At 44.0% G+C, this 106978-nt stretch overlaps 1 protein-coding gene across 2 annotated transcripts; it reads left to right on the top strand.

The window, feature by feature from the left end:
* The first annotated feature begins 31966 nt into the window (after positions 1-31966).
* On the top strand, positions 31967-82961 carry LOC142564165 (uncharacterized). 2 transcript variants are annotated; one of them, XM_075675052.1, is made up of 8 exons: positions 31967-32050; positions 38082-38248; positions 48711-48773; positions 51256-51377; positions 60249-60307; positions 70969-71077; positions 81009-81074; positions 82822-82961. In XM_075675052.1, the coding sequence occupies exons 1-8, from the start codon at positions 31969-31971 to the stop codon at positions 82865-82867; spliced, it is 714 nt and encodes a 237-aa protein (XP_075531167.1). In that variant the 5' UTR covers positions 31967-31968; the 3' UTR covers positions 82868-82961. The 2 variants fall into 2 exon arrangements, with proteins under 2 accessions (XP_075531167.1, XP_075531168.1); XM_075675053.1 differs by lacking the exon at positions 48711-48773.
* The last annotated feature ends 24017 nt before the right edge of the window (positions 82962-106978 follow it).

Here is a 106978-nt window from a genome sequence, read left to right as displayed (position 1 = left end):
GCATCAGTTACGCTTTCAGAGGGCGTCTAATTGCAAAATATTTTTCGAATAGCTCTTAAAGAAGCAGGTTTAGTGAAAATTTCTTCTCTCAGCTAGATAATCTCGAAGGCGGGCTCCTAACTACTCATTTCCTTTAGCCACATAAGATTACTTATAGAAAAGTCAATTACCGTAGCTTCCATAATTATTCACACAACTTCTCAGCTTACTCTATATCCAGAGATTACATATCTTAATAACCCAATGATAAAGTGATACCACCAATATTTGTATTGGCTCAATAGTTTTATTTGGTACAGTTAAAAGCAGGCCATATGCTGGTGCAGTAGGCTTCCTAGAAATCAAGTGTGAAAACTTGAACAGGTTTTCTTGGCACAAATCAAGTTCGTGAACTTAAGCTCATGTGCCCAACCGTGCACTTCTGCCTATATAATTGATTCTCCTAGATTGTAGAGGAAGCACCTCTGCGCTACAGTGTATCACACAAGCTGTGCGAGAAAATTGTGCGCGCTTCCGATTAGACTTCTGAGCATTGCTGTCATCATGCTAGGTTTCCTCGCGTCATAAGGAATACTAACAGCTGTATGGGGGAAAATAATAATCATCATCATCAGCCTGGTTATGCCCACTGCAGGGCAAAGGCCTCTCCCATACTTCTCCAAGTACCACGGTCATGTGCTAATTGTGGCCATGTTGTCCCTGCAAACTTCTTAATCTCCTCCGCCCACCTAACTTTCTGCCGCCCTCTGCTACACTTTCCTTCCCTTGGAATCCATTCCGTAACTCTTAATGACCGTCGGTTATCTTCCCTCCTCATTACGTGTCCTGCCCATGTCCGTTTCTTTTTCTTTATTTCAACTAAGATATCATTAACTCGCGCTTGTTCCCTCAGCCAATCTGCTCTTTTCTTATCCCTTAACGTTACACCTATCATTCTTCTTTCCATAGCTCGCTGCGTCGTCCTCAATTTAAGTAGAACCCTTTAGGTAAGCCTCCAGGTTTCTGCCCCGTACGTGAGTACTGGTAAGACACAGCTGTTATAATCTTTTCTCTTAAGGATTAATGGCAACCTGCTGTTCATGATCTGAGAATGCCTGCCAAACGCACCCCAGCCCATTCTTATTCTTCTGATTATTTCGGTCTAATGATCCGGATCCGCAGTCACTACCTGTCCTAAGTAGATGTATTGCTTTACCACTTCCAGTGCCTCACTACCTATTGTAAACCGCTGTTCCCTTCCGAGACTGTTAAACATTACTTTAGTTTTCTGCAGATTAATTTTTAAACCCACCCTTCGGTTTTGACTCTCCAGGTCAGTGAGCATGCATTGCAGTTGGTTCCCTGAGTTACTAAGCAAGGCAATATCATCAGCGAATCGCAAGTTACTAAGGTATTCTCCATTAACTCTTATCCCAAATTCTTCCCAATCCAAGTCTCTGAATACCACCTGCAAACACGCTGTGAATAGCATCGGAGAGATCGTATGTCCCTGCCTGACGCCTTTCTTTATTGGGATTTTGTTGCTTTCATTATGGAGGAATACGGTGGCTGTGGAGCCGCTATAGATATCTCTCAGTAGTTTTACATATGGCTCGTCTACACCCTGATTCCGCAGTGCCTCCATGACTGCTGAGGTTTCTACTGAATCAAACGCTTTCTTGTAATCAATGAAAGCTATATATAAAGGTTGGTTATATTCCGCACATATTTCTATCACCTGATTGATAGTGTGAATATGGTCTATTGTTGAGTAACCATTACGGAATCCTGCCTGGTCCTTTGGTTGACGGAAATCTAAGGTGTTCCTGATTCTATTTGTAATTACCTTAGTAAATACTTTGTAGGCAACGGACAGTAAACTTATCGCTCTATAATTTTTCAAGTCTTTGGCGTCCCCTTCCTTATGGATCAGGATTATGTTAGCGTTTTTCCAAGATTCCGGTACGCTCGAAGTCATCAGGCATTGCGTATACAGGGTGGCCAGTTTCTCTAGAACAATCTGCTCACCATCCTTCAACAAATCTGCTGTTACCTGATCCTCCCCAGCTGCCTTCCCCCTTTGCCTAGCTCCCAAGGCTTTCTTTACTTCTTCCGGTGTTGCCTGTGGGATTTCAAATTCCTCTAGACTATTCTCTCTTCCATTATCGTCGTGGGTGCCACTGGTACTGTATAAATCTCTATAGAACTCCTCAGCCACTTGAACTATCTCATCCATATTAGTAATGATATTGCCGGCTTTGTCTCTTAACGTATACATCTGATTCTTGCCAATTCCTAGTTTCTTCTTCACTGCTTTTAGGCTTCATCCGTTCCTGAGAGCATGCTCAATTCTATCCATAATACGCTTCCTTATGTCAGCCGTCTTACCCTTGTTGATTAAATTCGAGAGTTGTTCCAGTTCTATTCTAGCTGTAGGGTTAGAGGCTTTCATACATTGGCGTTTCTTGATCAGATCTTTCCTCTCCTGCGATAGCTTACTGGTATCCTGTCAACGGGGTTACCAACGACTTCTATTGCACACTCCTTAATGATGCCCACGAGATTGTCGTTTACTGCTTCAATACAAAGGTCCTCTTCCTGAGTCAAAGCCAAATACCTGTTCTGTAGCTTGATCTGGAATTCCTCTATTTTCCCTCTTACCCCTATCTGATTGATCGGCTTCTTATGTACCAGTTTCTTCCGTTCCCTCCTCAGGTCTAGGCTAAATCGAGTTCTTACTGTCCTATGGTCACTGCAGCGCACATTGCTGAGCACGTCCACATCTTGTATGATGCCTGGGCTAGCGCAGAGCATGAAGTCTATTTCATTTCTAGTTTCGCCGTTCGGGCTCCTCCAAGTCCACTTTCGGCTATCACGCTTGCGGAAGAAGGTATTATTTATCTGCATATTATTCTGTTCCGCAAACTCTACTAATAACTCTCCCGTGCTATTCCTAGTGCTATGCCATATTCCCCCACGGCCTTGTCTCCAGCCTGCTTCATGCCTACCATGGCATTGAAGTCGCTCATCAGTATAGTGTATTTTGTGTTGACTTTACCCATCGCCGATTCCACGTCTTCATAGATGCTTTCGACTTCCTGGTCATCATGACTGGATGTAGGGGCGTAGACCTGTACAACCTTCATTTTGTACCTCTTATTAAGTTTCACAAGACCTGCCACCCTCTCGTTAATGCTATAGAATTCCTGTATGTTACCATCTATATTGTTATTAATCAGGAATCTGACTCCTAGTTCTCGTCTCTCCGCTAAGCCCCGATAGCACAGGACGTGCCCGCTTTTTAGCACTGTATATGCTTCTTTTGGCCTCCTAACTTCACTGAGCCCTATTATATCCCATTTACTCCCCTCTAGTTCCTCCAATAGCACTGCTAGACTCGCCTCATTAGATAACGTTCTAGCGTTAAACGTTGCCAGGTTCATATTCCAATGGCGGCCTGTCCGGAGCCAGGGATTCTTAGCACCCTCTGCAGCGTCGCAGGTCTGACCGCCGCCGTGATAAGCTGCTTCGCAGCTGCTGGGGACAGAGGGTCGGGGTTTGATTGTTGTGTTCATATAGGAGGTTTTGGCCAAGTACTGCACCAGGGTGGCCGATCCTACTCCGGTGAGGGAGTGCATTACCGGTTCTGGTCACCGGGATCAGGCCACACTCCAGGCCTGTTTATGCAATTTTATCAACACGCGGATTTTTTTTTAATCCGGTGGAAAATTGCGCGGCACCGAGATTCGAACCACGGACCTCTTGCACGCGAGGCGGGTGTTCTACATCTATGCCACCGCTGCAGGCAGTGAGGGAAAATATTGGATGTATTTTCAACACTTTATAAGGTATTGAGTTTGTCCCATCTGTGTTTTTGGTATGTCGGCATCACTGTGTTGTTTTGAGGACCCTTTTTAACACAAGTACTATGTTTTAGCTGATATTGAGACATTGTACATTATCTTTTTTATTGGGTGAGCTTTCTTTAGCAGATAAGTACTGTTTTAATGTTATCACTCCTGAAGACGCGCCTGCACGTATCTCTAATTTCCAGAATGTTGTCACGGATTCAAAACCAAAACAGCATTATCTAATCCGATTGCCCGCGTGAAGCGAGTACTGGCGTACATTCTCACGTGAATTCACGTAAAAATGTTGCTTCGATGAAGAAAGAAATATGAAATTTCGTTAAATGTGTAACAGAACCGAAGGTGAAAGATGCGCTATGTATAGCTGGCTTTGTTGAGCAAGACTTGTATCCGTAGTTGGTGAATGCCAAATACGAATAATTATCAGAAAGAAAACGTCAGGTCCACCTTAAACGGACCTGCTCCAAAAGCGTCTAATCAATAGCGGGTGGCCGGGCATCTTTTTATTGCAACTTTTAGTCTAATTCGGCTTGAAACATACACGCCAAGATGACAGCTTATGGAAAGGAGTCATATCAAGGTGTCTTGTAACTAAGGAATCGCCTAAAGACTAAAGATGGCATATATCAAGTAAATTGTGAAATGCAACAATCGGTTTTTCCTCAGACTCTTACACATCTAACTAGACGGCCATAGTTACCAAACCAGCCTTTAACATTATTCGAAGTCTTCGCATGGGCGAGCGGCAACAGCTGAAAAGTCTTCTCGGACGATACTAAAACTGAATTTCGATGTCATCAATGATTCGACAAACACCAGTTTCTAAACATCGCATAATAACCGGAGAATACGCTCTGTCGAACCGTGCGAGCCCGTACCGAGTTTCGATTTGGGTGAAATGCTGAATTGGGTGAAATACTACGGAGGAAATCATCCTGCCATGTATATGACCGAGGGCTCTTGTTGTCTTGGTGAAAAAAAAAAGACGGAACCGTGCATGTATGCGTGCTCTATCGTTGGCTGAAGGAGAGAAATAAGGATGAATACCAGCTCCCACAGATAGACGACGCATTGGGCGGGCTCTACAAGGGTATTTCCGATCGATGGAACTCAAGACTGGCTACTGGCAAATACAAGTCGACGAGATGGATCGCGAGAAAACCACCTTCATCACACCAAATGGCCTCCACGACTTCAAAGACATGCCATACGGACTGTGATAGGCATCTGCAACGCTCTTGCATGTGGGGGACCCGGTATTAGGAGGGTTGAAGTGGCTGACCTATCTGCCACTTCAACATTAGTTAACCATATTTTGATCGTAGTTATACCTATTATATCAGCCAGAATCTATACTTCACTGGTTTGAATTATGAAGCATTGCGATTTACAAATACAATTATTTTATAGAATATGCATTTAATTTCAGCTGCCAGTTACTCGCCTGGGAATACATGTGAGTCATTGCTAAAAACTAATACTAATTATTTTTGCCGTACTTTCATCCTCACGTTCATTATTGTTGCCCAAATACAGTAAGCAGAACGATCTGGCCAGGCTCTTTTAACGCGGTTTTATCAGTCCAGTCCTTCACATGTTATTTTCTCAAATAGCTCTCGTTGAAAAATGTCGTTGGTGATCGTCTCTCGTTTTATTGGCAAGATACTAGCAAGGGTACTGAAATGTCGCTAACTTTGTGCAATCAAGGTATCTTTACGTGCAAGCACCTCGTGCTTCTGATTTTTACACTACGGTGCTATGCTCATCTCTGGATATTATGAGAGGTGCAGCCCTTCATTCTTTCGGGAGCTCGGAGAAGGTGCGGTAGGTTCGCTAGTTCCCCTGAAATGCCGGAAAATTAGTATGGAGTTCATTTCCCGGAATCGACATGTCGGCGTCCACCCTGGCCATCGTTATGAAACCGTAGCACCGCTTATTCCAATTGTTGGCAATGATGACCCCGTGGTTTGGCATCCCTGAACATGCGCATCCACGAAGCTTCTGCGTGGCACGACCGTGGTTGTTCCAGAGTGTAGCAACCGCCGAATTCATGTGATAAAATGTGTGCTGCCTGTGACAACTTCACTTGTAAAAGAAGTTTCCCATTCAGCAGAAGAAGTTTTTAGTCGTCTTGGACCAGTTCAAAATTCACCAATAATTGCGACACTCCCTAACGCAAAACTTCAGCGCACCTCTATACGTGTTTTCAACTCACGTTATATTGGCTGCCGCAGACAATTACTCTCGTGCGACATGAACTAAACGGAGTGAAATGTTGCATGACCGCATCACTAATCAGTAGATCGCAAGGGGCAGCGCGCGGCTAATTTGTTGGCGAGATTCAGAGCATCTGCGCCTGAGATACCTCGGCTCCTGCAGCGTTTTGGTGAGCAGACGGCGCTTAACGTGCCTCGGTGCGCGCTCGCATTAGTTCGGAGGAGTGTCGACCGAGCGCATCGAGGCACCATAACGACGCGGGCTACTGTTGCGCCATCGTCCCCATAATCTGTTTTAAGCGGCACTGCACTTTGATTCTCGTGCTTTCGCCATACACTCGTCCTCTGCTTTCTGGCTCATTGATTCGCATAACCCTCCTCCCCCGCATTCCTCCTCGTCCTAGCCGTATTTATTGCCCGCTCCGATATGCGTCAGCCCTCATCTTTCGATGTGCTGGTTCCGTCGGTTACTAGGTATGGCGCCTGCGTTCTGCGTAGGAACGGGCGCCTGAGAGCTGCACTGTAGAAGGGCTACAACGTCTAGGACAATTTAGGTCAGCTAGAGAACGTTCCTATGCACATCTAGAAGATGACCTATGACAGAGGGCTAAAGGACATCTAATAACCCCTTGAGTCATGGCCTAAACAATCATTGACGCAACCTATTTCTGCCTTTTCTGTGCCATGGTTCCAAGAAATAGATAACCAGCATTATGCCTTGAGTAAACTGAACATTCTGCTTTCCTAAAGTACACCCATTTCACTTCTGAGTAATACATAAGTTCAGAGGAACACTTCGTCGAAAGCACTTCCATGTTTGACGAGATGTTTTAAGTGGGGCATTTCCGTAGTAATTACGATATATCTTTTTTTCGTTTTTATAAAGCTTGGATCCAGTAAGTAACCTGTGCACGTAATCTGAGCGTGTGATACAATATATTGAATGAAGAAACGTAGCATCACTTAGTGTACAGTAAATGAATATTTAATTACACTGTAATTATAATGGATCACTATTTAAAAGGCGCGGAGTCATCCTCCCGCCTTAATTTGATTGCTATTGTGCAAAAAATTATGGGGTTTTACGTACCAAAAGCACTTTCAGGTTATGAGGCACGTTATCAACACACTGCGTTATTTATGCCTCAGCGCGGCGGCGAAGCTTTAAGACACCTGTGAAGCTTCAGTGAAGCTGCTCTATAGGAAGTGCTCGCGGGATCTTCTAACTGCTACGGAAATGCCACGTCGTCTACTTCAAATGAAGAGAGTTCAAATTCTTGGCATGTGAATAGGCGGGTCATCGCAGAAGGAAATTGCTAAAGCAACCGAAGTGGCTCCAGCTTCAGCGGGCAGAATCATAAGTGCCTACTGGGAAGAACAACGGATTGGAGATGCTCCTCGCTCTCTCACCAGAAAAAAACAAGCGAAGAAGAAGACTTTCAGATTGTTGCCTGCGCATGTGACAACCCGTTTATCTCACCGGGTGAAATCAGGTGTTCTCTCGGCCTTAATGTGCGAGATTATTTAATTAGGCAACGGCTAAGGGAAGCAAGAATCAGAAACAGGACCGCTGCGCAGAAGCCCTTACTTTCCGATGGTGCAAGGGCAAAAGGGCTAGCCTTTGCTCAAGAGCACCTCCAATGGACCGTTGACGATTTGCGAAACGTTGCGTTTACAGGTGAGATCACCTTCTACACTCAGTGGGACCAGAAACAAAAAGTATACCGGCCGGTCGGAAAAAGGTAAATCAATAACTTTGTCTTTTGTATCTTGGCTTGTTTAATTATACACGATATTATTTTGCTGACCAATGTCATTAATTCGCATTGAATACTGCTTTTTTAAGGTATGATCCGCGTTATGTGCACGACGTCAAGGCAAATGGCTGCACATCTGTGAACTGAACATGTGGGCTATCACGAAGGATGGCCTCGGGCCTCTTCACCGCATTGATGGTCGGCTGTGCTCCGCAACATATATTGCCATCATTGACCAACAGCTCCTTCCTCACGTGCTGGATGGGCCCTACAGAGATGGAGGTTTCCTGCAACAGCATGATCTTTCACCGATTCACACGGCGCACGCAGTGACCGCACACCTCGAAAACCTTGAAGTGATGACACTAGATTGGCCGCCCAAGGACGCAGATATGAACATTATTGGAAATGTTTGGGGAATTTAAAAATCCGACATGTCAAAAATGGGCCTCCATAACGCTACTCCTGATGAGTGGTGGGAGGCCACAAGCAGACAGTGGGAAGAGCTGACGCCAGACAGCGACCTTGTGCCGGCGCTCTACGACTCCCGACCACGACGCATGTCTGCCGTGGTCGGGAATGACGGTGACTTCAGCCGCTACTTGACGACCTGTGTGCGCCCATTACTGGTCACACCATTTTTTTTTCGTTTCTTACCATTTCAGCAAGAATGAAGTGCATATTAAAATGGTTTACGTCCTTACTTTTTGTTGTTTTACTGAGATGCAGGCAAAGCGCTTCAATATTTTTTAAGACTAGCACAGAATATTTCTTACGATCCTCACAAATAATGCGCGAGACAGGCCGAATTTTTAGCAGCTTCCCTTTGCTATGACATCCCATTTTGTTTGTCTTTCCCCTTGAGGTATACGGGGAGCATTTTCATAATTGTCGCAAACTGCCTTGAACACGTCGTGCAGAGCAGCATCACAGAAGTTTCACAGTGGTCTTATAGCTTAACAATTTCTTTCTCTATGGATTCAGCTCCGCTCGTAAGTACAAAGAACGAAGTGTTTCTTTTTCTAGACATGAAATGAAGCGTTTGCGTCACGAAGTAACAAACGAACGATCAAATTTTCTTTGGTTTTGCGCGGCATGGGCGTGTTCGATCTGTCTTTATATTTTATTTCCTTGCTTGGTTGCTACGACGCTGATCTTCGAAATTTAAAATGCCAGCAAAACCTTTCGCCTACTCGCGCTGCCCGTTCGTCTGAAGTGCGATAGTGTGGGGTGACGTCATTAAGAAGGAACAGCCTAGAAGACGATGGGCACAGCTGAGCTGACCCTCAGACTGTTTCCAGCCTCGCCCCATCATACGGCGCTGACGCACGGAAAAGTCGCCGCTTGCGCACGCCAGTTAAATATTTGGGCGCCTGTACGTTCAAATGTGACACCTAAAATGAGTGCTATAAATATTCATGTTCGCTTCGGTTGGAAAGCAGCATATCCTGCACTTTATGCAGACATGTTCGTCATGCCAAAATAATTGTAACATCATGATTATTTTAAAAGTGCACCACTTCATATATTAAGCGTTCTTAGATACAATAAATGATTGCGGCTAATGGCAACTGGTTTAGGATGAATTTAAAAAATATATATTTAATTGAAATAACTCTTACAGTAACAGAAGCACGAAACTTTCAAATTTGTGAGTCTGCACCAAACCGATATTGCAGTTTAATAAACATCGTACTGCATAACTGAACAGGCTCCGCAGCACTACAGCGATTACCGCATCCACTCACCAGCATCGCCCATTTGCCCTTCAGGTGCTGGCGCTTTTTGCATCCATCAGCTCCTTCGTGAGCTAGTGCGGGGCCAGCGGTCTGGGCTTCCTTAACCTGGTGCCATCGCTCCCTTGCCCTTGCAAGGCCAGCATCCGCTTCCGTCGCTGCCGAATCCCGATCGACTGACCCGCTCGAGGCTGCCCAGTGCCTTCTCTGCACACTTTCAAGATGGCCTGCCATTGACTAACACACGGACACTGCATTTCCTACACCCCTGAGGACAGCGCATGTGCCAACACTCTCGCCTACCCTCTCCCAAGTGAAGATAATCGGAACGATTACGTCACCAGACCATTCTTCCCGCTTAAAGACAGCACACCACCAATCCCGCTTGAAGAGCTCAGCGGCACTAGAGCGATGGCCGCATCCGCTCACCTGCGTCGCCACTTTATCGTGAAGGTATAAATTATAAATTTTCGCTATTCACGTGGCGTACCATCTAGGCAGCGTTGCTTGTTCTGCCGAGCCTTCAGTATTGTTTTGCAATTGTTTCCGATTCCCTAAGCATCATCCGTCAATTACTAATCTTGGCGGTTGACGTTGAACCCCGACCCGAATACCCGCACTTCTGCGTCGCAGAAACCATCCGACATAACTGCTGCCTTAACGAAATGCCGTCTGGGGAAGCATCTCTGCTAGGAGAGATGATAGCAATTCGCAGTGCGGTAACCCAGAATGACGCAGGGCTGGGTGAGATAAGATCCAGATTACCTAGAATTGAAGATTTTGCATCGTTTGCAACAGTAAAAGATAGAAATCAGCGATGAGCGGGAACTTGCGGAGCAACATACTTAAGAAGTATCGAGCATCATGTCCAGCTGGTCGACTCCGAGGATAGGGCCCGCAGTTCCAATTTTTTTATTTTGGCTGAGAGGACGCTGAATCTGAATCTCGGGCAGGATCTGAACATTTCATTACTCAGTTACGCAACGATAAGCTAGACGTGACAATAAATGTCGTGGAGATTGAGAGAACTCAAAGACTAGGAAGGTTTAACGTTAAAAATAGGTCAATTATTGTTCACTTGGCTCATTGTAAAACTAAATAAGATGTTATTTCTTGAGCTAAGAAATAAAAAAAAACTGTTTTTCGGATTTTTGAACATTTCTCGAATGCTACTTTTTTCGCTAGAAACAGTTACTTGCGATTGGGAAATCGCAAAAGGAAGAAATCAGGTTGTCCCACGATAAACTCGTCATCGATGGTATCCCTTATACTTAAGTTGAGCCTTCAAGTGAGGTCATACCGCGCACTCCATAATTATTATATAGCCGTTCCGAGAAGTCAGAGCTCCGGCCTTCATCAATCCTTTATACAAACATCCCTATTCTTCTACGTAAGCTTGAGGCCATTGGCAATCTTTTAGGTACGTCAGAAAGAAGTATATTGGTCTTAACTGAAGCTGTACTAAACTTCTCCATAAGTGACTGAGTTACATTCCCTGCTCCGTGATTTCGATATAGTTCGACGTGATAACATAAATAGTCGATGAGGCGGTGTACAACTGGCTTTTCATCATTCATATCGCTGTTTTGACATTAACCTTGCATCTCTTCCGCAATTACTCTTCCTACTGTGTCCTGCTTCACACCCCCAGATATCATCGCCGATTCCTACTCGCCTCCTAATCTAAAACAGATTAAATTATGGGGTTACACGTGGCAAAACCACATCCTGATTATGAGGCACGCCGTAGTGGAGGATTCCGGAAATTTTGACCACCTGGGGTTCTTTAACCTGAACCTGAATCTAAGCACATGGGTGTTTTCGCATTTCGCCCCCACGGACATGCGGCCGCCGTGGTCGGGGTTCGATCCATACGGCGCATGACGATTTGATCAACCTTATACTTTAAATGGAAACTTACTCCGACGACAACGTCAGAAATGCGTCTCGAATGTTCATATAATTGCTATCGGAATTAAGTTTTTCCGCCCACGTGAATTTATCAACCATTAGGCGGGTTTTAAGGAAATCCTATTCCCTAATAACCGGTATTATTCATACACGTGGTTACGCCGTCCAGTTTGTTCGCTTTATAAAAGTTATTAGCGGTGGTTTACAGAATTGTGCTATCATTTTTTATTGCTGTGTTGCAGAGTCGTAAATCTAATACTTTGCAATTCTCAAAATGTTTTCAAAGAAAAGTGACGGAATCAATTGAATATGTATTCCCACTGTCTATTGGATCTTGCATTTTACTTTAAATGCAACAAAGATCACCAAAATTGTTGCAACAATTGCCGAGAAAAACGAGTACTGCATTCCCAAGTGTCTGTACCAGAGCTCCCGACCTAATACAGAAAGCTTTCAGAACTGGCGCTGTACTCCACCTTATTTCCGGCGTTTCCTTTCTGCATGCTAATGGCACCACTGGTAGTGGACGCGTATGGAGGATTTTCGACCAACCCCTATGCCCTACGACACTGGTGGCATCTCGGCGCGTTGAACTATCACGTTACCGAAAGACTTGTGAGAGGGCGTTGCGTCAGCTCTATCTAGGTGTGCCTTTAGCCTCCAGTTTGCTGCTGTGTTCTCTCCCAGCATACCCCTCCCAAACTATCATCCTTTGCCATATTTCACGTACGCCACCCGCAGCAGTGGCAGAGCATCCAAAGGGGAGAATTTTGATGAATTTTTGTTTTACGTGAATTTGTTAATGTTTGCAATGGTTTCTCGAATGTGGTATTCATACATTAGTGCTTCACTGAGAGCGAATTAAGATGTAGCAAATGTTCCCGCTTTTTATGTAGTATCGTAGTAGTGTGGTCACTGAAATGGATGGTTTCAGTGACCACAAATTACTGAATGCATTCATCAGTATCCCATTAGCATTTACAGGTGTCTTAAGAAAGACAATTCGTGACAACAACAAGAGAAATTATGAAGTAATCATTATTCAGCTATAATCATTTCTTGAACATCAATTTATACCTTCGTACCACACCACGTACACCAGGTCTGTTCATGATGACTGGGTCATGTTCAGAGATAAGTTATGCGCATTGGTTGAGCAGAACATTCCTTTAATCAGAATATCTGAAGACAAAAATAAACCGTGGTTAACTAAGTCCCTTCATCTACTCAGAAACAAAAAGAAACGTTCATACAGAACTGCAAAACGAACCGCCACCCCGACAGCTTGGAAAGGGTATTTTAACTGTTTAAGTTCTTACTGCTCCGCTCTCACTGTAGCCAAAAATAAATATTTTTCCCAAGACCTCCCTTCACTGCTCAAATTTAATCCCAGAAAGTTCTGGCATATTTTGTCTCCTGAACGCAATACTAATGACATCTCGTTACACAATAAAGAAGACAACATTCATATTCCTAACGATCAGTGCGCTCAAGTTTTTAATAAATTTTTCACATCCGTATTCACGTAAGAAAGTATTACTGATTTGCCCTTTGTTGCAGACCTAGATTACCGGTACATGGAACCTATTGATATTACTATTAATGGTATTGTTCAGCTTATTAATAACTGGAAAGTTTTGTCTTCAGCAGGTATCGACAATAAAAATTCTAAATTACTAAAAATAGTCTCAGTATCTAGAAAGTTTTTATTTCACATTTTTCGTCAATATTTAATGACAGGTCAGATACCCCAAGATTGGAAAATAGCCAAAGTCATACCTATCTTCAAAGACGCTGACAAAAGTTTAGCTGAGAAATGCCGAGCGATATCACTAACGTGCTTATGCTGTAAAATGATGGAACATACTATTGCATCGGGTGTTTACCATCATCTAGAATCGAACTACTACTTTTTTTCATAATCAACATGGTTTCAGGAGAGATCTGTCGTGCGAAACGCAACTGCTTCATTTACGACAGATTTACATTTTACCATGGACTCAAACCTTCAAACTGACAGCATCTTTCTGGATTTTTCTAAAGCTTTGGACGACGTAGCTCACTGTCGCCTGTTTTTGAAGTTATTATCATTAAAACTTGATTGACTAACTATATCCTGGCTTCGAAACTTTCTTTCTACCAGGCACCAGTTTACTTTCGCTAACAGCTTCTCCTCGCCCCTCTCATATGTTCCATCCGTTGAACCACAAAAAAGCGTTCTTGGTCCCTTACTCTTTCTAATATACATTAATGACATACCCAATAACTTATGATCATGCATGCGCATTTTTGCTGACGACTGCATTATCTATCATTCTATTAACACCTCCGGTAGCCTGATCCTCCAAAATTATCTTAACCAAAATAATAATTGGTGTGACACTTCGCTAATGACTCTAAATTCATGAAAATGTAATGTGATGTCCTTCACCCACGAACGCACTAACTTGGACTATTCCTACTGCATTAAAGATGTCCCATTATCTCACACGTCATCATTTCGTTATCTAGGCGCAAATCTTTCAAAAAACCTCTCCTGGACTTCTCACATTACCACGATATGTGCCAGTGCTTCTCGATCACTGGGTTACCTGCGACGTAATCTTCGAAACTCACCTCCACTTATCAGCAAACTGGCATTTCAAATATTTGTTCGCCCTCGGCTTGAGTTCGCCGCTCCAGTCTGGTCTCCCCACAAAAATTACTTAATTAACATGCTGGGATCAATAGAAAATAGAGCCGCACGTTCCAGTTCCCGGAATTATGACTACCGTTCTTGTATAACTCAAATAAAGATTCACCTTTCACTCCAGCTGCTATGTAATCGTCGCGACACAGCCCTTTTGTCATTATTTCAGAAATACGCCTACCACTCTAACAAACGTTCCCTAAACCTAGAAACGTCATCGCACACGTCGCACATATTACAAAATCATCATAGATTCACGCGCATATATGGTAAAACAGAAGCATTTAACTCGTCTGCAATACCACGTGATATTCGGCTCTGCAACAACCTCTCCGACAACATAGTTACGGAATCTTACCGTGAAAAATTCAAGTACTCGCTCAACTCGCTTAACCCATGTTAACCATTATTATCACACTCACTGTTCTGTGTTATTTTTTCTACCTTTTCCTTGCACTGTTATACGTTTGTTACAAACTTATAGAGTTCCTTTTTTGTACTCATAGGCAGGTACATGTAGCAAATATATTTTCCTGACTTTTAGGCGGTCCATTTCGCTGGTAATTTCTTTTTATTATTATTGCTACTAGATTGTATGTACTTGATTCTATACCCCTCTTACTCAATCCCCATGTCGGGGCCTTGTAAGGTATCTTACATATAAGATAAATAACTAAAATTAATATTGGATGCCATTTACATAATTGTGACAATGCTATTGCGCCACCCCCATCCTCAAGGTTCCAGGACTGCAAATTTTGTTTTCCCAGAATTTGCGGTTTCAACAATATTTATAAACAAATTGGTGGCCGAAATCAGCAGCTTGGTACCAGCCAACACCCACATTTTGCCTTTTTTAATGCCACCAACATAATCAAATTTAGTGTAGTGGTTGTTGAGAAAAACAAGCTATCCTTTTCCATGGATATAGACCGGAGCGCCCGAGCTAATGCTTCGTCTTAATGGCAAGAAACGGTGATACTGAAGGACGCTATGCTGGCTTCATCAGGAGCGGTACCACTGGCATCGCAAGCATCGCACGTCAGTGGTGCACGAGATGCGGAGGGCGATTGCTGCCAATGCTTTTCCCTTGGCGGGGAATTGGTAATTAAGCTACAGGAATTAGACGGACACTCAAGGCATATTCACGCCGTTGGTGCCACCGCTGTGCTCTTCAGTTATCGGTGGCATACACTTATTGCGATAACGAGTTTGTGGATACTGGAAGCCATCACCGCTGTCATGTGGTTCCATTGAGGACGGTTTGAGCGCGACTTGTGCGTGGAAGGTTGCAGCATCTCTTGAGGCACGAGTGACGCTATAGGTAGTTCACCTGCAAAAAAATGTATCAAAGTTACGTCTTAAGCGCGAAGCAATGAATGCGGCAGCAACATAGCAGAATATGCGATGTGTAGAACTCGTAGCATTAGTGGCAGCATAAACTGACCCAAACTTCAGCTAAGTAGAAAAAGTCGCAGATTCGCCTGAAATTTGAAGCAGCTATGACGATAGCAAAATAGTGGACAGCTATACGAAGTGAGGATTGTAGTTTTATTGGCCGTATAAGTTTGTAAACCTAGGTATGCTTAGTAAATCAATAAGAACGGTGTCACTCGCGCACCAGAAAACATGAATACATTCCCACTAGAAAATCCTACTTGTTTTCGAACAGGCCTCATCAAATAGGGTTATGGAGTGGGGTCCCGCTTGCTCCTGTTCAGCCCTGAGCCTTAGCTTCGCCGTGAAGCTGATACGCAGCTGTGTCACCTGTAAGACATGAACAATGGCCTGGCCTAGTTGACACCATGTGAAGAATGCGTCAGTTTTCAAGCCTTTGATTTTCTGTCAGCATTCTTGAAGTCATGATTCAAATCATTTCTTTGTGTCTGGCGGAATTATCTTGAGGCCCCACACCGACACTACCGATGTCTTCAAGCACAGACTTTTCGGCACAAGGTTTTTTTTTGCTTTGGTATTCTGGTTGGAGGAACGGTGGCACTTACAGGAAGGTATTCTGGACGTGAGTAAAACATACCAGTGGGCCTCGCTTAGCATGTCTTATCCATAGCTTCTGTAGGAGGTTATGCCAAATGTATGACTAAAATTAATCTAATCAGTAACATGGGGATAAAGTTCTGGCCACCGGCGAAGTGACTGTCATCATTATACCATTGAGTTCAATTTTCTAAACATTTGACTAACTCCTAAAAACTATGGACAAGACGTAACCACGATTGGCCAGTTCATTTCCCTAATATGTAGACTAGCTACCTGTAAGTGCCCTTTACCCATCAATCACACTTGCAAAGCAAAGAATCTCATCCTGAAAAGTCGGCCTCTGAAGAGATTGGTAGCATCAGCCTTGGGTCTCAAGATAATTCGGCAAGCAGATACATTACTGACAGCACGACGGCAAGCATGCCAACAGAAAAACAATGGCTTGCTAGATGGTTTATTCTTCGCAAAGCACTAATTACAGCAGGTCATTGTTCAGGAATTCCCGAGTGCACAACTCTATGCGAACTTCAACCCGATGCTAGGGAGTCACCTGTGCATAGTTTCAAGAAAAAAAACCAAGATGCCCTAAGACAAATGAGAACACTCAAGCCACGGGAAGTTATGTCGAACTTGTCTTCCTACAACTATTCTAACCCTAAAACTGCATTTTTTCACAAGGGTACCAAACATCAACACGGGTTCCTGGCCCAACAGAAGACATCTGCGCCGTCGAAGGTGCCGTCAGTCAGCCCTATTATGAAGATGAGGCGCATCGTGTGCTGACAGTGTGCTGTACAAATTGCAGGAGCACAACCAAGAAGCTGGCCTGCCCTAGTGGGAACAAGGAAGCCGCATGGGCTCCAAAACTCAGTGAACCGAAAGAAATAAATCAAGCTTGCTTCGTGCTGAGAAAAGTTGCCTCATGCTGGATTTTCCTACAATTCTTTCTCAGCACAGATAAAGCTTCGTTTGTTGTTTAGGCATGTAAATAATGAAAAGGCCTGCATCACTACTTGTGAGAAAGAGCGTGGAAAAAAGCACGTACAGTACACAGATGCAGTTTCTATCGCATAACGCTATCGTGCAGCAGAGGCTACATCGGCTAAACTTTTCAATGTATAAGTGACTGGCTGGGTGACCAAGGAAGCTCCATGCATGACACAGTTAGCAGTGGTACTGCACTGCTCTCGGTGCATATGCACCCATGTTTGAAAACTGCTTGATTGTGGCGAAATATAAAGACAAAAGCGCAGGAGAGATATCTGAGGCTTTTCTTATATGTATGACGGGGAACCCATTGCGTGAGCTTCCCATCCAGAGGATTACTAGAGAGTGAAAGTGCTTATTATCAATGTAAAACAGGCGTCACGCTAGCCATGCTATGTGCCCTTTTCGTTTCTGCGCGAACAACATGTATTTAGATTTATCTATTCTTCCCCTGTCACCTTTCGAACGACATAACTGTACAAGTAATAAAACTGAACTGTTTGTTGCGCTCTGTCCTGTTGGCTTTTTTCCTTCCTTGTGAATTGTGGGCTACATAATGCTTTTTTTTAAGAAAGAGTGCTAGTTTAACACAGAAACCAGCTCTACGGCAGTTGGCAATAAAGGAGTGCTAGCAACATCTTAAAATACGCCATGCAGAACAGAGCTTTCGTAAAAATTACAGAAAGCTCCCAGGTCTGGTTGGGTTACGTGCTGGGTTAGCATCACAAACACGATGTGTAGCTCCGACGACGGCATGCTAGCCAAAAACAGCGTGACGATCGTGCTTGCAGCTACAACTCGTACATGACTGCAGCGCCGCTCTCAACTATTCGCTGCTCGCCCCTCATATAATGCCCTCGGGCCCTCCACGTATGAATAAAATAAATTAAAACGTGCAAGATTTCCTTTGTGCTGACCAGTTCCACCGAACCATGCCTACATACACACAGCGGCGGAAAAACTTCGTTGCTATTCAAATACCAATGAGTTTTGCAACGGGCTTTCATGTTCACGTTAACTTTCTCCAATGGGAGAAAGTTAGAGTTAAAAGTTAAAGGGAAAGCCAAGTGTGTTGCAAACACCAACGCGCACTTATTCTGCAGCTGTTTTGTACGTAAAAGGCCCATGCACTACACAGTAAAGTTTTTCTCGAAGATTCCCTACATTGACGCGCGGTAGACATGCAGAAAACAGCAGCTAATGTGCAGAAAACGACGTCACAGACCTTGACTGCACCATTTGCAATATGGCTCACCGCATGAGCGGTGTACTGTAGGAAGGAACTGAGGTCGCAGTAGGAAGGGGCTGCGTAATAAATGTTGGGTGCTGCTAAGGAGGGGCACACGTCTTGGTGGCCTGTCGCTTGGTTGGTTTCGTTGGTGCCCCCTCAAAAATGAATAAGAGTGTACCGAAACTCATGCTTGACCCTTGAAGCAGAACGTGGGGAAGCCAAACATTTAGTATACGCCCTACCCGCGCTCGTCCCAGCATCTGTCCCTCAAAGAAGGTTACCGTATGTTTGTACACTGCAGCATTGGTTTACAAGTAGGGCAGTGTAAATATTCGACACATACGAATAACAAATCCACCCGCGTCCTATTCGATTTCGTCTTCACATTTAATCTTCAATATTTGTAAATACGAATATAGTTTGAATATTATTAATATATCTTACAATGTCATCTAAGCTCTGTATACACAATGTTGAAGTAAAACATGCGTTAAAATTTCACCCGTTGCAATGGAACAGAGATAAAAAACGAGAACTTGGATAGTGGAGCCGGCTACGCCACAGATTTATCCACACTTTCTCTGCTATACAATGATCATTCGCACTCTCTGAAGCTTTATCTGCATACGAACAAACTGCTTGCTCCTAATGCTCCATTCGTGCATTTTATGACAAACACTTCCTGATGTTCTACATAACGACTAAAACTTGCCATCTTTAGGAATCCTAGGATCTGCAGTTCGTTTTATAATATCTGTGATTACAGCTGTGCAGTATACTATAGATATCTGAAAGCTAATTGGTGCTCCATTCCTTATGCTTCTGCGACAATTCCAATCGTACCTTATTCAGTCCCAAAAATCCCAATTCGCACACGTCTATGTACAACAGGTGTCGTAATACGGCATATACATTGGCTTGCGAAAAGCCATCCGTTTTTCTGGCGATGAAACTCTCTTGGACCCATTGGCATGGCAATGAACTTTCATTCATGCACGACGCAGATTTTCTCGTCGCCGAGCACGAATTGTTGGCTGTGAAGTTGAACAACAAAGCACAAGCTTCCGATGCATGTGCGGCATCGGCGCCGTCGAACGACGTTAACCAGTTTTCGCGCTTTGCTAGCCACGGATATGTCGAAAGTGTGAACTTGCACGAACTAAGGCCGCTAATCAAAAGAAGTTTCCAAAAGGGTGACATTCAAAGTTCTTTGCGCAGCTGTCAACTCTCGCGCCTAGCCTTTCTTTTCTCCGTCGTTCCCGTCTGTGTTTGGAGCATTGCTGCTGCGTGCTGTTCTAAATGTGTAGCGGTGATATTTATCATTTTGCAGAAACTTCAGAACGCTGTGCTGCTACCGCGGATATCCGCCTGCAAAGTAATTCGGAGAAGTCTGCAGATTGATTGCTCTACTGCTCAGGAGATTTTCATAAGTGCTCCTATGCGTTATCTTCGAAAGAAAGAAATATTCGACACTATTAGAAAATTAAAGATAAATTTGACAAGTAAAGCAAATTATTGAAGCGAATACCAATCAAATGGAAGAGACTATACGATTATTGGTAAAAAAATTGAATATTCGCCCACCGCAACGTTAAGGTAGATGTTCTTTTGTTATGTTTATAAACTGTGATAACGTATAGTTATAATTGAGCACAACGCTTCGCAACACACTGAAAATTTATGCTTCAATTTAATGGATGATGTAATGTAGAAATCTAGGCTATATTCGGCATCTGAGGTACAACGCTTCGCAACACACTGAAAATTTATGCTTCAGTTTAATGGGTGATCTAATGTAGAAATCTAGGCTATATTCGGCATCTGAGGTACATATTCAATAACATTTCAAAAACACTAACCTTCACACTTGGTTCGCTGAAGTCACACAGGCACAGTTTGCAGCCGACGTGGAAAGCACGCGAAAAAGAGAGCTTGCGGCGCGTTTAGACGTCTGCTGTGCGGCTTACGTGTCGATAGCGGCAGTTTCCGACGGTGCTCTCTTGGTTTTCGGTCGCCCTCCCTCTGTAGCCCCGCCTGACGCCATAGGGAGCTGGGATACACCTCAAGTCGCGCACCAGCAATGTTTTGTGTCTTGTTGGCACACCGCATTCAGTATCACTGTGTGTTTTGAGAAGGAAAGAGGCAGATCCGTAAGTCACTCTGGCAAGTTTGCTGCAGCAAGTCACCTGCTGACGATAATTGGTACAATCGGTGATTGTTGGCCTTCCTGGAAGGCTTTTGGCAGCTGTAAACTGTTGCGTTGGAAAGGTGATGGCCAGCCAAGAGACCTGACTCGACGCGATGCTGGGCCGTAAGCCTTGCCTCCTAGAAAGCATGTCCTCCGTGGTGCTGCTATGGGTGCGTTTACGTGACAGTGGCCAAGGATTTCGACCTCCAATTGTGGCGCCCTTCTAAAGGAAGCTCTTCTGCCACTCTGGAAGATCCTCCTTCACAGGACCGCTAAGCGCGTCTACAAAATGATTCCATAGCGACCACTGAGCTCGCCACAATAATAATAATAATAATATTTGGGGTTTTACGTGCCAAAACCACTTTCTGATTATGAGGCACACCGTAGTGGAGGACTCCGGAAATTTTGACCACCTGGGGTTCTTTAACGTGCACCTAATTCTAAGCACACGGGTGTTTTCGCATTTCGCCCCCATCGAAATGCGGCCGCCGTGGCCGGGATTCGATCCCGCGACCTCGTGCTCAGCAGCCCAACACCATAGCCACAGAGCAACCACGGCGGGTCCCTCGCCACAGAGATCGAGGAGTGTCAGGCCTGTCGTGAGGAGAGGTGGACTCTGTTCCATGCGACACCGTAGATGTTTGAGAACTACGTGAACACCGTCAAGGTACACGCGAACGTTTCTTTCCGGCAGCTATACGAGCGGAAGCTCCTTACCAAGGACCCCACGTTAATCGACTCACTGAACCACTTCCACATCGCAGCGCCCTAACCACAATTCTTGGCGATGCCACGCCGCCTTGCGAGCCGTTTAAAACCGGGCGCGAAATGTGATGGTCGACAAGATTGAATACGGATCTAGCCAGTCTTTTGCGTTGGGAAGAAGAATGATGATATGCCACACCACGAAAAAGAACCGCGTTCAAAAATTAGCTAGAGTGCACCACGTGCGAGATCGCGTAGCGACATTACTATGGTGGGTGCCAGGCTCGCGATACTGTTTATTGACGTTGAAAAATCGACACTTTCATAGTCTGATTTTCGGCAACGTGCATGATTTACAGCGAATCTGTGTATGGCTAGGGCTCCATGTCTAGGTTGTGTTTGTGCATCAACAGTGAAAATATTGGCCCGGGCTGATCCCGGAGATAGTGTATTACAAAGCGGACCCGCAGCGGAAGTGAAAAAGGCTTCAAGCAGTACCCTTATAATAATACTCAATGTAATAGCTATATTATAATAATTAAACAACTCCAAATGCATTGTTTGAAATCGAAGGCTATACTGAAATCACTTGTCAACAGCACATGGACCCACGAGGAAGAGGCTTTGCCATATACGCCCAGGACAACATGTGTACGCAACCGTTCACCCTGGGCTTGCAAAAAATAATGCTACCAACAAAGGGGATTTTTGTTCCGTACAATCGGAAGGCAGAATTGTGTTATCATGTGTATAAATATCTACAGGCACACCCCAGTGGGATATTGAGAATTTCATAACCAGGTACTTTGCATGGGTTAGCCGTCATGACACTGCTCCTAATCGTTGCGGATTTCAATGTGGACAGTTGAAAACCAGACAAGAACTGGTTCGCTCAATTTATTGTAAAAGAGTGCTGTTTGAAGTTGCACACCAATCCAAGTCCTTCAAATACTCAGCTACGCCCATGTATAAGCACTTTGCCCAAGAATCTGTCCAAGCATGTAAGCGAACCAATCAGTCTATATCACAGTTATCACGAAGCTATCGTCGCTATAGTGCAAGAAATGATGAAAATAAATATATGTATCCTTGCCTAAACCTCTTTGCTGTGCCATATATTCGTAGTCAACGAGATACACAAAGTGGAATTGTTCATAAATGTTTTTTTTTTACCTGAGGACTAAACAAATTTTCTTTTTTCAAAAATTTTTACCAAAACCAGCGCCATGAACACTTCCCCCTCATACTATTGCAAGAAATGCCAGAAAGTGAAACTAGTTTATTTGTCACTCACCATTAGTATGCGTTATTGCCGCGGCATCATTTCCCTTGATGTAGTCCGAAAAATGAAGCAAGTTAATTACTTATTTCTTGGCACTAAAGGAGTTGCATGCTAGTAAAACATGCAGTACCTTGTGACAGCAGAAACATAATGTAGGCGAGTTGGTTTTGCATATTTGAAGAAAAGAGCACTACAAAGATGCGTACATGTTTCTCTTTTAGTCCGCGTCTTCGTAGCGCTCTTTTCTTCAAGTACCTTGTGACATTTTTTTAAGATTTTAACTTTCAGGCCAACTGACATGGCCACAGTATGTTCCCATCTCAAACTTTCTGCAACAAGTCTTGCGATGATGGGTAAGTTTTTTTGCTTACTCTATGCAAATTGGACGCATATGCATGTTAACAATTATTTCAAAGATTTTTTAAAAACAAAATCTAATTGTGGTGAAGTGGCCACGAATTCTTTTAGTAGGCATTTAAAGCTGCCCTCAATTTCTGTTTTAACTTTTCTTAGCTGTCATATCCGAAGCGCCTTTTCTATTGATTTTGAGTTTGTCTGACAGCTGGGTGGGGATGAATGCCTCAAGTTGGAAAATCTTTGCTCACATTCGAAAGGTATATTGCCAGCGAAACCTTTTAAAGCTTATGTGAACTCACGGAAAGGTGACATCTAGATACACAGGGTCACAAGCTGGAGCTTCTTTGACATGCATCGGATGTACAGCATCTGCCTAATGGCTTTCTGCATCCTCGTATTAGAGCATACTTCAACTGGTGGTGATATCTTTAGCCCACATTTATTTCTTTTCTTTTGATTTTAGCTGCTCGTGCAAAGGGTAAACACCAGAGATTCCTTTCTAGATTTACTTTGGCCAATAACTGTATCTTTAGTTCCTAAAATGATTGGCATTCGCAGCACATCAGGTCCGTTGGTAATTAACATTGCTTGTATTTTTGTGCAAAAGGTGAAAATTAAAAAGCTTTGTCTCGCCTATAAAATTCAAGGCAATTATATGATAACTTGCCTATTTCTCATAATATGGATATCTGTGTATCAAAAAATGTTTGCGCACGGCATCGTCATTGTCTTGGAACGTGTATGTGTGCTTTTGAACTGACTAAAAACAGCATTCGGTTATCTTCCCTCCTCATTACATGTCCTGCCCATGCCCATTTCTTTTTCTTGATTTCAACTAAGATGTCATTAACTCGCGTTTGTTCCCTCACCCAATCTGCTCTTTTCTTATCCCTTAACGTTACACCTATCATTCTTCTTTCCATAGCTCGTTGTGTCGTCCTCAATTTGAGTAGAACCCTTTTAGTAAGCCTCCAGGTTTCTGCCCCGTAGGTGAGTACTGGTAAGACACAGCTATTATATACTTTTCTCTTGAGGGATAATGGCAACCTGCTGTTCATGATTTGGGAATGCCTGCCAAACGCACCCCAGCCCATTCTTATTCTTCTGATTATTTCCGTCTCATGATCCGGATCCGCCGTCACTACCTGCCCTAAGTAGATGTATTCCCTTACGATTTCCAGTGCCTCGCTGCCTATTGTAAATTGCTGATCTCTCCCGAGACTGTTAAGCATTACTTTAGTTTTCTGCAGATTAATTTTTAGACCCACTCTTCTGCTTTGCCTCTCCAGGTCAGTGAGCATGCATTGCAATTGGTCCCCTGAGTTACTAAGCAAGGCAATATCATCAGCGAATCGCAAGTTACTAAGGTATTCTCCATTAACTTTTATCCCCAATTCTTCCCAATCCAGGTCTCTGAATACCTCCTGTAAACACGCTGTGAATAGCATTGGAGATATCGTATCTCCCTGCCTGACGCCTTTCTGTATTGGGATTTTGTTGCTTGCTTTATGGAGGACTACGGTGGCTGTGGAGCCGCTATAGATATCTTCCAGTATTTTTACAGATGGCTCATCTACACCCTGATTCCGTAATGCCTCCATGACTGCTGAGGTTTCGACTGAATCAAACGCTTTCTCGTAATCAATGAAAGCTATATATAAGGGTTGGTTATATTCTGCACATTTCTCTATCACTTGATTGATAGTGTGAATATGGTCTATTGTTGAGTAGCCTTTACGGAATCCTCCCTGGTCCTTTCGTTGACAGAAGTCTAAGGTGTTCCTGATTCTATTTGCAATTACCTTAGTAAATACTTTGTAGGCAACGGACAGTAAGCTGATCGGTCTATAATTTTTCAAGTCTTTGGCGTCCCCTTTCTTATGGATTAGAATTATGTTAGCGTTCTTCCAAGATTGCGGTACGCTCGAGGTCATGAGGCATTGCGTATACAGGGTGGCCAGTTTCTCTAGAACAATCTGTCCACCATCCTTCAACAAATCTGCTGTTACCTGATCCTCCCCAGCTGCCTTCCCCCTTTGCATATCTCCTAAGGCTTTCTTTACTTCTTCCGGCGTTACCTTTGGGATTTCGAATTCCTCTAGACTATTTTCTCTTCCATTATGGTCGTGGATGCCACTGGTACTGTATAAATCTCTATAGAACTCCTCAGCCACTTGAACTATCTCATCCATATTAGTAATGATATTGCCGGCTTTGTCTCTTAACGCATACATCTGATTCTTGCCAATTCCTAGTTTCTTCTTCACTGTTTTTAGGCTTCCTCCGTTCCTGAGCGCATGTTCAATTCTATCCATATTATACTTCCTTATGTCAGCTGTCTTACGCTTGTTGATTAACTTCGAAAGTTCTGCAAGTTCTATTCTAGCTGTAGGGTTAGATGCTTTCATATATTGGCGTTTCTTGATCAGATCTTTCGTCTCCTGCGATAGTTTGCTGGTATCCTGTCTAACGGAGTTACCACCGACTTCTATTGCACACTCCTTAATGATGCCCACAAGATTGTCGTTCATTACTTCAACACTAAGGTCCTCTTCCTGAGTTAAAGCCGAATACCTGTTCTGTAGCTTGATCTGGAATTCCTCTATTTTCCCTCTTACCGCTAACTCATTGATCGGCTTCTTATGTACCAGTTTCTTCCGTTCCCTCTTCAGGTCTAGGCTAATTCGAGTTCTTACCATCCTGTGGTCACTGCAGCGCACCTTTCCGAGCACGTCCACATCTTGTATGATGCCAGGGTTAGCGCAGAGTATGAAGTCTATTTCATTTCTAGTCTCGCCGTTCGGGCTCCTCCACGTCCACTTTCGGCTATCTCGCTTGCGGAAGAAGGTATTCATTATCCTCATATTATTCTGTTCCGCAAACTCTACTAATAACTCTCCCCTGCTATTCCTAGTGCCTATGCCATATTCACCCACTGCCTTGTCTCCAGCCTGCTTCTTGCCTACCTTGGCATTAAAGTCGCCCATTAGTATAGTGTATTTAGTTTTCACTCTGCCCATCGCCGATTCCACGTCTTCATAGAAGCTTTCGACTTCCTGGTCATCATGACTGGATGTAGGGGCGTAGACCTGTACAATCTTCATTTTGTACCTCTTATTAAGTTTCACAACAAGACCTGCCACCCTCTCGTTAATGCTATAGAATTCCTGTATGTTACCAGCTATATTCTTATTGACCAGGAATCCGACTCCTAGTTCTCTTCTCTCCGCTAAGCCCCGGTAGCACAGCACGTGCCCGCTATTTAGCACTGTATATGCTTCTTTTGGCCTCCTAACTTCACTGAGCCCTATTATATCCCATTTACTGCCCTCTAATTCCTCCAATAGCACTGCTAGACTCGCCTCACTAGATAACGTTCTAGCGTTAAACGTTGCCAGGTTCATATTCCAATGGCGGCCTGTCCGGAGCCAGTGATTCTTAGCACCCTCTGCTGCGTCGCAGGTCTGACCGCCGCCGTGGTCAGTTGCTTCGCAGCTGCTGGGGACTGAGGGCCGGGGTTTGATTGTTGTGTTCATAGGAGGTTGTGGCCAAGTACTGCACCAGGGTGGCCAATCCTGCTCTGGTGAGGGAGTGCGTTACCGGTTCTGGTCACCGGGATCAGGCCACACTCCAGGCCTGTTTGTGCAATTTTATCAACACGCGGATTTTCTTTTTTTTTTTAAATCCGGTGGAAAATTGTCGGCATCCTATTTACCGAAAACATTGAATATTACCTTTCCATCAGCATACGCTATTGATCTCTGTGGTCAAATAAATGGAAGGAAAGATATGATAGCTACAATTGCGGATGCAAGGAACCTCATATTCTTCTATAACTGTAAGCTCTTGGCAATAGACTGGGATGAGCAATGCTTTTACATCCTAATGCGAATGCAGCTGACATCGACAGATTTACATAATATAGAATGTAGCTGTGGTTGGCGCGGCAAGATTACCACGGAATATGAAAAAGCTAGCTTTCACATTATCTCCGAAATAGTTTCACTGGCAGCTGTATATTACACTCGTCGTACTTCGACCGTACACGGCGTCTGCCGCATAAGAAAGGTTATAGTACAGGGAACAACTGCAGGATGCACAGCGCCAGGTACAAGCTAACATGCTTGGCAAACGTACCGGTGGGCCTGTTACAAAGAAACAAATATGAACGTGCTTGCCTAAGTTAACTACGATGTAAAATTAAGGGATGTCTCTGTCTGATTGTCGCAAACAAGACAACACATAAAAATATTGCAACGTTGAAAGTAAATACATGCAGGGCAATAGCTAAATAATGGAACACGCCACTCCCTTGGTAAAGAACATAACACAGACTTCAGTGCATCCTGCAACCGTAAAAAAACAACAGAACAAAGGATTGCCAGAGGTCTGGGTTTCTTCATCTTCATTTTACATTCTGGTTGCGTGCACAACGTTCCTGAGCAAGCACCGCGTACCCACGAAACATGTTTTTCTGAATTTGCCTGGTCTGAGGGGCGGCGCGGATCAGCCTGCACACGATTAGCCAACACCGTGGCAGGCCAGCTCTAAAATGCAGTAGGGGACACGATGGGTACCTCTTCGAGCAACCTTTGTAATTTGTAGAAAGGCGACGACCGTTCATAGCCGTGATCCTTTCGACAAAAGATGAGCTTGGTCGAGCCTTACATTTCCGGCCGATGGCACACATATCTGGGCAAGTTACGACCAGCAGCCAGCGGGCGAGTTGAGGAGCAGAGTGGCTTCTTGGTTAACAACTAATCTCGCTCATACTAAGTGCACCAACATGGAGAACTTTCACAGCGTTACTTAGTGTCAAACTAGCAGCTGGATGCTGGGTAGGACGTTTACAATATGCAGTAAAATGTGATAGGCCACTGCATCCACTCGTGCAATGGTCTTATTCACCCGCGTCATTTGAGGAGCTGTGCAGGCTGCTCAGAACAGTTAAGGGCAAGTGAACCATCAATGTAGAACCTGTAAAATGTAATTTTAGCGCTGCACGGTGATTCTCGATGCCAACGTGCCAATAATAAGAACATGCACAATGAGCAAGGCAACCTTGGCGAGCGTTCGTTACCCAGACGTGCCTTGTGTGTACTGCTTTTCACTTTGTTCAAGGAATATATGCAGCGTCTACTCTTTAAAACTGCAGCGTGTACTCATGCATAATTCTTTTCTATAGATATAGTTCGAAGAAAGGGTGAATTCCGATGCCCATTACTTTAGACATTTATTCCACAGTGCCTGTGCAGTTTGTTTCTTATTGTGTATTTGCACTCACCTAAATCAGTCGTTTATTTAGGATGTGGTCTTGTCTGAATGCTCTTGTCTGGAATCTTGTCTGAACGCAGATGCCGCTGTTGTTAGTCATTTCCACGACGCTCTTCATTCCCTTACAAAAGCACATCATAAGGCTCCGTTAATCGTACTCGGTCACTTTATTTTCCCGGCATAACATAATCAGATATAGCTCAAACAGCTTCAAAACATAACACTATACGTGATTATCTCAATTTATGCATAGCATTTGGATTGTCACAGCTAATCTCTTAGCCAACACGCTAAACATCCTTCATGTAACATTCTTAACCTTTTACTGAACACTCATCCGGATAACCTCCCTTATATTGCACATTTATCATCTATAAGCGATCATGGGATTCTCTAGAAGCCGGGCCGTCGATACGCGCGATAGCTATACAAACAGTGTGCGTTGCGACGATCTGTCGCAGCGAGTGCGGTATTAGGGTAACCGCAGACAAGCTGGGCGTTTTAACTGATGGGCGGATGCATCAAATAAGATCTCTACATACTACTGCCGCTGTGATAAAGGAGCCAGCGTAGACGCCAGCGACCCGAGCGGCCTGCAAGGTGCACCCTCCTGTTGGCGCAGAGCTTAACCACCCGGACACAGAGCTGCTATTGCTGTACCCAACTGAAAAAAAAATTTAAGCGTTTTGCAAGACTACGTGTTCTTCATTACGCTACTACCGAAAATCCCGTTTCAAAGGAGATGCCAATAGGCCATCATCATCATCGTTATCGACAGCACCGTACCACGGGAAGGGTCAAGGGATGTAACATTTGTGCTACGTAATCTGGATAAACTTGAAACCGCCTGTTCATTGACCAATCCTCGCTATAGTAGGTATTCGCCAATATTTGAACACAAGAGAAGACCTGTGCTTGCACTCTGGTACACGTTTTGGCGTCTTCTCGCAAGGTACGAACCTCTACTGTAGAAGCGAATCGTTGAGCTACGCGTAGGGCTGCAACCAAACAAGAATGGGTGCAGGAGACCACTAGGGAGAGTGGAGGTCAAGCTGCAGCTCACCGACTAGGCCGATGGGACAGTTCAGATCGTTCTTGTGAAAACCACGAGAAGACGCTTCGCCTCCAAGAACCTCTAATGCGTGGTACCGAAAATTGAGCTGGTATCAGGGCGCTCCTCCAGCTTACGCTGTGACTGTGCTGAGGGTGCGGTGCGGGCCTGTGACTTTTCTCTTACGTGGTATTCAGTGGCGCATTCTCTGAATCCTGAAATGCTGATAGCACCGACACTGGCATTCAAGTCGACGTGCCCAACTGTCGTAATTTTGTGGTGACTACGCGGCTTCGTCAACATCGGTCGCTGATGCAAATCATCGCGTCTCATTGATCATCGATCGAAAACATTTCGGCGTCGTGTAGTGGTAAGATACTGGGTTCAAAAGCGTTATGTTGTAAGTTCCAAACCCCAGCCGAGAAATATTGTTTTATTTCTTTTTTTGCTTTTAACCTTTTACTTTTTTCCATTAAAAAGTTGGCGTAGTCCTAAAAATCTCTCTGTTGACATTTAAACTAAATATGGATCAAGAAGCACAGAACATTAGACAAGAGGACGTCAGGCAACAGACGTAATAGAAGAGATGTCAAACAACATAGGTCAAACAATAGACATCAAACAACAGACGTCAGGCAACAGACGTCAGACAAGAGAACGTCCCAAATATCACAGATAGAAACTTTTTGTTCCGTTTTTCAACTTGGATACGAGTATTCCGGGAAGGAAGGTAGCGGTGGAAAAGTCGTCGTGCCGGATCTCTTTTTGCACTGCTGGTCAATTTAACTGAAACGCCTGCCCACATGACGTCATTCTTCGGCATACAGGGCAGCTTCGGACATTGGCGAATACTTGGAAGCATCGGGGCTGTAGGGCAGCAAGATGCCTATTGTATCACGCGGTTGGCGACCGTAAAGTAGGAAGAGTGGAGTGAATTGGTTGTTTTTTGAGTAGCAGTGTGGTTGGTGAAAGTAGCAATGGGGAGAAACAGGTCCCAGTTTGCCTGATCAAACGGAGTATGGGTCCTAAGAATGTCTCCCAAAGCCCGTATAAACCGCTGAGTGAAGCCGTTTGTCTGAGGATGGAAGGCTGTGCTAGTACAATGGACAATATGGCAATAACGAAGCCGACCTTCAAGCACATCAGATATGACGACGTAGCCACCGTCACTCAGGAGTTCGCGCGGAAGCCCATGACACAGAATAAACCCTTTAAGAAGGAACGATGGAATCTCCTGTGTTATGTCAGGACAGGGAATGTCCTGTGCTTAAGTTATCTTAAGATTTCATTATAGCAAGTGAGAAAATCTGATAGGAGCGAAATGAAAAATAAGATACCACGTTTCAGCGGCCACCCCATCTGTTTAAAAGCAGTAATTACCAGTGTCAGAGTCCTCGGTGAGTATAAAATATCTAACGTCATAGACGTCACCGTCGCAAGCTTTGACAGACATTATGCAAGTTTAGGCTCCCGTTAGGCTACCCGTAAATCTAAACTTATCCACAACGTCGAGACAGTATCATGCAGCCTAATATAACATGTAGCTAGCATGGAAGAGACTAGTGCTGTCGGAACCACCATGCTTATGAAGGGTGGTGGTTTGCGCCAGTTGGGTTTTATAATTTTATGAAGTGCAGCGGGAAGCAGGACATAGAGAGGCAGAAAAGCACTCGTCTTTGTCTTTTGTACGTTGCTTTGCCCTGCTTTGCGTTGCACCACTTGGCATTATGCCTATGAAGCTGGACATGAGCCACACGACCTCGCGACCCCTTGGACGAGTTTACGTGAAGACAATGAAAATTTTCTTCGGTCTAAAGCAGCGTTTGAAGAGCTCGACAGGCACGGCAATGACAGCTCTGTAGTTTCTTCCAGTAGACCACTGGTTGATAGTTTGCCACTCGGTGCGTATTTATGCCTCAGTGAGGTTACTTTCCCAAAAACTGAACCTGAATATTTCGAAAGCAACAATGTACTGAAAGCAACTTTAATGCATTCCTCAAACAAGCCAGCGATCATATTCCTTACAACGTGGTCCGTTGGTCACTAATCCTTTATTTTCATTCATTCACATTGCACGTTCATTTTCGACGTCGGCATCGGCATCGCCGTGGAGCTCTCCGAATATTTAGGTGTACTTAAGCTATATGCAATTCCATACAGTATAAGCTTATTACTTGCTAAATTTTGTGGCTGGCAGCCCATAAAAACAGTTCCGTATGCGTTCGATATTGAGTTTTGTGAGACTTTTGAGTCTTAAAATGGGAAAATAATATCAGTGCTCAAACGAGAAAGCGATGTATTTATAGTGCCATGGCTCTTTACGGACTGTTTAGTGGTGCCTGTGCGAAGTCAAACAGATATTAGAGCATAGTAATGCTTCTCAATGCGGAAGAAATTTTGCCGCTCTCACGTATTTTGTATCCTAGTTAGTTACGCCCGAGCATAGATCGAAAGCAGTACGAGAAGTTCAAGCCCAACGCTAGAACCTTGCTTTCGCGGTCAGTGCTTTGCCCGTTCGGCGAAATTGCAATTTCTCTTTGTTTTTGCTCCCTGCTAGCGCACACGGGTTCTTTTCGGTTTTTGATTGACTCTTTCTATTCTGAATGGGAAAGGTGCTTGAACTTCACTGAATAAGAGTTGCTGACATTTAAATGCACCGTAGAGAAAGGCCGCGCTACAAAGTATAAAAGCAGCATACAATTGTATGCTGCTAACCTAACGAAGCTCCCGCGATGATGTTTTTTAGAGAATTTCTCGCGTGTTTTTGCGTCTGGCTGCTTGCTCAGAGTACTACTTCAGCAAACAATGAAGCCATGAGTAAGTATCCCTTCCTTTTATTAGTATTGATATATTATAAAGATTTCATTTGGAAGTACACTGCATTAGCAATATGGCGGATAAATAGTTTCCAGAATATTTACTGTTGTAAACAAAATTTATGTAATCTGTACCTTGAGTTCTTTCATACTGGAAAATATTTCACCTTGGGATAACAGAATTTCTGCGTGATTTTCCACGGCGAAACATAGAATTAAATTATGGGGTTTTACGTGCTAAAACCACTTTCTGATTATGAGGCACTCCGTAGTGGAGGACTGCGGAAATTTAGACCACCTGGGGATCTTCAAGGTGCACCTAAATCTAAGTACACGGGTGTTTTCGCCTTTAGCTCCTGTCGAAATGCGGCCGCCGTGGCCGGGATTCGATCCCGCGACCTCATGCTCAGCAGCCCAACACCATAGCCACTGAGCAACCACGGCGGCTGCGGCGAAACATAGAGCACCACATTTTATTTCTTTTAATGCCAAAATGGCAAGCTAGAATGCGGCTAAAAAATAGGAAGAAGAATGCATTACAACACATTCCGTATCAATAGTTCAGCCTACAAAAGGATACAAAGACTCAAGCATCAGAAATGTTATTGTGGTTACGCGTTTCGTTGACTTTAGAATTAGAGTAACGAAGTCACGACAGCTTTTTGCAACTTGATTGGACGAAACTTGGATACAACATTATTCTACGAACTGGTTGCTATAGAAACAGATGTCGGCCGCCTCCTGCTTTTACTCATGAGGAGAGTTCACGATGTTGAAAATGTTCTTGTCGGGGTTCATGGCAGAACTTGAAAAAATATTGCTAGAATTCAAAGGAAATGAGTCTACAATGTCTTGCGTCCCAAATAACACGTGCTGTGGTCTTTTCGATGAATCATTGAAGCGTGGCACGCCTGACACTGAAATATTGGAGGTGCTCTACTGTGCGAAATGACGCCAAGTTCCCCTGTTCAATGCACAGTGGGCGTGTACAGCATTCCCACAAAGCTGAACATGATTACTTTGAGGATAGGATAGGAATAAACTTTATTTGTCCAACGGTTGTTGATGTTGGTGCCCGGGATTACATTGAGCAAACTGAGCATCTTTTATTAAGCAGAGCACATGGCGCTTTTTGAGATGTAGAGATATTGGCCGTGAAAAGCTGCTGCAGTAGAATATATGTGCTTGTACTTGTGTCGAATTCTTCAATTCACGCGTAATGAGAGAAGCGGAGCTCTTGCTTGCTATTTTTGATTGCAGCAAGTGTTTTGTTGAAAACAGAATCTTCCTTGAATAGCTCTCTGGTTTGGTTTTCGCAACCATTGTGTACTAAAAATCGCAAGTTCACGGCCAGTAAAGCTGTCGCTTTAAAAATATATGTGTGGCTCTGCTATCGCTAACACCAAAGAGCAGCGGAGCTTGGTCAAGGCCAGTAAAGTAGTGCCAAAGCGCACACAAGACACACGGGTGCCGGCAACGCGTCCCTACCGCGTCCGCCAAAGTCATCTACTATGACGTCCGCGATTCGCGCGGCCGAGGCTGCAGTAGACGCAGCGGTTGTCTCCACTCTGTACGGAGCTGGTGTTGGAATGCACTTATTAAGAAAGAGAGGTGTGGACTCGCGCAGGAGCCTTACATACTAGGTAGAGTCCCTAGTCCGGGACTCCATTGGTCGAAGCCGCTAGCCTGGCCCTCTTGACCAAGGCCTTTTTGGCCTGAAGGTCTGAGCAACCAAGCAGGGCCGCCTCCCAGTGCTCTCGGGTAGGGTTGGGGTGGGGGGTGAGAGCCAAATTTTGCTGGCAGGCCCACACCATGTGATAAGTGTCAGCCACCTCGCCACAGTGTTGGCACCTGCCAGTGATCGCAGGATCAAAATGTTTCATTACTGCCGGGCACACCATTGTGTTGGTGTATAAGCGAAGTAGAACGCGTTCGTTCGCTTTCCCCAGTCCTTTAGCTGGGCCTGGGTACCGGCGATGGCTATCCTTATAATAGGTAGAAATGTCTCTGAAAGTTAAGAGAATTCCGCCTTCATGTTCCAGGATCTCAGGGGCCAAAGGGGACGCCCGGTAAGTGAGTGCTCGGGCTGCCGCATCAGCAGCTTCATTCCCTTGAAGGCCCTGATGGCCATGAGTCCAAACTATACAGCGGGGGGTTGGATCGACATCCTTGCTGCAGTTTCTCAGTATTCGCTCGGCCAATAGGGTGACGCAACCAGCCTCGTAATTACGGCACGCGCCACGCGAATCCGTAATGAAACATTTAGAATTAGAGTCCGAGGCAGCTAGGGCGATGGCTACCTCTTCTGCTTCTGTTGCACCTGGTGCACGAAAGGTCAGCCCATCCACCTGTGTTCCCTGATGTATGACTGCTGCTGTATACCATCCCCCGTGGCTTGGCCCAGCGACATCTACATAGTAAACTCCATGTTTGTTGCCATAGTGACGCTCCAAAGCTTCCGCCCTAGCTTGGCGGCGTCCAATATGGTCGTCTCTATCCATCTTGGTTGGAAGAGGTCGAACTCGGATGACGCGTCTCCATAGTTCTGGCACTCTGACGCTTTCTTGTATGTGAAAGTCGAGTTGGATGCGTAGTCGAGCCAGAAGTAGTCGGCCCGATCGTGTTTGGGCTAACCATTTGTATTGACTTGTTAGATGAGCTTCTTTGAGCTCCTGGAAGGTGTTGACCATTCCAAGATCGAGAAGTCGTCCGTTGGAAGTGGATACCTGGAGATCAAGAGCCCTTTTCATCATCTTGCGAAGGATAACCTCTACCCTGTGTTCATCGCGCTTCCGAAAGTGGAGCTAGGGTACTGAATACAGGATGCGGCTAGTTACGAAAGCGTGAGCGAACCGCACCGCGTCTTTGCTTCGTAACTCTCCTCTCTTATTGGAGACACGGCGGACTATTCGACCCACCTGGTCTCCAATCTTCCGGAGCTTTTCAAGTGTTGTGTCGACCTTTCGCTGATGGTGTACCAAGAGTCCCAGCATTCTAATCTCCTTAGACTCGTGGATGGGGCCACTGCCGAGGGATCAGTGGATGTTTGTATTATCCTTAGGGGAAGCCCTAAGGTGAACAAATTCTGACTTTGCTGGTGCACATTGGAGGCCGCAGTGCTCCGCGTAGCGATCCACTACCCATGCTGCTGCTTGCAGGCTCTCCTCCATGTGCCCTAAGTTGCCTTCGGTGGCCCAGATCGTGATATCCTCAGCATACAGCGCATGCCGTATGCCTTCAATATCATTCAACTGTGCCGGGAGGTGTAGCATAGCTAAATTGAAGAGCAGTGGGGACAACACCGCGCCTTATGAAGCCATACTGAACTTATTGCACGTTTTTGAGCTAGATTTATTTTTTTTGCACGGATTAGCACATCCAACCTTGGAATGAAAAGAACGACTGATGTCTTCTAGTGCGATGCTGTTAAATGTTGTTCGACTATCGAGGGGGCTTATTCCACGCAACCGCCTACAAGCAATACGATTTTACGGTGAACTTTGGTGCATCAAAAGATAGCAACAATCAACGTTTTTCACTTTACAAGAGCAGCATTCGGACGAGGAAACATGTTCGGGCAGTGGAACCGACAACGGCGGCGCATCGACAAGGAAGGACTTGAAGAGGCAAAGTTGCTAAAGGCGTGCAAATCAAGGGTATTTAACATGTTTCCTTGATCAAAATTCTACTCAGCCTTCAGCACATAGTGCGAGGCAAAATCAGGGATAACGTCCAGCTTGTCCGTATCCAGCCAACGAATGATGATTTCAAAAACGACGTCAGACAAGCACACCCATTGTCTGGGCAGTTGGATATATCCAGGATGTAACATGAGTCGAGCGCCCCGTACGCACTTTCGTATCATCTGTAAGTTCGGGAGATTTGCGCCAGAATATCATGGGAACACAATTCCATCATGATGGTGCGACCTCGCCACCTTGCGTTCGCCATCAGTGAAAATTATTCACGTTATTGGAAGCCACCCACGTAGTGGAGTACATAAATAACGTTTACAAGGGCCTGCCAGGAAAAAAAAAGGATAAGGATGTTGTTTCAGAGCGAACTGTCATTGATTTTCGCAGAATATAGCTAGGTGTCGAAGTAACCTTTGTGAAACGTTCCCATTGTGCGAAACAAAAAAGAATGTTGCGTTCTGTCTTCTGTCGTTGATCATTAAAGTGCAAACTAAAGAAGTGGGGTAATTTGGTCGAGAACAGTGCAGACCGGACAAAAAATATTAGTTTGACGTCAGAAGTTTTTCTAGCAAATCTACAATATCAATACGATGAAGCCCGCGCTCAAGTCTACCTTTTTGGCTATCAGAAAGAACAGCCTTTAGAAAACACATTAGATGATGTATATTCGCCTCACCCCTTTTCTGAAATACAAGCATATTTTTGTAGCTCCACTTCCAAGGAACAACAACTAGCAGCTCTCGTTCACACGTGTGTCGCTGATGTTTATCATCAGGGCGGAAATATGGCTTCTGACAGATATTGGTACAGTCAAACTTGATATGTCTGATATTTTTCTTTTATAGAAATGTCTCGTAAGCCGGCGAGGGAACGTAGTGTTGATTGCAGTAAAAACACAATTATATAACTCCCGTCACTATCGATAGCCAGGTGAAGGTTATGTGGGCCATAGGGTAGACGCTATAGGCTGCGCTTGTCGTAGATGCCAGCAAGCAACTGCCAGATCTATCCTTAAATGTCATTGAAGAGTTGCGTGCAATCGTAACGGACATTAAAAAAGTTGATGTCCTATTTTATTCGTAGCAGGCCTAAATTATCTACATTCAGAAACATGTGTGCCAAGCGCTCCCATAAGTTGGCCACAGTAAATTCGAATGTTGCGGCTTTTTTCGCTTCTTAGACATCTTCCAAATAATGCAAATTTCATATTGTCCGTCACATGCACAGGTTCCTCTAGATATAGCTGTTAATATTCATCTCGAACTGGCTACTGGGAATTTATATGAATACAGAAGTGACGGCCATGTGATTCCATGTCTCGCAAACAAGGACACCACAAAAACCACACCGTACAAAAGAGAAGTAAAATTTTTGAAACACCAATGCTGAACGTAAGCACATGAGTTTGAGTAATTTTCGGCGTAATTCTTGCTCGGTGTTGTATACAATAAAGTTACTGCAGCAGAAATACGCTGCGAAAATAAAGGTCACTTAAAGTGATGACAAACAATGATTCACCAAAAATATAAAGCAACATCTGACTAGAAAAACAACAATGCACGCGAATTCTACTCAATGAGCAGGACAAACCACATAAAATTCGTACCAGCTGTGGAAGTAAAAAATAAATGTGGGTAAACGTAAGATTTTCTCATTAGACATATGCCGTTGTTTCTCAGGAATGAAGCAAAAAGTTCAACATCTCAATTTTACTTTCCATAGTGGCCCTGTTTTGAACGCTGGTGATGCTGCTGCTCTATTCTATATTTATTTTAGTAGTGTGTGCGAAGATGAAAAGACGGTCAGTATAGTTAGTTAGTCAGTTAGTTAGTTAGTTAGTTAGTTAGCTAGCTAGTTGGTTAGTTAAATTGGGTTTAATGACGCAAAAGCGGCTGAGGCTATGCTGCGCCAAACACGAGGTGTTTTAAAATCCAGTTACGATCAGTATATGTTCTGATGCATTGTGTGCGACGATTGCTACGGGGAAAATACTGCTGGATTGAGCGAAAACAACTAAGCGATTGTGCCTTGCATACCTGTTGAGGCTTGTCTTTCCACAAGCAGTGTTGCGCAAGGAAACATCTGAGGACGTACTTGAGAACCAACCAACCACGGAGCCTTACTTCGCCATACCTAGCTAATGTTGCCATTGTAGCGGGTTTCATTTAAACTCCTTGCCATTGTTCCTTCTTGTCCGTCAGATTACAAAGGGCCGGATGACACGTGTTTTTTGTATAGTGCATTCGACTTTCCAAAATTAGAGTAAGAGGATTGTTACGCTTTTTGCTAGATTTGCAAACATTGCCTTCAATTTTGCGTTTATTCTCTATTTTTCAGCAAACAAAAACGCAGTTCCGATAGGCGAAAATGTGACTTTGCACGCTCATGTCACATACGATTCGGCGTTCTCAAAGAAAAAGACGTTGACGAAAAGTGAGCTTCAATCAAGTGATCACGATGACAGTACTGCGACAAAGCAATATTTCGAAAGCCTATTTAAACAGGTAATTGTGCCAAAAAAGTGCTTATTGCCCCCATACTGCGTGTGAGCATGTAGGGCCGTAGCAATGATTTGTTAGTCGCATCGTAACATCAATGTCCTCTGTTATGTGCTGTTCACTAGACTCAGAAATTTGCACATTACATGGTTTTCTCTATGTTTTTACTTATTGCCTGTTCGGTTTTCAGCTTGTATCTTTAATCCTACGAGGTGTATTATTTTATCAGTAACCTAATTTTCTCAAATCAACCCGTGAGAGAAAACACTACTTCACTTCTTACACTATAATACCCTCAAATGCACATATTGTTTGCACAATAAGTGAAAGGGAATATTGAAGGAATGAAATGATTTTTGCTAATCAAGTTTTCATCTAATTACTATAGGCCACCTATTGGAAGTTACGAATTTTAGCCGCTGAACCTTCAAGTTGCATTCACTCGAAACGCTTCTACGAAAGACCCCAGTTTCCAGATCTGCGTGCCCATAGTTTGCCTTGAAAGGCTTCGACGTTCCGGTAACTTTAGAGCTCTAGTGCATAAAAAGGCGTGATTTTATGCACTAGAGCTCTAGAGTGGCAATATAAATATCAACTCGACCTCTTCCCCTGCAATAACTCTTAGTTAACACTACGTTTTTATTCCGCCGTGTTTTCACGTGTGGAGATGCGAGGGTCACATTTAGGTCACATCGCGCGTGATTTAAAAATTTGTACGCTAGCCGATGCTTTGTGCCCCATCTGACTTTCTCCTGCTTATTTCTCTTCTTTATGTGTTGTATCGCCCAGTAGCAAATCAACTGTGGGCATTTTTCATTCCTAATAAAATTTCCTTGTGATATAGGTTCCCCTGATTATTAGGCGAAGATAAGTACATTCCTTCTGTTATTCAAGATACTCCTTTAAATTCGAACCCTTGTTCGCTTTCGCGGGAGGGTTAATGTAAAGGGAGTTGTATTTTGATCGCTAGGGATGAACGCTACAGATGCCTTCATGGCGTGGGCATCATGACGTTAAGTACAGGAGGACATCTGCGCACGAGCTACTTACTATGCGCTTCGGACTTTGTTCATACGTGCATTTGGGCTAGTTCACTATGCGTATTTAGTTAGTAATCTAAGCGTTTCTGTTACTTATGCCATCCGTACAAATACGGCCCTTGCTTTGTGTATTATTCGAATATCAAGTTATAGGTGTCAGTGCTTCTCGTTCGCATGACGCTGCACACGTTTTTTGTTCATATTTTCGTTTAGCAATACGCTTCGAGCTTTCAAGCTCTGGTCAACAATAATTTCTCATTTCCAGCGGTGGCTGAACACAGCACTGCTATTTGCCAATCTAAGGTTACTTATACCCAGTGTGCTGATTATACCCGAGTGCTGATTGCCGTGTTATAGTTTGTTAACGAAGCTTCCCCTCAAGTCTAAATATTGTAAGGCAGTTTGTCGTGTGCGTATCATGGCCACGCATGCTTATATCGCCTTTCCGTTTCTCTACCGCGGTTGCGCTTTAAAACCACGGTGCTGCAAGTTTGCTTCAGAGCCTTTCCTTTCCTTCCCTCTTCTCGGCCCTTAAACTGGCTCTCTTAACTACTACACGCACAGACAAAGCAACAGCGCGCGCTTTAGATCCTATAGATGAGATGAATATTTACAATTATTATTAGGGTTATAATTATATTCGAGTGCTGATTGCCGTGTTATAGTTTGTTAACGAAGCTTCCCCTCAAGTCTAAATATTGTAAGGCAGTTTGTCGTGTGCGTATCATGGACACGCCTGCTTATATCGCCTTCCGTTTCCCTAGCACGGTTGCGCTTTAAAACCACGGCGCTGCAATATTGCTTTCCTCTCCTTCCTTCTTCTCCGCCCTTAAACTGGTTCTCTTAACCACTACACGCATAGACAAAGCAACAGCGTGCGCATGCGATCCCATAGATGAGATGAATACATATATATAGAAAAGTATCATTCATAGCTCTCGTAGTATAGCCTTCTGAGCCGTTCCCTTTTTTCTTTCTTTTTTTTGAAAGAAGTCCTATTAGGGTTATTATAATTACACGAAGGTATTTTGCCCTCGCCAGCAGCAGTACTTGAGATAGCTATTCCGGCGGCTAGCTTCCCACGCTATGCGTGCCGCCCTCGCACCTGTTTAAGCTTTTTCCTAGACGTTAGAGCTATACAATGTCCGCGCAACCTTGAGCGATCGGAAAGCGCGTTTTCCACTCTTGACCGGCGGAGAGGGGAGACTTTGTTCCGGCCGCGAAGCTCTCTACATCTCAGTAAGGTGCCTGGTGATGGTCTAGTGCTGACGACGCCCTCTCGGTGAGCGCATATTTCCCCCCTCATCTTTTAAGAGATTCAATACATACAAGAATTTGTCTCGCAAACTAGATTTATTTCAAGGGAATTTTCCACGTCTCAATAATTTCTCTCGTCGTATTCGAGTGCTGATTGCCGTGTCATAGTTTGTTAACGAAGCTTCCCCTCAAGTCTAAATATTTTAAGGCAGTTTTCCTAGTCTCTAAAGCCGCTCGAGTTCCCGCTGCTCCTCTGGCGGCCATTTTTCCAAGGAATATTGCCTTCCAACCACTGCCGCGGACAACATCAGTCCCTTTCCACATAAGTATGAGGCTCGGAGCAGGAGCTATGGCGCTTGAAAGTAACCGTTGGCTTGACGAACCAACCGACTGAGCTACCTTTCCGGGCATCATTGAAGGATCACGAGTTCAAATCGCATGTTATGTTCCTTTCCCCCCCCCTTTTTTTTCTTTTAATGTATTTTCCATCATTTTATCACTGAACGGAAACCCTCCTAAAAAAAATTATATATCCTCAATTATGTGTGGCCTCACATGTGCAGGTCATAAATACCAGGTTCTCTAGCCGAGTGCCATCCATGCGGTATAACCGAGCTCAGATTGGTCCACCTTGACTGATCAAATAGGGCACCACTGTAGGTTAAATGAGGCGTACAACTCCTGCGGGACCCGCCGTGGTTGCTCAGTGGTTATGGTGTTAGACTGCTGAGCACGAGGTCGCGGGATCGGACCCCGGCCACGGCGGCCGCATTTCGATGGGGGCGAAATGCGAAAACACCCGTGTACTTAGAGCTAGGTGCACGTTAAAGAACCCCAGGTGGTCGAAATTTTCGGAGTCCTCCACTACGGCGTGCATAATCAGAAAGAGGTTTTGTCACGCAAAACCCCATAATTCAATTTTTAATTTAACTCCTGCGGGGACGGTAGAGTATCCGTCTCCAGTGCAAGAGGACCAAGATTCAAATCCCGGTGCCGCGCAATTCTCCACCGGAAAATACAAAAAAACCATGTGTTGAGAAAATTGCACAAACAGGCCTGGAGTGCGGCCTGATCCCGGTGACCAGAACCGGTAACGCACTCTCTCACCAGAGCAGGATTGGCCACCCTGGTGCAGTACTTGGCCACAACCTCCTATATGAATACAACAATCAAACCCCGGCCCTCAGTCCCCAGCAGCCGCGAAGCAACTGACCACGGCGGTGGTCAGATCTGTGACGCTGCAGAGGGTGCTAAGAATACCTGGCTCCGGACAGGCCGCCATTGGAATCTGAACCTGGCAACGTTTAACGTTAGAACGCTATCTAGTGAGGCGAGTCAAGCAGTGTTATTGGAGGAATTAGAGGGTAGTAAATGGGACATAATAGGGCTCAGTGAGGTTAGGAGGACAAAAGAAGCATATACAGTGCTAAAAAGCGGGCATGTACTGTGTTACCGGGGCTTAGCGGAGAGACGAGAACTAGGAGTCGGATTCCTGATTAATAAGGAAATAGCTGGTAACATACATGAATTCTATAGCATTAACGAGAGGGTGGCAGGTCTTGTTGTGAAACTTAATAAGAGGTAGAAATTGAAGGTGGTACAAGTCTATGCCCCTACGTGCAGTCATGATGACCAGGAAGTCGAAAGCTTTTATGAAGACGTGGAATCGGTGATGGTTAAAGTCAAAACAAAATACACTATACTGATGGGCGACTTCAATGCCAGGGTAGGCAAGAAGCAGGCTGGAGACAAGTCAGTGGGGGAATATGGCATAGGCTCTAGGAATAGCAGAGGAGAATTATTAGTAGAGTTTGCAGAACAAAATAAGATGCGGATAATGAACACCTTTTTCCGCAAGCGGGTTAGTCGAAAGTGGACGTGGAGGAGCCCGAATGGTGAGACTAGAAATGAAATCGACTTCATACTCTGCACGAACCCTGGCATCATACAAGATGTAGACGTGCTCGGCAAGGTACGCTGCAGTGACCATAGGATGGTAAGAGCTCGAATTAGCCTAGGCTTGAGGAGGGAACGGAAGAAACTGGTACACAAGAAGCCAATCAATGAGTTAGCGGTAAGAGGGAAACTAGAAAAATTCCGGATCAAGCTACTGAACTGGTATTCGGCTTTAACTCAGGAAGAGGACCTTAGTGTTGAAGCAATGAACGACTATCTCATGGGCATCATTAAGGAGTGCGCAATAGAAGTCGGTGGTAACGCCGTTAGACAGGAAACCAGTAAGCTATCGCAGGAGACGAAAGATCTGATCAAGAAACGCCAATGTATGAAAGCCTCTAACCCTACAGCTAGAATAGAACTGGCAGAACTTTCTAAGTTAATCAACAAGCGTAAGACAGCGGACATCAGGAACTATAATATGGATAGAATTGAACAGGCTCTCAGGAACGGAGGAAGCCTAAAAACAGTGAAGAAACTAGGAATAGGCAAGAATCAGATGTGTGCGTTAAGAGACAAAGCCGGCAATATCGTTACTAATATGGATGAGATAGTTCAAGTGGCTGAAGAGTTCTATAGAGATTTATACAGTACCAGTGGCACCCACGACGATAGTGGAAGAGAGAATAGCCTAGAGCAATTCGAAATCCCACAGGTAACGTCAGAAGAAGTAAAGAAAGCCTTAGGAGCTATGCAAAGGGGGAAGGCAGCTGGGGAGGATCAGGTAACAGATTTGTTGAAGGATGGTGGTCAGATTGTTCTAGAGAAACTGGCCTCCCTGTATACGCAATGCCTCATAACCTCGAGCGTACCGGAATCTTGGAAGAACGCTAACATAATCCTAATCCATAAGAAAGGGGACGCCAAAGACTTGAAAAATTATAGACCGATCAGCTTACTGTCCTTTGCCTACAAAGTATTTACTAAGGTAATCGCAAATAGAATCAGGAACACCTTAGACTTCTGTCAACCAAAGCACCACGCAGGATTCCGTAAAAGCTACTCAACAATAGACCATATTCACACTATCAATCAAGTGATAGAGAAATGTGCAGAATATAACCAACCCTTATATATAGCTTTCATTGATTACGAGAAAGCGTTTGATTCAGTCGAAACCTCAGCAGTCATGGAGGCATTACGGAATCAGGGTGTAGATGAGCCATATGTAAAGATACTGGAAGATATCTATAGCGGCTCCACAGCCACGGTAGTCCTCCACAAAGAAAGCAACAAAATCCCTATAAAGAAAGGCGTCAGACAGGGAGATACGATATCTCCAATGCTATTCACAGCATGTTTACAGGAGGTATTCAGAAGCCTGGAGTGGGAAGAATTGGGGATAAAAGTTGATGGAGAATACCTTAGCAACTTGCGATTCGCTGATGATATTAACTTGCTTAGTAACTCAGGAGACCAATTGCAATGCATGCTAACTGACCTGGAGAGGCAAAGCAGAAGGGTGGGTCTGAAAATTAATCTGCAGAAAACTAAAGTATTGTTTAAAAGTCTCGTAAGAGAACAGCAGTTTACGATAGGTAGCGAAGCACTGGAAGTGGTAAGGGAATACATCTACTTAGGGCAGGTAGTGACCACGGATCCGGATCATGAGACTGAAATAACCAGAAGAATAAGAATGGGCTGGGGTGCGTTTGGCAGGCATTCTCAAATAATGAACAGCAGGTTGCCACTATCCCTCAAAAGGAAAGTGTATAACAGCGGTGTGTTACCAGTACTCACATATGGGGCAGAAACCTGGAGGCTTACGAAAAGGGTTCTGCTGAAATTGAGGACGACGCAACGAGCTATGGAAAAAAGAATGATGGGTGTGACGTTAAGGGATAAGAAAAGAGCAGATTGGGTTAGGCAACAAACGCGGGTAAACGACATCTTAGTTGAAATCAAGAAAAAGAAATGGGCATGGGCCGGACATGTAATGAGGAGTGAAGATAACCGATGGTCACTAAGGGTTACGGACTGGATTCCAAGGGAAGGGATGCGTAGCAGGGGGCGGCAGAAAGTTAGGTGGGCGGATGACATTAAGACGTTTCCAGGGACAACATGGCCACAATTAGTACATGACCGGGGTAGTTGGAGAAGTATGGGAGAGGCCTTTGCCCTGCACTGGGCGTAACTAGGCTGATGATGATGATGATGATTATGATGATGGTGATGATACCCAGTGTTCCAGGTAACTTGGACGAAGATATATAAAAAAATACATCCTACAGATTGCATACTAGCCATAGTTGAGTGCACTTACAGCCAGTATTTGTTTCATCGCGAAGTAATAAACAAATAATTGCTTTTGATTAGCGAACTTTTTAATGATTTCTCGAAACGGAAACGTAATAATTGCGATGTTCTAGGCACCTCAAATCACCTCCCAATAAAGCATTTTTTGGTGCTCAGCTTTTCCTCGCGTGTTTTTCCGAGAAAAAGCAAAAGTGTGTTAAACATGCAAAATAGCATGTATATACGCTCTCGCGTGCTGCTACTCAAGCTCTCCCAACCGAACAGCCATCGATACAGGGCTCTACAAGTGATCGCATCTCGATGCAGGGCTTCCCGCTATGTGGTTGTGCCGGCATCATGACAACGCGCCCACACGCCGCTGACGCATTGATAAGCTTAGCGGAGCCATAGGGGAGGATTTAGAAGCCGGGAAATCGTGACGGCACACTTGGGACTGCAATTTTGCGCGCTCATCTTGTTCTACAAAGAGGCGCGCCCGGAAAGTATGTTCATTTTGTTCCGTTTGGCAATAGCAAAAAGCTTGCGCAGGCTATGCCCATCTAATGCGCTTTGGCGGATCTACACAGCCAGCATATGCTGTTGTCGATTACTTAAATCATTTTTTCGACATGTCTGTGCGTACATAATAATGGAAAATCTCAACGGTACCAGGCTAGTTACCTGCTCTTCAAGGAGACAGTCATGCCCTCACACATGTTCAGAAGGCTAAACTGATCCTGGCTCTGGGAGCGGCGCACGGCGACAAGAGGAAGGCATCCAAGCTATTCCCGATGTGGCCTTGTGGAGGACGCCCTTGCCCGTCAGCAATACTTTGAACGTGCGAAGGCCTTTACGAGAGGGGTAGCTTCACAAGAAAGCGACGCAGGACTGCGACGGTAGTTCAAGAAGAGTAAACTGATGCATTGGCATTTTTTGCTGCTAACGCTCATGGTAGTGTGCGCGACGCCAGTGTGGAGGCCGGAACCTCAAGGTCATCAGTATGGTTGATTCTAAAGAAAGGTCATATGCGCCCATGTCCTGTACATCTTCATCAAAAACTTTGAGACCGAGATTTCGAAAATAGACTTTGCCAATTGCACTTCCACGAAATGTGAAGAAACAGACTTTGCCACTCGCGTGTTTTGGCCGAGTCAGGCGAATTTCGCCAGAAACGCACAAGTGAATTTTTTGAACGCGCACTACTGAAGTGATAGGAATCCCCACTAGCGGGTACAAGCACAACACCAACACCAGTCGTCCTTGAATGTGTGGTGCGGCTTTTTTTCACAGCAACATCGTCGGACCCATTTTTTTAGACAACACACTAATGGCGCAACGCAACGTCAACGACATCCTCGATGTCTGTTGCAATGTTCCACTTACGCGTCTTTAGAACATCTGAGTTCCACACGATCGTGCTCCTGCGCATAGTAGGAGTCTCCAGCGCGTCTCACAAGATTTTTTCCTGGATATTGAATTGGCCAGCACGGCCTGGCAAGGTCGTCGGAATTGACACTGGACTTCTTGTGGGGCTACGTGAAAGATTGCGTGTATACCAGCAAAATTACCCCATGGGACGCCCTAAAGGCAAAAGTAAGTAGAGCCTGCTGCTAGATTACAACGTTGTTTGTCAAATGTGCAATAGCACGTGTTGGAAACAAGAAAGTGCTGTATTGCTTCAGGCGGTGACCTGTTTGAGCACTTGCTATAAGTGGCAGTGGAAAATAATCTTTCAAAACAGTTGTAACACGTGACTGTGTGACTGTGTAAGGCACCTTCATGATGTCATAGTGCCCATACATAAGAAAAGCTTGCGACAAGTACAGAAATAGGTAAAAAACTCAGTGCTCTTTCCAACCTGTCAAGAAGGATAACCAGGGAAGCTCTGTATGTCGGTCCCTTAATGACGAACTGCACCTCCGCCACGGGTCGGGCCGGTATTTCACTATCTGCAGGATATGCCCACGTATGGGGAGCCCTTAACGCCGGCTTTACTTCTGCCGCGGGTCGACCCGGCATTGCACTATCTCCGGGATCGGCCCACGTATAGGGAGTTTTTTCTTTGCTTCCGACACTTGAAGATGATTGCACTTTATTGGCGCAGGGGCATCTAAGGCCAAAGAGGGCCAATTTTACTCATGACACGAACATTTCCTTGGAGGGTAGAGGTATACAGCTTCGCTGTAAAAACTGCTTAGTTTTAACACTTTTCCGGAGTTCAAGAGTAAAAAGCGTACATGGGTAAACCAGATGGACCTTCGGATGTTTCTTCATGGGTGCCTTAGACGCCTTACAAGGTTTTTGGTTTAACTTTTATTTAAATAAACTCCCGAGTAGCTCTTTTCCCTTCCTCAGAGGGCTGTATTTTTTTTCCTTTTCCTGATTTTCTCGCACTGCGTTTTTAAAACTTGGCGGAATTTCTTTTGTAGCTGCTTCATGATACGCGAATGTTAAAGATATGCCGAGGGCCTCATGATCGAGCGAAACATTCTTGCGTCCGCATGTGCTGATGCTTATCGCACCACACTAGTCAGATCGCAAAACCTCTTGAGCCCTCCTACATGATGAAGCCTTATACGATTAGGCAAGGAACGAATGCAGATGTCGTCATTCCAAGGTTGTTCGGAGGCGCTTCAATAGCGGCGCACGAGCGCACATCTATTCCATATTCTGTGAAATTTGCGGGGTTTTGTTTTTTCTTTTGAAAAACAACAAGGCGCACTTCAGCACGAAATAAATGCTTGATTCGGAGGTTATTTAGGCTGCCCTACAACTTCGTAATAAACATGTTTGCGACTCAAACAACAATGAAAAAGTTCACTAATGAAAAGCAAATTACCTTTCATGCTACGTGATGAAAAAGAAAATACTGGCTGTAAGTTCGCACGACTGCCGCTACGATTCAGCCGGTACGATTTCTCTAGAGCGGTTAGGTCTTTTTCTTTTAAATCTTGGTCCTACGTAACTGGGACACCCGGTATATTCCCTATGGTTCGTTTCAAATATGGATTCTCATCCCAACATTTAACAGGATATTCCTCAGGACAAGAACTCATGTAGCAGAAATCACTTTCTGGATCGATGCTCTAGTTGCTTAATAAATGTAAAAACATATAATAATAAAAATTTTAATATACAAGGATTTCTTAAAGCGCGATTCGTTTAATTCAGCGAAAACAGATGTTTATTGATACCGAATGTAAAGGGCATGCTCCATATCCACATTTCCCACCAGAATTGCAGCTGCGGACGCTAATAAGCTACCACAGGTTATATGTATTCCCAGGTTTTGACAATTTACGCGAAAAAAATACACGAAGGGTACCTGCGTTCTTCAAAATATGAGTGGCTTCTTCATCGCAAGACTCTCTATTGCTAGGATATCGCTTTATTGTGCTAGGCTTAAAGCTAAATCACAAAGCCAACCTGCCCCATAGAACAACTACTTGAAGGTGTTGAAATAGACGAAACATCATTTAAGTACGGGCGATATATAGAATGACAATATTTCATCCGCAAAAATAAGCTCAAAAATAAGATATTTTCTTCCTTGACATTAACTGTTAGGTGTGTCAATTTGATATTTGAATACATTCCCTTTCAATAGAATGACCCTTCGTCCTAAATGAAGGGGGATGGAGATTGGTATCGCAAGAGAAGTCTTGATAAAACGCGTTGATTTGTGTATGAATACCACTCAATCTATTTCTTCTGCCAGCCGTTTCGGCTGCGGAAAAAGAGATATTTACGATAAGCTAAAAGCTAAATTTGAACATGCTATTCAGCGTGTTATTCAGTGTCTGCGTAACAGCAACAAAACTGAAGGGCTGGAGTGAAGATGAGAAAGTGTAGACGCATGGATAAAAAATCTAGAATCCCTGGTATTGCCTCGTGTTATGTTCACAGTTCTGGGTTATTCTTTGAAGACCATTGCGGGTTAAAAATGTCAGAGATAGTTATATAATATGTTTTCGTTTCAGGTTGAAATATACTTTAGAAATCACTCAATTATGATAACTGTCACGGTATCAAGCGTAAGTAAGGTAAGTTAACTAAACTTTGGTAAATGCAAATAAGGTGTCACGAAGGTGAACTGTTGTAGGAATAGCTCTGCAACGTTAAATCAAAAATTTTAACTTCATCCTAATTAGGAGAAGCAGTACCCTATTCGTCATCACACAATTCATCAGCGCTGTAGTTATAAGGCCTATAGACCAGACTGCAACTTAAACATAAAGTTGCAAGCAAGTGCGTATTACCCCAAAGATTCCGAATTTCTGCGGAACCAACAGTGGCATTCAGATCAAACAATTCGCTATTTTGGTGCACTGTCTTTAAGCATGCAAAAAAAACGGATTTGCTTCATTAGAAGTGTAATAAGCGATCATTTCGAGTAAAAATACGAATATTTCCCAGAGTTGCGCACCATTTCAATAATAGTGAAGTCTCTCTCTTATTACACTTCACTACGTTTGTAAATTTATATTAGCGTAATAAAAGGGAAGGAAGGCGACCGTCTTTCGTTAGTCACAAAGATATGAAGGCAAGGAAAGCATAAGGAAAATTATTTTTCATTGAAAAGTAGAAATTATACGCCAAAGAGAAATGAAAGTCAATGAAAAACGAATTTCCGCCGGTGGGATCCTAATGCTGGATGTGAGTTGAGGAATTCGGTGAGCGCCTGCGTGCGTGCGTGTGCGTGTGCGCGTGCGTGAGTGAGTGAGTGAGTGAGTGAGTGAGTGAGTGAGTGAGTGAGTGAGTGAGTGAGTGAGTGAGTGAGTGAGTGAGTGAGTGAGTGAGTGAGTGAGTGAGTGAGCGAGCGAGCGAGCGAGCGTGCGTGCGTGCGTGCGTGCGTGCTTGTGCGTGGCACAGGGAATGTGCTGCATCGCCACTGGGCCCATCTGCTATTGTGTCGGCGAAACTGAAGCAGCACTATATATATATGACTTATCTGTACATGTTTAAATACCGCATGTGTGCATTATCGGTGTCTTGGAGAAAATAATCGTGATTTAGAAATAGGGGAATAGGCACCTGGCAAACATGCATATTGCAGAAATATGGGGTAGTGCAATAGTGGCCGTATAGTTGATTTTACATCAAACGGCACTTTGTAGTTTGAACTAATGAAAAGCTTGAATATTTCACATTTTATACTGTATCGCAGGGTGCCTTTTGACGTAACTTGCTGACCTACTACATGACGCTTCACGGTAACATTGCCCTTTGGATTGCACTAAATTGGAGTGGCATAGAACAACACGACAGGTGTTGTTCCCTCATTAGCTGTTATGCGAGCAGAAGAGCATTAGTTCTTTTCCTTTAGGGCAGTTGGCTACAAGAGGACTGGTGGACGATATTTTTTTGTGTTCATGAGGTGTATCTTACTTCACAGCATCAGGCTTGTTTGAGCAGTTCCCGTTATTTCCATGTCATTGTTAGTACCCGTTTTTATTCGTCATTTCTTTTTTAAGTATATCATAGTGTTAATGTCTCGTTTTCCTTCATAGATAGGATTGCCGTCCATTGCGCGTATGCGCTCTCTCAAACCGTTTGCGGCAAAATGAGCTATACCGTGGCTACAGATGCTAAGCTACTGCGGCTTAGTGTTGAAATAAAAAAAAAATCAGCATTATATCGGAAGCCTGAGGCTAATAACACGTAAACCTACAGCGACTTCTTCGAGCCCAACCAGTTTTCATAATTAGCAACGTTTAGTTCATCGGAAGCCTGACGCTAACAGCACGTAAGGCTACAGTGAATTCTTCAAGCTCAGCCAGTTTTGATAATTAGCGATGTTTAGTTCTTATGTCTGTCTTTAATTTAGCATGAAAGGTATGGCCTCGAAAGCAGCTGAACGAATATTAATTTACAGCCCTATCAGCGGGGCTAGCTAAAACTAGGAAAAAGGAGAAAACCGCAAGCAAATGATAATAAGCTTTAAACTTGTCGTTCACGTACACCACATTTACACTTTCTACTACCTATAAGAATGTCTTCACGAGTATCAAATATCAATCTATTGCGTGCATGCAAAGACCCAGCAGGTTACGCAATAAGGACAAGCTCGTGAGCCAACAGGAATGCTACTGCCTTCCACAGGAGTGCATGCACAGGGCAATTATGCGCAGTACGGTTTAATGTGACTAATAAAAGCCCGCCACTGAGCTGAAAAGAAGAGCCATCCTCTGCTACCTGTTGTGGCTTCTGATCGATCGGCTGCAAGAGGACTATCTGTCGATCACCAGCGATAGCTTGATCAGCGAATATTGGCATAATTATGTTAGTAAGACAGCTACCCCTCTTTCGTAGAACCCTATTACGTAAGCAGCAGGGGACAGCTGCTTAGGTTATGTGAATCGACCTACACTTACATCAGGCACCATTATTTCCTTGCATTTATACATTGTATTTAAATAATCATTATGAAATTCACCTATGAAATTTTGTATACATGACACTACGTAACAATTGAGATATCTGAAAGGCCTAAACTCTAAAATTTGTGCTTCGCTATTTTTACAGAATGACAATGTTTCAGGAAATTATAGTACTCCACCCGAAGTCGACAAAACTATGGAGAAAGTGAAAGAGTACGGAAACTCATTATATAAATCTAATGACACTATATTTTACCATTTCACTTGGTGAGTAGACAACATATTTTAAAGAAACACATGCCTCCCGACTCATTCCTAGTTAACAATCCTAGCTACGAAGGAGTTAGACAAAAATTTATCATGTAGACAGGCGTGCTGTGTGTTTTACCTAATAGGTATTTATTGCCCAGCTGAACGTAAATAGTCGTGATATTTGTTGGCTGCAAAGATTGCGTCATGCTACAACTCTCAAGACGGTCGCTGTACAACAACCAGTCAGAAACAACAACAACAAAGCAAGAGTTGAGCAGGCTATATCATGAACGCAACTCCAGTGGGGTACTCGAAACATTATGTGTGTGCTGCAGAGAGTGTCGGGCAATAGGGCGGGACATTTACACAAAAATACAGAAGTTAGTTATTCACGCTTTAGAAAAACAAATGCCTAAATTCTGTTACAGCTAGAGGGAACCATGGTGTAATTTTGCAATTGTGATAATTTCTTATTTGTAGTGGGCTGACTTCGTTGCAGACGGTGTTTTGGCAAGAGGGAAATGATTATCACGGTATTAGGACACTATAATGTAAAGCTATTCTGTACAGTTTCTTTTTAATTTGTGCCATCAGCCGTTGAAGAGTGGTTAGACGTGTTTTGAGACACTACCCGTGGCTTGTCTGGCAAGGGATGTCAAGAACTCGCCATATGATATTACGTGTGCATGTGAATTATGCAAAATTACACAAAGAAAAAATTAAAAAGAAATGTCTTTTTAAACAAATTTTCGCAATATTTCCCTCCGCTTTTGACCAAGAGCTTTTGGGCTGCCCCCACTTCCCCTGCCTGTCATGCGACGTCACAAAACAGGAAAACTACAACACCTCGAAGTGACCTGCACGCAATAAAGGTGCATTATTATGCCGAAGAATGAAGTTTTTTCGGAATAGCCGGAAAATGCGTATTGCGGAAAGAATATAAAACGTCTGCCGATTGATCGCTCCGGCACTAGCTGCTAGGAGCTGCCAGGCAGAACGGATTTGTTAGCGTATAATAAATATTTTTACGCGCAAGTGTAATGTTCTCGAGCCTTTGCTGCAGGTGCACTGCGATCGCTTTGCCAACTTTTCATCGCCGAGGACCCACTTAAAGAACATTTCTAGCCTTTCGTTGCAAGCTGTCAACGGCTTGCCAACTTGTTTTGGAAGTTAAATGCGCGTGCTTCAGACACAACTTTTACAAAGCATTTCGAAAGCAAATGTTTCAAAGTGTCACACAGCCATTTTCCGTTACGTTTGCTTATAAATTGCCTAAAATCTGCATTACTCAAAGTTTCTATTTAGTAGAAATGTCCGACATGCTAATACGACTTTGTTGAGTTATTTTCACGCTTTTCATAAATTGGAAGTGTCAGAAATAAATATTGAATCCGCTTACTTACGGCACTTAACTCTACATTATAGTAAGTTTATATTTGGCGAAAACAGGGCAAGCGAAATACGTTATGTGTTGGCAAAATTCACAGTGCTTGTGTATTTAGAGCCTGTACAATAAATTTCTTATACATGCGCTCCAGTGCGCATATACCTCAGTTTCACGTGTGGCTAAAGTATTCGCACATGCTTCCATATGAGCCACTCAGATACAGGCAACATTTTAAAGTATTCAATATAATTACGCATACCTCAAGTTCATAATACAACTGGTCGAACGAAGCATCTTCGAAGCATCTTCGAACGAAGCATAGTCACTGAAATCTCGCGTCATTTATTGCTAGGAATTTTATTGAACTTGCTAGTTGGTTTTTCATCCACTTTTTTCAATTAGGAAGTACAAGTAAGTTCCCCTTGTTTTCCTTAGTTTTTTTTTGTTTGTGGGCCTCTAGTGATATCATTAACAAAATCGGGCCCCTAGGTTCATCCCTTTCTTCTCGTTCTTACATAACGAGTATCTCAAATCCGGCAACATTGATGCCTACAGGTAGCCTGTGCGAGTTTATTGACCAGTTGCCTGCACCCAGAAAATCACGTGCTTGGGACGCCTATGGCAGAAAGGATGTTCAACATCTGCCGCCAAGGTTTCAGAGTGGTGGCGCTGACTAGCCCTGCCAAGGTTAGCTAGAAGTAAAACATAAACGCCCAAGGAAGTGTATGGGCAAACCGCGCCGGCGATAGCTCAATTGGTGAGACCATCGCATGCCTAATTCCAAGGTGGTGGATCATTCCCCCACATGTGGCAAGTTCTTTCTTCATCCACTTTTATTGCCAATATTTATCATTTATTTAATGCAATTAGTAAGTCTGTTTGGGAGCATTTTAAAGCGAAACTCTCCTCGACTTCCTGACCGTGGCTACTGGATGCTTCTGTTATTAAGTCCACAACTTCAGTAATAAAAAGAAATATGAAATACATTTTCGATGGTGCAAGCGAACCTCGATCCACAGCACGTCAGCCTTATGCTCTAACCATCAGGCCACAACCGCAGGCCTAATTCTGCCTCAACTACGCCGACTAATTCTTGGAGGTAATCATTGCCTGTATCAAATTCTGCAGCACGCCTGCGCGTGAGTGTACGCATGCGCGCCACTGTGCGCCATACATTTTGATATGAAATAAACAAATCTGAAGCATTTTATTACCCCCATTGCATAAAGTCCAACACATGCGATGAATCAGCATATTATTTGCTATTACTCCGCCTTATCCTCTCTGCTACTCTCATTCATATGCAGCATTCATGTTATTATATGTAGAGGGCAAATTACTGGTACGTTCTCTACTACGAGCTGTCAGGTGGTGGTCAGAATATGTGTTACGTTATCGCGAATACTTTCTTTCATGTTCCACAGAGGTTTCCGCATGGCTAAGATTGCGGCAACAGACATGTCGCAACAGTTTTGACTCTGTGAAGGTTTCATGGTTTTGAGTATATTAATTTTGAAAAGGTATTATGATATGGCTCTGAATGTCATACGCTTCAGAGAGGTCCTTGACAATCGCTATTCGCATTCTGCGTGGTGGGAACGGGAGGGATGAGTCATGGATTGCCCGCTTCTGCGCAAAGGAAGAGGAACTGTGTGCCGGCAGAGCCTGTAGAAATGCACGTGTATTCACACGGCCGAGAAAGCTTGGGAAACAGCCGAAATTGTGCAACTTTCTGTACTCTGAATACCTCAGAAATATCCTGATGTGAGGCCCTGTGATTTGTGCTTATATCAGCGAGACAAGAGGGCTTCCCACCACACTTGTAAAATTCTAAAAGCGCACAGCAGACGTTAGGACCTCCGTGCGTGCTCAGTGAGAAAGTTGCTATCAGGGAGACTTGTCTGTCGTAAGCACTCGCAGATCGTACGCGCTTCCATTCTGAGCATTGCACTGGACCATAGCTTAATGGTTTTTCAGCCTTGAGGTGTCGCTCATCCAGCGAAAGAGAAGGCAATCATCCTGAGAAACTTGGACATTGATATGGTATGAAAAAAATACCATGTACAACTCGCGAACCCCCGCTGAACGCCTGTGTCAATCTAATGGGAACAGCAGCTGCTTCTTAACGGAAAGCTTGGGCTATTTTCACGAAGGTAAGGTTGCCGGCCATAAGTGGACATCTCGAATCAAATATTTAAAATCTAAAGAGATCGGCATTGATGTAGGCCGACAAATCGAGTCATGCATAATTTTTCAGATAGTTCTAAGCGGTGTCTTGGTCGCATTGTCTCTTTGCGCCCGTCTCTGATAAAGCTATCGTATTCGCCTATTAGAATGATCCCAATAAGGCACCGAGAGAAAAAAAGAGACGTATTCTAAGAAAGTTGAAAAATTGTATTGTATATCAACCAATCAGTACGTCGTGCGTGCTCTCTCTAATAAAACTCACGGTGTGAAACCGTACTGTCTCGTGACTGAACGGGCAGTTGAGTAACACTGCTCGCGCGCATAACTTCAAAACCACTCGACGCGTTAGTGCCATCTTCCAGCAGGATGTGGCGCTAGTTGTCGAGGTCTTCGCATAGCGTGCGTCTATGTGTCGTACAAAAATCCCTCACGTGACCTGATCCCAGGTGCCTATGGACAGCATCGTTTAGGGATTTTCGAGAAGGCGCGATGCTAGCACAGAGCGATACCGTGGCGTGTTCCTCCTCGGCGTGATCGTTCTCTGGACCGCGCGTTGTTCAACATTGCTGATGTGATTGTACGTGCGTTGCTTGTGTGTTGGTTGTAGGTTCTGTGTTACTTAGCGGAAAGCCATGAGTAGTGGCGTTGCGGTAGTGTGGCTTTGGCCTCGGCGAGCTCTGGCAGTACAGAATATGCGTTGTGTGACCCTTGCTTTCTTGAGAACCCGGCGGTGGTGACAACTGAAATATCGAAGTGGCCTAGCGCCTCGGCAGCGAAGTTCTGCTAACCGCGATGTGGCGTCGCCGTGTCCGACTTTGCTTAACGGAAATCGAGGGATGTGCTGCTCGCGGCAAGTCATGTAAATGCAACTGCGTCGACCGCCCACTGTTCAGCGCTGAATGTGTGTTTCGTGTGCTGTGCTTGAAACGAGTGGTGCAGCCGTGTAGCAGGGGTAGCGGAGGAGCAGAGTGGCTTAGGGGCTCCGTTTGCGCGTTCACAGACACGCGCTCCCGTCTTGGTCTCATTAGCGGCTGTCGCGGGATTGTGGAATGCTCTTGCCTAGTACGAAGTCTACGCCGCTAAACCACATCATGTTCACGTTTTTCCGGGCTATATGTCGTTTGCATGACGGCCGAGTTGAAAACGAGACATATGTCTGTGTTCTTTGCGTTTGTGTGTTGTAAATTGCTCTCTATTGTGGAAGATCTGGGAGTCTTATTACGGAAGGAGTGCGAACGTAAACATAAACACATATGTGTGTCTGAAATGTTGAATTACCAATAATACCCATTACGACTGATAAGTGTGCTACACGGCCTGTGTGAATCAGCTACCGTATGTTGCGACGCTTTTCCGTGTGATAGACTTATGGGTGGTGCGCGTTTATTTATGTAGTGTTGTAAAAACCATTTGTTTATTCACTCGATACAAATGTACGGCTTCTTCGCCTCAGTACACTTTAGTTACGCGGAGAAGCATACCAAAAGTGGGAGCGGGCCGCTATCAGCCAGTATAGTATGTCCACTTAGGCGACCTGAAAGGCGGCGGGTGCGCGAGTGTATAATTAAAGAACTCTTATTTCGTCCAGTGACAGTGGCCCCTTTTCACATTTAGTATGCTTCACCGCAGCACATTGCTTGGCTTCACCGCAAAATACTAGTGTATTGCGAGAATGATGATCGTAACAAGCCTAATTATGGTAGGTTTTTTTGTAGCTTTTGTGCTCCTGCATTGAACGTGATTAACACGTACCATAATGGCGAATGGGCTTTAGTACGCTTCCCTGCAATATGAATTTATAATGCACAAATAATTGTCAATGAAGCTTACCACGAGCACAGATGCACTTACAAATTATGTCATAATTGAATATAATGAGCACAGTGTAAACCTATGTGCCCTTTCCACTCTTAATATGCTTTACTGCACGATGCTTATTTACACCCCTATATTGCGGTGTAGCAAGCTACAAAAGAAACATCGCCTGCCAGAAGGAAATTTCGGTTTAGGGGAACTGGTGGGAAAGCTTATGAATCGGTGATGAGTGAGGTGCCCCCGACGGAAACCAGACAGCTTGCAAGAAAATCCAAGAAAGGAGAGTGGCGTGCCGTAGAGTGGCTGAGAGCACTCGCGTTTGTCCCAGTCAATTCCCCGGAAAGAGTCATCAAAAAGCTGCTTTTGAGCTGAGCAGGAGGCCAACGAACCAACTAGAGGTCTGGTGCTCGGGCTGGCACCTGCTGACGATCCGCACAGGTAGACGCAGGCGATGTGGGACGAGAAGACGTGGAATAACGCGTCGTTTCAAATGGCGAGAGCGGTTTTGACTCAGTGCTCGAGGTGACATAGTGAGCGAAGGCGGCTGCCCACAAGTCATTGTAGAAATCGGCTCCAGGGATTGGCAAGCGTAGCCTGGAACGCAGCCGGAGCCTGGAACCGTTTTGAACTGAGGCCTGGAACATTGCAGCTGGATGAACCAGAGGTCCCGCGTGTCGATGTAAATTCCTGGACACCCTACAACCGCGGGACGTCTGCCGGACTGCTTGAGACCACGTCAATCACCTTGGCAGAGTTGGTGCGTTGACACTGGAATGGCTGGGCTGGGTTGGGTCACTAAATCGTCGCCTGATGCTGGCATGGCTCGGTTTGGTTGTACGGGTCACCAATTTGCTCAAAGTTGGAGCTCGTTCGTCCTGATCACGAATTTCTGTATGGCAGCGCGAATAGGTAGCCGTCGTAGCCACGGTCTATTTAGGCCGGCCACCTATGGTGCAGCGGGATCTCGGGAGTGGCCGACGTCGCGGCCACTAAGGTCGAGCGCGTTAGTCTCTTCTATCCTCGCGCAACCTGCATGATAGCCCATCTCCTTCTCCGCCTGTTTCTAGGCGATAGTCACAACGCTACTTCTTCATCAGGAAGCCTAGCAGCAGGATGTGGACCTGGAAAAGCCCTAGTGGATAAACAAGAAATGAAATATATTTCATTCTCTCCCCTCACCCCAGCATATTGTAGGATGTAGAAGTGTTAGGAAGGGTAAAGTATATTGGGTCACAGGTTAGTGAGATCTAAGATTTTCTTCAGTATTGAATAAGAAAAAGTAAAGCTAATCTATAAGAAACAGGCGAACCTAGACGCAGTAAACGTAAAAGCAGACCAATTCAGGCTTGGGCTTGAAAAGAAATGTGCAGCCTTAGAGCAGAGAGATGAAGATGACATAGAGCTAATGAATGAAAACTGTACTTGGCTGGCTTCAGAAGCAGAAATTGAAGTGGGAATTAAGGCACCAAGGCAACCAATAGGTAAGCTCTCGCAAGTAATGAAATACCAAACAAAGTAGTGAAAAAATGGAAATGAAAAACTGAAGAGATTTGATAGAATTCGGGGAACTGTCAAAACAGATGATCTAGTTGAAGGTAAGAGGCATTTGAAATTAAAACGTGATAAAGACTAAGGAATCACTAAAAATGCACGCAGCATGAATCAGTAAGAAGGAAACTTGACATAGGACAGGCCATGATGCATGCACGCACGTAAAGATCAGCAGGGTAATATTACCAGCCATCTCAGTGATATAGTAAAATCAGCGGAAGAATTCTATACTGACCTGTACATTAACCAGAACAGCCACGTTACCTCCATACGAAGTTGTAATATACAGGTTATAAAGACTCCTTCTAGAACTTGCGATGAAGTTAGAAGGACCTGGCAAGGCATGAACCGCGAAAAAACGGCAGGAGAACATGTAATAAGAGTAGATTTTACTAAACATGGAAGGGACGTCATACTTGAAAGGTTTTTACGGCCCTTTAACGAAATGCCTCATGACTTCAAGGGTTCCAAGAGAACTTGAAGAACTACACATTACACTAATCCACAAAAAATTAGACGTTAATGTATAAAAAAATTGGAGGCCCATTAGCTTACTTCCACAACGTTATAAAATATTAAACAATATAATTTTGCTGCAGAATAAGGGCAACATTTCACTTTAGTCAACCAAGAGAACAAGCTGGCTTCAGGAAGGGATACTCTACAATTGATCACCTCCATGTTATCATTAAGGTAATCGACAAATCCGTAGAGTACAATCAACCTCTCTATATGGCCTTCATAGATTACGAAAATGCATTTGATTCAGTAGGGATACCAGCAGTCACAGAAGCATTACTTAATCAAGGACTACGGGAGGCTTACGTAATTACCTTGGGAAATATCTACATTGATTCCACAGCTCCCTTGGTTTTTCACAAGAATAAAGGCGTCTGGCAAGTAGACGCAATCTGTTCAATGCTAATCAATGCATGCTTGGAAGAAGTATTCAAGCTATTAAACTGGGAGGGCTTAGCAGTGAAGTTCAGCGGCAAATAAATATCTTGGGACCCTCCAGTTTGTAGATGACACTGTGCTGTTCAATAACACTACGGATGAATTACAACAAATGATTGTGGACCTTAACAAAGAAAGTATAAGAGTAGGGTTGAAGATTAGTAAGCTAAAGACAAAGATAATGCTCAATAGCGAGGCAAGAGAACACGAGTTCAAGATTGCCAGTAAACCCCTAGAGTCTGTGAAGTACATTTAGCTCGATCAATAACTCATCCATCTCTCTGATAATATGAAAAAAAATTACATAAGAAGAAATCTGGGTTGGAGTGCATACGGCAGGCATTGCCAGATACTGAGTGCAAGCTTACCACTATCATTGAGAAAGTTGTACAATTAGTGCATTTTACCGGTGCTGACATATGAGACAGAAACTTGGAGACTCACAAAGAAGCTTGAGCACAAGTTAAAACTGCGCGAAGAGCAATGGAACGAAGAATTTAGGCATAGCCTTAAGACACTGGAAGAGAGCGATGTGGATCAGAGAGTGAACGGGCATAACTAATATACTGTTTGCCCTTACAAGAAAAAATATAGCACTGGGCAGTCCAAATAATTTGAAGGATAGATAACCGGTGGATCATTAAAATTACAGAATGGGCGCCAAGTGAAGTGAAATGCAGTTGAGGATGGAAAAAGACTAGGTGGGTAATGAACTTAAGAAATTCGCAGGCGCAAGTTGGAGTCACTTGGCGAAGGACAGGGGTAATTGGAGATTGCAGGGAGAGACCTTCGTCTTGCGGTGGGCATAAACTGCGCTGATGATGGCAATGATAAGTTAGGTAGCATTAATACGCAATGTGGTGACACGACGTGACCGCCAATGACATGGATGCTTCCAGTCTTCAACAAATAATATATTGAACAACTGCGTATTTGTCCGCATCATTTAGTGTTGCTTTACTGCGCCTTCATTTTTATTTTATTTTCAGGAGTACAACAAGGTTCAACCAACTGACTTCCTCGGAGAAGGAGTATGCTGGAGGGGCAAGTATGGAAGTTGAAACTTCTTAAACATTCTCAGTACGTTGGGGGAGGGCACCAATTTAACTTTTGAAAAAATTAGTCTAACTTATCCGTTGCCATATTGCCGCCGCAAATCTGCTTTCGACGGCACTCGAGTTATGAGTTAAACATTTTGGTTCGGTTCGGTCTAGCTAAAGTAGGTAAAATTGAACATTTGCAACTGGTATAAACCGCAAGGAAATAAATTAACTGCGCAAATTTCAACAGAAGAATGTAGTAAGTGACGCGGCCAAAGGATTCAGTACACCGCAGAATGGGTACGTAAAACAGTCTAAATTTGAATTTCTTCTGTACCATTTATTGCGTAAACCGCGATGATATGGTGAACTGAAAGAGCACTCGTGGTTGTCAAAATCAATTTTTTTTAAATCTAAAGCAATGGGAAAATTTGTCTAATATCGTATCTTTAAACCTTTAGATAAAGTTAATTTCCTGTTTTATTTCCAATATACATTAGCTGCCCCGCACATATGCATAGATTTCAAATTTTTAGTTTTGTTAGGCAGAAAACAGAACTAATTTTCGGCATCAAAATACATCTAATAAACAGCTCCCTAGTAAAAATTGACTAGTGGGTATTTCAATTACGATGCTCAACTAATAGGCTGGCAGCGAAAGTACGTCTGGTTGTGTTGTAATATATTGTCGGCCAGAGCCACTAAATTGGAGATGCCGTCCAGGCCGTCAGCTTGACGTTTTTGCAGAGTCCAACATGACAATGTCTTAGACGGCTTCTCCTGCAGGCGGAGCATGCTTAAAACAAATTTCGGGCTAACGGATACATTATTATACTGTTTGCGTATCTATATTGTCAATTAGTTTAAACCTGATGTTTCTTTACAGGTGTTTGTATAGCTATGATAGGAAAAAGTCGTCTGCAATCTGTTTCACATAACTGCTTGCTGCCGCGAAGTTGCAAGTGTGGCATAGGTTCGAAGCCTCCGTAAGCTTCACTAAGTACTGAAAACGCGTGACGACGATATTGGCTATTTAAGTGGACAAATAGCCCTGCTACACTACACGAGCAGCATGAATTGAAGGAGAAAAAGTTAGAAAGATGGGTGGCATTCTGCAGTGAACCTCACTCCAGCGATTTCCTCTGAAGCCGCCCCTCCCTTATTCGGGGACGAGGAAGGCAAAGTGATAGTGCTCCCTTGCGTGCTTCGATCTACTGAGTTTTTTATGGTGTTTTATTGTCATCTGCTGCGTTAACGAGGGTGTCTTCTGTTAAAAACGGGAAGGCTTTCCCCCCAAGGTCACCTGCAGCCGGCCATCCGCCCCCTTCATCGCTCCAGATGGAAGATATCGCCATCGGGAGCGTGGGACTCCCCGAGTATATGGATAGCTCAACAGAAGAGGCATGGGATCAGAGTGGGGATTCACGTTATTCAGAAGTCGTCATTTCAAAAAGAAACTACGCCAGACATCACAAAGATGTCTATTGACGACGACTAAGAACGCCCAGTCCTTTATGATAAGGTATGTAGCTACATCAAGAAGTGATAACCTGAACAGTCTAAATGACAATTCTCAAAAAATTCTTCGACCGCATAGCACCGCCCAGTCCTTTATGATAAGGTATTTGGCTTTATCAACAAGTGATAACGTGAACAGTCTAAATGACAATTCTTAGCAGAATGCTTCGACTGCATAGCACCAGGCCAAAAAAATAAAGTTCGCACCAGCGCCCACAATAACATACGGTTGCTGCGACAAATTCATCCATAGTAGAGAATTCGAAGGAACTTCAGACACTTTGCCGCATTCCGGGTGCTTTGAAATTGTACGGGAAAGGTACTTAAATTGGCGTGATCTCTGACGTGGACACTCAAATCACGGACGAGAATGTCACCAAGCTTGTGATATCAACAGTTTAGATAGTAAATGTTCATCGCTTGCATTCCACGTTGCATTAGGTCACGTTGCGTTAAGTTAGTCCAATTCTGGTTCTTTACCAGCGTTTCTGAAGGTGTGTTATGTAGGCATCCTTTGGAGGAATACGTGCCAAAGCTTCTACAGTGTCACAGATTCCAGCAGATAGGTCGTGTGAGTGCTGTCTGCAAGGACATCATGGCATGTGAACGATGTCCTAGAAGTCACTAAATGGAAGACTGTCAAGCAGATTCTCCAAAAAGTTCCGACGGTGCTGGATCACATGATGCGGCTTCCTTGTTGCGTCCAAAATTGTACCAGAAACACGGACATTCAGGAAGATGGCAAGAGACAATTCTGCCCTCTAAGAAGCAGCTACATCTGTGCGCAGACCATGACACCGCTCACGGCAAAAGCACAAGCGTGCCAGCAGTACAACCAGACCACATAAAATGGATGGTTCACAAGCGTCCAGCATCTTGTCCGCACATCCCTCGACAGAATCAGGAAACGTATGCGAAGACCGAGCGATCAATGCCGGTACATTGAGGCCAGCTAGAACGTCCGTAGTCACCGGCCGCGGCCAAGATGCTGCTAAGGTTGGCCTTGCCTCCCCTGCTATCGATAGGTTCTCGCATGAATCATACTGACGAACGTTCTACGATGCCCCCTGCTCACAAGAGTGATGAAGCAAAAGTCCAGAGCATGCTTTGACAAGTGATCAATGCGATGTACAATGTGCTTTCTAGTCTACGCACGCCATCATTGTTGGCAGCGTTTCAAACAACGGATACCCTAGAGCCTCTTCTTGCGGCTCTAAGTAGTAAGTAGCTCGATATGGCGCTAACAGCAAGAATCTGTTCTTTTGAAGAGTGCATGCATTGATCTGTTCTTGTGCAGCAGAACGCGTGTACTTTGTGTGGACGGCTTTCAGATTTTCGACAACGCATATTAAAGTATCAGTTCCCTTTGATGGTTGTTTGCGAGCCCAACATTCCATATCCTTCCCGACTATCAGGGTATTTACAACTTTGTTCATGGAAAGATATTTCCAGAAGCACGTAAAGCTTTTCTAAAGTTTTCAATTCCGACTCTGCATTCAGCCCTCTGCGATTGGTGAAAAGCTTCTTTCAGCCACCACCACTTCGCGTGTCTGTCACTTGATGACTCGAAAACCGTGACAGCCCCACATCTAATACATATACGCACTATTTATGCATGATTAGATCAAGCAATAGAAATATGATTACTGCTGATTGGACGCTTTTTCGCCATCAGACCTTTGCTATTGGTCAAATGTTCTCGGGTTGCGCCCACTTCGCATGACTATCGCGCTACGTCACAAAATCGCGAAAACTCAGTGCGTTAAACTGACGTGTACGCGTTAAAATTACATTAATATGCCGCACAAAACTGAATTTCTTTCTGAATTGCCGGAGACTGCATCGTTGCAAAAGGAACAGAAGATTGCTGCCCGCCAATCACCCAAGAACTTGGCTCCATGTACCTACCGGAGACCATGGGTTTATTGACCAATAGAAGTTTTTGCATGCCGTGTAACGTTATCGAGTTCTTTCGGCAAGCATACGACGTCGCTTTGCCAACTGTTCTATCCTGAGGATCCGTTTTAGTGGCCTTCTTAATCTTACGTTGCTCGCCACCGCGATTTTCGGCCAGCAACCGCAAGCTGATCGAAAAGGGCAAGGGGAAGCGGACCAATCGCAGACGCTAGCACCGCCCTCTTTAACCGGTTATCTATTTTCACTGTGCTGGCTGGGCCGCAACTAAACAAGGTCCACTTGAGCGGACTTTTCCCCTTTCGTCAGCCAATTAGATAAGTAAAAGCGCTGAATGTAGGCGTTTGTTTTGAAACAGAACAAAAGTTACTTCTTTTAAAAGATGTGAGTGTGTGATTGGGCTGTTCGGACAACGCTGCGAATAAACACTCCATGCTTTCGTTGGTGGCTACGTAAGTTTGATGTCAGGAAATCAAAATAAAAAGACATTGGAATGGCTTTACGTTATAGGGCCCATGGTGTACGCCCGACATATGCATGCTTCTACTTAATACATCTGTGTGACGGTAAGACATAACCAACCTGTGTTTTTGATCATTGGATGACACATACAGCCTAAAGAGAGATTTGATCGCTACATCTGAGTTCTGTCATCCAAATGTGCCCTGGATCATATATAAATATTGGGGACTTGAAAAACCACCACGCATTACGTGGCAGTATTACAATGAAGAGACCCCGTGATAATCGGCAAACTTCATGTATAACGAAGGTTTGCCCCCATTACCGACGGTTCCTCTACATTTCTGAGAGGTCCGACATATAGCTGCTCCTTAAACCTTGCAATTGTTTCCAGAAGCCTCAGAATCCTGGTGCACAGATCTGGATATACGTGGTAATGACTGCATACCTACGTATGTGCAACTGCAATGACTCGCTCAAGCTCCCCTACTTCGTATTCGTTGTACTAGTGGCAAGGTTATGAGGCGTTCGTGAACAACATATGCACAGACCAATCTTCGTCACCTGGTCTAGAACGCGTTATTGCCACATCTCGTCATGACACGACAAATTTATAGGCTATTCGTACTAGAAGCTTCAGTGACATCGAATATGGGAAACTACGAGCTGTGCGTCGCAGCGGCGGGAGGAAATGCCGAAGAACCACATCCACTTCAGACCATGCTATATATCGGCGAACTCAACGACATGTCCATCGGCTCCTTGACAAACTGGGCACTAAGCGCTGGAGACTATTTTGTACAACGCTTGATCTTCGCAAGCCACATTGTAAAACATGGTAGGCAATGTGCAGCTTACGGTTTTCCCTTCAAGAAAAGTACCCCTTCCGGTCTGTGGCAGTGGTACAATGTAACAGAAACGAGGTGGAGGTTGCAGAGAACTACTACAAAGTGATTGTCGCTGTAGCTTCTGGTCCACATCCAGCAATCAACCGCCAAATGCTACCAATCATATATAACCGTCCATGCGATATGTCACAATGAAGTAACAAGATTCTGCATTGCCTTTATCTCTAAGATCATGAGCGACCGGACATGATGACATCACATACCCTGCGATGCGTTCTCTGGGTTAAGACACAAGCACTGTTCTCCTCTCCCTTTTCAATGCATCGTGGAGCTCTGAAGCTGTCGAGAAGAAATGGAAAAGAACCCGTATTTTAGCACTTCTGAAGCCTGGAAAAATACACTATACCATATCTTTCCACAGACACATTGACCTGGTTAGCTGCGTGAGCAAAATCTTGGAGAGAATGGTGCCTACGAGGCTAGAGCAGTATCTCGAAAAGTACAAGCTTTACCCAGATATCACGACGGGATTTCGCATAATAAGATCCTTCATTGGCAGCGTGATCGACTTGGTGTCAACGATCGAACATGATAGAACCTTCAGCGCTTGTCAGGAGCGCTCATTCTGCACTTCAAAGATGCATATAACAATGTGTTGCATGACGTTATTCTTGAAGTATTGGAAAAGCTCAAAATTTGAGATGGGATGTTTCACTGGTTATTGACGAACCTTACAGGTTGGACCATATTTATGACGACGACAGATGAGGAGACGAGCCATCCAATTAGCCGTGGCGTTCCTCAAGGAGGCGTACTCAGCCCCACGCTACCCCTTATTAGACTTACCCTTATATACCCCTTATTAGAATCGTAGGCATAGTGCCAGAGACTTCCAGCATGAGCCTATACGCTGAATATATCTGAATATCGACTTGCGGTGTTTCGAGGCCACAAATTCCTCCAAGACCTCAACGTTCAGCGTCGGTCACCTCGATGTATTTGAAGCACCGAGGTCTACAAGTGGCGACTGCGAAGTGTGCGGTCCTTGTATTTACACGCAATTTATCGAATATGAAGATCAGTAAGCGATTCCACTGCTCCCAGACTACAATAATGACACAGCCTTACCGTGCGTAGCGCACCACATATTTCTAAGAGAGATTTTTGTTAAAACGTTGTCGTGGTCTAAGGAAGTCTCGATGCTTAATTTCAAATTAAGCAGCTCGATACACATGCTAAAACATATAACATGCATGCCGTGTAGTCCATCAGAGGCCCTTGCTCCAGCCGTATGAACTACTTTTCGTACGCTACCTACGATAGAGTTTGCCGGCGATTAAAAACATTCGCGCTTGTGCCTACATACGCTAGTGAGCTTGCAAGCTCATATATTAAGAACATATATTGGTATGCCACGCTGCACTTCTATAAAGGGCATCATTCCAGAAGGACATGCTCCTACTATAGTCGGTTATCTCACGCGCAAACATTTAAGGGCATATGTTCGGCTATTCACTCACCATGAACGTCACCTTCTACCGACGATTCGAACTCTACGGTCATGCACCACTCTCTCGCAATCTCTTTCGCGTCATGAAAGCTTCCTTCCTTCACGTTTTGCTACGGTAAAAGCAGCAGCCGTACCAGCAAGACATTGTCGACACTGTGGTGAACCCATCTATTCGAAGAGTCAGGAAACAATAATGTATACCCGCATCTAGCCTTAAACATAGTCTATACCATATATCTGAAGAGTATACCACTTCCATGCATATATTTACTAACGGGTTGGTGTCAACAACCGCTTCAACTTCGGCATTCGTAGTACCGAATATGAAGATCAGTAAGCACTTCTGTCTTCACATCCAAACTACATGAAAGGCCATTGAGAATGCCGCCCTTTGGAAGGCAATTCGTCATGTATCGATAAAGCTGCACCACATTTGGGCTACATTTTGCCAGTCCAAGCCGGTGTTTCACGTGATCAATTCTGCGCTTAGACGAGGACTTTACTATGTCCTTGCTCAAGAGGTGATCGAATCACACGATTTCCCCCTAAAAGCTGGTCATTTCAGTGTATTCTGGTCATTTGAGGGTTTCAGTAGATTCCAGAACATTGTGACTTATACGGAAGTGAGCTCGCTGCCATTTACGCAGAGATGGCCCACATTAATATCATGCCAGTGTCCATCACATTTTTGCAACCAGACATAATGCCGTAGTATGTAGACTTCTGCACGATAATACCGTAGTATATTGGGCTTTGCGAGGTGATCGTCATCGCCACCTTCACGAACTCGACCCAGAGATGACAATACGGATACCATGGTCAGACATACGTTAAAGCGGGGAAAGAAAGAAGGCGGGATGGATGGTCGGAATGGTGACGAAGGCGGTATTCATGAGATGACAGAACACATCTTGTACATCTGCCCGTGGTTTCTTGTACAGAAAAAATCAGTGACATACATACTGTCAAAATTTGTTCTTTGCGCCATTGAGTGGAAAGGTTCTATTGGAACCTCTACCTGATCCTCGTCGTCAGCATGATAGTTTGAAGGCTCTCAACAATTTTACATGAGAATGGACAAGAGAAATAACTTTGAACATTAGTTGACCCTGCAAGTTTTTCACTACCACCTTCATCGTTAAAATCAGCGTCTTCTCTTTTATTTCTTTCTACAGCTACTCCCCTTCCCCCAACGACAAGTAGCCGGTCAGAACATTGATTCAGACTGACATCTTAGCTTTTCTCTCATAATACACACATATCGCTTATATCGAGTCTAATTGCTGCCTTGAAACAAAGTATTTGAAACAAGACATTGTTGCATTTAATTCGCCGTATGCTTCAAAGACCGCTGTGTCATGAACAGACCTCTGTACATCCTTTGTCATAACATAAAAGCTCTGCGCGAAGTGCAATGCGGCTACAATTTGCCACTCGTTGTGCCTTTTGTGGGGTAGGCTAATTTAATACCAGCTTTCTCAGAATATCACAAAAGTTTTTCTGCTATTCTAAAGTCTTTTTGCTATTCTAGATGTAAGTGTTTAAGTAACAAAGTAATCAAATATGTAATAGAGCAATCTGTAGAGCGGAACCAGCCTTTGCATGCGGTTTTCATGATTTAGGAAAATTCATGCTGGACAGAAGAAATGTAAGCAGTAATGGGCGCATTGAATAGTACGCGAATAAATTAGGCATACATGATTATCTTCTAATCACCTATAAAGGACTTAGACTTACCTTAATTACCGACAAAAACAGCGATAAAACACCAGAACACAGAATCCCTCTAATGCTCCTCACTGCAAGCTTAAAACTATTCCAGCCACATGAGTCGAAGAGATCAAGAGTGCACGTCAACAGCGAATACCTCGGTAACGCGAGATTTTCAGAAGTTTTGTCCTGTTCAGCAACGCTGTGTATGATTGGTAGGAATGACTGACGACCTTATCCAACAAACTACAAGAGGAGCGTTGACGAACCGTATGCAGAATAATCAAGTAACCTTCGGTAGCCTTGCAAGACAACGATAATGCAGAATCAGCCATAATCCTCTAGAACGTGTGAAGGAATGCGTGTATGTAGGCTAATTACTCAGAGGAGAACCTCATCATTAGAAGGAAACTTATAACTTAAGAACGTTTCCGAGTACCTACGGTAGGGATTACCTAGCCTTAACCTGGGAAAACACGGGGAAAGCTGGAGATGGAAATTCATAACGATGAGCAAAACGAGAACAAGGGGAAAGCAGGAGCCAACGTTTTGACAAGTGGACTTGTCTTCTTCAAGACCTTGACCTGCAACTTACCGCTATTCTTCGAAAATAGGGAGCGGACAATCATTGCATTGTACTGGTATCAAGGTGCTGGGAAGAAACTTGGAGGTTAAAGAAGCTCGAGAAGAAAATCCGGACCGTGCAATGGTGTATATAACCACAAAATTCACAAATCTATCAAAAGGTGAATTAAACATAGCGATAGGAAAGTATTAGGCAATTGCAGGAAGTATGGCTCGTAATTCGCTCGGCGGACTAAATTGCAGGAAAAGTTCACTGATTAAAAAAATTAACAAGCGTAGTGTCCTTGGGCACAGGCGAGCAAGAACGTCTCAGTTGATGTGAAAGAAGACTCGCTGTCACAACGCGGGTGTGATCAAGAGCACCGGAAACGGTGGCGAAGGTTGCCTGCCTTTTTTCGCGTCAAGACGTCTCATAAAGGTGAAAATTTGTACCCACTTAAACTAGCAGTGCCAAACACAAACTCACAAAACCACCAGTCATGTCGGCTCACCCTTTTCATATTGTACCTGGTGCTGATTACCGGCGAGGTACGGCTTGCGGGTCTTGTTTTGCTCAGCCACCAGAATTACCATGTGCAGCAACGCTCGGCAGGTGCAAAGTGCAAGGGGAATAAGAGATCGCTGGCGGCTTTATGAGCGCTCAACTTCCATGCTCCTGAAGCTGGAGGTCGCGAAATGTCAAGTTTTGGAAACGCGGTGAAGACAGAGGCTGCACAATGCCGCACAGAGGCCGCACAGAGGCCGCACAGAGGCCGCACAATGTGAGTACTAGTAGAGGGGGAAGGGTAGCGTGCCTCCGCTTCTAATCATGCCTTGGCTGAGACATGCCGAAGCACATGGAGCGGCTTGTTGCAGGTGCATGCGTCTTATTTAGCAGGTAAGCACTATTATAGCAGAGAAACACTATGCATCGCATTTCGATTACCGGACGATCGGCCTTTGTACGTGCAGGGGCTACTCGAAGAACGTACCCGTCGTTCGTCGTCCTTCAAGGCTGTGGAGACATTTTTATCCTTCTTGAGTGTGGCTGGCCTATGTAAATGCCTTTGACTTGTTGCGACCCTACGTGACTGTGCGCGAAGACGCCAAGTCTTCCTGTTCCGCGCTCTTCTCTCTACCGTCTTTTTATTTCTCCTTTCCTGTTTGACAGTGCCGGGTAGCCAAACACAGCCCATGCTTGTTAACTTCCCTTGCTTATCACTTTCTTTCCTTCCTCCTTTCTGCTTTTGTCGTTCACACGTCTGCACAAATAACGTGATCGGCATGAAAATTCTCTTTCACACATTCTAAAGTGTTTTCAGCCAAATGTCAAGCCGACACTCATTCTACGTGTCACGCTTCCCCTCAGCTTGCCTCAAAGTTTGTCGTCGATAAAGAAACAAAACAAGAATGACTTTTGCCGGCAGAGCTACAAGAGGGCAAACTTGCACGCACTGACTAATTATTAGGCGGTGTCGCCCCTTTGCATCACTCTCTCCACCCTGGGAGAGATGCGCATAAAGGAAGCACTAAACTGCACAATGTGCCGACAATGCTCACACGCGGAAAATTGCAGTTTCCGCCTGTGTCTCGCTTCGATGCCTTACATCTCTCTGTGCCAGCCCCACTATGCTCCCACTGCGGTCATAACGTTACGCCGGAATATCGTGACCGGAAGAAAATTACTGAATTGCACTGCTAATACTATATTACCAAATGTCTTTGTATTTTATTATTGTAAGCCATAGGAAGTGTGATAATATCACGCAGTTTGTGACCACTTCTGTAAAGTGTTGTGAAGCACTATCTAAATTCGTGTAGTACCAAACCGCTGTAGTTATATTTTGGGTCACTGCAATTTAACACATCAATATTTGTTGAGCGTGACCGCTCCCTGTTATAGCTAGCTTCTGGCATTGATAATATTATACATGAACAAACAAATAGATGGGGATATATTTTAGCAAATGAACATTTCCTGAGCTTACCTGGAATTGCCTAATATATCCTGAATTTTCTGAACACTGTTTCTGTACAGAAAATACACATAGTTGCAAATTTTTGTGAAACCTTTTCATGAAAGCAGTGACAGCGGAAGCACTTTGCCTGGTTTCTGGCCTTGAGTCTCAGTTTCGTTACGCAGGGTTCGCGACAAGCGGAACATTTTGCACCCAGAACATCAGCGCCGCGCTTATACGGCACAGGTATGGAAGTGGAGTGTATTGGACGACTGTGAAGGCAACAACCATGATGTGAGTAGATATTAAGCTTCTTTTTTCTACATAAGTAACAATTGACAGTGCAAAAGGAGTAAGTAATATGCTCCAGGCGCTCATCACTCCTTGATGCCCTAATAGAATTATTGTGAGTTCTTATTGAAAAGAAAGCGTTATTTATTGCGAGTTTTTCATCGCGTTTAAGATTGCGTTCGATGTCAGACATTTTGTTTGGGCTCCTTGAGGGCACGTTCAAAGTGAGTCGCTTCATGCCAGTCACGCTCTTGAAATAAATTAGAAGCATATGAACGTTGAGAGATGCACGACATTCTACCATCGTTTCCATGAACGTATAATCAAACAAACTTGTTTATGAACTTGCACAAGCATATACAGGTAATCCATTATGGCAATAAAAAAACAACTGATTCTAGGTTCTCCATTTTGTAGCGATTTTTCTTTTCCGTCTGTAGTGAACCTTTGTTAGCCGGTTAAGGCAGCTTCAGGCCAAGTCACACTAAACCAGCAGGACACCAATGCGAACAATACGCCGACATTACGATCGGTTATACAGTAGACGGACAGACCGTGTCGCTGAAAGACAATTTGTTGCTTTACAAAGACAACGATGCCTATGTGACCGACGAGGGCATGCCGTCGCATGTGGCAAACATATGTGCAATAACTACGACAAAATTAGGCTGCTGGCTATCGTTCAGCCAGTCTTCGCGCGATCGATTTGCTGCTGAGTTGAAGCATCGCACCGACTACTCAACTGCCAAAGTTATTATCCTGATACACAAATTTAGCCTATTTGCCCCTTAAAGTTAGCTCAACGAAAAAAAAAAAGATTTCACACACGGTGCAAGATGAAATTGTAAGACACGCTTGTCGGTCGCCCGATATCAGACGACCGAGCATCGCAGGTTCTTACATGATATCTTGTACTATTTTTATAAGTTTTTTCCTCAAACGCATTGAATAAAGCTAGTTGAGACGCTGTCTCTTTCTCACACAAGCTCTCAATCACTCCCTCTACACACATATATACATATATATATGGAGGGTGTTTCAGCTACTTAGCAAATGTTTAAAAACATGCCGATGTACTCTAAGACGACGAGTCTAAATGCATGTTCCTCACTTTTGTATGTGGTCTCTCACGCTATTTTTTTTTATTTTGCTTAATTAGATAATTAGTCAAGATAGATAACCAACTTCTGAAGCAACGAAGTTATGCAAAAAATTACAATGAGAAAGTTGTAGGGCGCTTTTCAAATCGTTTGATTAGACAGTTCCTAACTTTCTATTTATTAAGTACTAGTGTTTTTCAGGTTACTGCGGATAACCGCGATATAAAAAAAAACATACCGCGTGACATATTCGCTTGCGCGCTGCGATTGCCGCGCTCCTAAACTGTCCATGTAGAAACGAACATAGCATCTCGCAGGAGGTGAGGCCGCTTAAAAGGAGGCAAGGCAGTAACGAAGGTGTTGGCTGTGCGATTTACGCCAGTGATGTGCTTCCTTCGGGGAGTTCGTAATAGAGATAAGCAGAAGCAGCGGCAGCACATCCGGTTAAATTCGTTTGTGCGCGGAACGCTTGGGAGCAGTGCAATCACGACGCGGAAGCGGACATGTCACGTGGTTTATTTTTTTTTATTTCGCGGGAATCCGCGGTAAGCTGAAAAACACTAATACTTAATAGAGAGAAACAAACTGTCTAATAAGGCGTTTTGCAAAGCGCTCCGCAACATTCTCATTGAATTTTTTTTTCCTAGCTTCGTTGCTTCAGAAGGTGATAGATCAATCTTGACTAATTATCTAATTAAGGAAAATACTAAAAATAGCGCGACAAAATACATAAAAAGGTCAGCAAACATGCATTTTGTCGCATCGTCTTAGAGTGCATCGGCATATTTTTAAACTGTGGCTAAAGTTAGCTGAAACATCCTGCACAAGATCATCATCATCGTCATCTTCATCATCATCAGCCTGGTGGCGCCTACTGCAGGGCAAAGGCCTCCCCATACTTCTCCGACTACCCCGGTCATGTACTAATTGTGGCCATGTTGTCCCTGCCAACTTCTTAATCTCATCCACCCAACTAACTTTCTGAGAACCACTGCTACGGTTCCCTTCCTTTGGAATCCAGTCCGTAAGCCTTTATGACCATCGGTTATTTTCCTCCTCATTACATGTCCTGCCCATGCCCATTTATTTTTCTTGATTTCCAAAAAGATGTTATTAACTGGCGTTTGTTCCCTTACCCAATCTGCTCTTTTCTTAACCCTGAACGTTACACCCATCATTCTTCTTTCCATAGCTCGTTGCGTCGTCCTCAATCTAGGTAGAACCCTTTTAGTAAGCCACCAGGTTTCTGCCCCGTACGTGAGTACTGGTAAGTCCCAGCTGTTATACACTTTTCACTTGAGTGATAATGGCAACCTGCTGTTCATGATCTGAGAATGCCTGCCAAACGCACCCCAGCCCATTCTTATTCTTCTGATTATTTCAGTCTCATGATCCGGATCCGCGGTCACTACCTGCCCTAAGTAGATGTATTCCCTTACCACTTTCAGTGACTCGCTACCTATCCTAAACTCCTGTTCTCTTCCGAGGCGGTTAAAAAATACTTTTGTTTTCTGTAGATTACTTTTTGGACCCACCCTTCTGCTTTGCCTCTCCAGGTCAGTGGGCATGCATTGCACTTGGTCCCCTGAGTTACTAAGCAAGGCAATATCATCAGCGAATCGAAAGTGACTACGCTATTCTCCGTTAACTCTTATCCCCAGTTCTTCCAACTCCAGGTCTCTGAATACCCCCTGTAAACAAGCTCTGAAAAGCATTGGAGAGATCGTATCTCCCTGTCTGACGACTTTATTAGTATGGATTGTGTTGGTTTCTTTATGGAAGACTACGGTGGCTGGGGGACCGCTATAGATATCTTTCAGTAGTTTTACATTACCCTCGTTTACGCCCTTATTCCGCAATGCCTCCATTACTGCTGATATTTCGACTGAAACAAACGCTTTCTCGTAATCAATGAAAGCTACATATTAGGGCTGGTTATATTTCGCACATTTCTCTCTCACCTGATTGATTGTGTGAATATGGTCTATTGTTGATTACCCTTTACGGAATCCTGCCTGGTCCTTTGGCTGACAGAAGTCTAAGGTGTTCCTGATTCTATTTGCGATTACCTTAGCAAATACTTTGTAGGCACCGGACAGTAAGCTGATCGGTCTATAATTTTCAAGTCTTCGGCGTCTCCTTTCTTATGAATTACGATTATGTTAGCGTTCTTCCAAGCTTCTGGTACGCTCGAGGTCATGGGGAATTGCCTATACAGGGTGGCCAGCATGTGTAGAAAAATCTGGCCACCATCTTTCAACAAATCTCTTGTTACCTGATCCTCCCTAGCTGCCTTCCCCCTTTGCATAGCTCCCTATGCTTTGTTTACTTCTTCCGGCATTAGTGGTTGGATTTCAAATTGCTCTAGAATATGCTCTCTTCCATTATCTTCGTGGCTGCAACTGGCACTGTATAAATCTCTATAGAACTCTTCAGCCACTTGAACTATCTCATCCATATTAGTAATGATATTGCTTTTAGGCTTCCTCCGTTCCTGAGAGCATGTTCAATTTTATTCATATTATACTTCTGTATGTCAGCTGTCTTCCGTTTGTTGAATAACTTGTAAAGTTCTGCCAATTCTATTCTAGCTGTAGGATTAGAGTAACCCCAGCATGCATATATATATATGGCGCCCCCACTATCATGCACTACCATTTAAATATCTGAAAATGCCACGTAGCTGGACGGAACCATGGTGCTTGCTGTCAGTGCCAGTGATGTCTGCCGTCGCCTCGATATATCGCGATAATTTATTCATACTGCGTAATTACCTAACTGCCTAAATTAATTCATAGGCTTCTCAAATGATATAAATAGATGAAAACTGTCAATCAGAAATCTTCTTAGCCGCATGTAAAGCTCCCGACACAGCTTTCTGTTGCTCTGTACGGGCTACATAAAAAGAATTTCCAAGTGTGAAAGGAGCCCGGGAATAGACGCGAAATTGCCGCGTGACTGGCCCATCCAGAAACTTGGAACGGCAAATATTAAGTGTAAACTTAAGAGAGAGGAAGAGTGTGGTGTGGATCAAAGGGCAAACGGGGATAGCAGACATGCTAGTTGACATTAATAAAAAGAAAATGTGGCTGAGCGGGCTATGTAATGCGTAGGATGGATAACCTGTGTACCGTTACAGTTAGAGAAAGAGTGCCAAGAGAAGGGAAGCGTAGTCGACGACGGCAGAACACTAGCACGGCCTTTGTCCAGCAGTGGACATAAAATAGGCTGTGGATGATGATGTTGATTATGATGAAGCAGGTACCGCCACACATACTTTTACATGAAAATTGAATGTCATTAGTTCTATTCAAATAGGTTCTCTGGTAATATGGTTATTAAATGATGTTTTCCGGTGACGATTACCTTGTTAGATGACACTCGCTGTATTTGAATTTTTTTAGTAACAAATTACATTTTATTGCGGAATATTGTCGACCCCATGGCCAAGATTATTACAGGAGTGGGGGCATAATACAGATAACATGGAAGGACGAGCATTGTACTCAATACATAAATAAAGATAACAAACGGTTTAAAACACTTGAAGTTTGTCACTTTCGAATGAGCACGGGCAATGTACATTTCTAAATTTCCTCTACGAGCGCTTCTAGTGTAGGCTGCTCAACATGAAATTGGTCAGCATGTTCTATTGCCTAATTACTTGAAAGAAAAAGAAAAACGAAACTCATTGTTATCACATAAACATCCTTCGTACATTCAGTGGTGCTTTTGGCGCACTTTTCCTTTTTCCCTTTATGTTAAGAAAGTCGCGGCGTTAGTTTTCAAGTGACCATTCGGAAATTGATAAACAACTTCACGCGGTCTAGCTTTGCTCTGTTACGTAGTGTAGCTAGCCCCGCAAGCTGCAGAAGCTCAATAGGTTAATCGGTACGTTTGCAGCTGTTAAAGATGAATGCTACCGCCATGCGCTGTGCGCTCTGAAGTGCAGGAGCGCTTGTATTTTTGAACGGAAGCCACACTATCTGCGCATGTTCCAGGATTGGTCAGATAAACGCGACGTATGACAAGTGTGTGGTTTCTTAAGTTGCATTGCGGAGGGGGCGTTTATGGAAAAATAACTGATTTGTTGCTTTTTTTCTGACACGTGTGGCACTTGAGCTCTCCAGCTAAGGTAACATTTTAGTGACACCTCGAAATACTTGTACTCAGTTACCCCTCGAAGCGTTGCGCCGTCAAATGAGTATGGGAATGAAAGTTCACATTTCTTCTTTGTTATAGTCTTTGTGACCGCTTTTTTTAAAATATTACCTGCCGTCTACCAGTCACGACTCCACTGGGCTAGTATGTTCAGAAAACAATTAGGGCCACTTAATCACTACGGTGTTCAATTTCGCTGTAGCGCATGCAATTGTCTGCGAACAACCTAATTTTACCTGAACGGTTTCTATAATGTCATCAAGGAATAAGAGCAACAAGAGTGGAGCCATACAGATCCCCGTGGGACACCCGGAAACACCGTGACTGTGTCAGAGCAATATTCGTTGTACTGCAAGAAAAGTTCGCCATCTGAAAAGTAATTTATAATCGAGCCCACCCTAGGGCAATTTCCAAGTATACGTGTAAACTTACAGATGAGTTTAGCATGCCACATATGGTCGAAGGCTTTTGAGAAATATAAAAAATAAACGTATATCAATTCATGAGTGGTTATTAATGGGCAGTGCAAAGTCATGCGTTGCCTCTACAAGTTGGTGACTGTAGATAACCCACTTTCGAAACCATGCTCAGAAAGGGAGATCAGGTTACTCTCTTCCACATATTTTGCCTACCAGGGCCTTCCGAAAGAGCAGAAAGATAACATCATCATATCGCCCGCCCCGCGCAATATGCATCCCCAGCGCAACGTGGAAAGAAGGAAGGCCAGAGCGGTAGCGCTCCTACGCCGCGCAACCGAACTCCCTGGCGGCAGCTGCTTCGTTGACGCGGCCCAGTATGCACACAGCAACAATTTCACGGTAGTTTCAATCAACCACAGAGGTTCGACCGTTAACGCCGCTTCGGTACGAAGCACGTCGTCGCATGCGGCCGAGCAAGTGGCCATTGCCTTGGCCCTCCTGGACGACGGACATGCCAATATCTTTAGCGACTCCGGGGCAGCCATCCGCGCCTTCAGCGTTGGCGCCGTGTGTAAGGAAGCCTGTCGCATCCTCGAAGGCAAAAGCATCGCCACCCACACTCTCACGTGGTTCCCCGCTCACATGGGATCCATCATGGGAGGCCCCACAAACCTCAACGAGCTGGCCCACTCCAAGGCGCGAGGTCTCGCTTTCCGCGACCATGGAGAACTCCAACGCCGGCCCGCAGTGGTGGAGAACAGAGATCAACCGACCACATACAACGAAATTGCGCAGCACTTTTATCTCGGCAGGAGAGACTTTCCCCTTCCCCACAAGAAGTTAAATAGAGCGCAGGCATTGACCCTCAGATTATTGCAAACAGGTTCATATCCCAACCCGGCTTTATTCCACAAAATTTATCCCGACACCTATGCCACTAGTTCTTGCAGGCACTGCAATGACATCGCTAGCCTAGACCATATGCTCTGGCGTTGCCCCTCGTTACGAGGCACGGAACAAATCAATGTGGACAAGTGGCTCTCCGCTATCAAGAGCCCCGATGCCGGGGCGCAACTATGGGCTGTCCAGAGGGCCCACGATGTGGCGGTCGGGCAAGGCCTGACTGTCCCAACGTGGGAGCGGCCCGCAGCGCGCTGAGTCGCGTGCCTCAGGACCTTATTAAAGTTTTGCATCCAACCATCCATCCAACGTGCTCAACAACTCAAATACTAGTACAAGTGAGAGAAATCGACCTCTACTTTTAGGGGACTGATATCTTGCCGGAATTGTGCACCGTTATTCTCTTGGCAATTCTCCAGTCCTCGGGAAGGCGGCAATTGCAATTTGATTTCATGAATGCGAGACTGAGGTATTTTCCCTGGTTCACAATATCATTTGAAGAAATTATTCAGCATTTTGTCCGGGCCACTACTTTTCTTATCATGATTTAGAAGCAGTTAAAGAATGGCAGATGCTACTATTTCTAAAGGCGGTACTATTTTACATTGGTATCAGTAATCAGGGCTCGCTTGAATAATTACGCTAATCTGTGCTAAAAGTGAGTGGAAGTGGGACTTGAAAAGATTTGCATTATTCTTTTCCTCCACGGCCGGTAAAGCCACTTGGGTGGCACGTGCAGTGTGTATGTAGCGCCTAAATTTATAATGCAAGTTTTTGTTAAAGCTGCATAATCTGTGCCCAAAAAAAGCGGTCATTCGCACTTAGTACTTTGCCTTTTGAGAACGCCGTGAGCTATGCTATCTAGGAGCTACTGCTTCCTTGCATTCTTTCTGGATTGTCTGCCTCGTTTATTTTGGCGTTTTAAGTTAATTAAACCGCGAATAATTCATGGAGTGTGACTTCTTGGAATCTTTTTCCTTGTGGGACTAAAGTTTGCTTTAAAAAGATGACACGGTATTAAAGATGTGTCCACACTTCATCTATGCTTGCGCTGTAACTTTTGACAAAACAAGCTATAACAGTCGATACAGCTGCTCGGAGCATTAAACTTGGTGGGAGCTAGTGTCGAAAACGATGAAAATATGTACATAGGCAACCTCCTACTCACAATCAGCGTACTTTCAGCTGCCCTTAGATCACATGAACATGGCAGGCTTGCGGATTTGCTCACGTTTCCTGGCAAAGTAATGTTTTAGATTTTATTTTATATTAGTTGCTGCTTTTCTTCGAAACACCTTTATATGGCCTTCATAGGCGCAAGGAGCTGTTCCCTAATTCTTCTTCGCTTGGTGCACTCTATGACTTCTCTTGTTTAGGCAGAAGATTTTGGCCGGTAAAGTCATACGTTTCTCTCCGTTTGAAATATTTGTTGCTCATCACACCAATTATTGAGATTGTGACACCAGAACAGTATTTTAAGGGCTGAGTAGTTTGCATCTTAGTATAAATTATACTTTAGTCTTTCCACCGATTTTCAATCACTGGTGACGTTTACTGACTTCCATTGGAGTTAGGTCAAGTTACATGGCAAACAAGAGAAGCATGCCGGGAGGATGTCCACCAAGTATTGACCGAAAAATCGAAACGGTGCTTATGCGGCTGGTTGCAGAGTTCTTTTTTTCGTACGCTGATGCCAGGGAATCACCTATGGACATTTCATTTCACTTTCTCACTGGCATTTTCATGACCGCTTTCCTCTAAAGGCGGTAATAAGGAAGTGCTTGGATTGACACATGTCCCAGGCGCGAGTACCGCGGCATTGAGTAAAGATGCACAACTCTGAAAGCAATCTGCTTGTACCGTACAATACAGCCCTTCTCTCCAGCTTGCAAATAAAGAGCATTCCCAGTTTTGCTACCAGATGCCTTCACAAGATAACCAGAAAATATTACGGAACAAAATGTTCAAAAGCAATTCTTAGTGAAGATAGCTAAAGTACTCCTTGTTGACCTTCACTAAGAATTCACGCGGATGCGATTCTGGGTGCGCCAACGCTTTTCAGAAGGGCTGCAAAGGAGGCATTGAAATAGCCCGGCCAGCTCCCTCAAATGCACTATTTGTGTTACACGTTAGTAAAATTGTGAGGAAATTATACCTAAAGTAATCTATTACTGCTTAATTGTTGCACAGTTATCTTCGCGTGAGAGTAATTGGCAAATAGAGTTAATTATATTTTTCAAAGAATTGTAATTGTTATTGGCTAAAGCTTTTTGTAACATGTATAGGTCTTCCGCCACACTGTGAACTTCCTCGACTGTATCAATAAAGCACTACTATGTTTCGTGGTCATGATCTCAACTGCTGAACTGTGTTATCTCGGTTAGCAATTTCGTGAGGGGGGGATTTTTGTCTTCAAGGTTTTCTGATCAAACTTGCAATCGGTACGCGTTAGTTCGGCTGCTTGCAAACCTTCAGCATTGACTGCGATGACTCTCCTTGTGGCACGCTGAATGGCAAAGTGCTGATGGCATATTAGGTTGATTATTAGTCATTAGTAGGCCTCGGAGTGCCATAGTGCGGAGAAGAGCGCCGAGTACTCACGATCTATGGAAAGAATTACAAAGCGCAACACATAAGTCGGATGCGGGTGTACGCGTCATGAAGCTCACCATCGCATGACGGCGCTCATTTCCGAGAACCTCACCGCGGAGGCACAGAGACGATGCAGCTATTCGGTGCAGTTGTTCAGGCGTCGAAAATGTGAGTCATGCGTAAAAGTGGGGTGGTAGAAAAATGGGATGTTATTTTGTCGCCATAAGGCAGATACACTTAGGCAGCTGCATTGACATACGACCTTGCAGCAGAACGATGCTAGGCCTTGTATGCAATGAAGGAAGAGCACTTCAAAGTACAAGCCATGGCGAGTGGCAGTTTCTGTGTGCAATAAATAAATGGAATTGTTCGTTTGCAAGAAAGGACTTGGGTAAAGCCCGGAATGCTTGTGATAGAGATGGACTGTTGTTCTCAGAAAAGTTACGGCTACTAATATAGTTATTCTAAACTACTACATTTATGAAAAAGATATTAATGAAAAGTAAAGCGATATAATTACAAGCCTTTACATAACTATCGCGCAGTAAGCTATAATAATTAGGTGACTTTAAGCTCCGGTACTGATACATGTTTTGAGGTTAGCTAGTAGCGAAATTACACAAGTATGTGTGAAACGAGGTATAAGACCTTCGCGTCATCCTCACTGAAATACGGAATATATTCTCCCCATCGTTTCTAGATGTTGCATGTCATACTATGCTGGTCTTCAACATTTAATTTATCTTGTTTTTTTTTCAACAGATTCGGCTCGGCACACTTCATGGCAATAAACATGAATGATCGAAAGAAGATGAATGAGACATTCTCGTACGTTTTAATTTGGTTTATTTTGAAATCAGCACAGGTGACTTTATAGGGGGAAGCCTGCGCTAAGATATGCAAGATTTAATTTTGCATTCCTCTCATCTTTCCACATATAACCACGTAATATAAAAAGCTGTTTTTTCATAGAGCAGTAATGCGAATGCAAGACATTTCTAACTAACTCAGCGTGCCTGAATCTACATATCAGGAAGAATATGACTCCGACTTCTCGCCAATAATAAGAGACTATGAGAAGTAGGTGATCGTGGATCTGACCCAATCAAATGCTTCAGCTTCTCGTTTATTATATTTTCTGACCCAAGTCAACAAACGAGATAAACACTCGGAAACAGAACATCAACAGATGCAGCTTTAAAGTACGTCAATATATGACAGTAATTTACTCTCCAAGCAGTAGCCTTTAGTAAACTTATATTCAAAATTTAGCTTCTACCGGCATTTGCCACCAGCCACACGAGCGTAAATCGCGAAATTAACTTGTGTGCAACTGTCATTGCTTCTCATATTAGGCTCAGTGTGCTATTTTTTACGATTCCTGCATGCACGGAAAACTCTATACCGTGCGCTTCGCGAACTTTTTCACAATTTTTAAAAGGGTGCCTGTGGTAGGTTGCACAATTCTAGTTCACGAGGGGGTTTATTCAAAGCGGCGGACAGCATTCGAACAAAATATTGAAATGCATATTCGACTAAATAAAAGATCACTTCGCAAGTTTAAACTAATTACTCTAGGGCCCATATTTCAAGTTGAATATTCTAGTCGCGAATTTCGCAAGATTGATATACTTAGAATAAACTCTCAGAATGACACCAGTTTCGCGATACTAATTCATGAAGTCCGCAAAGTCCGTGCAATAATATCTTGAAGCTGGTGTCATCCTGAGAACTGGTTTCAAGAGCATCCGCCGTGCGAACTCTACGAATAAGAATTAGTAAATTGCAAAGTGTCCCATAAGGTAATTATTAAAAAATTAATAAGCAAATTTTTGTTCATCCGTAAAATAGACATTTCAATTTTTTTGTTCGAGGAGCGTCCGCTGCTTCGAGTAGACCACCTCGTGAACTACAATTGCGCTGTCTGTCACAGGCAACCTTTAGGAATTTTTGAAAGGGTTCACGTTAGGCTTTGTAAATGTTTTGTGTCACAGTAGAACGCTGTGTGCTAGTTGACCCGTTGCTCACTCAGCAGTTTTTGTGTGAGCACATCTTCCATAAAAGATTCTGACTGCAAAATCAATTATCACGAGTGCCATCGTGTAATAGCGGAGCCCACGTTATATACATTTATGCATCTGAGACATCTTACGGTCCAGCTTGTTAATAATCATAGATTGAGAGAGTTGAAGTGTTATAATTGTGAATCATTTGTATCCTTTCGGTAAAAAAGCATTTAAAAAGCAGGGTCGGTGGCTCTTCATCAAAATATCCCTCCAGTAATATTTTTGCCCAACAGCACGTACTGATATAGCGTCCACGAAACATACCTATATAAGGATCTTCAATGCATGTAAATTATATATAGTGAACTATGCATGTTTGCCCACACTGAGCAATGCATGTTTCATTACACACTAGTCGCAAAACTTGCATGGCTTACTATATCTGTTCTGATAGCGTTGATGATCATCTTTACTAGCTACCTTTGGAAGGTGTTATTTGGCCGTTATGACCGTAATGGCGATCTCCCATAAAATTTATCATTACAGTTCTTTGACTTTTTACATTGCAGGAGATGCCCGAAGCGGGAAGAGACTGGAAATATTCCGGCATGTTGACGAGAGCGGGCCTTGCAGCTACGCACCCTTTCATTTTCCTCTGTGAAATCTGATAGAAACAAGATGCAATGTAAATGAATTATGTGATTGTGGAAAGATAAGTACAATAAATGGTTTCTTTATTTCATTTCATTTCATTTTATTACCTTAAAGACCCAATTCCGGGTATTACATAAGGGGTGGTTAACATTTATAGACAAGAAAAGGCAGTGAAATACAAGTTTGAACAGTTCCCAGAAATTCCAAGAGGCATGTGATAGTAGCAATATTCAGGGGTAGGTCATTCTAGTCTTTGGCAGCTTGAGAAAAAAAAGAAACTTGAAAAGTGGCAGTTCGTGATCGTTTGCCAGAAAATTGTAGTTGATGGCTAGTGAGCTGTGACATGCGTGAAGACTATGGCGCGATGTAAGGTGGGCGTCTCGGCGAGCTCTAAAAATGTGATATAGAGAAAACGGGGCGATACGACGGCAAAAAGAAATAGATGCCAAGCTAGATTCTGCCTTTAAGAGGGAAATGCTGATGTTATTTGAATATGAAGAATGGATGAACCTACTCGCCCAATTCGGAACTGACTCGAATGCATTGCTGATATATGCTTGACGAGGGTTCCAGATAGCGGTGGCATATACCACTTGTGGTCTCACAAATTATTTGTATGTGAGTACTTTTATGCGCTCTTGAGAATGATGAAAGTGATATTTCATGAACCCAAGGGTCTTGTTCGCTGACGAAATTATGTTAGGCGCATGGGCATTCCTGGAAAGATCGTGGAACAAGGTTACGCATAATTACTTATAGGCTAGAACTGATTCTGCTAGGGTGTTCGCGATCGTCTAAGGAGAGAGACAAGAATTACGAAGGCAGAAAATCGAAATAAATTTGCACTTGTTAGGGTTCCCAGCCATTTGCCAAGGGTTGCACCAGTTCTGCATATATTTAAGGTCATTCTGGGGAGATGCTTGGTCCGAGATTTGAGTCACTGCACGATAAATCACACAGTCTTCAGCGAAGGTGCGAATCGGACAAGGTAAACGCAACGGATACAAATGAAAAATGCAAACTTTAGTCTAAAAACCTTAGAGGCATACAGCCACACGCCAAAAAGATGGACCTCGAGTCTGTAAATACAAGACGCCACGGAAACTACCAGAAAATTAAACCAGTCCAATGTAGATATATCAATAGCATTAAGTTAAAAAGAAATAGCCGGGCTCGGCAAGGGCCTAAACTTTTCTCCCACGAACAACACAATAAATAAATTTGAGCTCTACAAGGACCTCTAAGAATTTCCCTGACGAATGTATACCAGACACTTTTTTGCAGAGAACACACCGGAAAGCGGGACGACACCACTCAGAGCCCAATACGCTTGGACTCCCAAAACAGAAAAAGCCATAAAACTTCACCTATACCTTAAAACTATCAGTAAAGAAATTACAAGCGAATCTAAGACATCTACGCGAACTAAAAACATAACTGCGTCGAAGAGTCATATTTAAAATCTTAATTGCCGGAATGATCTTGTAATTAAGGGAGGAGATCAGGGTGAAAGTATAGTTATTTGGCCAGTAGAAAAACACAAAGACGAGGCTTACAGACAACTAAACAAACCATAAAATTACCGTAATCTAAATAACAATCCGACATTATCCTACAGAGTAGCAATTATCAATAGGCTGAAATCACTTTAGGCTGATCAATTGATAACACTGTCAGAATACAAATTTCTCAAACCAAGAAACAAAACTGCCGGGCGCTTCTAGCTCCTTCCAAAAATTCATGAAATTGCATCCACTGAACTACACACCGCTATTATACCAGGTCGCGCGATAGTATCACATCACAACACCCCGACAGAGAGCAACTCCACATTCCACGACCATTTTTTGATGGCTTGCCAAAAGCATTTCCTTCTTCTGTACAAGATATGGGCTACCTGCTTAGAATTATGCAGGACATATTACTAAAGGCACACTACTCTAGAAAATAATTCTCACAACACTAGACGTCACGGCCCTGTACACCAACATTCCAATTCCCGATGGTTTATATTGGATAAAACAAAAACTGTCTACACGCAATGCCCAACATTCTACTGAAGTCTACTTAACTTTCGTTGAATTAGTTCTAACACATAACCACATCGAATTTGAGCTGAGTTACTACCTCTAGATACATGGTACAGGCATGGGTACGCCTTTAGCACCAACCTACGCGAACATATTTATGGGGATTCTATAAACAAATTTCCTGTCGCGCTTCACTGATAAGCCCCAGAGATACCTACTATTCATAGACGACATATTCATAATATGGGGACATTGGCAAGACAGTCTAGATAAATATGTAGCATTTCTAAACCCTTTTCATCCGGCAACAAAATTCGCATCAGAATCTTAAACTGAGCGCATAAACATACTGGACGCAACAATATACATTGGCAATGGGGCGCTAAAGACAACGCTGTGTAGGAAACCTTTCGACAAACAACAGTATCTACAATATACGAGCCACCATCCAGATATTACAAACAAGGCATCTTTAAAGGTCAAGCCACACGACTACACCGCATTTGCGTTCAAAACGAAGACTACATCGATCATCCTTATGAAGCCCTATCAAACAGGAACCACCCAAACAATGACCTTCAAAAACCCTACACCGCTGCAACCAAACTTGATCAAGCCGAGGTCCTCAAGCCCTGCCCGAGGATCACAAGGAAGAACAACGCCTCTTCTTACTATTAAATTATCATACGCACCCCCAAATGTGAACAACATCCTATGTGAATACTACCCAATTCTCACCAGCAACCAGAAACTAAATAACGTTTTTCCCGACCCGCCCTGAGTAGGCTACAGACGCAACACTAATTTTAAATATATTCTTGTGCTTGCCAAACTATGGACAAAGACGAAGTTCCGAGCCGGTTCTTGTGGCCGCGCCAGGTGCTGCACAAGCAAACATATTGTTACGCCCACAAAAGGCGTTACTTTGAAGCCGAGTAGGGTTAGATGCGATGACCTTGTTTAGCTGAGCGCCTGTCGAGATTCAGCTAGCCAGCCACACGTCGTCTTCTTCGTTCACCCCTCTTCGGTGACCCCGCATACTGTTTGTTGAGGCGTGAACCCACTATGTACGCAAGAGCGTCACAATATTCAATCTACCACTACCGTAAAAAGTATAGCATCGAATTACTCAGACAAGTTAACTTCGGGTTTGACCTGCACATCAAGCAACGTAGTCTACAGTCTAGAATGTGCCGCTTGTAGCAGACAATACATAGGTGAGACTGGAAAGCAAATTCGTAGAGGTCTCACGGCCACCACGCGGATACAAAAAGTAATTTACCCAAAGAAGTAGCCAGGCACTTTAACGAACTCGGTCATAATTTCCACAATGCAAGACTCTATATATAACAAAGTTCCGTTCACCTTGCAAAAAGAAATATACGGAATCATACCTCATACACAAGTTTAATTGCCTATACCCGACGGGAATTAGTTTGGCACGTGACAACCAAAATCTTAAAAAGCGGTAAATTAAATCTGAAATACTCATATTATGAACCAAGGCACAAAGCACAATATGCCACCATTTAACCTTAATTCTTAACCTTACCTATTCCTCCATTTCGAAAAACCTTTTCCTGCCTACTACTCAATTTAATATATTATTTCATGTTTTTACGTTTATATCAAATGTACGACCCCCTTTTCCCAAGTGCGTCTGCTCCCGCCCGCTTCTGCGCACGTCACCCTCTTATTTGTAATTCCGGTTTCGGATCCCACCACTTTATTTTTATTTTGTATGTTTAATATTAAATATAATTTTGAAACACGCTTAACACCTTCGAAATTCCAAGACGCCAGTATACCTATTTCGGAGCCTCAGCCACACAGGGTATCACCATTTCTGTATACCGCCGCAACGACAGCTACATTGAGCTACTGGGGCTAACGTCCCATGAAAGACCATGCCGCTGCCTTCCAGTCACCCAGTTACCCCATGCATTGCACCCCACATTCCTTTACTCCTTCAAAAGTACTCCACACATTGCTGCTACGCTAGTAAAGTCACTATTTCAACTGTAGTTTTCTTGGATCTTTTTTGATACTCGTGCACTGACCGCCTTACCGGCTCCTCTAAACCCACAAAAACATGCCGCCAATTACGCCCCTGAATGCTCCCTAACTTCTCGCTTCGCCAACACCCTTCCATGCCGCTCTTTTTATTCTCTTATTCTTTCCTTTTTCCCTCTTGACATCCCTTTTTTTTCTCCTCCTTCGTTTCTTTTCTCCCCTGCTTCACACTCTCGCGCTCTTGTCCCCTCGTCTTGGGAACCACACTCACAGATGTCAGGCGACAGCGCTCATTCCGTTTGAAATCTCTCCCTTTACAACCAGCCGCTACCAAAAAGAACCGCACGTGATGTGACTGCACTAACCCTATAAAACTAACATGCCGAGGATGACGAGGCCGCCTTTCCCGAAGTTAGGTCCTCCTTTTGCAGCCTTTGTCAGCCATTATGACGCACCTTATCCCTGTTTATAACATTCATACCACAGTGTGGTATTCCATCTGTCAGTCCCTTTCTTGATTTCGGATGGTAGTCATGTCGTGACGTTAGGATTAAAACTCAAGAATATAATTTGTTAAAGCAAATAATGCATTCGTAAGAGAAAATGTTTATACCAAATAAGCTGACAGCAGTTAGATATGCAATAATTTCATTCTTGCCCAAACAAGAAATATGTTAGATGTTTTGAGCGACGAGCTACTAATGTCGAGATTAATGCCACTCGTTTAAAATGTCCTATTTCGCCTTAGCTTCTTTACTTCGAACCAAAATTTTACGGGTAGTGTATATACGTGGTGCTGACAACAGCTAAAATGGTTTACACCGTTCCTTTGAGAAGTGCATGCTATTAAGTCAAGCAACAGCACAAGTTTGCCTTGGGATCGTTAACCTATGCAACTGGGTTTAAAACTTCTCGACGTCACAGAAACGTGGACGGCTTTGCTAGTCACTGTGGGTCTCCTTTCATCAGTTTTCGTGAGTTTCGATCATGCAGATTAAAACGTTAACCTGAATTTGAACCTGTTATGTGTATTGTTTCGTAGCAATCAAATTCCGGTCACTGACTAAGTCAAGGCGAAGAAACCTCAGATTTCGGATCAGACACAGATTCTAGGGTTACACCATGTCAGGTAAGAACGTGGTTCTATTATTTTTTCTTTGAGAAGAGGCTGACTGAACAAATGTTCCACAGTGCAGGTTACTTTTGCAAGCATCGGGTGAAGCATCCTCGTGTGTTTAAGTTCACGCCTTTATACAGAATGCCAGTTTCAGATTTAGTGTTTTTGCAGAAGACAAGCGGACAATAACTTTTTGGTTTCCAGTAAAACACGTCCTGGGGCTAGTTGGTGCATAGCTTTCAAAAGATGGATCGCCAAAAGTGACAGCACACTTAAAAGGAACAAAGGCGTGACAAGGCGCTTGTCCTCTTTCGTCCTTCCTAGTGAGCTGTCACTCTGGCCGCTTCATATATTAAATCCTTGGTTTGAATGGGCTCTTTGGATTTTATTACGGGATGCTTGTTTGCGACCGTTCGCACAGGCTGTCCCTTAGCGTCGCCCTGAAGTTGATACGGAGCTGTATCACCTGTAAGACATGAACAATGACATCCTCTTGTGGACGCCGTGTGAAGAATGCGTCAGTTTTCAAGCCTTTGATTTTCTGTCAACATTCTTGAACTCATGGTTCAAGTCCTTACTTCCTGGTTGGCCGAATTATCTTGAGGCCCACAAATGACACTACCGATGCCTTCAAGCAAAGACTTTTCGATACAATGTTTACGCTTTGCTAGTCTGGTTGAAGGAAACGTGCCACTTACAAGTGGCTATTCTGGACCTGAGTAAAACATACTAGTGGGGTTCGCTTACAATATCTTATCCATAAGTTCCCTAGGATATATCTACAAATGTTTGACTAAAATTCATCTAGTCTAGTTACACGATGATAAAGTTTTGGCCACTGGCGAAGCGACTATCATCATGTTACCAGGGAGATCAATTTTCTAAACATTTGACTAACACTTAGAAAACTACGGACGAGACGTAACCACGATTTGCCAGTTCATTTCACTAATATCTTGAATATTTACGTGTAAGTACCATGTACTCATCAACCACACTTGCAAAGCAAAGAACCTCAACCTGAAAATTCGGCCCCTGAAGAGATGGTTAGCATGAGCGTGGGGCCTCAAGATAATTCGGCAAGCAGAGACATTACTGACTGCACGAGTACAAGCATCCCAACAGAAAATCAATGGCTTCGTAGACGGTGTATTTTTGGCAAAGCACTAATTACATCAGGTCATTGTTCAGGAGTTCCCGAATGCAGTACTCTATGCCAACTTCACGCAGACCTACAGTAGCACCTGTGCACAGATTCAAGAAGAAAACCAAGATGCCCCAAGATAAATGAGCCCCTCAAGCCTTGAATTTTATGTCCAGCTTGTCTTCCTACAAATATTCTAAACCTAAAACTGCCGTCTTGCGCAAGGGAAGAAACATCAACAATGGTGCCTCGCCCAAAACAAGTCATGGGTACCGTGGAAGGTGCCGTCATTCAACCCTCTTCCGAAGATAAACGCCCACCTGTGCTTTCAATGTGCTGTACAAATTGCAGAAGCACAGACTACAACCTTGTCTGCCTTAGAGTGAACAAGAAAGCCTCATGGGCTCCAAAACCCATGGAAGAAATGAATCCAAACCAATGAATCATGCCTGTCTCGTGCTGAGAAAAGTTACCTCATGCAAGAATTTCCTACAATTCTTTCTCAGCACATATAAAGATTGGTTTGTTGAGTAGGCATGCATACAATGAAAAGGCCTGCATTACTACCTTTGAAAAAACGTGGAAAGAAGCGCGTACTGTACACAAATACAGTGTGTTTCACAAAACACTATCGTGCAGTAGATGCTGCTTTGGCTAAACCGGCCAATGTTTAGCTGACTGGCTGCGTGACCAAGCAAGCTTGATGCTTGTGTCAGTTAGCAGTGGTAGTGCACTGCTCTCGGTGCATATGTACCCTTCTTTGGAAACTGCTTGATTGTGGCGAAATATCAAGACAAAAGCGCTGGAGAGATATGTGAAGTTTTTCTTATATGTATGATGGGGAACCAATGCGTTAGCTCCCCATTCTGGGGATTACTAGAGATCGAAACTGCTTATTATCAGTATAAAACAGGTGTAACACAAGCCATGCGATGTGCCCTTTTCGTTTGTGTGCGAGCAACATGTATTTGGATTTATTTATTCAACCCTTTTCACCTTTCGAACGATATAAATGTACAAGCAATAAGACTGGACCGTTTGTTGCACTCTGTCCTGCTGCCTCCTCTCCTTCCTTGTAACTTGCGGGCCAAATAATGCTTTTTTTGAAGAAAGAGTCGTAGTTTAACACAGAAACTAGCTCCATAGCAGTTTGCAATTAAGAAGTGTCAGCAACCTCTAAAAAAATACGTCCATGCAGAATACTGTCAAAAGAGCGTTTTAAAGAAAGAACATTTGTGTATCTATCATGAAGACGAACCCTTGTTTTTTCCTTAACATAATTGTAATGCCAATATTGAGGTACAAGCTCACCATATTATGTCACATTGTCAATGAAGCAAGGCACAGTGGTGCCCGACTGTCGCGGGACCAACTTGTAAGTGGTGATCTTGTAACTTGTAAGTGGAAATCGGTACCGATTAGCAACATAGGAGGGTCTGCTTACACTTCCTCTCCAGGCCCAGCAATAAATATGGCAGCATTAAAACTAGTCAGCTTAGTATTACAAGAGAAGCAATATAAAAGCGACACTAGGGATAAATAGGAACCAAATGCAGACATTGTACCTATACCTAACTTCACTTTAAGCAACAAAGTATCCATGGTAAGAAAAATGTGATCTATGAGCTATCTATGGGAGAAAGTTTATTCGAAAGCTACTTTTTATGCGATGTCCCTCCCTCTATACATGGATGGCTCTCTGGCTGAATAAACAGGGCTCACCTCAGATATAGTGTAAGCGAAGGCTGTCACATGGTGGGCCTTTCATTATACGATTGCAAGACTTGTGCAATAATAATAATGTGTATTTTAATGATGGTCATGCTGTAGGCCCTACAACATTATAGCACCTATAAGGCTAAAGGTATTACCTTATAGGCTCAACTAATAAGTGTCCCTAGAAGCATAACTCAGTCTGTGTACCCGGATGCCATCATTACGTTTTGATAAGCATCCTTCTATATCGTAAACCTAACTTCCATCAACATACAACAAGCTTTAACATTTCGCACAAATCTAATGCACCTGGGCACCACAATGAATACCACAATGCTGCGGATTCAATTCAGCCTTTAAAGCAAACACTGGCAAGTTCCGTACTATAGTTAGCACAAGCGAAATTATTCTTGAAATGCACAACACCTTCTTCATCCATACAAAAATCGCCAGCACTAAGACTTGCATATGGGCATTTTGTAGACATAAAAAACCAACCACAAGAGTTCGAGCTTCGGCGAATTTAGAAGAGTTATTTTTGATGGTGCTCACAATCAAACTGAAAGAGCGCTGGGCTCTTTCACTCTCTGTCTAACCGTTATTTCCTCGGTATATGTGGACTGCGATCACCACGACTGCCTGTCCCTTATATCTTTAGTGATTATGCACTATGAATAGAACTGAACGGTGCATAAAAACGAGATAATACTACATTGGAAAGAATGAGCAAGAAATCTACCTTCTGATGCAGCACGTCTTGATTAAATAGTTTTTTGTCAAAATCCTAGACCTGCCACAGCAATGAAAAAGGCTTGTTCGATTTGCGGTACAAGACAAGTTTATTTTTACAGAAGATGGCATGTGCTGGATTATTTCGACAAACTGGTGGCTATGCAGTAATGTGGAAATGTGGCATCATTAAAAAACACCTCATTTTTTTAAATAAAAATAAGCATACAGTCAACTCCAGGGATCACGCTAAGGATAAATATGCAGCAGTCAAAATCGTGAACTTGTCTTTCCACGACTGTTGAGGTAGAAAATGTACTCAAACAATCCCGTCATAATCAACATGATCTGGAGAAGACAGTATATTGGAATTAAAAATGTTAAAAGGCCAAATACTTAGATTAGTACTTTTCTTCTTTAATGCTTTATCATTGTTCCAGTATGATTGAATTTACAGAGCAACATAATTTCTAGATCCTGTTTATGGATATTTTGGGAATGATTACAATGAAGAGCAAGTCATGTGACATCTCAGCACCACCAGACAGTTATGGTGAATATATAACACGAACTGCTGACATGAAACTGAACCTTCGGGCAGTGCCATCTCATGTCACATGATTCAGCAAAACTTTTAAAGGCACTACATATAAAAATAATCACTTGAGCTGCATTAGCAAACTACGCCACCATAATTGAAAATGCTATAGTTACGAAATGAGCAGGCTTCATATGCCATAAAAGACAGGATGAAACATGGAAAGTTACACCACAATAAAGTTCCCGCACCAGCTTGCCGAGATGCATTGAATTTGGATGCTGCCTGCTAGAGGTTTAATTAATTTAACTTTGGCAAATATTGGCAACACCGCTTTATATATGAGCCAAAACTGACCTTATAAGTTTTGAGCGAGAGAAGTAAAGCCTAATAGCAAAGATACATGAAAATACGCCTAGAATGAATTATGTGCTCCTGACGTGCCGGCAGTGAAGTTCTGGCCCAAAATTAGAAAAATTTCATTTTGACTTTCATTTTCCCTGCTAAAAAGCTTGTTACAAAATTTGACAAAGAAAGTGTCCAGAGAGACAAACTAATCCACCAAAAATTATTTAGTGTTTCTTGTTAGAATTTCTTTTATGTGAAACCCGCAAGCTTGTTCACCAAATAATGCGACCCTAGCCATCTTGTACACATTCAAATCACTTATCCTTGGCCGCATTTCAAGTGCCTTTGTATTCCTTGCAACATTAAACGGAATAACAGGAGTCACTGCAAAGAGAGAAACAAACGGGATGCTCCTTGTGTGACACAACAGCGCAGGCTTAAAGGGACTGACAACAGGTTTCTAAGGAGCCGGGCCTTTAATGGCTCAAATAAATGCTCATACTCGGAAGTAGTTATACCTGCAGTGGACCTGAAAGCATGTAGAAATTTTGTAGGCTCATTTTTTTCAATCAGAGATAAATGCTGGCGTTACGTGTCCCTCACATGATTCTTAGAGAAGTAACACTGATGGCTAGACGTCAGTGTTAGCGTTTAGTGAAATTTTGCTACAACATTAGCGCGGCATTGACGGCTTCTTACACTCATACCTGTGAGGACACAGGTAATCATACACTAAATTGCATACACACAACAATCAAGCCAACGGCGCAAGGCAGAACACTGCGCAGACATCAACACCAAGGCCATTGAGCTGAGCATGAAAGTTGATAGACTTCGTTTGGCCATTTTCGCGAACAAATACACTTAGATGTTTACGGGCTCATTAGTCATCCGCGCACATGGAGCGCATGCGCAGTCTATCTCGAAAGCACAAGGCGACTCACGGTAATCATGGCCTCAATGCGCCAAGAGTACCCGTATATTTGTTATAAGTCTTTTCAAGAACATGAAAATCATAACCCAGTAAACACACTGTGATTTCATGCGGCTTCTAATAGGGGTTTAGTTCTAGCGACGCGTTCGCACCGGTAAATCTTTTATCGTGCTGCTCCCCAATTGGTACCAGAATGGGAGAGATCAGACCTGATGTACCATCGATAGCAACGAAAGATCTAATTTTTCGTAACGCGTAACGAAAGGAGCGTTCAGGCGTCCCAACTCCCACGAGAGACACTGAAATTTGCCGCGTCATTTCTTGCAGGTTTGTTCCGAATTCATGGTTGTGATGCAAGAGTATTTACAAGTGTCTTGAAAATGAAGTACAGTGCCGACACCACAAACGCAGACATTGTACTACGTTGGAAGGTATGGTAACGAGCTTCTGCAAAATTTACAAACAGCTCCCTGTTCAGGTTTGATTACGTGATCCTTTAGCATTACAAACATTCAGTGTAGCTGCGACGAAGGCGTGCTAGCCAACTACAGCGTGATGACCGTGATCACAGCTACAACCCATACATGACTGCACCGCTGGTCTCAACTATCAACTGCTCACCCCTCATGTAATGCCCTGGGGCATTGCACTTATGTATAACATAAATAAAAACGTGCAAACATAGTTGGCGCTGGCCAGTTGCACCGAACGATACCTAAAGATACGCAACGGCGAAAAAACTTCATTCTTATTCAAAAACCAATGACTTTGCAACGGGCTGTCATGTTCACGTTAACTTTCTCCAATGCAACAACACGGAGATGAAAATTCAACTCGCAGGCGAAGCCAAGTTTGTGGCAAACACACACGCACACTTGTACTACACAGTACACTTCTTCTCGACGCTTCCCTACATGGACGCACGGTACACATGCAGAAAACAGCACCTAATGTGCAAAAAACGACGTGGCAGGGCGTGAATGCTTCATTTGTAATATAGTTAACCACTTCAGCTTTGTACTGAAGAAAGGAAGTGACGTCGCAATAGACAGGAGGTGCGTGATAAATGTTGGGTGCTGCAAGGGAGGGTCAGATGTCTTGTTGGCCTGTCGCTTGGTTGGTTTCGTTGGTGCCACGCATAAAACAATGGAGAGTCTACCGAAACACTTCCTTGGCCCTCGCACCGTAACTTGACGCAGCCAAACATTTAATACACCCGCCAACCGCGCTCGTCGGAGCATTTGTCCCTCTTAGAAAGTCACCGCATGTTCGTACACTGCAGCATTGGTTTACAAGTAGGGCTGTGTGAATATTCGACACTTGCGAATAACAAATCGAACCATGTCCTATTGGATTCGGTCTTCAAATCTAATATTCACTATTTGTAAATGCGATTATAGTTAGCATATTATTCGTATATCTTACAATGTCACCTAAGCCCTAATAAACACAACGTTAAAGTAAAACATACGGTAAATGGGCCCCCGTTGCAATCGAACAGAGATAAAACATCAAAACTTTGGTAGTGCAGCCGGCCACCGACGCATATATCTCCATACTTTCTATGCTATACACTGATCATTCGCACTTTCTGAAGATTTATCTGCATGTGAACAAACCACTTGCAAGGTCCTAATGCTGCATTTGTGCTTTTCATGAGCAATACTTCGAGATGTTCTATATGAGGACTAAGACTTACTACCATTAAGAATCCTAGGATCTGCAGTTTGTTTTATAATATCTGAGATTACAGCTGTGCAGTATACTAGAAATATTCGAAAATAAATTGATGCTTCATTCCATACACTTCTGGGACGATTCCAATCGTATTTTATTCAGTCCCGAAAATCCCCACTTCGCACACTTCTATGTACAACAGAGCTGTCGTAATACCGCATTTATATTGGCTTGCGACAAGCGACCCGCTTTTCCGGCGAGGAAAATCTGTCGTGGATCGATTGGCGGGACAATGACCTTTATTGGACGCAAGACGCAGATTTTCTCGTCGCCGACCGCAAATGGTTTGCTGCTCAACAACAAAAACTGAAAACAAAAAAACAAAAGCTCAATAATAAGAACAAGCTTCCGAAGCATGTGCGGCATCGGCGCCGTCAAAGGACGTTAAGCGGCTTTCACGCTTTGCTAGCCACGGAGGCGTGGACAGTGTGAATTTGCACGCCATAAGGCTCCTAGAGAAAAATAGTCTCCAAAAGGGCGCCATTCAAAGTTCATTGGGTAGTCATCAACTATCGCGCTTACTCCATCTTTTTTTCAATCGTTCCCGTCTGTTTTTAGCGTATTGCTGGTACGTGTTGTTCTAAATGTCTAGCGGTGACATTTAGTATTTTGCAGAAAGTTCAAAACGCTTTGCTGCTAGCGCAGCTATACGTCTGCAAAATAATTCGGTGCGGTCTTCACATTCATTGTTTTCTTTCCGGGAGTCATTGATAAGTGCTTCTATGCCTTATAAGTTCGAAAGAAAGAAATATTCGACAATATTTAACAATAAAAGAAATATTCGACAAGTGAAGTAAACTATCCATGCGAATAGAAGAGAGTATACGTTAGTGTTCAATACATTAGATATTCGCTCACCCCAACGTTAAGATGAATAATCTTTTGTTATGTCTATAAACTGTGACAACTTGTAGTTCACTTTGAACACAACGGTTCGCACACACTGAAAAATTATGCTTGAATTTGAGGGATGCTGTGCGGTAGCAATCAAGTCTATATTGAGCACCTGAGGTACATTTTCTATAAGATTTTAAATACACGAAAATGCACACTTGGTTCGCCTAAGTCACACCGGCACAGTTTGCAGCCTACGTTGAAAGCGCGCGCAAAATCGAGTGTGCGGCGCGTTTACACGAGTGCTGTGCGGCTTACTTGTCAAGGGCGGCAAGTTACGATGGCGCTCTCTTGGTTTACGGTCGCCACCCCTCCGTAGCCCCGCCAGACACACCAGAGAGCTGGGACACATTTCAAGTTGCGCACCAGCAACGTTTCGTGTTTGTGCTGGAAGACCGCATTCGGTATCACTATGTGTTTTAAGAAGGCAATAGACCAATGCGTATGTCGCCCTGGCTTGTTTGCTGCAGCAATTGACCTGCTGACAGAACTCGAGACGAGCGGTGCTTGCTGGTCCTCCTGGAAGGCCTTTGGCAGCTGTACACTGTCACGTGGGAAGGGTGATGGCCAGCCTAGGGACCGGATTCGACGCGATGCAGGGCCGCGAGTCGGGCCTCCTAGAAAGCAGGTGCTGTGTTATGTGCTCTGCTATGGGTGCAACTGCGTGGCACAGAGGCCAAGGGTTTTAACCCCGACTTGTGGCACCCTTCTAAACGACACCCTTTTGCCACTCTGGAAGGTCCTCATGGACAGGACCGCAGAGCACGTCTAGAAAATGATCATGTTCCTATGGGTGGGCTGCGTCGAAGGACGAGAGGTAGTACACAATACGAGCGCAGACTAACAACTGGTTTATTATTTCAAGCAAGGGACTATAATATACGGAAAATGTAAACACGTGTAAAGTGACGTTTACAAGGGTGTTAGCCTATCTTGCCATTAAAAAAATAGTTTATTTATCCTGCAGAGTGATAGAAGTCTGGCTGACGCATGCGTCTGAGTTCACATGCATGAAGTAGGCCTTTACGATGTCTGGGTAATTTGATTCATATTTTTTACAGTATTTTTGTTTGTTCAAACATGGGTTTGCATGAGCAAACTTTACAATGCGCGGCCAGATTAGAACCTGTTTCCTTCCTGATCGCACCTTGGTGCTCCCTAAGGCGGATGTTAAGGCAGCGTCCCGTCTGCCGAAAGTGCATTTCGCCGCACGAAAGTGGAATTACCTAGACCACTCCCACCGAGCATGCCACAAGTTGCACCGAGTCCCGCTTTCGTGCAGCAATATGTACTTTTGGCAGACGGGACGCTGCCTTAACATCCGCGTTTGGGAGCACCAAGGTGCGATTAGGAAGAAAACAGGTTCTAATCTGGCCGCGCATGGTAGAGTTTGATCATGCAAACCCATGTTTGAAGAAGCGGAAATACTGTATAAAATATGTATCAAATTAACCATTAGATTGTTGAGGCCTGCTTCATGCATAGGAACTCAGGCGCATGCGTCAGCTAGGCTTCTATCACTCTGCAGGATAAAGAAAGTAATTTTTTTAATGGCAAGATAGAGTCACGTTACACGTGTTTACGTTTTCTGTATATTATAGTCGCTTGCTAGAAATAATAAACCAGTTGTTATTCTGCGCTCATATTGTGTACTTCCTCTCGTCCTTCTTCCGGGTTGCGCTTCCCACGAATAGGAACATGTTCAATCACCAACTTGCCCAGCTTGCCGCATTAACGCAACTACAGACGGATCTCGAGGCACCAACGCGAACAGTCACTTCCGACAAGGAATCTGAGAAGGTAGAGAGTAGACTCGCCCACATGCTAGAAGCCAAGCAGTCGTTACTGTAACGATGGAAAGGGCAACGCCTGAACCGTCGTCAGCGGAGCTAAACCGAAGCAGTCAACAGCACTGTTCCACACTTGCTAGGCAGCAATGGGACGAAATCTGCAACATGACTGACTGGCAGGTACGCAGAGGTGGCTCTTGCAACCTTCTGAAACACCTTTTGGATGGCAGGAACACCAAGACCTCGTGGAGGGACGCAATGAGCAAGCTGCTATACGAGGCGTGCAAGACCAAAACACCGGACGAGCTCGTAGTAAGACTCACGGCCAAGTACGTCCCCCATGGCGGATGCGGCAGCTACCAAGGACGCGACCTCCCAATACTCGGTTCCACGTAACGCGGACCTTGATGCCGACTTCACCATAGAAGAGATCATACAAGCGCTCAGAGGTCTCAACAGCCGATCCGCACCGGTGCCGGATAACATTACAAACAAGGCCCTCCACTAATCTGGACGAAAGCGGCGCGGAACAGCTCACTCCTATAGTTAATGAGACGTGGCGTTCAGGCAAAGCTGCCATAGACTTAAAGACGGCCAAAATGGTCTTAATACCAAAACTCAGCAAACCTCTCAGCCTAGACCATCTGCGCCCAATCTCGCTTACGTGGTTCCTGGGTAAGACCATGGTACAAGCGGTGCTTAACCGTATGAAGCCTTACCTGCAAGAGAACGAGGTATATCCTTAAAACATCATTGGCTTTCGTCAGGGGCTGGCGATGCAAGACGCTATGGCGCTGGTCAAAAGCCAAATACTAGACAACACAACAAGAAGCGTCAAGGCCATCCTAGGCCTAGACCTAGAAAAGGCTGTTGATAACATACGGCATTCCTTCATTCTACAAATCTCAACACTCGGACTTCGTCAACGTATCCATGACCACATCCGTGTCTTCCTGAGGGGAAGGCAGGCCTCGCTACGAATCGGGCCCCTGCAGTCGGAGCCAGTCGTACTGGGCGACAGGGGTACCCCGTAGGGCTCGGTGATATCCCCTACTCTCTTCAAGCTGGCCATGATAGCACCAACCAGGCATCTGACTCCAATCGAGAACCTCCTATATAACATCTAAGCAGATGACGTGACTCTGTGAGTGGCAAAGGGGAGCGAAGAACAAATCGACCACACTTTACATGCGATCCGAACCACTGAGGAGTACCTCAAACCAACAGGCCTGCGGCGCTCGCCGAGCATGTCTGAGCTGCTGCTATATAGACCCAAGACACCAGGTCCCAAACCGAAGGGATGGGACACCCGCGCCGACCCATGCGCCCGCCTATACACCGCTGAAGGCAACACGATTCCGGTGGTCGGTCACATCAAGATGGTGGGCATGACAATAGAGGCCAACAGCTCGAACTCCATCGCTGTCGCTAAGCTCATCACGAAGGCCGAGAACGCCACGCGCCTACTGAGACGAGTGGCCAACCGGCCTCATGGCCTCAAGGAGGACAACCTGCTTAGACTGGCACAGACATTCGTAATGAGTCACTTCGTGTACATCGTGGCCATGAACGATTGGTCCAAACTGGCAAGACACAAGCTTGACACGCTCCTGCGTAAGGTCGCCAAGAGAGCCAAAGACAATAATTTTATGCGCGCTTAGGAGTGTTACAATTCTTAAATACCTGTCGGACTATGCTATACCAACTCTTACAGCGTCGCCGATCGCGGTTGTCTATCCCTGAATTTTTTAACTGATATGTGTATGCTGAAGGAAAAACTATGCTCTAGCACTTCACAGAATAGTTATTAGTAGTAGTGTGAGCACAATTTATTACATAACGAAGGTCTGGAATCCGGCAACGTTGATGCCTTCAGGTAGCATGTGTGGGTCTATTGACCGGTGGCACACCGAAAAAGGTCACGGTTTCTTGACGCCTGTGGCAGAAATGATGTTCCATGTACGCCGCCAAGGTCTGTGAGTAGTGGCGCTTATTAACACTCCCAGGCTTCTAAAAGGAAGCATTGGGCCCAAGAAAGTGGCCGGGGAAACGGCGCCGCAGTAGCTCAATTCGTAGAGCATCGCACGCGAAATTCGAACGTTGTGAGATCGTTCCCTAGCTACGGCAAGTTGTTTTTTTTTTCGTCCGCTTTTATTTCCATTAATTTATCATTTGTTTTGTTCATTCATGAGGCCCAAATAATTTCCCCCATGTTGTCCTTGATGTCAATGCTTGTGGGCTTCTTATGACATTGTGGTTGTTGTTGCAGCGTAAGCGCGTGCTGTTCTATTTTTTTCTGTTGAGCTGCACTATCCGTTTACACAGTCTCCTATTGAGTCTGGGTTGTTTCCATCGGTGCTGCAGGTGGGTTTTGCCTTCCCACATCTGCAGTAATCGGGAGTATATTGCCTCGAGCCCAGCTGTCAACAGTATCGTTTGCGTCACGCGCTGGAAATCCCACCGCAGTTGGTCGTTCTATGTTTTTGATGTCTTCCACCTGTTGCTTGTCATGATATTTGCGTAGCTTATCCCAGTTAGTAGGCTTCATTTGACAACCGGCATTGTGTTCCTGCGGCCCGTCTTCTGCTTCTATGAAAATTATGCACTGATCGCTTCCCAAGTCTTGCGTGGTGTTTGTCCAAGTGACTTTGCGTGTGTTTCACGTAAAAGTAAGGTCCGGCGTCGTGTAAGTGCTGACGCTGTTTACCTGCCTTGTTGGAGCAGCGGGTTCAGTGACCAGCTCGAATCCAGCGTATTGCGCCGCTGCCCCCAGATGCGTGCCTTTAGGGTGATTGTGCTTGTAACACCACGCCATGCGCACTGCGTTAAATTCCCCTTACCCCCCCCCCCCCCCCCGATGAGCAGCTGCGGCCCCTGGGCGATGCCGATTGCCCGTTTGAATAGGACATGGAAGCAGTGCTGGCGGTATTTGGGACTGCTGTAGACGTTGAGTTCGAAGGTGCCGTTGGGCGTCTTTCCTGGTGGAATTAGTTCTGCGAGGGTGTTTTCAATGTCTCTAATTTTGGTGTCGTGTTCGATAGCTGTCTGCGCTCGCTTGACCAGCGGAGTGCCGTTTGGTTTCTATATGGTAGGGAGCCGCTTTATTTCAGCCGAGTTCGTGGTACGACCCCGAGGAACAAGCTGTGCTTGTGGCGATGATACATACAGATGAAAAGGATCTACAGTTGACGATGGTATGTGGCAATGATGAAGTTTAAAATCAGGCATTTGTTGCGCTCACAATATGATATTTGTATCGAGGGCCACCGTTTTCTGTTAAAGATTACCACCTTATCCCTATTAGGGAATACTGCAACGGTCAACTGCTCAGTCAAGATTTCCTTACAAACCTACGCCTGTTGGTTTCGTTCCGCCTTGTAGTTCGCGCTTGTGACAAACAATGAATTAAACTCGGAATAGTGGTTTTTATATTATGCGAAATTATTCATATGACGTTTCGTTTTCTTTTTGGTACTGAACATTTGCAGCAAATACACGGAAAAGTCAGCTCCACCTGCAGTAGCATAAGTCACGTTTAGCAAGAAATGCCCATTATTTTTAATAAAAAAGAAACGTCTTGATTTTTAGTCTGTATATAATCAAGTTGCAAAAAGAGGTGCATATTAGGTCGAACATTTCTTTGTATGCGTTTTTATTAATTTGTATCAAAGAAAATGAGCAACAAGAACTGAATGCTAAAGATGAGGTGAAGGTGGAAGCTGCATTTTAACGTGCCATTGATACCTGGTGCAGCAGATATACTAAGCAACTTGCTTACTGGAGATAAATCAATGAACATAACAATTATTCTTCAAGTGCCTTGCTTGTGGCATTCCTAAATATATAAACAGAACTATTTTGCCAGAATAAAAGCAAGACTTCTCTTCTCATTCACTTTTTAAAGCTCATTCACATCGGTGACTGACAGCGGTCGCGCGACTAAGTTAGTCGAAAAGCTTCCAGTTGAATATCGCCGCAAATGGTCGCTTTTCTCGAAAAGCGACTATTCTGGACTACTCGTTCGCTGTGCGATTTTTTAGTCATGTGATTGCTCTCACAAAACTGCTAAACCAAACAGTGGTTCCTAAAGTTATGTTAGCATATGTTTTCATCCGGTGTCCTTCAGCGTCGCATCAAATACAAACCCCACGCCACCATGGCAGGCTACAGGAATGCACTGGGTGTCTTGCCTTGTGATGCGGAGGCGCAGCATTTCCAGCAACGTCTCGAATGTACATGTACATGTGTGAAGTGCCAGCCAATTTTTATAGAAAGAAGGAGTTAATGCGAGCTAAGCACCAAAGTGCACGTGAAATCTTGAAAGTTTTCTTGATAGCAAGTCATGGCTCAGATTGGTGCATCAGCGAACAATCAGCGTATCTTTTCAAGATGTTCATTTCTTGGCGTACCTAGGGGCCTGACGAGGAAGTGTTCTACGGTCATGCAATAATGAGTGGGCTCGCGGATGCCTAATGTCCGAAGAGGCTGCATTGTGTGGTTTCAATAAGCCAGTCGTTAGTCTGAATTCATCCTGTCTTCTAATTCGACATGTCGCCCCTTGCACAGTTTGACTTCACACATAAAGACTTAGCAACTAGCCTCCCAACAAGCTGTCGTTGAATTTATTTCTATGGCTCTAGGTAGCGCTGCCGCTGCATCTCAGTCTTCGTTGGGTGTTGAGCCGCAAGATCACGAGCAGGATCCGCTCCGTCCAAGTCACTACATCGCGCCGAAGCAACGACTGTTATCCGCAGGTATCTCCCCAAGTTAAACAGAAATTGCGTCACGAGCACCAACTTCTCCCCTTGCGCTTGCTAGGCCACGCTTTCGAGATGAAAAAAAATACATAAAAATAAATCATGATGCTGCGGCAATGGTTTTCTTGATGCGCGAGGTGAAGCACCATGCCGCTTGTCGTCTGCTTTGCGCTCGACGAGCTCACAACTTTCTCTACAGGTGCCTAGGGAAACCAACAACAATTGCTTTTAATTTTTGACATTGTTTTCCTCCTTAAACTCCTGTTTTCTACACCCTTCAGCTTTTACTTTTCCTGTCGTACACATATGTGTGCAACGCATCTGCGTGAAAACTTCATATTTAATTCAAGATAGGGATGAAGGCACGCAATTGCGCGTGGAATTTTATTTTGGCAAAACATAAGTAGGCAGAAAAATGCGGTTTCATCATCATCATCATTATCATCAACATCATCCTGGCTACGCCCACTGCAGGGCAACTGGTTCTCCCATACTTCTCCAACTACTCCGGTCATGTGTTATTTGTGGCCATGTTTTCCCTGAAAAACTTTTTAATCTCATCCGCCCACGTAACTTCCTGCCGCCCCCTGCTACGTTTCCATTCTCTTGGAACCTATTACGTAACCTTAATGACCACCGGTTATCTTCCCTCCTCATTACATGTCCTGCCCATGCCCCCCCTCATTTCGTGTTCTTTATTTCAACTAAGATGCCATTACCTCGCGTTTGTTCCTTCACCCAATTCGCTCTTTTCTTATCCCTTAACGTTACACCTATCATTCTTCTTTCCATAGCTCGTTGCGTCGTCCTCAATTTAAGTAGAACTCTTTTCGTAAGCCTCCGGGGTTCTGCCTCGTACGTGAGTACTGGTAAGACACAGCTGTTATACAAATTTCTCTTGAGGGATAATGGCAACCTGCTGGCTGTTCATTATCTCAGAAGGCCGGCCAAACGTACCCCAGTCTATACTTATTGTTCTGATTATTTCAGTCTCATGATCCGGATCCGTGTTCACTTCCTGCCCTAAGTAGACGTATTCCGTTGCCACCTCCAGGGCCTCGCTACCTATCGTAAACTACTGTTCTCTTCCGAGATGCTTAAACCTTACTTTAGTTTTCTGCAGATTCATTTTTGGACCCACTCTTCTGCTTTGCCTCTCCAGGTCAGTGAGCATGCATTGCAATTGGTCCCCTGAGTTACTAAGCAAGGCAATATCATATGCGAATCGCAAGTTGCTAAGGTATTCTCCATTAACTCTTATCCCCAATTCTTCCCAATCCAGGTCTCTGAATACCTCCTCTAAACACGCTGTGAATACCATTGGAGAGATCGTATCTCCCTGCCTGACGCCCTTCTTTATTTTGATTTTTTTTGCTCTCCCTATGGAGGACTGCGGTGGCTGTGGAGCCGCTATAGATAGCCTTCAGTATGTTTGCATGCGGCTCGTCTGCACCTTGATTTATTCATTGTTTTTATTACAAGCTTGTCCCACATTAAGGTATTGGACACAAAATACAATGATTGAGGCTCTGAGCTATACTTCAGTATAAATGGGTGCATTTTGTACTACGACCATACGTACATAGGACAGCTCCCTATAATTTCTCAGACAGAAAATTACTGCAGATGTCATGCTTGTTTGCCATGCACAACAGTACTCTACCAAATACGTCTATAATGGCAACCATGTGGCACTCGCCGACGATCTCGAGCATTTTAAGAATAAGTTGTGTCTACATTTCTTCTTCATGACATGCGTGCATTTCGTTTCGCGGTCCCTCACGAACTCTGTGTTGCTGATTTTCTAGTTTGCGTTGTTAGTTGTTTTCTTTTCTCGTTTTTTTAGCCTTCCATGAATGTGCACAATTGTTGAAATCTGTAAAACTCAGTGCAGTGAGCTATGTAATGGTATATATGCAATGCTATGCTATAATGCAATTATATGTAATGCTGTTACCCATGAATGTATTTACATTTCTTGTTATCTGTATTATTGTATGTCTTGTTCCACTCCCCTCAATAATGCCCGCAGGGCCCATGAGGGTACTTGAAATAAATAAATAAATAAAAAGCAATTTTTCGGCGGAGCAGTTATTTGTGAAAAATGAACATGTTATCAAGGGCAGCAGATCGACATCTTTCGCAGACCTGTAAAAACAACTTTTTTTGTTCTACAGTAAGGATATACTTCCTTGTCTTAAAGAATGCTATAGCTAGCAAATTTTCTGATCAGTTCTCCCTGTGCTAATGTCCCTATGATGGTGCTGTTAATTGGGGCTTGTTGGTGCAAGGGGCAGAAGTGGCCAAATAGCGCAAAGGCTATGATAATAGAGTGCCATTGGTAAATGAATAATTTAGATCGAGCCACGGATGAATACTGCTGTAGAGAGGCCTAAATGAATATTCGTTGTAACGTGCGAAAATATAATTCTTATTATAAAACTAGACAATGATGAAGTATATATGCTAAAAAAATAATGCACTACGAAGAGGTGATGTACTTAAATATATGGCTACCAGTAGTACTACTTCCTCACCAAGGCCCTTAAGCACATGAGCCTTGAGGCATGTGCCCTACAGGTCACTATTATAGCAGCATCAGTCTCTCGCAGGAGGATGGCTACGAATGTCGCGCGCTTTCAAGGCGCAATAAAACGAATTCTTTAAAAAAATTTAAGATGATTTATAATAAAAATCACGTCTGCTCCCAGAAACAATGCCGGATGAAGGGTACTGGATGAAGGGTAATGGCATCGGTACGCGAGAAGGAAGTGCTTTTTTTCTTCCTAGGTCTGCTTCACGAGACTTCACCGAGACGTGGAGAACGGTCAGCGTCTCACCACACCTACCACTTAGGGGAAGTTCACTAACAGTCAGCAGGTAACAATTAGTACTGTATGCATGTCCAATTCTCAGTCGCCCGAGTGTCACAGCAATTTCTCGCGCTTTTCTTACTGAAGGCCAACTTCTGGCGTGCGGCTGAATCAAATGAAATTTATTAGAGGTTTACGGATCTAGATGGATTGCCCAAAGTTTTTGAGCGTTCTGCCCAAGAAAGGCTTCAAGTGTGCGCGAGGGATAGATATGGTAGTGTCACAGGCTCTCGTTGTCAAGGACACAGGAAGTTTGTCTGGCACCATATTACTAGCAATGTCTCTATGCTCGGGCACCCAGCATAAACTCTCATAAATAGCCAATTTGTCATGCCGAAAGGACTGGCCTCCTATTGCTGCGTGGAAATTATTAAAACTTGAAGTTAAAACGATACCTATCCAAGAATCGTTAATATTGGCCGTTGAGGTAAAGAATTCCAAAGCATTGTACAGACTTCTGGGTGAATTGCGTGAGCTTGAAAGTCTACATCCGGGTCAGTATATTGATGGCATTCATAGTACCAAGGCGCAGTTAAGGCTTACACAGATAAAAATAAAGAAGTTCACTAGAGTGTGCGATTGCGCAGCGCTTTCTGCAACAGCGTTGCAATAGGTCCCAAGGTGATCAGTGCCGAACTAAGTGATGAAGGGCTCTGAAGCCATCTACTCCGTGCCACGCTACCTATGCGAGTTGGCACCGCATTAGCCATGCCGATGACGACATCCGCAGTGCTGCTCACCAATTCATCACTAGACCATCCGTTATCCGCCCGTACAGCTGCGTGGCTGAGCTCATTCTTGGCGCTATGCTGGATTTTATTGTAGAGCTTCATACATCCCCACCCCGATTCTGTAAAGTGCGGACACATAGGTTCACCGTAAGAAAAGGCGCGTACCTTATTTCACTAAATCATTCCTTCGTTGCAGCTCTGAATTCGACCCGGGCGCACAAACCCAAGGCAATAATTTCTTGTTGGTAGTGGAATTAGAAGTTGCCTTTACGAGAGCTTTCTTCACATATTGTCCGTGGCGGCAAAGTAGAAAAACATGAAGAAGGAGAACAGAAAAAACGGGAGGTACTGACAGTTTAGTTAGCCGAAGCAACTTGCACAAGAGATAGTACTTTTTGTATCTTTACCAGATTTTCTGGAGCAATTTTGAAATGGCTAATGGTGCAACATGGGGTGCGTTCAGCTGCAAATAAAACATCAAACACTTACTGTTCGACTTTCCTTGATTCGACATAAAAATACAGTCAATGGTCAATTCATATCGGTGACTAGATAATCGTCCGGAGTTCGTGCACACGATTCTTCAACCCCGTCACCGCCTGTCGTTGGCCCATAAGGGAGTGATAGCACTTTCACGTGTTTGAAAATTACTAGCTTGCGTGACCGCCTTTGACTGCGGAAGGGTGTTTTCTCACGCGCCTGCACATAATCCCAATAAAGA

This window comes from Dermacentor variabilis, chromosome 11 (assembly GCF_050947875.1).
Source record: "Dermacentor variabilis isolate Ectoservices chromosome 11, ASM5094787v1, whole genome shotgun sequence".
Classification (NCBI taxonomy): domain Eukaryota; kingdom Metazoa; phylum Arthropoda; class Arachnida; order Ixodida; family Ixodidae; genus Dermacentor; species Dermacentor variabilis.
Note: the sequence above shows the minus strand (reverse complement) of the source record. Positions and strands in the feature narration are given on the sequence as shown.

Bases quoted from the DNA above. Each gene is read 5' to 3' on its own strand.
- LOC142564165 (XM_075675052.1), top strand. From the start codon at position 31,969: ATGTTTTTTAGAGAATTTCTCGCGTGTTTTTGCGTCTGGCTGCTTGCT. The intron at 32,051-38,081 runs GTAAGTATCCCT...TCTATTTTTCAG, and splicing joins AGCAAACAATGAAGCCATGA to CAAACAAAAACGCAGTTCCG. The intron at 38,249-48,710 runs GTAATTGTGCCA...TTTTCGTTTCAG, and splicing joins TCGAAAGCCTATTTAAACAG to GTTGAAATATACTTTAGAAA.